This window comes from Urocitellus parryii, chromosome 10 (assembly GCF_045843805.1).
Source record: "Urocitellus parryii isolate mUroPar1 chromosome 10, mUroPar1.hap1, whole genome shotgun sequence".
In the NCBI taxonomy this organism is placed as follows: Eukaryota; Metazoa; Chordata; class Mammalia; order Rodentia; family Sciuridae; genus Urocitellus; species Urocitellus parryii.
Genome location: NC_135540.1, coordinates 134,003,773 through 134,146,265, shown reverse-complemented (window position 1 = coordinate 134,146,265; position 142,493 = coordinate 134,003,773). Strand labels below are relative to the sequence as shown.

The 142,493-nt window shown below is 41.1% G+C and overlaps 1 protein-coding gene across 1 annotated transcript; it reads right to left on the bottom strand.

The window, feature by feature from the left end:
* Positions 1–21,446: 21,446 nt before the first annotated feature.
* On the bottom strand, positions 21,447–75,417 carry Tapt1 (transmembrane anterior posterior transformation 1). Its single transcript, XM_026402950.2, has 14 exons — positions 75,156–75,417; positions 66,598–66,728; positions 55,480–55,598; positions 45,415–45,577; positions 42,399–42,534; positions 40,639–40,736; positions 40,395–40,464; positions 35,185–35,265; positions 32,518–32,627; positions 30,904–30,963; positions 30,471–30,539; positions 27,971–28,047; positions 25,644–25,804; positions 21,447–23,093 (listed from the first exon to the last, which is right to left on the bottom strand). The coding sequence occupies exons 1-14, from the start codon at positions 75,352–75,354 to the stop codon at positions 22,864–22,866; spliced, it is 1,704 nt and encodes a 567-aa protein (XP_026258735.1). The 5' UTR covers positions 75,355–75,417; the 3' UTR covers positions 21,447–22,863.
* Between the last annotated feature and the right edge of the window lie 67,076 nt (positions 75,418–142,493).

The window sequence follows — 142,493 nt, the reverse complement described above, 5'->3', positions numbered from 1 at the left end:
TCTGCATTGGAGACCATGCCACCGTCTGCATGTTCTTGTCCCACACATTTGTAGGTTGAAATACTAATCCATAAAGTGATGGTATTAGGAGGTGGGGCCCTAAGAGGCAGAACTCTTGGGAATGGGATTGGTGCCTTATAAAAGAAGTTGAGACCCCCTCACCCTTCCTGTGCCTTCCTGGAAGTTCCACACAAGACGTTTGTTGGAGTTGCTGGGACAGAACTTGCTGGTGTCCACTAACACCCATTCTCTCCCTCTTCAGAAAAGAATATCTCACCTTTAGCTGAGGCCACAGCTGAGAGGAGCTGAGAGTGGACAGGAGCAGCAGGGAGTACCCAGGAGGACCCACCTGTCCTGGACCTTTCATTCTCCAAGTCAAGTTCAAGGGGGGAGTGCGTCCCTGAGACCACCCTCAGTTTCAGTGATTCACCAGAAAGATCACAGAATTCAGCAAAGCTGTCTGGTGCAAAGTTATGATTTATTGCAGTGAAAGTGATACCATTGATGGTAAGAATCAATCAGGGCAGCATTCCATCCCGAGATGTGAAGATCGAACATCCAAGAAATGCCAAGGCAAGCGTAGAAGGTAAGTTTGGTTTAAAGGATGGAACGGAGATAGACTTCTCCGAGAGAAGCTGGGCCCAGAGCTCAGTGTCCGAGGAAGTGGGGATGTTCTGTCCCTTTTATACATTTTAGAATTTCTTTCTTCTCATTGAAGGATATGGAAATGATACCCCCACCCCACTTCACACTCAGGACAGTGTGTGGCCCAGGGAGAAGGAAGGGAGAGAGAAGACAAAACTTTGATCCTTCCAATAAAAAATTTCTCAGTGACAAAACAAACCCTGGAAAGAAGAACTACACATCAATCTTAATCCTGTGACCATACCATGACCCTTGGAGGTCAAGATGAGCACTGGACCCTGAACTCTGAGCCCTCCATCCCTGCCCTGTGAAAAGACTGCCTAATATAAACCTTGGCCAGTAAAAGCAAGTTTCAGAATTTAGCAACCTGGGGCTCATGTCCTCTTAAAGTCTGCAAGGATGAAGTCACCTCCCATTGTAATCTACATAAACCCATACCTCTCCTGTAATTGGGGCCATTTTCTTCCCAGAAAGTAAGACCCTCTGATGCCTAACTTTGCTGCTGAATAAAAGGCATAGATGATCCATGAAGTCTGCTCCTGTCTCAGTTATTTGTACTTTCGTTATGATGCCAAAACCATTTAGGTGGTTAATTTTTATTACACTCCTGGCCTCTCCTCCCCACATCCTGCCTACATTACCAAAGTGATGGGTGACCAAAAGGTGGGCCAAAGGTGGAGTCATCCAAGGGCAGGAATGAAGCCACCCTGGGGTCCAGGCAGGAAGGGTGCATTTATTAACAGCCTCTCTAGGGAGGAACCATTCCCTGGAGGCAGGTCACCTTGACACAGGTGGGGGAACAGCAGGAAAGACTCTGGGAGATTAGCATTTGATTTCCTTTCCTTTTGGACCAGTCCCTTCTTCCCCATCTAACCCAATTATCTACACTGACTGTCTTTTTGCCCCTCGGCCTCAAAAAAGCACAGATAGAAATCAGCAATGGTTGAAACACACAGGAAGTGCAGGGGGTCAGGCATGAGCCTCCAGGTGCCCTCTCCCAGTAGAACCATGTAGACAGGGATTGCTTGTCCCAGTAAGGATGAGCAGCAACCTGGATGGAGTATTGCTAACCGGGAAAAATCCCCAGTGTTGGTGTCCAGAGTTTTAAACTGGGGGCCAGCCATGTGGACACAGCAGACTTGCCTACATGGACGACTTTAGTATGCAGTCTGTCCCCAAACTGAGTCCAGACTGCTTGGCCCCAGAGCCCCACCATAAGTCACAGTGTTAATATAGCTTGTCCAACACAGTCCAGACCCTAAGGCAAAGACATTCCAACCAGGCAGAACATTCCAAAGGCTGAGGAGTGACCTCCCAGCAGGGACAGAGGCCACGTGGGGGCAAGGTTAATCTTTGGCACACCCCACCCCTTCTCCAGCTCTACAGCCATTCTTCCAGGCCACCTGGATCCTCTTGATACCTCCTGAGGTGGGCACTGGAGCTACTGTGGTCTCTGTTTTCCCAATGAGTCAGCTGAGGCCCAGAGAAATCTAGAAACTTCCCCAAGGTTATATAGGTTGTTTTCATGCTTGTGTGTCTGGACACTAACTCAGTGTCCTCTTGGTTCCACTCAACTTCCAGGGGCACAATTGCTCTAAGGGACCAGCAGCTGACCAGAAATAGTCATTGGAAAGGTCAGAAAACCAAGGTCAGCTGGACCTCACTGCAAATATTTGGGGACCTGAATGTTTTCAAACTTCATTTCTGACTGATGAGATGGAACTAGAATTGGCTCTTCACGGCACTCCCAGGAGAATACAGAGGCAGCTTTTGTAGATAAATAGAGGTTTCTGTAGATTTTTACAAAATACCCTCCCTTTTCTATGTTGGGGAACTAGCCAGCCTTGCTAGGAGATGTGGTATTATCAGGGAGCATCCCTGCATCCCATGAAGTGGAAACAAGCCTTTAGCCCTGACAGGTGACATCCCTAAGCAACTGTCCTCCACTCTGACCTAAAAGTAAAAGTCCTTTGTGGTGCCCAAGGCTTGTCTCCTAGCCAGGAAACAACTCACCCCCTGTCTCTCTGCCAGCTGGTTCCATCTGCTGCCAATAGCTCTGGAGAGATGATTGCCAAGGTAACCATGAGGCCCCGTGGGTTGGGCAGACACTGACACACAGCAGCTGCCACTGCTGGGCACACAGCCTGGGCCCTGCTCTGGAGGGATCATGGGGGCCCTCTGCCAGCTGAGGCCTCAGAGCTGGGGCATCCAGGGCTGCCTGGAGAAAGCCTTCTTGATCTCTGTTGTATTTTGGATCATGGATACCTCTCGTCCAACTGGGGAAACTGAGGCCAGAAAAGCTAAAAACCTAAACTAAGTGGTCCTGAAATCAACTCCAGTTCTCCCTCCTTTGGAAGTGACTTCTTGATGCAGTGGGACTCTCTCAGATTCCGTAGGAAGGGGCTGGATACTACTATAGAGGATGATTAAAAATGCCAATCATTCAGCAACCACTTACTGCATGTCTACTGTATTAGTCTACTAGTCGCTGCCATAACAAATTACCACAAATATGGTTATTTTTAAACAATAAACATTCATTCTCATGCAGTTCTAGAACCCAGAAAATCTTTTTTTCCCCTTTCTCTTTTTATTAGCGCTTTATAGTTATACATAGCAGTTGGGTTCATCCCAACAAACTTATACATGCATGGAAATCCACTTCAGTTTATGATCCCCACTTTTACCTCTCATCCTCTCCCTCCCCTTCTCTGTCCTCTACTACATTTCCTTTCGCTTGTCTACTAATTTATATTTGAGTGGTTCTTTATATTATCGTCTCCTCCCTCCCCTTTGCCTTTATTTTACTCTAGATTCTACATGTAAGAGAAAACATTCAATCTTTGAGTTAGTGAGTTTGGCTTATTTCACTTAGAGTGCTATTCCCCATTTCATTCATTTATCTGCAAATGCCACAATCATCCTTTTATCTATTGATGGGCATCTGGGTTGATTCCATGATTTAGCTATTGTGAATTGTGCTACTGTAAACACTGAGTGGCTGTATCGCTGTAGTATGTCACTTTTAGATCTTTTGGGAAAATATCAAGGAGTGGGACAGCTGAGTCCTGTGGTTGGAGACCAGAAGTTCTTAACCAACCTGTTCACAGGGTTGTGCTCCCTTGGAAGGATCAAGGGGAGAATCCATTCTTGCCTTTTCTAGTTTCTGGTGGCTCCAAGTAGCCCATGTCGGTAGCTGCCTTGCTCCTAACTCTGCTTCCATCTCACTTGGCATGTCCTCTGAGTCCTCTCCTGTTCCCTTCCCTTAGGAGGACATTCGTATTAGATTTAGGGCCCATCTGAATCCAGAATGATCTCAATTCAAGATCCTTAATTATGTCTGCAAAGATTCTTTCCCCAAGTAAGGCATGCTCACAGGCTCTGACGGACTTCACTTGGCAGAGGTGGGGAGCACCATTCACTCTGCTACATCTACCACGTGCCCAGCTCTGCTTAAACCTGGGATGCAGGAGGAAACAGGCAGACAGGCTCAGCTCTCATGAAGTTTCTATGCCAGTGAGAAAGAAACAAACCAACAAACTATAATTTAATATGCTTTCATGTACTGAAAATGGCTCTGAAGAAGAATTAAAAAGGATAAAAGAAGGCCATCCAAGCGGAAAATGGTTCCCTTTTGGGTAAGGTGTTCAGTGAAGACCTCTTGGTACAAGCAATTGAACAGAAGGGGGTCTTGGTTGGCTCATGTCACTCCCACATGCACAAATTTCTATCTATCCAAGTTCAGGGTCCTGGGAGGCAACCATATGGAACCCTGAAAAGAAACTTGGTAAGTGGTCTTCTACGCAGGATGCAGTGGCTTAGTGCAATGTCTTGCAGCCCCGTGGCTGCCAGGGGCTGCCAGCAGGGTGTGGGCCAAGAGTGGGTTGGGTCATGAGAACTGCAGTCACTGGAACTCACTTTCAATACTGTCACTTGTGGAGTGCTTGCTATGAGCTAGGCCTTTATCACACATCAAGCATGCTGAATAATATTCCATTGTGTATGTATACCACAGTTTCTTTATCCATTCACCTATTGAAGGGTATATACACAATGAAATATTACTCAGCATTAAAAGAATAAAATTATGGCATTTGCAGGTAAATGGATGAAGTTGTCCCCTTCACCCTCCACCAGAGAAGAGGAGAAATTCAGAAGATCGAGGGTGGAACACGTTATGGAGTTTCTCCTCCTCTTCTGAAGGGGAAGAAAAGAGGTTGACCACCTCATCCTAACTGAGGGGAAGGGGTTGGAGAAGAAATCCTGAGTCAGAGAGTTGAGGGGTGGGTGCCAGCCCACCAGGGCTGGCATTCAACTTGGCATGAAAGTCTACTGGGCCAGCTGAAATGCAGAACCAGGACCACCACAAGACCCGAGCAGAGTTCAGTGACCACTCTGCATGACAGCTCAGGCTGGTGAACTTTGGAGGCCATAAGTGAGTACAGCCCCTGTTCCCAGGCTCTCAGGGTGCAGGATCGGGAGTGATGGGGGCAGCCAGGGGGCAGCATGCGTTCTCACATGCTGGCCAGACCAGAGGCTTGTGAGTTCTCCTGTGGGCTAGGGAAATACCAGGAAGGAACCAGACTAGAGCCAGCCTGGAAAAAATCCTGTCCAAGACGGCTAATGCCAGGCTTGGGGACTCCAGAGTGAGCCACTTGTGAGGCAGGGGTTCGGGGCGGGGGGCAAGGACAGTCAGTATAAATAATAAATGATTGGGTCAGATCAGATCTGGAAGAAGGGGGCTGATTTGAAAGGAAAGGAAATCAAATGCTAATACCTCCAGAGCCCTTCCCACACCTCCTCCTCCTGTTGCCAAGGTGACCTACAGTCCTGCAGGGAACTGTTCCCCTCCAGAAGTCCTTAATGAAGTACCTCCTGGGCAGCTCCTTTCCTGTCCATTTGGGCAGACCTGAAAGGCACCCCTGGAAGACTTTCTTCCCCACCTTTTGGCTCCCTTTTTTTGTCACTAGTCACATGGGCAAGATAAGAGGGAGGAGGAGGGCATGAGAACAAAGGAAATCTAAAATGTACAAAAGGGGCAGAAACACCCCCCTCCCCAGCCCTGCTTCCCTGGACACCCTGCTCTGGGACCCCTTCTCTGCGGAGAAGTCTCTGTTCTATCCTTTGAATCAAATTTGCTTACTACGCTCGCCTTGGCGTTTCTCAGATGGTCGATCTTCACGTCTGGGAACAGAACTCAGCCCTGGTTGGTTCTCTTCACTGGCATCACGAGGAGGAGAAGGAGCCTGAGAAGCCAGACAGATTGTGTCCCTCCCCCGAGCCAGCAGTGCCAGGTGGGGGCAAGGACGACTCGGGGCCGTGAGATATCTCAGAAGAACCCGTGGAAGCACCTCATGGGAGACAGAGTACAAAGAGCTGCTAGGACCGGACTGGATTATGTCCCCTGAAGAGACATGTTGGATTCCTAATCCCTCAGTACCTGCGATGGTGACTTCATTGTGGATGAAGATGTGCCTGGTGCCATTAGTGAAATGAGGTCATACCCATGCAGGGTGGGCCCTTAAGAGAAGTGGTCTTAGATTTCCACCATCCCTTGGGATTTTCAATGTGCTTAATGTCCTCAGAAAAAGGAAGAAATCTGGACCCAGACACAGGGAGGAGGGCACAGTGTGGCATTGCCACAAGCCAAGGAACACTAGCATCTGCCAGGAACTGGGAGAGGCAAGGGGAGTGGCCAGACCGTGCACGGAACCTCGCACTTCCAAAAAATGTGAGAAAAAAATTTCTTTTGCTGGAAGCCACCTGATTTGGGGTGCTTTGTTATGTCAAGCCAAGAAAAATTAACAAAGGAACCAAGCTTCAGGCATCTGCCAACCAGCAGGAACCCATTTGCTTCCCAAAATTGTTAGTTCAATCTGGAAGGGGCAGTCAGTCCCCCAGGGACAGTGGCCCTGAGATGAGCCTTCACACCTGGCCTCCTGGGCCACTCTCCCTCAGCTCTCAGAAGGAGCTATACTGGGTGGGAAGGGTGCACAGTGTCCCATCTCTGCTGTGTCCTGTCTGAGCTGGGAGAGAGATCTCCTTTGAAATGGATGTGACAGGAAAAAAAGGGAAGAGGAACAAAGAAAGATCGAGATGACTTAGCTGGACGTGAATCTTTTGACTCTCTGAAAATGGCCAGAAAAAGCTATGAGATCTACCTACATACAGCGTGGGAAATTTTCTCGAAGAGCCAAGAACTGGAACAAATCCACAAGAAACCCAAAGGTAGAACCATCTGATGGGCCCTGAGCCATGATCCTCCCCTTGGCCTTAGAGAGAGCCAGAGCACCTCTATAGAAGCCGGAGGCAGGAGAAGTGGTCTTAGATTTCCACCATCCCCTTGGGATTTTCAATCAGTGGAAAGAACACCCTGTTCCAGGGTTCCCATTGTCCAGGGACTGAAACCTAACCTGGAACCCAGTCACCAGGGGAAGAGATCCAGGCCTCAAGGAGATGCAAAACAACTGCTCTGGCAACAGCTCTACTTGGCAGCTGGCCAAAGAAGCTCACCTCTTTCAGGGAGGTAGCCCTTTGGGATGCAAAATGTGGTGCAAACACCAGTGTCAACAGGGTGAGGTTCCTTGGCTGATGACCTGGTGTTCCAGGCACCCTGTGGGCTTTGTCCCTGGCCAGAGGGGGCTACCAGGAAGCAGACCCCCGCCCCCTATGATTTTGTTTGTTTGTTTGCAGTGCTGGGGATTGAACCTAGGTCCTCGTGAATGTCAGGCAAGAGCTCTACCAGTGAGCCACATTTGCAGTCCTCTGCTCTAGTTTTGGGTAACAAGGAATTGGGGATTTTTGAAAATTATCTGTTGGGGAGTGCGGAGCCCTAGTCTGGGCCTCTAGGAGTGTTTAAAGGACACTTGGTATTTGTTTTTGCCATAGAAATGACTGTCATGAAGCAAGAACTTTGTTCATAGATCCCTAGAAACACAAGTGGGGAGTGCAGGGCGGGTCACGAGGCCAGGGAGGGGGCTGAGGAGGACAGCCTTTGAGTGGTTTCCACTGGAAGGAAGAGGCAAGGCAGGGAACCAGGTTTAGGATTGGGCTCTGGAGTATGGGACTGTCCCTAGTTGTCTGGTACCTGGCCTTGGGGCCATTAGGACAGGGGACAGTGGCCCAGAGTGTGAGAGCTGGTAGAGGAGAGGATTGGGGGATGGGTCTGGGTTCTGTAAATGAAAGGCCGCAGGCCAGACATTTGCTCCCCCAAATTGTTAGCTCAATCTGGAAGGGGCAGTCAGTCCCCCAGGGACAGTGGCCCTGAGAGGTCAAAGCTCCTGGGCAGCTTAACGAGACCCTGACTGAAAACAAAATGAAAAGGGCTGGGGTGCAGCTCAGTGGCACAGCGCCTGCCTAGCACGCCCGAGGCCCTGGCTTCAATCCCCAGTACAGAAGAAAGAAAGAGGGGAAAACCCAACAGAACAAAAACAGAACAAAAATACATTGTGAATGCCAAAAGGAGCCATCTCTTAGACCTGTGGAACCTGCACATTAGGTGGGTGGGGAGGGGTTTTACAACACTCAGGATGGTGAGGAAGCTTCTGGGCTCCGGAGGGTTAGACGACACACATGAACAGCTTGCAGGGTTAAAGTCTGGACGTCCTCAGTTTTCAGTGATGGTGGCTTCTGCTTTGGGGATGTTTTCAAGCCTGTAGCTTGGTACACATACAACGGTCACATTATTAGGTTTGCACTTAAAAAGAAAGAAGCCTGAGTCATTTGACAGTCCGAGACATCTGGAGCTTGGGAGCATCCACAGAATACTCCCCAGAAACGGAGGACTGACGGCACACGGCTGCCCTGAGGGGCTGAGTTCAACTGGGGCGCTGGGCGCAGTTGGGACAAGGAAGCCAGGCTGCGCCTCTTCTCTTCTTAAGAGCTTGGGCTTTGCTTAGAGTTGATATTCTCATGAGGGGAAAAAACAACCATCTAGCTTCACTTGCTTTTAGTTGACTTAAAAAACACTAATTTGGGAGGTCACACAGCTGGGCAATACGTTATTAGGCCCTGGCTTTGCTGTAGATCACACCTCGGTCACAGAGGTAAGGACAATACAGCTGCCCAGGTCTCTCTTTCTTTTACTGAAAACACTGACACCTCCCGTGGGCCTGAAGATGACTGCTGGGTGACGGGAACAGGATGAAGAGACTCAGCATCTTTCTTTATACTGTCTGTCTCTTTTGTGGCCTTAGCCTTCAGTTCGGATTCGGCCCACCTCTGCACATAGTGGACATGCTGATCACAAAGCCCCTGTGTCTCCCACAGACCCCACTAACTTCTGCAGACGGAACTGTGTTTTAATGCACTTTGGCTCATAGAAATCCCACCCAAGGGGGCTTTTGGCTTGTAATGTGTTTCGGTGACACACCTTTCACAATTTCTAAAGTGAGGCACTTCCATTAGGAACAGTCAGTGTATAAAACCCACCACCCCAGCCCTGAGGATGTCAGCCATCACAGGGAGCTCACGGCAGGCGTGTGGAGGATGTGGAGAGAGTGGAGCCCAAACGCACCCACAGTGGAGGGTGCGGCTGCTTTGCAACACAGCTGGTCAGGTCTTCAGAAGGCTGAACAGTTATCACAGGGCTGGGCAAGTCTGCTCCTAGGGACACAACCAGGAGAATGAGAATGGATGTCCTCTCTCCAAGAGGCTGTGCCTCGATGTTCATGGCACCACTACCCATAACAGCCAACAAGTGCAACCACCCAAAGTCCCATAGAAAAAGTGCCATATCCATTTGGCAAATAGTATTCAAAAAGAAAAAATAAAAAAAGGATGATGTACTGATGCAAGCTACAACGTGGATAAAACCTTGAAAATACTATGCTAAGTGAAAGCGGTCAGTCACAAGATGATGTGCTGTGTGATTTCACTGGGAGGAAATATCCAGAACAGGCAATGGATAGCTAGAGGGCAGAAGAGAGGTGGCCAAAGGCTGGGGCAGATGGGCTGAAGAGGGACTGCTAATGGGTACAGGGCTCCTTCTGGGGTTATTAAAGCGTTCTAATACTGAACATGGCAATGGTAACAAACTCTGTGAGTACTCTAGAAAACACTGAATTGCATAATTTAAATGGGTGACTTGTACACCATGTGAGTTATATACCAACAAAAATGCTTAAAAAATCATCAAAGTTCTTCATGTGGATACTTATAGAAGTTTTATCAATAATTGTTAAAACATAGAAACAACCAAGAAGACCTTTAGCGGATGGATGGATAAACTGGCCCATCCATCTTATGGAATATTGTTCAATGCTACAAAGAAATCAGCCATGGAATCATGAAAAGGCACCATGAGCCTTATATGGGAAAGAAATCATTGAAAGACTGTGTGGTGTACAACTCTAACTATGTGATATTCTGGAAAAGGCAAAAGTACAGAGGATAGTAAAAAGATCAGAGTTGCCAGGAGTCAGGAAGGTGGGAAGGATGAGTAGCTGGAATAGAAGAGTTTTAGACAGTAAAAGTATTCCTTACAATGTTAGAATGGCATTATATACATAAATGTCAAAATCCAAAGAACGGACACCACCAAGAGTGGACCAATTGGAAATCATGGCTCTGTGATGCAACAATGCAGTCTCATGGACTGTGGTAAGTGGTCCACTCCGGTGGAGATGTGGCTGGTGTGGGAGGTGGTGTATGTTCAGGGCAGGGCATGTGAGAACTCTTAGTAGTCCATGCTTGATTTTGATGTTAGCCTACAACTAGACTAAAATATAAAGTCTGTTTTTTAAAAATTACATGATCATGTGGTTCAACAGTTTGACTGATATTCTTGGTATCTTGGTAAAGATTTTCTTTTCACATAAGTAGTTTCACATTATAGTCTCTTAGCCTGTTTTTTTCTTCACTTAACACATTGTGAACATTTCTCTATATCAATAAAGATCTTACTATATTTTAAAATATCTGCATGGAAATCATCGTGTGGCTGAACTATAATTTAAATACTCAGCATGTTTTAGACATCATCATCATTTGATTTGTTACAAAGAGGATTGACAAAACAAGCCCTCTACATTCTTAGACTAAATTCTTAGAAACAATAAAAGAGTGATATTTATTGAGTGCTTACTACATGTGGGAAATGGAACCAAGTGCCTCATTCAATGCTCAGAGAACCTTAGGAAGCAGGTACTGTGATTAATCCCATTTTACAGATAAAGCAGCTGAGACTTGGAGATGGCAAATGACTTGCCTCAAGTTAAACAGGCATTGACAGTAGAGGCTGTAGCCAAATTTAGGTTTATCTGATTCTAAAACTTGAGCTGTTAATCATTTTGGACCCCTAAATGTAATGAAGTAGTTTATGTTTCTTTTATTTATTTTTTGGTACTTTCTTTCAAATAACTCTCCAGAAAAGACATATTAATTTATCCTCCCTAGTAAAAATGCAGAGAAGTGCTCATAATCCTCATCAACACTGGTCCTATAGTTCTTTGTAATCTTTGTGCTAATTTGATAAGCAAAAGAAGTCTCAATTTCAATTTGTGCCTTTTAGTTTGTGTGAGATATTGCATATTTTGTTTATTGACTGTGAGCCTTTATGTTTTCAAGAATGAACTGGTGAACATGGCCCTGTACCACAGAAAGGCTCAGATGGAGGATACAGGGTAATGGGGCTGACGGTCTACAGCTAGATTACTTTAGACTTGCAGCGTCTCTGATTCAGTCTTATCTATAAAAGAGGGTAGATTTTAACAGTACCCAGCTAAAGAAGCATGTGTGCAGAATGAGTGCCCAATGCATGCAGAGGTTTTCAGCAGACTCTGGTCACTGTAAGCCACACCCCAAACACACAAACTCATATCGTGTGCTGTAACTCCCTGGCTGCCCAAACACAATGAGATCATGGGATTCAGGCACTCTGTGAACCGTAAATGGCTATTTAAAAATAAGCCATTTATCATTTGATCTTAACAGCAGAAAGGAAAAATGGCCCAAGCTGGGGTGAACCTCAGGGTTGGGAAGTTGGCTTTGGTGATCTAGGCTGAGTTCATCAAGGCATAGAAGGTTCTACTTCTCAGTTAGGATGCCACTTCCACATTGAGATAGAGCCTTGACCTTCAAATGGGGTCGGTTGGCAGCTTGCTAGGGGGTTATCCTGTGGCCTAATGAGATAGTGGGAAGTAAAAGGACTTTTGCAAAGTGGAGGAAAAGACTGTGTTGCCAGCAGTCATCTATGTCAGAATGACAGAGCTAATTATTGCGATTTTAATTAGGAAATCACAGGATCTTAATTTGCAGTGGCCGAGAGGTCTTTTCTCATGGGCATCCCAGGAGATAGGTGCTTCATGAACAGGGTTTCTTGCTCCTCAGGGGTGGTGGGACCAACCTGGAGCCCTGGGACAAAGACCTGCATTTGGGTGAGTCTGGCCTTGGTCACTGGTGTGGGAGGTGTGACCGGGGCAGGTCACCTCACCTTTCCAGGTCTTTTTCTCCTGATCTGAGAAATGAAAATGATGAAACCCATTTCACCTGTTAAGTAGCACAATTGATAAGAACAACATCCAAAGTATCAGGCCCTAACAAAAACGCACAGGTGTATCAGCCTCATTGTCACATTTTGATAATTTCTCTCAACTACTGGTCTAGGGGAGCCCTACCTTAGCAGACAGTGGAGATTTGTTTCTTTGTTTGTTAATTATTGACCACTGTTTCCCAACAAGTCTTGGAGAGAGCAGAGAGGAACAAATAGTACATCCTTATTTCCGTACATACCACAGTGAGTTTTAGAGGGTGAATTTCGTAAAATGGCCCAAACATGAGACCATTCATCCCTTCGACTGGAGAAGGAGAGAGGAAGGGTACCTGCTAAGACCCTTATTCCCCGTAACCATGCAGCAATCCTGGGAGGGTGATTTCCAGTGCACTCACAGAGGAGAGAGCTTCAGAGAGGTGGCACTGCTTGACCAAGGTTCCATGTGGGAGAGGACACGCCTCCCTTCAGACTCTTCTGATTCCAAAGTCCACCTTGTCCCACTACCTCCTGTGGTCTTCCAGAAAAGAGCCCATTTTGGAGAAAAGGAGATGGAGTCACCCAACATCTGTTCCTTAAGAAGTTGATCCCCAAGAGGTCTGAAATCTCCCAGTAAAATGTAAATCAGGGAACAAATCTTCCTCAGGTTCGCACACGCAGTGACCCCAGGCAGAGTGACCATGGTTCACAGGATCCTGGGCTGTAGGAGGCAGCTGAGAGATCACCTGACCTCTCTGCTTCAGGAAGGTGCTGCTCAGGTCTGTGGCTGTCCCCCATCTTTACACCTTATTCCTTTGTTGTTGTTGTTCTTCTTCTTCTGAAATAACTGCGGGGGAAGGGCTTGGTCTTTGGCACTTACTAGCCTGACACCTAAAAACAAAGACTGCAGTAGAGTCCTCTGAAGTCCCAAGTCTAGCATGGATTCAACGGACAAGAGAATGGAAGAGAAGAGAGCACTGAAATTTACATTACCTCAGGACCACAGGACGGGAGATGTGTCAGTCACTAATGGATGAATGTGTCCAAGCATCTATTCTCAGGATAGAAGCAGAGAAGGCAGAGGCCTAAAATAGTTGGGGAGCCTCTGATGCTCTATAGTTTTGCTCTACAGGAATTCAATTTTTCTGAGACCTAATCCAGAGCCCTCGAATATAATCTGTTATTTCTCCATCCACAGCAGTCTTTTCTCATGGGCATCCCACATGAGAGATGCTTATGAATTGGGTTTCTGGCTTCTTATCAAAGACCTTGTAAGTACTTAACATGCTAAAATTTTCTTTCTTCTTTCCTTCTTTGTAAATAGCATATGGCAATTGATTTCTGAGTCCCACTGAGGACCTGGCCTAATCTAGGTACAGCCAAGAATTTCTATTATTTTATGGACTCATTTGGATGCCCTAAAAGATTGATTGAATTCCTTAAATTTTTTCAGTCATCAAGAAAAATACCAACATCAGAAAGGATACTTAGAGATATAAACATCACTAAATGATGTGAAAGAAATAAAAATTGCTAATATATAATAGCAAAAATATTTATTCATATTCTTAAAACTAGGTACCTCTTTGCAAATTCCTGTCAAGTTGGCAAAACAAGGTAGGCACTCATCCAACCCGGGGCTGGCAAGAGTGTGGGGCTTGGGGCACATTCAGACACTAGTTGCCTCTGAAAGTCAATTAGGTAACATCCAGCAAAAGCCGCTTGGTCCAAGGAATTTCTGCTCTGGGAATTTATCCTAAGAAAATAATCAGAAAAGTGCCCAATGCAAAGGAATTGGTTAAACAAATTATGGTCTGGTCATACATGAAATTCTATGCAGAAAATATTTTAAATGATTGACAGGGAAGAATGCCCACCATGTGTAAAAGAAGTGGAAGATGTTATAAGATGTCTTACCAGATGCCTGTGTCTTCTAATCAGCATGCATGATAGAGTCTCTCTGAAATACATTTGCACATGGATGCCTACATCTGTGTATATAGTATCAAAAACTATTTGGAGGAACATGTACCAAATTAGATGGTGCATGTATGGGTATTCCTTTCATAGCCTCCACCTTTTTGTTAACTGTCTTCTGCCTTTTCTATAGCAAATGTGTATTACTTGGGGATCTAAAGTGATAATTGCTTTTAAAATATGTGGTATTTGCCATTGCTCTGCCCACCCTTACCTCCTTAGCATGGACACTGCCTTGCTGGGCATATTCTGCCTGCCGGCTGAGAGCCCTTTTTATTAAGCACTTGCTGACCTATGGTTACCCCCCTTTTTTTTGGTACCAGAGATTGAACCCAGGGACACCTAACTACCGGGCTACAATCACCAGTCCTTTTTATTTTTTGGAGACAGGCTCTTGCTAAATTGCTGAGGCTGGCTTAGAACTCACAATCTTCCTATCTCAATCAGCCTCCCAAGCCATTGGGATTACAGGGTGCCCCACCATGCCCATGGGGGGCCCTCCATTTTGGCCCTAGCACTGCACCTGAACTATTGCAAAACCAGTTTGCAAAACTATTGTTTTTGTGGTAGGCACATTGGCATCACCAGTCCTGTTATGCCCACCTTTCAATCTTGAGTCAGGAGTCAAGGAGAGACTATTTGGAAAGTGCCAGCCATCATAGAAGTCCTTGTTGTTCTGCCTCTTGCTTCATGGTTCCTTAAGAAAGAAGATGGCTCAATGATATAAGCAGGATAACCAGAGTAATCCATTCATAATCCAATTCTAAAAATAACTCTCAGCAAATCCCATCTATGGAGAATTAGAATCGTATGAGAGTCTGGAAAATGTGAACTGAAAGGAAGGCAGAAAGAATGGAAAATCTGTTAACTGTGCATGCTTTTGTTAGAAAACGTTTTAAGGGGAAAGAAGTCTTTTGGGTGTTGGTCGCAGCTCTCGTGCAGGGCGGTGCTGAGGTCTGTAGGCACATGGTGCTTAAGAAGCAGGGCTCTGTGATCAGAGACCAGGGTTGAAATCTTGGCACTGTCACTGCCCATCTGGGTGACTTAGTTGAGAAAAGAGCCTCCTGAGTCTTAGTTTCCACATCTGTAAAACAGGGACTTTAAAGGGACACTGTGCAGATTAAGTGACACAATGAATTAAAAGGGCCTTTGTTATGGTTGGATCTGGAGTGTCCTCTAAAGGCTCATGTGTTGAAGACTAGGTCCCCAGCTGGGGATGTTGATGGGAGCTGCGGGAACCTTAGAAGTGGGGCCTGGTGGGAGGAAGTAGGCAGTGTGCCCCTCAGGGGCATCCTGAGATCCCTGCCCTTCTCTCTCTCTCTTTCCAGCCACCACTAGGTGAGCAGTTTTGCTCTGCCAAGCCCTCTCCTCCACGGTGTTCTTGGTTCAGGCCCAGGAAAAAAAAAAAGATCAGAGACTATGGATTAAAACCTCTGAAACTGTGAGCCAAGATAAACCTTTCCTCCTTTAAGTTGATTTATCTTTGGTGTTCTGTGGAAGAGCTGGAAAGCAATGAACACGGCCTTGTAGGATGGATTGTGGTCAATGTTTAATAAGTACCGACTGAAACATTAATAACACTATATCTTTTATTTCAAGACAAAGCTAGATGACAACTGGTTAGGGGTGCAGGAGAAATGAAGCTTGCCCTAGGAGAGAGGGTAACCATGCCTTTGTTGGAGCCCTTGGATACCCAGATTCCATCATCCTAGGACCTGCGCCAACTCTGAACCTCTCTTTGAAGGAGAAGTAAGAATTGCATTCATGCCCATTGTATTTGCAAGGGAAGGTCATGTTACTTCCTGCTGTGACTTTTAACTGGAGAATGGTGCTAAAATTCAGATCTTAGATGTCTCTTAAAGGCCCTTCAAAGGCCAGGGTGGCACTCCTGGACCAACCTTCAGGAGGCAGGAGGCCTTTGGGTCATTAGGCTGTGCACTTGAAGGGGATCATGGGGCTCCAGTCTCTCCTCTTCCTCTCATTTTTTGCCCCCTGGCCATAGTTTTGCCCCTCCATGTGCTCCTATCATGATGTGCTGCCTCAGGACAGGCCCAAATGACCAGGGACTGAGACCTCCAAAACTATGAGCCAAAGAACCCTTTCCTCTTCATTGTCTCAGGTATTTGTTACAGTGACAGAAAGCTCACAGATGTAGAATCCAAACTCGCTTGGCATTAGTTCATCTCACCAACAGCTTCTCTTCCAGTCCCCAATTCTCTGTCCAGCCCTCCTTGACAGGTGAGCTCAGCCCAGTCTCCTGCGACTCAGCCCAGGGCTCACAGATGTGGCCCTTTCACTTTCCCTTAGGGAAATGTAGTTTTCATTCTGCCCCCACCCCCAGCAGGGGCCAGCCTGACTCTAGGAATCATTCTGGAAGAATGAGAGAGTTGAGGGGTGTTGGTCACCATGGTTATCCAGCAAGAAGCAAAATCCAACGAAAATCAGCTTTGCCTGCTAGGCAGCGTCAGTATGGAAGAAGCAGAAGGAGGAGGCTGGGTTCCGAGGCTCTGTTCCGGGTCTGGATGGCTGACGAATGCTGTGGCGAGGTGTCTGCAGAGGCGGGGCGGCTATGCCCCAGGCTGGGTGAAATAACAGCTCACTCATGTCATCTGTGAGCTTCATTGGAATCCAAGCTTCTGGGACCCTGCCCACTGGACGGTCTCCTCCCAGAGTCCCCTGCAGAGCATCCTGGGCTCAGTCCTGCTTAGTGGGAGTGTCTGTTCTATGCGCAACTCCTTGGTGTTCCAGCTTTGGAATGCCCATGGCATCTTGACCCAGTGCATGTGATTTCTGTTGTCTTAACTGAAAACTTCTGTTTTCTGGGGATGGGGACTGAGCCCCGAGCGAGCAGCAGGAGGGGCAGAGGGGGGGGGGAAGATTTAGAAGCAACTCCTCATGGTCCTAACTCATATTCTGTCTCTGTCCAGCTGCCTGGCCCTGGGCGAATGATGGCAAAGAACTGTAGGTTTTAAGTCAAATGGAGGCATCTGCTAGAGGACTTCTGACCCTTGAATCCTATTTTAGTCTTCCCAGTCTCTCACTCTGGGAAAAGTAGACAGTGGTGTGTTTGGACCCATAATTCTGAGGTCCAGATCCTGGGGCAAGGACAGGGTTATCATGTTAGTGTGCCCCAGAATCACCTGGAGTTTCTGATTTGTCAGGTTTGGGTGGGACCCCGAGATCTGTATTTCCAACCTGTTCCAGATAGTGTGGTGTGGCAGCCCAGGGCCCACACCAAGAAGCCCTGACCTGGGCATCAGGCAATGGGGGTCAGTACTTTGTCACTCACCCCTGCACTTACCTGGTTTCAGGTGTGTTACCTCACCTGCTCCCCACAACCCTGAGAAGTGGAAACCATTAATCCTGGTTTACAGATGTGGAGACAGGCTTGCCCCACACTGAGCAAGTACCTGATGGCAACATCACAGCCAGCCGCCCTCCCTGAGCTGCCTAGAGGGGCAAAGATCCTTGACATGGGTCATCTGGGTTACCCTGCCTGCATCCCTGACATCCTCACCTCTCTGGTACGGATGGCCCCAGGTGCCTCTTCAGGGGGCCTCCATGTCCTCTTTTCCCTCTTCCAGAAAATAGCTGATAGCATAGAGAGGGAAAGTGCACCAGCTTGGGGACGGGGCTGGCCTGTCTGCTCTGTTATTTACTACCTGCAAGTAAGTAAATGACAAATGGCTGAACCCTTCTAAGGTGCAGTTTCTTTCTTTCTTTTTTTTTTTTTTAACTTGTAGAATGAGATAAAGTGTGTACTTCACAGAGATCTAAAGATTAAATGAAAGTTAGGTGAGCTTAGCACTGAACATGAAAACAGGAGCTATTAGATAACAACCCTTTATGAGGCCACCGGCCTGCCTTTTCCAACACATTGATCTGATCATAGCACTAAGTATCTTACAAAGATTTTTCATTCATTTGACAGTTGTAACAATCCAACTTAAAATCCCACTTACACTCCTCTGTCCTTTGCCTACAAGATCAGAGCTAAGATCCTGAGCAAGAGTTACCTCACCAATATCTAGCCCCTGCCTGCATCTCCACCTTGCTGGACTGGAGCTTTCCTCCTCACGGTCTCAGCCCCAGGCTGGCAGTTATGCACCTGTGTTTACCAGCCAGTGGCTGAACCCATGCAGTTTTCTGCCTTCCTCCATGCCAGCCTCGCCCTTTCTTCCCTCCTCATTCACCCAATTCCTACTCCTTTTCCAAAGCAGTCCAAGTACACATCCTCTACAATGGTGCCTGTTTTATTCACCCAATACTTATTGGCTGCCTTCAGGTGCTTGGGCTACAGCAATGATTGTGGCAGAACCCGTCTGAATGAGGCATTCTGCAGTCAAGAGGCCTCTGCTCATGATTGCACCCCAGTTGCTGGGTTTGTTTAGCAAATGGTCCCCTGACTAGACCACAGATAAGCCACGTGATCACAGAGCATTGCTTATTTCTGTGCTTTGCAGAGATTGTGCAACTAATACATATGGTATAAGAAGTCTGACAAGAAGATATTCCTGCATTTTCCTTGTTATGCTTTGCACTTGCCTGCTTAACCTTAACATCAGCTATTTCTGGCCTTCTCAGTTTACATTCTTATGTAGACGTATCTAAAGTGAAATGAGAATGTGCTTCCTGAAAGGAGTTTCGAAATTAACCTTAAGCTCGCTGCTTTGCAGGTTGATCACCTGCAGGAGGTTATTCATTCTGATTCCTGCTCTAGTCACTCAACTAAAATGCCCAATGTGCTCTATCCCTGTTTTCTCACCTGCCAAAATGAAAGTTGCATGTTAAAAGCAAAATGCACAGCTACAGATGTCTGCCTTCCTTCACGCTGCATGCCTTTACAAACAGCCTGAGTGCGGGTTCCCTGCAAGGTAGAAATGGGCCTTCCCCTCGCTTGACGTATGTTTACCTAGCTTTTCTTCTTGTCATTTAGAAAGGCAATACCTTGTTTGCTCAGCATGTCAGTATCAGCTGCTTCCTACAAGCCGGCTTCTCAGGCCACTGAGACCACCTTAGAACGCCTATCTCTTCTGAATGCCTCCCCTTTCCATCACACACATTCCTTGTGCCAGGCCACTCCAGAGCGGTCCCTTCACGATGGCTCACAAGGCCCAGTCTACCTGGGCAGGGAGATGTACTCTCCTGGCCCCTTTGCTCCCACTTCTCCAAGCCTGGGCTGCACCCACAATTTGCTCTCTTACTGTGGACTTCCCTGAGAGATGAGCAACAAGGCATGTCTTTAGTTAGGTAAGGGTATATGAGCAAACAGGGCTCTCCCACTTCTGAGCAAGTTCATCGTTCAGTTCAAAGGTGCTGGGAGTCTGACCTCGGAAAAAGTGGGGCAGAATGACCTCCACCTTCTCCCCTACAGTACTTTCAGAAGCACATGTTTGAGAGTTAGGTCTAACACCTCTTCTTTATGTGAGGATCTCGCAGAAGACCCTTTCACATTCCTCAGTGTACTAACCGGGGCTTCTTTGCGTTAACACTGACCCGCCACACTCAGTGGCTTCAAGCCAAAGGCATTTCCTGTTTCTCCCCTCTCACATACAGTCTGAGTTTTCTCAGGTGACCAGCAACTCTGCTCTTCACAAGCTTCAGGGACCCAGGCCCTTTCTCCTGAATGACTTGCCACCCGAAGTGCATGCTTTTATCTTAAGATCAGGGAGAGGTCACCACCTTCTCTAGTAGCTGGTAGGAAGGTGAAAAGGATCTGTCACTTAAGGTTTCTGCCCTGAGAATGGCATACATCCCTTTAACTGAACCCCCTGTCAACTAGTCACATGGCCACAGGAGACAGCACGAGGGGCTGGGAAATAGCCCCTAACTAGGAGGCTCAAGGCCCAGCTATGACCCTATGCATATGTCCAGGAGAGATTCTGGGAACAATTAGTAGTCTTTAGTGAAAAAGCACTTTTTAAAAATTTCTAACATTTATTTATTTTCTACCTGTATTAAAAAATTATTTATTTACTTATTCTAATTAGGTATATATATGCATTCTGATTCATTGTATACTCTAACATTTCTAACTTTATATAATTATCTTACTTTAATAAGCAGATATAACAAGAAAAAAATCAGCTGTATGTAAAAATGTTAACAAGCTACATTTATCTTAGGGCTGAAACAAGCCTGGGAGGTCACTTGGTATTGCACTGACTTGTTGCTGTCAGTCTTCGCCAGGAGGTCAGGGGCCTTGCTCGTTGCTGACCCTAATTCTCAATGGTTTCGGACACTTGGGTTTCTAAACAAATCTGTGTGGAAAAAATACATATATGAAGTTGAAAATCAAACCATAGTGATTTTAAATTACATTGGAACTTATCACCTCTGCTGAGTTATTAGAAGTGGCAGGACAAATTCTGAGGAGCTAATTATAGCAAGTTTCTTTCATGCTTATGTATCATGAGTATCAAGTCTAAACAAGAAGCCTGGACAACTCATGAACAACATATGGTATTTGCACTTCCATTCCAAAGGAAAGGCTAAGAAGGGTCCAAATCATGCAGGGCCTAAAGCCCTACCCTGAATGCGGCTCCCAGATATGGAAAGCAGCACACGTGTGACATTCAGGACCCCTGCAAACATGGACACCTTTATGTGCTGAGAGGTATTACAAGGTCTTGGCCAGGTCCAAAACTATCCTTTCAAAGACAAAAATGAAACATTTTGCCACCATCCAGGACAAAAGAATAATTAAGACAAATTAAGATTGTCAAATTAAGACAGTCCTATCATTTGTAAATTAGGAAAAAATTCTTATTGTAGAGTGAGTGGGAAATCCACTCCATCAACACAACAGTAAACGTCATTAAAATAAATTCAGTGACCTTTTTAAAAAAGATTACAAAATTGAATTTATTGAGTTTCACACAAGATGCACTTATAAAATTAGTACTGAATGCCATTATGACAGAAGAAACGAGTATCATCCCACACTCCCAAGGGCATCTGCAAAGGAAATGAAAATCTGAAGATGACAGCACAGTAACAGTCATTCAAGCAGAACCGGCAGACCAAAGCCACGCTCTTGCTCTGAGCCGGGCTATGTTGGCAAAAGCTCTCTCCAAACCATTCCTATTCACCATGAGCGTTGTTCCTTTTGTTGGTGAGAAGGAGATGGAAAAAAGGTTTTAAAATGGGCTACACTGAAACATACACAAAGCAATTAAAATGTTCATTCTTAACTTAAAAATACATCTCGGTTTCACAAATGTATGTCTGTACAATCTCTTCAACATCAATCTTCAGATTTCTTTAGTGCAAAACATTAAAATTCACTTTTGTACTTCAAATGAACAAGCCAAAGCATTAAAGCTTGCTTTATATTTTACCCAGGACAGACAAATCACCCCAAATTTGCCTTTTGCATAAATATACTTGAAACATTTGCATAAAACAATTTAAAAAATGAAACACCAATAGAAATAAAGTGATCAATACCATCTTCTGGACAGTTCTGTAATCAGAAGTGGTCAAATTTTTATAGAAATGCTGAAAGGATTCTCAAAATAAAATGGGGTGGAAACAACCTGTCCTGTAATGTAGGCTGTGACAAGCAGTTAAGCAGAAGTGGAATCTTAATCTCCAACAAAACCAAAAAGCACCCTCTGACTGCTGTTCCCAATATCCACAAATGCCTCCCACACCCAGACGTGCATCCACACCCAGACACCCCCATTCACTTTCACAAGGGGCCCTCTCCCAGCACAGGCTGGCCTACAGTGTAGGCACGGTCCCTGGCACCTGCCCATGCAGAACCCAGACCCCGCCTGGGCACAGGTGCACTGCTGATGAATGAATGAAGAATGCATCTTATAAGCCCAAGCAAGAGGATGGTGCCTGATCCACTTGGAATATTTACTTTGAAACTGTTACTTAAAAAAATCCAGTTAAAGTTGATAGTTTTGAATTTTGTACACTGACAATATTTCAGCCTATTCAACACCGAATCCTTTAGCTGATGAAATGATTAGTTTTAAAGCAAAACCAGTTAACTATACCTTAAAGTTAACACTGCTCTGCCTTTTCAGTTAAAAAAAAAAAAAAAACTGCCTTTTTATAAGGAAATTTCTATTTTATCCTCTGCAATTAAATGAAACACAGCTCACATTTTGCTTTAAGGAGTAACCTGAAAAATTATAAAACATTTTCTCAGTGATGCATAACCTTCATTAATTAATTTTTTTTAAAATAAATGAAATGGCTTAGGGTGTTTTTTTTTTTCTCTATAAAATGCTACTATTCATCATGTCTTATTTAAGGTAGCCTTTTATTCTGATTAATTCAGATATATCTTCAAGGATTATTCTGGTGGTAAGAACATTTATCTTGACTTATGTTTAATAATTTTAATGCTTTGGCAGATGAAGTAAAGTCTGAAAACTGTCTATGAAAATGATGTGACTGGAGAGTCATCATGGTAAGAGCTCCACAGCTGTCCAGGTGTACATCTGCATTTTGAAGAGGCCTGGAGACAATGCCACACTCTGGGAGCCCAGGTGACAAGCCAAGAGCTCTTGCTCCTGGCCACACAGGGGAAGTGCTTGTCTCCGTCAAGTTTCCCAGAGTCCAGGCCGGAGGTTGCTGCTGTTCCGTGATCGGACCTTTGGCCAGACCACATTACTGGAAGAGAGATACTAAGATTTGCTTGCCATTAATAATTTAAGTTTTAAATAAATATTCAAGTGCCATGTTTAGCATCGGTCTGTCCTGGCAGCACAGCACTTGCTGCCCAGGGCCAGCATCCTCAGCACAAGCCGCGGAATTCAGTCAATTCGGTTTCCACAAATTGTGAACCTGTCTATCTCTAACAAATCTTTCTTTGAGGATCTGTGTTTTAATTCAGAATTTTCCTGTGTTATGTCCTTTTCATCACCATCTGGAGTTGTCAGAAACTGATCAGAACTGCTGGTCACAAGTAGTGGTATGACATTTTCCTTCTGATGAGCAGGCTGGCTGGTGACTGAGGCAGACAGGTTTTCCTCTGTGGAAAGTCCTATGGAAAAGGAGAGCCACTGAATTAGAAAACAGGTTCCCCTCAATTTACAGTAACCATGAGCTCCTCAATACCTGTGTTTTCAGTAGTGCTGAAAACAGTGTCCATCTCCCCTCTTTGGAAAAAACAAATGACTAAAGTGCACACTGGATAAGCAGCTGTGATTTACAATAAAACTCAGAAGCTGCCCTACTGTTCACTCAAGATTTTCCGGAAGGGTGCATTATTTTGATCACGTCACACAAAAAAACACTGTCACCCTGTTCTGAAGAGACCCAACTCTGATACCAAGGCTACTTCCTAAATGGCCATATCCTAATGTGACTGTGGCCAGATCTGAAAAACAAGCCATGGCTCCTCCACTCAGGCTGCTGTAGTCATTGTAGCTAGACAGAGGGCAGAAGCACTGCTCCAGAAGTCCAGGTCAGTGGGGAAACCCACCCATCACCCAGTCAAGTCCCCAGTGTTTGAATTAAGCCACAGGGATCCCCGAGCGTGGCCCTGAGGACAGTGGGGCTGGGCTTGGGCATGTACATTTAATCCTTTTGAGATTGTCTTCTTTGGGCCAAAAAAGGAACTGCTCACAAACTGCACCTATTACAAGTGCGATGAGTTTTGCCATCTGCATACACCTGTTGAACCACGGCCATCATGGAGGCAGTGTATGCACCCAGCTGCCTCTTGGGGTACCCTCCCTCTAGCCCTGCTGTATTCTGTTTCTTTTAGAATGAACGGGGTTAACTCTGACGCTGTCTTGAGCATGGCCCCCATCTACCCTTTCCTGCCTGACTTCATCGCCCTCCAGAATGGACTCTAAGTCTGTGGTCTCCTGACTTCTAGGACATTCTTTGCAGACACTGGTCTAATTTGTACTGCCCACTACATGAGCCCTGATCCGATGGCCTCACATTTTATATGCTTCCAAGTTTTATCTGCCCCCGTTAGAATCCTCTTTAAACAAGACTGACACTTATTAATTTCTTACTATACATAAGAGAACGTGTGCAGACCCACTATGAGCTATCTAGTTAGGTGAAATAAATGCAATTTTACTAACAATACTCGATATATTCTTTTTTGTGTGTGGGGGGGTAGGGGATTAAACTCAGGGGCACTGAACCACTGAGCCACACCCCCAGCCCTATGTTGTATTTTATTTAGAGTCAGGGTTGCACTAAGTTGCTTGGTGCCTCGTTTTTTTTGCTGAGGCTGGCTTTGAACTCTCCATCTTCCTGCCTCAGCCTCCTGAACAGCTGGAATTACAGGCATGCGCCATTGTGCCCCGTTCAATACGTTCTTTATAATGAAAAAATTAATTGCAACTTTCTATTCCAGCTGTTCAGCTCCCCATGAGGCACATGCAATGAGCACAGCCTTTGCCTCTGCCCAGACTCTGGCCCAGCTGTCTCCCCTGCCGTCGAGAGCTCCCCAGTTGCAATACAGAGCTGCCAGCTCTCTGGAACCTCCTCAGGCCTCTGTGACTTCAGGTAACGCTGGCCCCTTCCCTCATTATCCTTCTCACCAGACCCCACATGGCCTATTTCTTCTCATCTTTCAAGATATAGTCCAGGCAAGGCCACCTCCAGGAAGAATGTGCTCCCATGCCCACCAGTCCTCTCGCCCATCTGGTTCTCACTTGTATCACCTCCCACTGGCGTGGAGGTTCACCTGCATTATCCCGCACACACTTGCTCCACGCATTTAAAAATAAACCATATAAACTCAAAGTCATATGAGCTGACACCTATGTTAAGAGGGATGCCATCCAATGCAAACATTGAGCCTGGCCTCTGCCCTTCCTTGGAACCCTCAGGCAGATACCTGGAACCACCCTCGCTCTCCTCTCTTCCTCACACTGTATCATCTACTTACCAGAGTCCTTCCCTCATCTTCCAGAGCTACCAGAATGTGGCCAGGCCCTCTGCTCATGCCACCAGACCCTGCTTTGCCAGGCAGCCTCCACTCTGCAGCTGGCCTGGGTTACTCTCCTGAGTCTGCTCTCCACCAACTTGAGAATGATCCTCTGGGAACACCAGCTGCACGTCCACCATGCTAAACCCTGCCTTGGCCCCTTCCCACTCTGAGACCAAGCTGAGGTCTCACAAAGGTCTGGCCTTTTTTGTCCTTGAATGCACCAAGCAGCTCTGCTCAGCGCCGTCCCCACAGCCATAGCTCTTCCCTTTGAGGGTCCACCTCAGCTCTCTGTAGCTTTCCACCGAGCCACCTGGCAAGGTACACACTTTTTTCTTCCCCCTCCTCCCAACCATGTAGCATAAGCTCCACCAGAGAGGGGCGCTGCCATTCCCTGCAGATCTCCTGGACCTGGCATGTAACAGGCTCAGAGGTACCTACTGACAAATGAACGAACCAATGTAAAAACTCAGAGCTCTGTGTCAGTAGATCTGTGATATAACTGTTAAAAAACCCAACTATTTAAAGTGAAAAAATTCTTTAAAGTCTGCTACACGTTGTCAAACAGCGACTTTCATTAGAAAGAGTTCAGACAACTGGCTGAAAATGGTTAGGGGTGATGAAAAGCAGCACATGTACCTTGAGAGGGTCTGCATTTGTTGTGTGGTTTGCTGGATGGTTTGCCCGGAGCGCTGGCTGGGGGAGGGTCAAACAGCTTGTCCTCCATTTTGGCCTCCTTCACGTACTGGCAGGACTTCCCCAACAGCACGATGCTATTAAGTATTTTCAGGGATATCAACCTAACAATGGAAACAAAACAAATGACCGCTGTTAGAATTCATGGAAACACCACGCCTGCCATCTCCTATTGTTGCTAATAGGAAGGTGGGCCTGGTGAGAAGGGGTGGGCCTGTGAGCCAGGACCTAGGAGAGGACACAAGTTCTTCAACCAAAGCCCAGAGTCCCCAAGGCTTCTGTCACCAGGGAAAACTTTTGATAAAGTCCTCAGTTCTGTGCCATTAATCATTACCAGTTAGAGGTTTTACCAGTATTAAGTAATTTAACATTTATTCTCTTACTACAAAACAAATACATTTAATACATGCAGATGAATAAGAAAGAAAATTGAAAAATAATGTCAATCTCTGTGGCATCTGGTACCCTGTCCTTCAGTGTTTGCTCTGGGCACACATCCTCTTATTCTTTCTCACTGTGCAGAAATGGGGCCCTCACAAAGCAGGAGGGGACTGGGAACCCCCAACAGGACCCAGAACACCAACATGGGGTCCAGCGTCTGAATGGAGTCCTGCATGGACCAGAACTCTAGTTGGTGATTTCTGCACACACAATTCTAACTAACCAAAGGTTTTCAGGTATATATACATATGCTTCACTTCTAGTTTTGTTTATGTGAAAAAAAAAAACTCACTAGAACAATTAACTTGTTAAACAAAGAGGAGAATAATTACAGCAAAACCACTTGATAAACTTGGCACAAGCTGACTCTGAGGGGTGATGAGAGAATCTGTATGAGAACAGGAGGATCTCATGTTTTTTAATGTAAAAAATCTGAAAAGAGTTAACTTAATAAAGTAATATTGTCCCCTCCAAGACTCATGCTGAAATGCATTCCCATTATGAGCTATTATGTGGTAGGACCAGGGGATTAGGGCTTTGCTCTCTTGAATGGGTTAATGGGGTACCTCAAGAGGGAGTCTGCTATTAAAGCCACTTTGATTAGGTCTCATAATTGCTCCCAGTCTCTTGCCATGTGATGCCTGCATGGCCTCAGGACTCTGCCAGCAAGAAGGAATCATCAGATATGACCCCCGAAACTTGAACAAGAACTGTGTGACAAAATAAATCTCTTTTCTTTATAACTTACCCAGTCTGTGCTATCAGCAACAAAAAACAAACTAAGTAAAGCAGTTTTGTGTTCATTCAATAGTAAATGGTATGCAACCTGATCAGAATTATGCCTTGCTGTGGGCACCACCACCACCAGCCATTTAGCCTCAACCCAGATCTGTAGGGTGAGGGCCCAGATGGGCACTGTAGATGCTGGCAAGCATATTTATTGCTCCAGGTGCATGGGGGAGAACTGACTGTTTCCTGGCTGCTTTGACAAGAGTGTCTTGTGCTGCACCTGCCACAGACCAGCAGTATGTGGGTAGCAGGCAAATGCAGAAAACACTCAAACTTGTAACTGAAACCTAGGGATGACCCTGGAAACCAGACTTCATCCTCGATGAGGCCCTTTGGGGATCTATAGCTGAGATGATCTTGCTCTGCTTATTCACCCCCCCCCCCACTCCTCTGGAGATGCTCAGATCTGAGCCCCCCAGACTAACACTCCTCAGCACTGGCTCCTATGCACCCTTCATAAACCAGGGTGGGGACAGGCTGCTCAGTTTTCTTTTTGAGTACTACACCCTGATCCCAGGCTAGGCTACTTGCATCATCGGTTCACTTCTTGAGAAAATCGACAGTGACAAAACTGCCATTTCATATTGTTATTTTCTTCTTACCTTTTATGACTTATCTTAAACAGTGTGAGTTTCACTTACTGTTTATCTTCCCCAACCAGAATATGAGCTACCTCAGACCAAGAGATCTGCAGGTAAGGTTTAGCCAGCAGATGAGAAATGCCATTCCTGCTTCACTCCTGACCTCATCTGACACGGCGCTAGAGTGTGCTAATAGTTAAATGTGGCAATACAAAAAGGTCAAAGATGTTTTTAAACATGGAAAAAAGTCGGACTACAAAGGTTGGCTTTTTTTTCATAAAAGAAAATAGGGGGGAAACATACACTTAAGCAAAAAGGGCTTAGAGTAAGCCTCCACTGAAGAGTAAAATAAAATCTAAAGCACACAGAGAACAAACGCATGATGTGGGCACTACTCGCTTCCATTGCATCTTGCATTTATTTACACTTAAAATCATTTTCAGGAATAGGCCATCTTACCCAAAATAGAAGAGTATGACACAGGCATATGACAGGATTCCTTGCACTTTAATTGAGCTTGTTACAACTCTGATGAGCTAGCCAGAAACACAACAAAACACATAGAAAAAACACAGAAGGCTTATTAGTCAATGTTTAAATAGAAGATTTCAGCATGCTGATTTCAACCTGGTCGGCACCTGCCTGTGGCCTTGGTCTAAATCCAAGGACAGCTTTAGATTTGCCAGTCCCTGTCAGGACCTGCCTGCACATGACAGCTTCTAGTGGACTCAGTTTCTTCAGGCAAGTCTGGGATGTGGAAAACTGTCGCCGACTCTCTAAAGGCAGACCTTAACCTTGCGCACATGACTGACACCTCTGCTTGTACCTGACAGATATGCTGATCAGCTGATTTTTATAACTACTTCTGGAAAGCCTAAATGAATTCATCTTCTCACCCTGGTTGCTACCAGAGCTGGATGGACCCACATGGTGGGCACTTCCCTGTCCACCATCCTTAACTTCTTCAAGAATTCCCAATAACTTGCAGGGAGCATGGAGAAAAGGGAACCCTAGGAAGTTCATACTGTTCAAAAAATCTAAACACTATTAACAAATAAATTACTTAAAGGTTGGAAAAACTTCTGGATAATTACAATTAAATACCTATTTTCTTACTTATCTTGCAGAAACACAGAAATAACAGCATTATCCTTGGAATTCTGATGAATAAATCTGGCTGCACCACTCAAGAGGGAATGTTTACACATTTTAGATGTGCCCACAGATGAAGGCCCAGTGGGACGACTACATGGAAATTGAGAATCAGGAGAAAAACTGTGCTCATCCAGTAAAGTAGAGCTGTTGAATGGAAGGGTCTAGCAGGGTGTCTTAAATATCATCAACATATATTCTTAAAGATATTTTAAAAAACAGGATTAGTTAGGGGGAATGGATGTGTTCAATAAAGTTTCACTATGAGAAAACAATGGAAGCCCTTCCCTGTAACAGCCTCTAACAGGAAAATGACTGTTGCCATTTAGTCAACACATTCTGCAAAGTCAGGGAATCCACATTTACCCTCGCAACTGCATATATCACGTTCCCAGTTGTAGAAAACAAATTAGAAAACATATTCTATTTTGTCAATCTCTTAAACTTTAACCCAATACTTTTTCTTTAAAATCTTCCATTTTCCCCAAATTCTAGGAGTTCCTTTTCCCAAGCAAAAACCTCCTGCTTTGTAATGGAATAACAAGCTATTTATGTAATTAAAAATATTTAGAATGTGGTTATCTGGAAAGTAACACTGACATTTAAGTAACATAAAATCTATTCTTTAACCATCATCTGAAAAAGGATAGGCAAGCTGGTCTAAGATTCAGCTGGCTGCCCCACAATTTGCTGATACATTTCCCAGTTGATTTGCCCAAGACTGTTTCTATAAGGGAACTTCAGATGCCTTTTGGCAAAAAGATGGTCAAGTTTGTTTTGACACAAGAACAGGTAGTCAAGATGGAACATAATCAAATACAGGTACAATCAGCAAATCTTAATTAACATTATAGTCCAATGTAGCTAGCAACTATTTACAAGACTGTGCTGAGAAGTTCATTAGAAGGATCAGAGGTGGCAACTTTTTTAGGGTTGATTTGAAGTTCAGAACTATTTTTATTTTAAAAATGGTATTTCCTATGCATAACAGCAGGAATTTTCAATGAAAAATTTTTAAAAAAACTTTAGAAGTGGTGATTATAGCTGGGTGTGGTTGTGCATGCCTGCAATCCCAGTGGCTCGGGAGGCTAGGAAAGGAGAATCTTCAGTTCAAAGCCAGCCTCTGCAAAAGCAAGTGCTAAGCAACTCAGTGAGACCCTATTTAAATAAAATACAAAATGGGGCTGGGGATGTGGCTCAGTGGTCAGGTGCCCTTGAGTTTAATCCCGGTACAAAACAAAAACAAAAACAAAAAACAAACAAACAAAAAGAAGTGGTAATTACAGCAGATACCAAATATGCCCTCATTGGGCACAATGTAGTTGGCTTCTAATGTTTTAATAACCACATATGCCATTGCAAGTGCTTAGCCTTGCCCATCAATCACTGCATGCCTTTCATAACTATCTCCTTAGGATAAATTCCTAGAACCAGAATAACTGCATCAAAGTTGAATACTGTCAAACTGCCCTCTAGTAATGTTGGATCAATTTATGTTGCAACCACTATGCATTCCAGTGGTCATGTCAACGTCCACCGCTAGAGATATCTGTTGAAAAAGAAAAATTTTTGCCAAAAGAATAAAAAAGAATATCCTCACTTTTAGAAAAGCCACTTATAAAAACAGTTCCTTTTTAACCACTTAATCTGAAAGAATAATGCCATTATTTAAAAAAAACAAACTTGTTTTCTTCCAAGTTGTTTAATTTTTAGATCCTATCCCTCTGAAGCAAACTTACTGATAATTTATTAATGTTATATAATGACGGCTATCTCATTTAAATACATACACTCATACTGAACTTACTAAAACAGCCAGTGGGAGAGGAATAAAGCCCATCCTTCGTGCTACCGAGTCACTGTAGTCGGTGTACGCCTGCAGAGAAAGGAGAGGAGGGTTCAGATTCTCTGGAATTTAACCAGCATTTAAAAAGTACTGTTCACTCATCCCAGCAAATGTTATAAACAGGTGAGGCAATAGACAGGAAGAGAACCTAGTGCCTGTTCTGTAATTTAATAAGATGATGTGGAAATCTAATTGTTCACAAGAAGTTTTAAAAGCAAAATTGTGTGTTACAGTGCTATAAAAATCATCCACTATGTAATGTAAGCACTATTGCTGTGTAAATGCTTATGAACAGAACAGAGGTAAGCAGAAATGTAGTTTTCCCTTAACTAATACTTTGTGCTAAATTTAACCATTGTTGTTAAAGGGACTATGCCTTAGATAAAATGCTCACATTTTTCTGTCGGCTACTAACAAGGTCAAAAGCAAGGCTGGCTCTGTATTCACTGTAGACCTAAAGACAAGTAAGAGAGAAATATTCAGTAATCTCATGAAAATATACCATGTGGAAAGGTTTAGACTTTGTAAATAAAATGTTCAATAATTAACCAGGAACAGATGCTAATAACCAGACCTCTGAACATGAACTATTTGTCTTCCTGAAGTAAAGGTAAAACACAGCCTCAGTTTCCCCGAACTACTATATGCATAGGCTTTTTAAAGGTTTCTTTTCAAAAAGGAATAAATATTCAATGATTATGATCCAGAGAGTTTAGAATTTTGGGAAGTGAATATTTAAAAAGTAATGTATGTGTCAAAAAGAATTTTGAAATTTTAAATGAAATGAAGAGTTTAAAAAGTTATGATTGCTGAGTGTGGTGGAATATGCCTATAATCCCAGACTCAGGAGGCTGAGGCAAAAGGACTGCAAGTTTGAGGCCAGCCTCAGAAACTTAGTGAGATCCTGTCTCAAAATAAAAAACAAAAAAACAAAAAAAGGGAGGGCGGCTGGGGATGTGGCTTAGTGGTTAAGTGCCCCTGGGTTTAATACCTGGTACAAAAAAAAAAGTTATGATAATCACCTTCTTAGAAAAATGGATGCCAACATTAAGATAATATTGTTAGGGAACAGAGTAGTGGCACAATTACAAGTGCAATTACAAACTCGTTTCCACTAAAAATTGCACAAAATACCTGAAGCCTATTAAATTTGACTTCAGATGCAGAGAAAATGATCCTATGAATATGGAATTACTCTCTACTGAGGCCAAGAAAGGAAATGGTAAAATCGCTTCATCAGTAAAAAATTTTCCTAACCATATTTTCTTCTAGTATATCAAATCCTTCAGAAAGTCACAATCAAATCTTTGAACTGTAGCAACTGCATTCGATTTTGAGTAGTTAAACAATAAGTGTCAGAGTAAAACTATAAATTAAAAGTACAACTCAATAAAATCCAGAAAACTATTAAACTAATACTCATTTAGGACAGAGCCAGGAATGTCTCAGGAATCTCTTCTGTGGTTTACTATTTATCAATAAGCCTACAGGCCCTATTTTCGGAAATTCTACAGAGTATGACTGCAATGTAAAACAAATTCTTTGAAGTTTCATCAAGTACTTTCACAAGAAAAATATATGGTTTGAATTTAGGAACCAACTGATAATCACAGAAAAAAAATCAATTTTGGAATAGAAAATATTTTAAAAGCTACCCTGAGAGAAGTTCTGATGTCTTATTTTTAAAATAGACACAAAATGATTTTAAAACTGAAGTGGACAGATAGTGATAGTGGTAACAGTTTATGAAGATTTTGAGTTGGTGACATCTGAGTTCAACTTCTAGCTGAGCTGCACATTTCCAAAGCATGGAACTAGGGCTGTTCAATACTGAAGCAAAACCTTTCAGTAGTGTAATAATTTTTACAAACTTAAAATTACAATATTAACTTTAAAGTAGTAGTCATATCCTATAATCTCCGTAAACACAATAAACCTAAATTCATTAAGAACTTCATAATATTAAGCAGTAAACTCTGAACACTGAATTGCTAACAGAAATACATACATCTGCAGTAATGTCATTGAACTTGGTGATAAAGGCATGCTTTACAATGTCCACAGCAATTTCTGAGGCAATCACCATACAGACATCTGGAAACAGCACCCAGAGATGATCTATACAGTATAGAGAAAAGACAGATAAGTACATCTCTTAATATGAGCAGAATCCAACCTAAAATCTCCACAGGGTAAAACTTAGTATTTCAGTTAAACCTTTATCAAAAAAACAACATTTTACCAATTTTAAGGGCAATTCATCCAACAAATAGTCACTCAGTATTTTCTGTGTTCCTAGCACTGCTTTGTCCGAGGGCCATGTTGCCTTTGAGGAGCTGACACCTGGGCATGACCAGGTTAGGCAGGTTCCTTAGGAAAGCCTTTTAATTCTATAGTTGCCTCAGTTGACAGTAAAGAGCTCACAGAGATACGCTGGAGTCAACTGAGCACATCTTTCCTTTTAGATCACTAAGATTTAAAGATACTTAACGATCATTTATTTCACTGTCATATGGATGCAACTTCTTATTATCTGCTTACATTTATGATATTTACTAAAATATCAATTTAGTACTAAGTAGCTGATAAAAATAATACCCACAGATAACCTCCTAAGACCTGGAGGAAGGACTTAAGAGTGGGACAGAGCAAGAAAAGGATGGCTGGAAATGCTGGCGAAGACCCATGGAGACCAAGGACCTGGTGGCTGAAGCTGGCCACGCGCTGACAATGGATGCCAGGCACTGTTCTGAGTCTGGCATCATGATGAGGCTCCGGAAACCAGGGGACCTCTTTCAACAAGAAACTCTGCAAGTTTCTTCTTCTTTATTTTCTGCAGGTCTGGTGACATCTGAACTCAGCTGCACTGAACACTTCCAAAGCATGGAACTAGGGCTGTTCAATACTGAACAGAGGCCTGTACTACTGATACACATCCCCAGCCATTTTTATTTGAGACAGGGTTTCTCTAGGTTGCTGGGCAAGCATTGAACTTGTGATCTTCCTGCCTCATCCTGAGTAGCTGAGTTCACAGACATGGGCCACAGTACCCAGTTGTTTTTAATTATATTTGTTCCAATTCCCTGATCTACAAAATAAGGATATTAAAAGTTGTTTACATTCCATTATTATGAGAATTAAATAAGATTAGAGTATATAGCAATGTTCCTGGCACACAAAATAGCTTGTTATTTTTTGGTTATTAATTATCCTGGGCACTTAGAAAAAGCTTCTACAAATGGTATTTTGGTTTTAAAAAAAGCTAAAATAAAAGTAAAATGAAGGATCCACCAATAAGCACAGTGTCCCTTTGATCATTTTATCTTCACAGTACTGATGAAAGAAACTTAAGATAACCCATTGAAAGTCACAGTACAAATTCGAACATTACTTTGCACACGGAGGTGTTAAGAAGCTTGAGTATTTGTCCTTTTGTGTAACAACTCTGTTCTGGGATTAATGACCCCACCTGGGGTCCGTGGGCTATACATACCCACTCTGTTTCATGAATACTGCTGGCTGACCTACTGATACTACCATTCATTAAAAGATTCCAGGTACACAAAGAATGTGTGTGTGTATGTGTGTGTGTGTGTGTATGTGTGTAGGACATTCCCTGCCACAAATTATGTGGCTTTTGGGTATATTTAGATTAGAATGCATACCACTTAAGATCTATCATTTGAGGGGCTGGGAATATGGCTCAGTGGTAGAGAGAGCAAATAGCACATATGAGGCCCTGGATTCAGTCCTCAGCACCACATAAAATAAGTAAAATAAAGGTATTGTGTCCAACTACAACTAAAAAATAAATATTAGAAAAATATTTTTAAAAATCTATCATTTGATGTTATAGTTTCTTTAAGAATGTAACTTCTGGAAATTTATTTCCAAGATCAAATGTGTATTTCATTTTGTATTTCTTTCTGATTTTTCAAAGGTACCTGGAAATAAGCAATGAAGTAAAATAAATTAATAAGAGGTATTGGATGCCTAGAACATCCATGATATTGGGAGTGATAAAAAGAATGGAAAGCATGGCCAGCATCGTTAAAAACTGTTTTTTTTTTTTTTTTTCAGCACTGGGGGGAAAAATTCTAAATTACTTGAGATATCTGATTGTTTCCCACCCAGCCCACTTCAGTATCGTAACAGTCTATTCTTTCTCCCCTACCTGAGTCCGGCATTAAATGTCTTAGCACTTCTGATATTTGTCACAGTCCCTTGCCTTGTGCCTGGCCCTCTGCACCTGCTTGGATAGTGTCTGCTGAAGGAGGGTGAGAATTCATGGACTGTGATAACTTCCTGTGAGCCTGAATTCAGAGATACATGAGGAACAAAAATCTAGTGCTTTACATTATAATTCTTTATCCCTATTTGGCCTAAAAATTAATAGTGAACAGGTAAAACACAAACATTAAGGAAGAGCACAGAATCCTCCAGTCAACTGTGAAAATGTCAGTGTGCAGGTAACCACGGCTGAGTGAGGCCCAGGACTGACTTCAGAGCAGAGTCTGCTCATCCACCACTATGCAGCTCCAGAGTCAGAAAAGATAGAATCCAACCACACCAGAAATCCCTCCGAAATTCTCTGTGGTATTCATTTTATTCCATGTGAAAGATTTTGGTTTAAGAGTAAAATCACAAAACACTAAATTTGGTAAGAGCTACTTACCTGGATTCCAAGAAAACTGCTCCATGTTCCTTAAACATACTATCAGCAAAAGCACATAATTTGTGAATCGTTCCTTGATATCTGAAAAACGAAAACAAACAAAAGTACTATAATTCATATAGATAATAACAGTACATATGTAAAATAGTTCTGTCAAAATATGATGAAATTATTATGCTACATACAACTGTCTGCAAAACAAACAAACAAACAAACAAAAAAAATGAATCACAGAATCTGTGAGGCACTGGTTCCAGGAACCTGTATTTACAAAATCCAAGAGGCTCAAGTCCCTTTTATAATAACAGTATAGTATTTGCATATAACCTACTCATATCCTTTCATATACTTATGTAAATGCTCTGTGAATATTTACACTGTATTATTTAGGGAATAACTACAAGAAATAAAACCTATAATATTCCGACCAGATGTCATTTTTTGTTGCAGAATATTTTTAATCTGTGATTGGCTGAAACCTTGAGTGTAAAACTCAAATATTGAGGGATGACTGAACAATACACACACACACACACACACACACACACACACACACACACACATACAATGATGCAACATTGATAAGCATTTATTTCTTTTGGCAACATAATTCTTGTCTAAAAATTCAAGTTTTCTTTTTTTTTAACCTTTATTTTATTTATATGTGGTGCTGAAACTCAAACCCAGTGCCTCACACATGCTAGGTAAGTGCTCTACCACTGAGTTACAACCCAACCCAGAAATTCTGTGGCCAGAAAAAAAGCAGCCCACTTGAAAAGCTCTAGTATATCCTTTAGTCATTTCCATCTATTCTGCCACCTTAGCAACACTGTACTCTGAATTTCAATTCCAATTTCATGGCCTGTCATTGGTGCCTTTTTCTTCCATAGCAGAACTCTGGGCTCTGGCCATTACTATCTGTGTCTTCCCTAAATCCTCAGAGTCTTCAGGAGGTTGCTGAGGCCTTCCTTTGCAGAGTAGCTCAGTTCTTTGAGATGGGCTGGAGTTGCACCTCTATTGCCTTGAAGCTAGTGGGCACAGACTGCTGTTCTCTTTAGGAATTCTAGTGTTGTTCTTTATGTGATACCATGTTCTGGGTGTAGGCTCAGAGCAGTGAGTCTCAAGGTGCAGAGCATAGATGTGGCTCTCAAAAGGCAGGATACAAATAGAAGGAAGCACATATGAGGTTTTTAAGTATGTGAGTTTTGGCTAGTTCTAGATCAACACATCCAATTTATTTTGTGATTTCAAAGGGGACATAGGTTTAACTAAAGTTTGCCCTAGAATAATTGCTATCAAAGTGTGACACAAAATATATTCTTTGTCATTTAACTACAGTTAATTTTAGATTTTTAATTCATGGGATTAAATTTCTCAAAGGTACATTGGAATTGGAATTCTGTACAATTAACTATTTACAAAGTTGTCACTACCTATGTGCTATAAGGCCTTTCTAATTTTCATAAACAATATTAACAAAGAAATCTATTTATTTTGACCTGTAGGATATGGCTTATTACATAATTCTCTGGAAAGAAACTGCCTTGAGAAATTTAGAACATCATTTGAAACAACCCAAAGGAACTTTTATGAACTCTAATAAAATAAAGCAAAAACAAGAACAACATTTAAATTAATTACATCTGATTCTTGAACACATCACACTACTGACATGGAGAAAATGTGCAATCATTCCAATTCTAAGCATGCTGATGAAAGGACAAAACACAACTTACTAGGGGGATACTTAAGACAAAAATGATTTTAGAAAAGAATATTTCAAAATATGATAGACTTTTAAAATTCTGGTAGACAAATGTGATTTTATAAAATGAAGAATATGCACGATGTTACGTTTAAAGATTAAAAAGGAAAGTACCACCATAAATAAGTATATTTTGATTTCAAGAACTCATTTATTGCGCACAGCTCAAATGTTTTTTAAAAAGTTTTTGTTTGTAATAAAATCTTATATAAACAATGAAATGAAAATATATTTATATACCATCTCATTTCCAGAACAGTAAGGTTTTCAATAAGATTAAACTTACATAGATTAAAAATCACAGCTTCTATAATGGGAATGTTTTCTCTTGCCCTTTACCAAGGAACTTAAAGCAGTGGTAAGCAACCCTTTTAGGACATCTCTGACATTCTAATCAGGCAGCTCCTTTGCCCACTGAAGTACCACTAACAGATACACATCAACACACTTAGAGCTGCAGTCCAAATGGGAAATGAGTGACTACCCCTCCCCACAACAGCCTTCAAACTGATGGCAGGCTTCCAGGCTTGTTAAGAGGATTAACTCTCCTGAAGGATCATTCTGAATGCAGTTCACTATTAACAGGCAAAATTTTTCATTTTAGGCTTTCAAATGGAAAAGCCCTAGGTCCCACATTCAGTTGATGCTTAAAATGAAGTGAGAAAAAGGATTAACTGTTAAAAGTCTGGTTTTATTAATTAAACTCAATTTCACTTGTCCTCAGACAATTCCTATAAAGAAGATGTATGTTCAGCTAATGTTGGAGGAATACAGTCCTTTTAAAACTCCCAAAGTCTTCTACATTAACCTAGGGTAAGAGACAGAACCTCATGCTACTTATTTGGTAGCTCAACTTCTCAGGGAGAAAAAAATAAATCACAGGAAAATGCACACACAAAGATACAGTGCTGGGCACACCTCGTGGTGTGGCCATGACCTAGTGCAGAGAGGGCAAGAGCTGCAAAAGGAGACTCCTCATGCTCCCCTTTAACACCTAGCAGTATTAGCATGACTGCCTAGGGCAGATTCTTGGGGCTTTAAAACTACCTTAGTATAAAGTTAATTTCTTATAAGAAATGAAGGAGTACAATGCAGATACTTTGTACTATAACATTAAGTATTTTATTTAACAATAAAAAGCAAAACTTTTTGGTCCTAATTACTAACCATTTTAATCTGTAATAAACTCCTGAATTTTTTCTGAGCTGATATGCATACCTGAACAACATGTCAATTTTTTTTCAGAATTTTAAAAAAATGAAGTATTGAATTTCTAATCTCTCTATGCTAAAAGGTTGTAATTTGGGGGATCTGTTTATGAAAGAGAGAAAAGAGATATGAATGATACAAAATGCTAGTGGCCAGATTTAAAAACCATTCACAATTTCCTTATAATTTTAAAGCCCAGATATATGATGACTGAAAACTTTTAAAACTTAAAATCTGGGCTGGGGATGTGGCTCTAGCGGTAGCGCGCTCGCCTGGCATGCGTGCGGCCCAGGTTTGATCCTCAGCACCACATACAAACAATGATGTGTCCGCCGAGAAATGGAAAATAAATATTAAAAAAAAAAATTCTCTCTCTCTCTCTCTCTTTAAAAAAAAACTTAAAATCTATGTCTATAAAGGGCACACACTCAAAGCAGGCTATTGATATAAATTAATAAAAACATAATTTCTGCAAAAAATAAACTTCTTACAGTTCAATCAATATGTACTATGGTTAACTATAAGCTACTAATCTGACAATAAATGCCTCCCTTGAGCAGCCTCCTTCTCCTTCCCTTTCATTCAGAGTCACAGCACTTGGCCCCACATGTGAAAGGAAAGAAACATGAACAGAGAGACAGCACCTTCTGCGCTCAGAGCTCTGAGGGCTAAGGCTCATTGTGGTCCATGAAATCATCTGGACCTGTTATTTTTCCATTTGCTCTTGTGATTCCTTGCCTAATTTTCTCCTACAATGCTAAACAATTTTTTTTTTGCTTTATTATCTTCATCTGCTATTATTTTCCTTGTCAAGAGGCAAAATTACATAGTGAAATACAGATCTTAAGTATACAATTTGCTGAGTTTTGAAAATGCTTAATCTGTGTTGTCAATCTTCTAATAAATATGCCAAAGAGTTCTCTTACCCAGAAAATTCCCTTATACCCCGGGATCAGTGCCTGTTCCCAATCAGAAGCCAGTCTTATTTCTATCATAAACTAACTGTGTCCGATCATAAACCTCAAATAAATGAAATCCAATAGTATGTACTGTGTGTGTGTGTGTGTGTGTGTGTGTGTGTGTGTGTGTGTGTCTGGTTTTATTTTCCTGAACACAATGCTTTTGAGATAGACATAATAGGATGTATAATTAGTTCATATTTTTTCTTTCATTGTTGAGTAGTATTCTATGGTCTATTTTCCTATTAATAGACATTTTGGTTTTTGGCTATTGTGAATAAAGCTGCCATAATAGTTTGCAATGCTGAATTACAGCATTGCTGTTTAACTATATCAAGAAAGAAACTGCAAAGAAATTTTCCAGAGCAGTTGTAGTATTTTACATCCACACCACACTGCCTGAGTGTGTCAGGTAATCCATGTCTTCATTAACTGCTGGCACTGTCTGGACACCAGGGATCCTGGTGGGTGTGCTATGATCCCTCCAATGGCTTTCCTTTGCCTTTCCCTGGTGATGTTTTTTCTAATAATGCTAAATACCTTTTCATGGGCTTCTTGGCCATTCATACATCTTTTACAAAATGTCTGATCTAGTCTTTTGCCCATTTTAAAATTATTTTTTCATAACTGATTGGCAGAATTTGTAATATATTCAGGAAATAAAAAATATGGTTTGCTGTATAGATATAATTGGCAGAATTTGTAATATATTCAGGAAATAAAAAATATGGTTTGCTGTATAGATATCACTCTTTCAATAGTTTTTCATTTTCTTAATTTTTTTTTCCTGGTACTGGAGTTGAACTCAGGCACTTTACCATTGAACCACATCCCCAGCACTGCCCCTACCCCATTTTTTCTGATTTTGAGATAGGGTCTTGCTAAATTGCTGAGGCTGGTCTTAACTTGCAATCCTTCTGCCTTAGCATCCAAGTCACTGGAATTACAGTTGCGTGCTACAATGCCTGGAATTTTTTCTTAATTTTTTAATTGCGTGTAAGTCTTTAAAGCTCAATTTATTTCTTCATTTGGTTAGTGCTTTTTGTGCATCCTCTAAAAATGTTTGTCTACACAGTGAATATATTCTCCTAAATTCTGTTTTAGTGTTGACAATGTTCTAATGTTTTATAGCAAAAAACCATATTAAATTAACTTTTTTAGGAGGGGGTAGGGTCAAAAATGTTTTTTAAACTTTATCCAAATCAGCTATATTTATGGCAGTCAACCACTTTGAATCAATTTTAATTAGAACTGCAATAGAATCTAATTGTACATACCACTATTTGACATTTGAAAGAGATTGTTCTTTTCAAACTTCTTGAAAACACTTCCTTTAATTTCAACAAACTGAAATGGAAAACAGAAATATCTTTATCATTGTAATAGTTTCAAAAATCGATTTGCTATATATAAACACTTCCTGGAGAATAAATATTATACAGAACAAATACTTCATTTCATCTACAGTATCACCCCACAGTACTTTATAATCCCAAATGTAAAGTAAAACCTCATACTTACGTTATTAGACATCATGATAGTGAGCAGGGACTTGTTGTGTGAGTTAAAAGCTACATTGAGCGTTGTTGCCTGAACCATTATGAGAATCGCATGCAAAACTAATGGAATGTCAAGGAAAAACCCAAAATTTATTTCCATATTATTGACAGATAACACTAGAAAATTCTGAAAGTGAATAATGGAGAAATGACCATGCTTCCTAAACCAAATATATGTATTTTATTGTCTTCATAATTCCCCTGTCGGTTGCACTTGACAAAAATTTGATAAGAGAAAAGGAATGCAATCCACATGAAAGAAGCCAAAGCAAAAAGGAGTTTCTGTACATCCGTTAACTTAGACCCCAGTCCTCCTAACCAGTACAGTTCTGCTTTTTCTTCATCCCTGGAACGTGGCACAATGCTTGTGAAACATAACCTCAAAACAGCTGGAAAAATAAATGGAATAAATTATCATAAATACTGAAAGAAGAGACTTAGGAATATACATTCTGAATTAAGGTAATTTGAATTTAATAAGAAAAGAACATAAAAGCTGGTCTGGAAGTGACTTGTCTTCTCTTTTCTTCAGGTAACATGGATTGTTAAGATAGCAAGAAATGTCTAAAAATTAATATGCTTTTTCATCTGTCATGCAGAATTCATATTACATATGGAACAGTTAATACGTTATCTAAAATGGTAACTGCTTTACTCCACTAAAGCTGGAACAAGTTTCTGCCCTAACAGGTATCTTTCCACTTAGCCCTTAACTTCTCAAATATGAACCCAATTTCTTCTAAGTGTCACTAAGAAAGACTGTGAGTGAGTCCTAACTTCACATGGAACTCCAGAGTAGGCATGATTGGTGCGTGAATATGTGTGGGTACATGCACACACACAGACTTTAAACCAGGGATACAAACACACACACATACATTCTTATAAAGAATTCATGCCATAAAAAACATTACTCAGCCATAAAGAAGAATGAAATTATGGCACTTGCTGGTGAATGAATGGAACTGGAGACTATCATGCTAAGTGAAATAAGCCAACCCCAAAACCCAAATGTTCTCTCTGATATACAGATGCTGACTCGAAATAGGTGGGGTAGGGAAGGAGGGAGAAGGGGAGGCTCACTGACTGCAGAAGATGGAATGGGGGAAGGAAGAGGGGATGGGAATGTGAAAGACAGTAGAATGAATCAAACATAACTTTCCTATGTTCACATATGAATACATGAACAGTGTAACTCTACATCATGTACAACCACAAAAATGGAACGTTATACTTCACGTATGTATGATATGTCAAAATGCATTCTACTCTCATGTATAACTAAAAAGAACAAATAAAAAATAAAATAAAAAAAAAAAGAATTCACAGACTTAAAGATAATGCCAACAGCCAGGGCTGGTGGTGCTCTCCTGCAAACCCTATGACTGGAGGCTGAAGCAGAACGATGGCAAGTTAGAAGTCAGCCTCAGCAATTCAGTGAGATCCTGTCTCAAAATAAAAAATAAAAAGAAGTGGGGATGTGGTTCAGTGGAACAGCACCCCTGGATTCAGTTATACCATGAACAGTAATTTTCCAAAAGTTCAAAGGGTCGTTGTAAACTCATTTCCAATTTCTCAAAAGGAGGCAGGTATTTCAACTTAATCTTCTGGATACACACATACATCTTTAAATCTATGAAACAACAATCCAAAAAAAAAAAAAAAAAAAAAAGGTAGAAAACATGCTGACTGCTGGAATTTTCAACAAATTTAAAAGGATACAGACATAAAGAACAGCCATGAAAAAATGAGGGATCACCCCTATGTGGGCTCTCTTTCTCTCCTTAGGCTCGGTTGCTGTCCAGTAGAGGGCATCCAGGATGTCTTGTCCAAATGATGAAAACAGGCGGTCAGCAACCTACAGAGAAATGGCAAAAGACACTTCTTCACATGCCGTAAAACATGGTACAATTCAGTGTCACGAATCATCTGTGGGCTGTACATGGGTCACCGCGCATAGAAGCTGATGAATAGAGACATCTGGTGTCTGGGAATGGTCAGTGGACATTTCCTCTGGTCAATTGCCCAGGGACAATGTGAATCTCTTTCCTACTTTGCCATGGCCCACACAGCACCTGAGATGGGTGTGAACTGCCAAGATGTCAATCAATCTGCTGACTGCAAGAGATTACAAAGCAAGACTCCACCCTTGAAACCTTATCCTTGCCTTAAATAAACCACTTATCTCCCCTTAAATAAACCACTAAAGATATTTTCCTTTTGTCTAGTTCCAGAACCCATGTGGACTAGATCTATCAGGGGCTTTATAGTCTGTAAATATATTTCTGAGTATATGTGTTTTGTTACTTGCTAATTACCTGAGATTGTAGGTGGCTTGGATTCCTCTGGGCAGAAAGAACCCCACAAAGAGACATTGGCCATCATCCTCTGCCCTGAAAATTCAGATGCAACTCGAATACTCAAGACCTGCCTAATGATTTTTTTAAATACTAGTAGTACTAGGTAAAGTAAAGAAACGGGATCTTTATTCACTTATTCATTCATAATTCTTTATTCTCTGGCACATAGTAAGTACTCAAATATTTTTAGGATTTGAATTAGAATTTGTCAATTTGCTGTTAATAACAAGAAAAGTCTTATATAGTGTCAATAATGAAAGTGGACAGGCACATCAAAATCGTGGTGCCCCTGGTTTTAGCACTTTAAACTCAGCTTCAAACTTAAATTTAAGGACAAATATATCAGCTGACTCACTCTATGCACACCTAATATTTGTAAACAATGCAGTTGTATTTTGCTTGACATTTACTATATGGAATTTAAAATCTACAGATTTACTTCCTAAAGACATTTCAGGTATTGCTCTCCTTGAACTCAGTGTTAACACAGATACATGAGAAGAGGGAAGAACGGTATCATGCCACCTGAGTCAGCCAAGTGCCACCTCCTACGAGAGGCTCTTCCCAGACCGCCCCATCTTCTGTGGCCCCCACGGCCTCACGCATTACCTTGGTCTTTCTCATCAGTTTCATCTTCATGGTTTTCTTGTTCACTGGCTCTCTCCCACCATACAGCATAAGCTCCAGAAAACAGGCTCTGCCCACCCCCATCTGAGAGGCCTAAGACTGCACAGCATGCAGGCCCTGCAGTTGAAAGTACTTGCTGACAAACACTCCTGAGGGAGCTCTGACCACATGCCAGACTCTATGCTAAACTCTTTGTATTGTCTCATCCAGTCCCATAACTTCACTAATATCTCTACTCTACAGATGAAAAGTTGATTATAGATAATTGGCAATCAGTAACCAAGCCCAGAATAACCAGGTAATAAGAGAAAGCATCAGGAATAGATCAAGAGGGAGTCTGTCTCTAGACCTAGAACCTGGACTCTTACCTGCTACACTTAAACCATATCATCAGATAAAGTTACAAAATTAACTATTTAAGCCATTTAAATTGGCAATTTGTGTATCCTTTTCCCTGACTCACTTTCTAATAACAGCAACAACACTACCCTGGAGAGGGCTCTGTTGGAGTGAGGAGATGCACACATGAAGTTTGGTGGCAGGAGAAGCCCTTATGCCCTGCAGTCCCTATGAGGCTGGGCAGTATGGGAGGTCAGCAGGGCACTGGCAGGAGAGCAGCTCAGCAGCAGCAGAAGAAGGGCAAGGCTCAGGTCTATGTTTCCATGAGAGGGTGGGGAGAGGCTGGGCAGCCCTGCTTCACAGACTTCACTCATACCCAGCTTTCAGCAACCTTTGCCCCTGAGGGGGCAAAGCAAGTGCACAGGCAACCAGCCTACAAACAGGAAGCTGGGTGTACACAAGGACAGCTAGGCTTCCATGGCTTCTGGAGAGACATGGGAAGCCCTCACCTGCGTAGTAAGGCAGCAGGAAGGCCTGCTGCCTCATGTCACTCCACCTGTCCATTTGTCAGGGGAAATGTCCTCATAGTAAGTTAAAAGACAGACCTTACAATGGTCTAAAAACCCCAGGTGGCTGGGGATGTAGGTAAGTGGCAGAGCATGTGAGACCCTGGATCCCCAGCACCACTGAAGAAAACAAAAGGTATAGGAAAATGTAATTTAAATTTCAAAATTATTATATAATCTAGTATAGCTATTTTTAAAAATCTGATTAAGAGTCTGACTACAAAACAAAGTAATTTTTTGTAAAGTAAATGTGTAACATCAATATTTTTGTTATAAATGTAGGTTTTTTAAACTGTATAAAGTGAAATACCTTTTGTATTAAAAATATGAAGTTTTTACAGAAATTGGAAAACTATAAATTTCAAAGCAATTTAAAGTGTAAATCTAGTAGAGTGAAAATACATATAATCACAGAATTTATTTATAGTCTTTAAAAAGTTCTAGTAAAAAAACACAACATGGATATCCAATGAACTTGCAGAACAAATTCCCCTGGCTTTTGACAGTGTACATTCTCTAAGGGTGCTCAGAAACATCCACAGTAGGAAAATTCCTGCATGCTGGAGGATACATCACACCCGAGCCTGCTGCCCCAAGTGTGTCACACAGCCAGCAGCCCAGGCATCCCCTCATTAGAAGCACAGATTCTCCAGGCCCACCATAGATCTACCAAAGCAGAATTACAACTTAACAGAGCCCCAAGCGACTATCACATGTTAAAGGCCAGAAGCACCTTTACTAGACTCTCAGGCACATTCTACACTGGGAGACTTGAGTCATGTGCAGTGGCCACGCCTGTGCAGACAGCAGGCTAGACTGACCCTGCAGGGTCACAAGCACTCTCACCTCAAGCATGTTGTAGATGATGTAGAGCTTGATGACAGACTGCCCCCTTATCAGGTGGTACATCATAGAGTAGTCGACATAGTGCATCATGAAATAACAGATCACCAAAATGACGCCCTTCAAAATGTCACACACCTGGGCTGGCTGAAGCAAACGTCTGTCCCTGAAACATACAAGAAGTAATGAAATATGAATCTTACTTTATGTGTTCTCAAAATACACAATCTTCACTGGACATATACTAGCAAAGGCAATGAGAATTAGGCTGACCTTTTAAAAACTTCAAGCTCACAAGGAAAGTCATACTAAATGACTACCTGACAGTATAAATTTTTCTGCCTACAGAATACAAAGATGTTAAGCCAGAATTACAATGAGAAGTTAGGAGTCTTCTTCACAAGTGAACAGAGGGCAGGTACCTGCTGACAGAGAGCCTTTAAGCAACCGTTTTCCATGATGACATAAGCCTTCCACCTACTGAAGCACCATCCTGCTGGGCCAGCCCTCTCTACAGTGTGAGCATTCTGTGCGCACCAGTCTGCACCTTGTACTTTTTATTCAAAAGCATAACAGGTTTCTCCATCTCAGTTCACAAGGAACTCCTATTTCCACAGCAGCACAGCGTTCCCCAGGCAGATATACTATCACTTATTTAACACACCCTTGACAGATTTCCAATCTTTCCCAAGACAAACTATGGCATAATGTACATATCATGTCTCATAGATATATCTAAATATATTCCTGAAGTTGGAGTTTTAGGGTTACATTCACTTGATATTTTGATAGAATCAGATGACGTGCCCTCTGTGGGGTGTGCCCATGTACTCCTCTGCTGGCGATGTGAGGAGGAAGCCTACAGTCTGTGTGCATCCAACAGCGTGTGACAGGCTTCTGAGTCTGCCAATCTCAGGGGTGAAAAACAGTATCCAGTGTAGTTTCAAAGTTAATTTCTCCCAGTAGGAGAATGAACATCATTTATATAGAGTTATTTACCTTGCCTGTGAATTCTCTACTATTTTTTTGTACTAGTTTATAGGGGAGTTCTTATACTAAGGAAGTTCTCTGTGATGTGAATTGAAATTAATTATGAAACTTTTCGTAATTAATGAGAAGAATCACTTCTTAATTATCGGGTTAGAGTATGAAAATCTAAACCTAACCTAACATGTCCAAGTAAAACATTTAAATAAGACAGAACAAAACATAAATTAAAAAAGAAGAGATTTAAGGTCTCTTTCATTGGATACAGAATTCCCTCTGACGAGGGTGGGAAAGATACTTTCTCCATGTCTACAGTAGGCTTATTCCTCAAGATGAAAGATTCCTCGGACTCCCTTATTGGCAGCTTTTATTGTATAGTACACTCAATAAAAAGGCCTGAGTATTTCCCTCAGGAGCTGCACAGCCTTTTATTTCTAATTTTGGCAACATTCCAAGCAACAATACCAACCAGGGTGAGCTAATTTATTGATCAGTCTCTGGCCTCTGAACCACCTGATTACACCTTGGCATTCCTTGCTACCTGCACTCTGGGGCTCTTTCCTAACCGCTGTCCACCTCCACACCAGGGGCTCTTTCTTAAGTGTTGGCGAGGAATCTTTAAATCTTCCAAACTATCACCTGGAATACTGATTTACAAGACCATGTGATGGGTTCCAATTCTGTGAGCAGTTGTTACAGAACCTGTTTTCTACAATGTGAACTAAAGTTAAGAATGACCTTGGCTGATCTGTTTACATACAAAACATGGGATACTGCAAGTCCTGAAGAGGTGCAAATTCAGGATGGGTTACAAGTGGCTAGGAAGACATTTCAATGAGCCTACATGGGAGAAGGGTCAGAATGTGTCAGCTCACACATCTTCAAACAGGTATGAGAAACCTAGTGAGATGATTCCTGGTAGTCAAAGTCGGGGCTCTGGGTAAAAGCACATCAAGGACACTGAATCAATCCCTGTTATAGATTGGGATACCTAGGCCATACCCTTTCTTTCCCCCAATGTTGCCCCTTTCTCCCACACAGATTCCAAACCTTGTTGTCTTGTAGACCCCCAAATGAACTCCATCTCCCATATGCTACACACCCAGCCCAGAGCATAGATCTCTGCCAAGGGTTACCTGATAGCTCAGGGAATTTCCTGCCCCTACCCACACAAGACTGAGAAAGAAAGAGCTACTTCTGTCCAGAGTAAACACATTTTTAGTTCAAATGCTGAGAGAAGGAGAACTGTGAACACTCAAGTTCCCTGGCTCATGTGTGGCCATCTCCACTCTGATGGCCAGGAGACAAAGTGAGAGGTGTCAGTGCAGATGGCACCCAGACCTCCTCAGAAATGCCTGTGCTGCTCCTCCTGTGACTCATGCACAGCTCAGCACATGCTGCTCAGCACATGGCAGCAAGCGTAAGGCCTTTGGATTTAAGGACTACAGGTATTACGTTATAATTAAGAAAATGGTGGGAACTAAAAGTAGGCTAATATTATTTAAATTTCACTGATGACCAAAATGATTTTGTTTACTAACCAAAGTAGAAAACTACAGTTAGATAGAAGTCTCTTTTGGTATATGCCCAATTGCATTTTTTTAATAAACATATTTGCAACAAAGAAACAATTTGGTAGCATATCTAAGAAGGAGGATCATTGGTAAAACTGAGATCTACCAAATATTGGAAATATATATCAAAATAATATAAAACCACACTTTTTGAAACAAGATAAGTTAAAATTAAGAGTAAACAACTTTAATTTAGTTTTATCTTACCCAGGATTAAACCAGTCTGTCAAGACAAAAGAAAGTTGTAAAAACGCTTTATGCTACAGTTCAGTTACGACAGGGCACGCACCATTGCAGGCACTCCGCAGAGACCCCTGTGAGTGCTCACAATAGTCCACCACTATCCCAGTTATACAGATGGGTCAGAGGCAACTGAGCAGATGCCTGTGGCTCACGGTGAACAGGGTGCTCTGTGGTAGGGCAGGGCCAGAAGCTTGGCAGCCCGGTCCTAGAAGGCATGCTCTTCACAACCATCTATATTTACAACTTTTTACTAAAGAACTTTTAAGCTTATAGGAACCAACAACTCAGTGCTTTCTCTCTCACTAAAATTTAACACTATGCAACTTACCATCTGGAAAAACTGATATACCTCTCATTTTATTCTTTATTTCTAAAAATACAGGTAAAAACCTAAGATGATGTGTTTCCACTCAAACTCCTTGCTCTAAAGAAAATCTTCCACTGCTAACACTGTAACTGGCTGCTATAGAGATGACCATGATTTTCAAAATTAAGGAATAGTATTCAAATAAAGAACAAAAGAAGTAGAACCCTTAGGAAACAAGGGTCTTGTTTTCATCCAAATATCCTGGTTAATGAAATGGAAAAGTTGCAAAAATAAAACACTGTTTCTAGGTGGCCTTTTAAGATACTATATGTATCATAGCCTAATAAGAAACCTGACTTCACAAATGATAAGTTTACTAAGTTACAACTTAAACCAATCACAGTATTTGTTCCTTCTTTGCCAAGATATTTTTAGATGACTATCTGGAAACATTTCAAACCCTGTAAGAAGCTTATCTATAGCCCTGCCAATCAACTTGGAATTGGTCTTTGAGTACTGCAGGCTAACCAACGTTTTTTGTTATAAATGGCTGTTAAATGGTATTTACTGGCAATTCCTTTTGCAAATATAGAAAATCCTAAGTGAAACATGTTAGGCAAAGTAAAACTCACTAATCTAATTTATGGGTTTGGCTGCACGTAATCAAGCAACATTAATAAGTTGTTCACCAGAACCTTAAAACATTTTCAAAATAAAGACATTCAATAGAAGTTTAATTTTCTATGTTCCTAAATTTTGCCTTTTATTCCTACAATACTTCTATTGCTCTCTTACTAATTATTACATTTACCATTTTATATTGCAGAATTTACCATCTTAAACACCTCCAGGTGTTGTGGAGGGCTCACAGGTATATGGTGACAAAGCTACATGTGGAGAAGATGATTTAGGTCAGGCTGTTCCTCCCTCTCTAGAGTCTACTACTAAAGTAACACTGGTAACGGATGGAAAGATCAAGAAGGAAGAGGCAGTGACAAAAATGAGCAAGGAGAATGGGAGAATCCTATTAATTTAAATCATTGTTGAAACAGGCCAGGCTATCAGCATGAGTTATTTCATTATAAAATACACAAACTGGATTTTCCCTTTCAACATTTCAAAACATTTGTGGTATAATTGAAGAAGTGAAGAAATATAAGACCTGTTAAAATAAAAAATCTAAAATATTTAAAATGGTTCATATTTTTGAAAGATAAGTCCCTTTATAATTTTAAAGTAAATTGGAATAAAGTACTAGGAACATGATGTTTCCCTTAACTAGGAAACTGAGTTATTGTCAATATTAAGCATGACTGATATATAGGATTACTCAGCACTTTCACTGAATGCTTAAAATCTGTATTTGGACCTTAAAATAATTTCAACCTATATTAGAAAACAATAATGGATTTTATAAAGCTATGTTCAGTAATTTGAAGTAATGTAAAACAAAGTGTTTACATGGAAGCCCTGAAGGTGTGTCACCCACTCTGGTGTTGGGGATGAAGGTATCTGCTGTCCAAACTAGATCAGCATGTGCAATTAAGAGCGTTTCACCACGCAATTTTCATGTTGGGAGAAATTATGGTCAAATTCTTCATTAACAAACATGTCAAAGCTATAAGACCAAGTAAGGATGCTATTAAATGATAGGGAACCCCTTTCTGCAGCATGTTTCTGCGCCCAGATGGTTATGTTTGCCTATGCTGTTACTTCTGCATCACAATTATAATTCATTGTACTGATGTTGAGTTGGCCAAGAGTATAGAAGGAAAAATCAGGGTTTACTCACCACAAGGAGTCCCTGTGCCACCACCTTCCATCCTATAAAGGAAGTGAAAGTGCTCCTCCCTTCGGTCTGATTTACGAAAGAGAAAGAAAGAGAGAAGGTTGTAATGTTGCTACGCTACTTAGAGCGTCATGGTGAGGAAATGGGACAACAAAACCTGAGGTTAGAAAGACTCTAGCATAACACACTGCTCTCCACCGGCAAGCCCTGCAGACCAGCCCTGGTCAGAGGAAGCAGCAGGCGTACTTCCTCCCCAGAGAGACACAGTGCTCCCTACATGTGCTCTCCTGGTGGTGCCAATCACTTAGGCCAGAACCAAGGCTTAAATTTGCCTGAAAAGAGAAAACCTATTTATAATGCATATGTGAAGTTAATTTGGGGCAGAACTATCCTGAAGGAGGTAAGGCACATGGAGCTCATTAAGAAACTCAAGCATTCGAAGTTCACAGTTTTCTTGGAGAAAAGTGTTTTTCTATGGGGTCAACTCTCAAAAGCAAAGACACTCTTGTCTCTTAAAACAAAGAAAGAAAATTTTTAAAAAAGAGTCATTGAAGCCTCAAACAAGAGTTTGTGCCTAAAACTGGGGAGAGGGATCAGAAAATTTGCTTGTACATGTTTTATTTGTTCTAAGTAAAAGTTTCCTTTTACTGCAGCACTTGTTACTTAACCCTACCCAACTCACCACTAAGATGCTCTAGTAAAATGTTTTCAACAATAACTACACCTCCTGGCACCAAATTTTGTCATTTCCTTTATAATCTCCATCAACTTTCAACTCAAATGTGACTGATAATTCTAATAAACAAAATAACATCACAAAATTCAGAAGAAAACGGGGCCCACAAAAATGCCAGGTAAATTAAAAATACTTACATAGTTGGCTAGTTTTTATTTGCTCTACAAGTAAATTTGGAAAATGATGGTTGATATCTCATTAGCATAATACAGACCAGTCTGTTTTTCTGAAAAATAAAATCCTATCATTCTCCCTCAGACATCTCACATAATGAATCACAACTCATCACAAATTATTTGTTTTCCATGTCCTCAATCATTAAAAGATCACCTTAATTCAAAAAGTTTTAAAATATTGCTTTTAAAATGATACTACCCTATCTAGGAAAGGGAAGAAATATGTAAATGAATCTGCTTTTAAAGAATCTAGATGCATTTTTCTTCTATCTATCTATCTATCTATCTATCTATCTATCTATCTCTTTAAGTCTACTAGAAAACATTTGGGGTAAAAATTTTCCAAATTCACTAATTCATTAGAAACAGATTCAACTAATTATTTTTGAGATCACCGAGGACAGATGTACACTTTTTATAGAGGCCTTCCTTTATAAACAAGACACACGGCTACAGACTCAAGATAATTATCCTGTCAACTCAAAACGGACAAAACTTACAGGGTCAGAAGCTGGCAGAAGGCACTGTGGTTGAACAACTACAATGAAGGCTGTCTTACTAAAGGGGCTGCAGACTTCTCCTGGTCCTCTCCCTGGGTCAAAGTCAGAGGCTTTGCTCACTTGGTTGTTACCTCTGACAAAAAAACTAAAAGCAAAACCAAAGCTAGAGCCCAAAACCATGGCAATTTTTCAGAAGATGTGGAAACAGATTTAAAGATTAAATTAAAAGACTAAAAAAGCCTTTCCCAAATGCCATACCAGACAGAACTCTAAGCCGAGGCAGCAGGAACCTCAACTATGCAAAGGCAACACTATATCTCTACTATGGATGTGCTATGGAAATAGTACTATAGGCTGTAGATAGCTAGTTATCATGTCACCATTTGATGAGTTTGACAAATACACTTTTCCCTCTCTTTTGAAATAATTTAAAAGAACTAAGAGACTAGAAAGATAGTTTTTATGGTAAGAAGATTGGAATATGAGAGAGTGAGAAAAAGAAAACATTAGTTAGAAAAAAGTACACAAATAACTCCTTTGTTGGTTTCTTTAATTTCTTCTTTTCCCTTTGAAATAAAAGTCAGACTGAAGGAAAGAGCACTTTTGCTTGCTGAAAAAGATGGAACATAACAAAGCTATAGGCAAGACAAGTCAAATAACCTATAACAGAAGTGGAGCACATTGGAAGGAAAGCTATAAGAAGGCAGAATTTGGCTTTCTACATAATCATTTTGTAAAAGTAAAATTTATTTTTATACTCCTAAAACATTTGAAAAGTCTTAGACTTAATACTAACAGTAGCTTTGTTTAATATAACTTTACACATTCTCATGTAATTTTTGTGTTTTTAAAAATAATGCTCATTAATTCATATTCTCCTATGCATATGCCATGGAAAACAGATGTATGCTCGTGTTATAAACTGGGCATGTGTAATTCTCACATACTTCAATGCTAAGAAAACTAAGTCCAAATCAAATACTGATCATTATTTATCTCTTAATTTTTACTCTGATCTTTCATACACATATTTAGCTATGCAGTAATACTAATTGTGTAAATAAAAAATTATTTTTAGTGCTATGAAAAAACATAATGCTCAGAGAATTGTTTTCTAAATTGCTCAAAGAAGATAAAATTGTAACACATATTACTATAAGTACATATATCTCATTTTGATATAGCTTCCTAAAGGCATTGAGATTTTAAGGTAGTATTTTCATATTCTGTGTCATCTAACCTACCCTCACATAGATTATTCAAGAGTGTTGAAATCTTGTTACATAATTTTAACCGAATTTCATATTTCATCTATACCATATAAATATTAATAAGTGACAGCATGAAATGTAATTTTTTAGTTAATCCCAATTGCATAGTGGAATCTTAAGTGAGTAACAGACTGCCCTCTAGTGTCCTTTCAGCTGTTAAACCTCGGAAACAAATAAATGTGATTCAAACTAATTTAGATTGTAAAGTCTTTCAAACTAATATAAAAAAACAATCATTTTTATGTGCTAAAATATTAAAATATAATAAGGTTGGATCTAGGAGGCATTAGTCATTCAACAAATAGGAGCAGAAGAGTTAAGATTACTATTCCTTGCAATACCTCTTTTAGTATTCAGAACAAACAAGACTTTTCTAGTGCTACTTAAGTGCCCTGCTTCCCTAAGTGACAAGGGACACACAGAAATGAGCCCGAATGTGGCAGAGAGTAGATGACTGAACACAATGAGGTTTCAAATTAATGCTCCAAAAGAGACCCTTGGGAACACTGGCAAATCACTGTCACTCCATGTGGTCACCTGTGTGCTAACGGACGCAAGAAAGGAACCCGCTCTAGAAGGAGGAGTTGATTAAGCTCTTCCCATGCTTCATCTCATCATGCTAATAGTCATCCAGAACACTCTGAGTCTCTAAATGCCATTCACAAGAAGGTGGCTAGAACACAAACTGGCTGACCTCGTCCATCAGAGGATAGTGAAGAAGTCATCTACTTCATAACATAGATGTGAAAATCCCCACGTATTATTTTGTCACGTAGTTTAATCTGATTATATCCAAATTTCCACAGATTTATCCTCTTTATGTAGCCATAGGTGAAGATTTTGCTAGATTTTGTTCTGGCTTTCTGACAAGGTTAGTAAAACATCATGATTTTATTGAGCTCACAACAGTAATAAACATGAACTGAGGTGAGGTTTTGTTACTATAAAAGCACCATGCCACAACTGTTTATAAAAGGTGCACTCATAAGAACAAGGCCTTCTCAAAAAATAAATAAACTATTAGAAATATCTTAAAGCTAACAGTTAAATTCCTAAGATGATTCTTCCATCTGATTAACTTATGGTTAATAAAATATGTAACATCATTCACTATTTTTCTGGAAAGTGAGACAGATGAATATGTAAAGTATCATACATACCACAAACACAAGCTGAATTCTTATAACTTTTTAGTCCAAGCAATCTTACAAAGAATAATTTTTATTCTTGTCCCAATATGGTCACCATGATCATTACATCATTCCTATTTACAATGCAAGGATTTTCATATCAAAACGCTAATTTTTTAAGAAACTATATATGTTAAGTTTATGCTTGTTTTCTCCTTTGAAGATTTTAGAGATCGTAGTTTTAAAAAATGTATATATATATATATATGAAATTTTGTATATGGACAAATATTTTTATAACTCAATTTCCATGGTTAATCCATTTTATTAATTATATATACAAAGAAAGAGTCACTACAGTAAATTAAGTTTCATAAATTATTGTCCATTTTAGCAATCTTAAAACTTTTTTCATAATGAAATGCATTTAGTAAAGTGATGCAAGTTGGAAATGTAACTCAGAAACTACACTAAAAACCAAATAATAATGTTAATTTAGAGTAACTAAACAAGTGGAGGCATGTTGACATAACTACACAAAGAAAAAAACCTGCAAAATCAAAGTTTCCTTCCAGCCTTAAGACCAGTAAGCACTAAGCTTCACAGGGGCTCGACACTTACTCTACTCTGATTTGGTAGAGGAGAAAGGGAGAGAAGTTGGTATTCGTTTCCTATGAAACAGGCATTATGCTAGGGTCTCTTTACATCTCCCAGTCTTTGTGGTAAAGATACTGAGCTTTCAATACCCCTTTTTAAGCAATGAGAAAACAGGCTTAGAGAAGTCAGGTGTTTGCTATAACTAACCAGCTAACTGATATTGGGTTGGGACTCTTCCCATGAGGACAGTAGCCTAAATGAATTTTTCTGCTGTCACAAATCAGCGGGGGAGTCTCACCATAACTAAGACTCCACAGGCCACTAACACAGTGATTCTGAGATCAATAGGAGGAGGAACCCTGCAGCAAGAGCTCCTTAGAGGATTCTGGAATCACCCGCCTCCTACCACCCTAACCTAGAACCCAACCCTCTTTCCAAAAGGACGCCTAGCATGCCCAGGGACTTGGAGAAAATAAAGGCAGAAGCAAATCTTTAACTCTCATCCTGGGCCTTCATAAAGTCTCCTGTAATAACGTTTTATTGGCTACAGCAAAAGTTTTGTTTCTGGGAAAAATATGCATATAAAATGTATGATATTATATAAACATATAATACTCATTCAAAAGATAAAAAATTTATGCACTAAGGGCTAAGATGTGAATAAAACCATAAACTATCCTTATTCTAAAAACCCTATAACTAGTAAAAAATAATGAAATATTTTAGACATTTAAGATAGTTAAGGATCTTAAACTTACCTTAAGCCGTAGCAAGGCAGAGTAAGGAGCCTGAACAGTGCCAGGAAAACTCTCAAAGGAAGCAGAGTGAACACATACAGAAATGCATCCAGGCACAGGAAGATGCCAAAAAACATGAGCTGCATTTTAAAAGGAGAAAAGGAAAAAATAAGTCAAATATTCTTCAAACAGCTATAGATAAAAATTTCAAATAATCAGAAAATTTCTAAACTTGACAAGAAATTAATTTCTTACAACTTAGCTCAGGATACAGGAAATTAATAATTCTACTTGGGCACATGAACTACATTTTAACAACAGTACTTTTTCAAAGTCAGGTTTGTATTTCTCCAGTCACTGGTTTATCACCTATAAGAAGTCACTCACTCAAGACAAGTTGCCCTGGCCATGGCTATGCCTTGTCTGATGGAGCTTTCTGGGTACCTCCTCCCACTTTAAAGACATTATAGAAAACTTTTTAGGTAAAACTTCTTACCTCTTACTTAAATTTGTTATTTTCTATTTACTGGAGTGCTTTATAAAAGACTGAAAGAGTTAAAATACTATTTATGTTAAAAACGTGAACTGATTATTAACTTAAACACAATTTCATATACACTGAAAGCTGCTGTATTGGGACGGTCTTATTCTTGTTAACTTAGGGAGTAGCAGCTAACTTTTTTTTTTTTTTTAAACTCTACCACTGTTCTTTTTTTAATCTTTAATTTGAACTGGCTTAGTTTTTTAACAGGAGCACATGTTAATTTTTTATTGATTTTATTATTTTTTTTAAATACACGACAACAGTGAAATGCATTACAATCCTTATTACATATATAGAGCACAATTTTTTGTATCTCTGTATATAAAGTATGTTCACGTCAATTTATGCCATTATACATGTACTCTTCCACTGTTCTTAGTCATCTGCCAGGTCCTTTCTAATTTTTTGGTAACATTTTACATTAAATCTGGGACTATATTTTACAGGAAGATAGAGTCTTGGTGGTTTGCTGAAGAAGACAGCCCAGGCTAGTAAACTCTGCTGTTCTAGGGTGGTAGCTTTCGTCAGGCCTAACACACAATTGGAGTCTGCTTTACCAACCCTCATCGTCAGACTCCGCATCCCCAGAGTCAATACACAGTCCTACCTACAGATGATAGCTAAACTTCACACTGCAGCAGGCTACACTGAGCCCCACTCAATTCATCTGTTAACACTCTAGCCTCCAGGAGACAGTCTTTAAAGAGGTAGCATGAGGTTAAAACTTTGTTAGTATGGGCCCAAAGGGAAGAAAATGTGAGGACGCAGGAGAGGTGGCCATCAGTCAGCCAATGAGAGGGGCCTCTGAGGGGACCAAACCCACTGCACCTTGACCTCACCTTTCTATTGTCTAGGCCACTCAATCTGTGGTACTTTGTTATGGTAGTCCTGGCAAACTAATACACACATCTTTAAATAAAGGCACACGTTTTATTAATTTTTGATAAGAGTCTCAAAAATATATTACGCAAATATGTGTAAACTTCTTAAGCTGAATATGTAGATCCTAATAGTTTTTGTTCTGTTTTCAACAATTCAGACTCATGTGAACAACAATGAAAGTACAATGTTAACCCAACAAGTCACATGCCAGAGCGCAGGGGAGAGTCCTTGTTTTGCATCTGTGTCCCTGATTTACCTACAAAGGAGAGGTGCATAAGACTGAGTGGTGGTTCTTATTTATTTTTCTCCTGTCAATGAGAAGCCTTTCCCTATCTTCAGGTGGACTGCCTGGTGGAGCACCCAAAGCAGAAACTTCTGGAACCTGTGTTCCCAGAAGGCCCTGTGGTGTGTGCGCAGGACACAGTGCATGGGAAAGGGAGTAGGTAGCTGTCTCCATGGATCTCTCTGGGCCAACACCCACTAGCTGCCGTTGTGGGCCTAGTAATGTGCAAGCCCGTGAGTACAGTCAGCTAGCGGTCTGCATGGTGCTAAAGGCCGTGAAGACAAACTGTGTGTGCTGAACACAGGATGGCTGACAGCCAAACCAACGTAGGGAGACTGAGAAAAGCTCCACAGAAGAGGAGACCCTGAAATGACATCTTCTTAGACGAGGCCTGTGGGGAGCAGGCCTCCTAGGGTACAAGGCATGGACACGCACACAAAGGGGACAAAAAAGATTTAAAATGTACTGTCACCTTTTGCTGTCTTAGAGGAACCTGAACTGGAATCATCCATGGTCGGCACAGGGACACAAGTCAGAGGACCACCCTTCCACATTAAAAACTTGTATGAACCCTGGACGGGCAAGCGTGTCCACACTGTGCTGGACCTAAAACTGGACCTCCGAGAGCCCTGAGCACAACACACCACAACATGAAGTTGGAGGAAACAAGTGGCTCAACCTGAAGAAGTCATTGATGCACACAGGAACACACGACAGGAAGAAGAGCACCAGCTTTTTAGGGTCTGGTGAAATAGAAATGTGCCGCAACTCCAGTACCTGCTGTTCTGATGTTACATATTCTCAGGAAAACAGCACTTTTTAAAATTTTAGGCAAAACTTTCCTAAAAAAGAAAGCAAGAAATAATTCTGAAAATATTCATCTGTGAAGGACGTGAAGCCGCACTGTATCAAATGAGCCACTCTATGCAGGATGGTGTCTGTGCCTGCTTCTCACTTAGCACGCAGAGACCCAGAAAGCCAACAAATTGTGCGTGGAAGGTGTCTGGTGCCGCAGGTGTTCTGGGGGGTGGCAGGTGCTCACTGCTTAATCCTCTAACACTCCTGAGGTCATCATCACCAGGAGCTCCTAAGGCGGAACACCTGCCCCAGGACATGCAAAGGTGACAGGAACCAGCTCAAGCTTGATGCCTGACCCCAGGCAGGCCCCAGGCCCTCCCTAAAGTAGTCTGAGCAGAGCAAAAGCTCTTACTATTTCCATCTGCTATAGAGGCTAAGGCAGTTTTCTTTCTGCTTACTGGTCTTGCCCATTGCTTGGTGTCATATAAAATGCAGAAATAATAGAAATTTAATGAGTCAATTTTATAAAGGGCTAGTGATTTTACATATTTAGGTTTGCAGCTAGCTTTGTTATTAAGAATTAAAAGCTTTGAGAACATATTAATAATAACAATGTGCACTTCCATACCGTCAGCTAATTTGTATGGCATCTTGATAAAATAGGTAATTACTATTTCCTTTTCATTTGGACAAATAACCATAAATATTCAGGCATTCTTAAGTAGTGGCTAAAGAAAATTCCTCTCAAACATACAAGGTGTGACTTTAAGTTAATGAAATGAGCACATATGCCTTTGCTTCCCTTTTGAGAAGCACAAAAGTCTCCTGTTCTTGGGGCTGGGGATGTGGCTCAAGCGGTAGCACGCTCTCCTGGCATGCGTGCGTGCGGCCTGGGTTCGATCCTCAGCACCACATACAAACAAAGATGTTGTGTCTGCCGAAAACTAAAAAATAAATATTAAAATTCTCTCTCTCTCTCTCTCACACCTCTCTCTTTAAAAAAAAAAAAGTCTCCTGTTCTCCTTTAATTGCCTTGAAACTTCAAAATAAATACAACATTGATGCTAAAATGCAAAAAGTACAATTACAATGACTTTGGAATACACCTCTTCAAACCCCGGGCTCCATAAGTGGTGGTCACTCTCCTCCCAGGCCCCAATTCTTTAGGTGCACTGCACTGCCTCACCTCAGCTACCTGGTAGAGGGCTCTGCTCACTTCACTTGTTTTTCACCTTTACAGGGAAGGCCTTATAATGAGCATGTCATCTGTGAATTAGCAAGTGCATGTCTAACAAAAAGCAGAAAACCAAAAATATGGCAAAGAACCAAAGCATAATGAAACAATCCAAGGAGAAATAGCAAGCTGGGCTTTTATCTTTTTGTATTCTGTGTTAGACATACACCCTATCTCAGGGATGGAAGACAAAATGCTACACAAGATCTTTTGTGAAGACCTTCCTAGGGCTGGCTCATTCTTTGATTTGTCCCTTTACCTCTCCCCTCACCATTTATTGTACAGCTCTGACAATGCAGACTGAAAGCTGAATAAAAAAATATTCACTACTTTAAGAAGGTCAAAGTTCTACAGAGGAACTTATTGCCCAAAGAAGAGGATTCAACTTTTAAAAACAACACACAGTCAGAAATGCATTTATATTGTAAATGCATGTATATTGTAATTCACTATGCACAGATTCACAAACACACCCAAAATATCAAAAGAAAAGCTTCACAAAAATAATACTATTATCCTAAGAAATGCAGATTGATGTTTCCTCTCCGTTTTTAAAATTCATGACCCATTAAAGGTGGTAAACCAGTCTGAAAATCGGGTCCCCAAAAAGAAGCAGGTTGAGATTTAGTTCCCTGCCTGAGAAGCTATAACAAGCAGTGGAGATGGCTCAAGCTGGCTCCAGGGAGCTTTGCAGAGGGCAGGGAGCTGGAACACTTTGGCATATTCTTTGTACAAAAGTGAATTAAAAGCTCTGAGTTACAAATCACAGGCACATGATTTTAAAATCTCTTAAAATCCACTCTCAGAGGAGAGACTTATCAAATATATATGCATATGAAAAAATAATTATTTCAACATAATTGTCTGCTGATGAATGAGGTGATTCTTGCTGTTCCTATAAGTGAAAACAATCAAAGGACAGAAATGTTCCTCTGTCTCTAGGAGGCCTTGTCTGGCAAGACTTCAGGAGCCTCTGCAGCTGCTGGGCTGCAGTCTGCCGGTGCATGTGGCCTCAGTCACTCTTCACCTCTGCTCTTAGAGGCAGAAAGCAGCACCCCGCTGCCTACAGTGAGACTCAGGAGTCTGCCCAAGTTCTTGAGCAGCGCCGGCAGGGCCAGGGCGCCAGGCTGCAGAAAACGGAAGCACTACTGTTACTACTGACAATTATCATTCAAGTCTTCCAGACTCAAACTCACAATGGATTTGCCATTCAATACATATTTTTAAAATATGTATTGAAGTATTCAATACATATAAAATATGTATTCACGTAAGTTTTTAACATCTGATCTTCAATGTTGAGAAAACGACAAAGTGGAAGTGCTTCGGTGGTACACAGGTCAACAAAACATTGTGTGCCAGTAAAAATTTCTACATCTTGTTTTTATCACATTTATTTTGAATCAACTACTGTTGCTCTTACCCACTTGAAAAACCCTGCCTCAAAAGAAATAAACAAAAATGCCAGTCTGTCCCCATGGAAAATGGATTTTTTTTAAAAAGTCTTTATTTTCCCTTTTGAAAAACCTGTCTCCTTTAAATAGCATTTGAAATTTCAAAATAAATAAAACATTACGTCTAAAATGAAAGAAGCAAAATGGTTTTGAAATTCACAACCTATCTCTTCAGAGCACATAGATCATCTTCTGGAAATTCTCAACGCCAACTCTCCCACCATGACTGCCACCACCCTGAGGACCTCAGGTCTGTGTGTGGTGAGAGGAGAAAAGGGTCTCAGAAAGAGGTCCCCTCTCCTGCCCCTAGTCTCACTCTTTATAGAGCTCGAGTGTGTGCCATAGGATCCAGACCATATCCTGCTCAATCCTATACTGGGGAACAAAAGGTCTTTAGGAAAGGCCTTCCCCTGGGACTAACTAGTTGTATAGTAAGTGCCAGTGAAGGGAGTAGTCACGCTGCTCTGGAAACCAGCTGAAGAGATCGAGTCTGTGCAGTCTGTCTGTTGTGTGGGGGGTGTGGGGCTCTGGGGTACAGGCATGAGGAGCAAGAGCCTGGAAAGCTCTCCCACGGAGGAGACAGGATGGGCACTAGATTCTGCCAGGCACAGTAAAGAGGACCAGAATTCCCAGGCAAAGAGAAGAGCATGCAAGGTGCAGTCCAGGCTGTGAGGCTAAAACGTTAATTATTATGTAAGAGGGATGAAATGATCTTCCATTAATTCCTAAGGAGCTCAAACTTTTATCCTATGCTCCAGAAATCTTCAAGACACTCACAGACAGGGATCCATTACTAGAGAATGTCAAGCAGAATGGGCTGTCAACAAGAAAGTTTACAAACCATTGACTTTGAAAGCAATCACTTCCAGATTCAAGGACATTTCTCTCTAGAATCATTTTCATTCACCTGAATTTAAAATATCCAGGCCTCTGGGAGATCTACACTCTAAGAGGCAGCCAACAAAAGGACTAACAGCCAGACTCTTCTATGATAGGCAAGGCTACATAAACCTCTGTAACTATGGGAAACCAAGTAGTCTTGATAAAGGACTTCCTACTAATCACAATCTGCATCTGCACACATTTAACAGGATAGATTTCATAAGTGGAAAATAAAAAAAACTTTTTTTTCTAATTTAGAAAGAACATGCATACAGAATTTTCCTACTTCTCTTATCTCCAATCCATGTTGAAGACTTACTCCTCTGTGACAACCCACCTGGCTGAGCTATTTATTACGTGGGATAGACAGGGCAGTGAAGCTCCTGGGGAGGGCTGGAGTAATGGGGGAGCCTTCATGCCCCATAGCAGGCTGAGTCAATAAGCAGGGTCCTCAGAGCTGCAGAGTAAAAGGAAGCCGCTGCAGGCAGTGATCACACATTTCCCAGATTCACACACCTACATTCTTGGGCAGTGATCAGTGGCATCACAGAAGGTGACAGTAAGCAGATGGACAGGTAAGAAGGGAAGTATCAGTTGGAGTAAGGGATCATAGTGGCCTGGCAGAGCACAAAGCAAAGAAAGACAGAGGTTAAAGATTGTTTCCAAAGCTAACATGACAGAAATAAGTTACTAACAAACACAGCCCCACAGTGCCAAGTTCTCACATGGTCTTTAAATACCTCAGTGAAAGGGGCCCTGAAATTTTTCTTCGCTGGCTTGTCCAACATGCTCAAGAGCAAGCAGGGCTTCTCCATGCTGCAGAGGGTTTCACCCGGGCTGCTCCTCCCTCTCGTTGGAGTTTCTGGAGGGGGCTGGGGCACTGTTAAGAGAGCTAAGACAACTGCAGCAGGAGCCTGGAAGCTGCTGCCACCGCTGTCACAGCAGGAGGTGACACACCTTGGTGCCAAGGAGAAATCCAGCCATGGCTGCTGAAATTCTGTGACATCTGCACTGATTTTCTTCTGCTTCTAAGCAGCCGTGCAGGGGGACATCTAACAAGGTTAGGTTACAAACAATGGCTGCATCATGAGAAGAATTTAGAGGAATGATACTCCAACAAGTTTTCATGAAATTAGAAACCAAGCAGGTGCCTAAGAAACCACTGCCATCAACATGGGTGTCACTAAGCAGGCTCTACTCAATTCACAGTGAGCCCCAGGACTTCTATGGTGAAATAGAGGTTAAAAAAAACAAAACAAAACAGAAATTCCTACGTTTTCTTAAAGTGTACCTCCATCTAACTAACAAGAAGGCAGTTCCATGTGATACTCTGATTAAGTTCATTATTTTGAAAGACTCTGGGATCATTTTCCCTGGATGTTGACCTCTCTAAAAAACGGCACTGAGTTCTCCCACTTGAGATTCTCTTCCTGGGAATACTTCCATGTGCGGGCAGCCCCCAATGTGCACAAGGGAAGGACTGCTGTGGACTTCAACCTCCTACAGGGCCCACCATGGAGAAGACACCCACTGAGATCCCCAGGCAGAGAAGGTTTTGTGAGCTGCTCAAGGACTCACAGCTAATTAACTATAAGCCTAGATCCCAAGCCAGGCAACCTTGCCTAGAGGACATTCTCTTAACCACTTCTCCTCCCAGTTCTCCATTAACAGTGTGGGGAAGGGTCATTCGATCTCCTTGGATATAAAGACAGAATATAAAGTTCACCAAGTGAACCAAGAGGTATTAGCAGCAGATCTGGGATAAGATGCTAAAAATGTGTGTGAGGACTGGGAAGAGGGATCTGGGGGAAATAGAAGTGCCCCCCTCAAATAAGAAGTTCAAGCATGAAAACAAAATATATGAAAAGTTAGAAATACTACTTCAAACTAGTTGCCTTTACTAGATGTCAAAGATGAGTTGTTAGTCCAGCGATGAAAGCACACAAAAATTTTTGGAGTTCTTTTCTTTTACACTAATAAGCAGGTTTGGTAGGAGATACTGAGTTGATCTTTCTCTTGACCTTAAAGGACAAACATTAATTAGATGTTTGTGGTATTTACAACCTTTATAAAAACAAAGCTCTCTAATTTTCAAGTTTCTCTTCCTGAAAATATCATAGCAATTTCCACAAAAAGATAGATAACGATATTATATATTAGAATAGACAATGTAAACTAAAAGGAGACCAATAAAGTTAAAATTAATGTTTATAATAAGAATATTAAATGAGAGCTTGCTTATATAAAATAAAAGTCTTAAAGATACCAGAGTAAATTCATGCTATTATGCAAGACATTTTAGCCTAGAATTAAACTGCAACCTAAATCTGCTTTGTTCTAAATTTCACTTGGCCTTAGAAGTTTAGGAGACCAATGAATGGATAAAGAAAATGTGGTAATATACACAATGGCATATTACTCAGCCATAAAGAATAATGACATTATGGCATTTGCTGGTAAATGGATGGAAGTGGAGACTATTATGCTAAGCAAAATAAGCCAGTTCCCAAATATCAAAGGACAAATGTTTCTCTGATATGTGGAAGATAATCCAAAATAAAGTGGTAATGGGAGAAGGGAGATTAAAAAAAGAAGAAGAAAGAGAAGTTTTTTAAAAAGGGAGAGGGAATTTTATCACAATATAGGAAAGAACAGTAGAGGATGAAGGGGATGGAGGAGGGGGGAAGAAGGGAGAGGAAACAGGAAGAACAGTGAAATGATTCTAGCCAAACTTTCCTATGTGTATGGATGGATGTGGTATGATGGGTCCCGGCATTAGGTGTATACACAGGACACTCATTAAAAACAAACAAACAACAACTTCCCCCCAAAACTGTAAGTGGATTTTAGAGAGATTGGTGGAGTGCAGGGAAGGGAGTGAGGAAGGGGGCAAGTGCTGGAAACTGAATTGGAGCGGGCTACATTCCATGCTTTTGTGATTATGTCAGGGCGTATCCTGGTGTTGTATATAACTAAAAATAATTTTTAAAAAGTTTAGGAGAAATTGCTCTAAACTGAAAAATGTAACAGCCTTTGGTCCACTTAAGCTTTATATCTTCTTAAGTGTAATAAGAAAACAAATTTTCCTAAATATGCCTACAACAAAACCCTTTTTCAGAGGAAAGAAATGATTTAGAAAATTACTACAATTGAATGTTGTTAATTCAACTTGTCTGATGCTATATATTTTACATTTATATAAATGAAATAAAAGTTTCCTTGACAATAGTAACCCTTAGAATGTTCTCTAATACTTTTCCTATTTTCTTCTAAATAAAAAAAGAAATCCTGATGGGCACTAATCATACAGATCACATGACCAACAGGGTCTGGAGATGGACCCTGTTTAAAACACCTGCGGATGCTTAAGTCTCATCAAGACCTGGGGGCATTTCCTCACAAGGCAGTTGAACTTCACTTGCCCCTGGGAGGCCTCAGAATGGTGACTGGATGCTGCCACTGCTCATTAGTTTTGCCACGGGATGGGCAACCAAAGGGGTTGCTCTTTGAGGCAATGATCTGGCTGTGTTGCTGAAGACTGAGGGCTGCAGGCAAATCCCTCTCTGTCCTCCCCAGAGAAAATGGGAGTTGGCACTGCTCAGATGGGTGGAGAAAACTCCCTGGGGTTTTGGGGGTAAGTCTGGCCAGGTAAAGGCTGAGTGTGCTGGCCTTGTCCTGCATGAACACAGGCCTGGGCAGACTGTCCCTGCCCCTACCTCTGCTGTGCCCTCACACTTCCACCTCATGGCTTATCTCTCACTTCAAAGTATGTAAGAACTGATTTCACCTTTAATTTTCTTACAAGCAGAAGAAACTTTGCTCTCCCCTCACTTCCACCCCCAGACAAAATCTTAGACAAACCCATACATAAAATGCAGCTGGAAGGATGTGGCAGAGTCTCGTGTGACCCTCCATCTCCTGGCTCACCCTTCTTCAGTCCCTTGGATTCAAGTAGGCCTCTACCAGACCCTCTGCCTCCCTAGAAAAGCAGCAGGAACTAGTGCCCGAGGCTCTCAAAGGCCATCAGACCACTGTGACATCTGTGCTCTCGCCAACCCTTCCTTGCTCACTTCACTAAATCTCGCCACAATATAGAACTCCCTAAAACTGCAGCAAGTGGCACTCCAGCAGGAGCCCACGTAAAGAGATGCTTCTGAAACTCACTCTACCCTTAGTCACCCTCTACCACTCTGATGAACTGTCAGATAGAAAAGAACATCGGCCACACCAAGTGAGTCCTGCTTCCCACTGCCCACCATACCCCATACCTCAGTATTAGCCTGCACTGACAGAGCAGACCAACAAAGCTCCAGATAACCACTGTTCACAGAAAACATGATTCCAAAAAAACAACTGAATCATTACAAGCTTTATGTTACTGTAAAAGTATGAAAACAGGTTTCACTATAGCTAAGCTGGATTATTTCTTACTCCTTTCTTCTAGCAAGAAAACACGCAATTAATTATTTAGACTCAGCAATTCTAGCAGCACCTAGAAAAAAAAAGAGAGTTCTAGTGTCCTCTCTTATCAGCCCTGAGGGGCTGAGACAGGCTAGGGATAAGGTGTGGGAAGTTTTCTGATGCTGTTACTAAGCTCACCTTCACAGTGACACTTTTTATGATCGTAAAGCAAATCATCTGTCACTTATATCTTACATATGGGGGCTTCTAAGGGAGTGAAACCTTAAAAAGGCTGAAATTAAGTGATTCATCATGTTGAGTGGAAAAAATACTGCTTCTAGTGAAAAAAAATGAAGAGATTATAAGAGTATAGAAGTGGAGAAAGTTATTTGGATAAACTACTTACGATAGTTTAGTAGGAAGCAAAGTTAAGATTTTGACAAAATTGATTATTATACTATCACTGGTTCTAACATTAACAATTTAACTTTTTAATGTCTCCTCCTATAAGGGAATTCCTACTTCCCCAATATACTTAATTACTTATCATGTCATTTCCAATATTTTAGAAACTCAAATGAAGATCTTCACATTTTTTTCATAATTAATACTTTGACATAAGTTTCAAAATGATGTCTGGAAATGAAAAATAAAAATGTACCTTTTCCAATTCTCTTGGTATTCGCATACAAGTGTACACTCTTTCTCTTCTTTCTGTATACTTGGCCTCGTTATGTTCGAGGAAGTACCCTCTTGTTAGTTCAGCACTGAGGAACCTCAACAATGAAAGCTCTACAGAAAAAAAAAAACAATGACACAAAACAAAAAGAACAGTGTTTATCAAGGAACATACAGGCTAGCTGGGGCCACAGTAATACATACATAAAACAAAAAGAGAACCAATTTATAATTCTGTTCCTAGAACCATCTACATACAGTGAGCAGCAACTGGTGCTGGGAATGCTGTGTGTGGTGTGAACTGGAAACGCCACAGCCCATGGAAAGGACTGCTTCCTGAGAGCCAGGAGACTCTGAAAAGAGTTTCGAGAGCCTGGTCCTGGGTCTTAAGAGGGATACAGGACCTGGACTGATGGACAGATGGCAGAGGAAAAGAGCAGCTACCAAGAATCTATCAGGTGAACATGCAGAGAGTCCACTGCCAGAGGCCAAGAGCCACACGGTGTGAACCCCAGGAACACCCTCGCAGTCGTAGATCTGCCTCAGAGATCCTGCACAAGCAGCCAACCATGGCATTTCCTGTGTGAGGGCTTACAACAGGATGGTCACAGCAGCTGAACCAAGCCACTGGCATTCAGACCGGGGACACCTCCCTCTCCCAGAGTCTTCCTATCCACCCAGCTTCCTGTTCCTCAGAAGCAAATCCAGCCAACAGCCCCTAATCTCAGATGAGGAAAGCAAGGCCAAGACAGGCTGAAGTCTCTCCCCCAACTACAACTGGAGGTTCAAAATGGGGGTCCTAGGGGTATGCCTGGCCCTGACTCTACCCAGAGTTACCCTTCCCAGACAGCCCACCACCTCAGCAGCGCTTCTTCCCACTCCTACTCTGCAGGAGACCAAACTCCTTTCCAGAACTCAGGATACCGAAAGGTTTCAAACTGCTCTCTGGCTGTTCTTGTGCTCTCTTGCTACTAAATGGAGTAATGAAGTTTCCTCCCAAAATGACAGAGGAAGGTTGGTTTCATTTATGTGTATTTGCTTAAGGAGCTGCATCTTGCACTGAGTGCCAGAAGCTAGGCTGTGCGTGCGGGGAAAGTGTTGACAGTCAAAAACACCCTTAGAAGAGGACTGAGCTGTCCCTGAACAGGAGGTCTGAAACAACTCACTCCTCTGGGACTGGAAGAGATCCCTACTTCTACCAGCATCGTGTTAAGTGACTTGTTTTATGTCTTCTGTAAGTATACACACACACACCTTTAAACACTACATTTGTAGTCTGTTTGAAGAGTTACTGGCACCATATTTAAAGATGATCTTATGAACACAAAAAGTAGAATTAATCAAAATGTCCAACCATTAGAACTGCTCCATAAATAACAATGTTATCAGTTTAAAAAAAAAAGAGAGAGAATTGGAAATCCAATAGCAAAAGAAGAGAACATCAGATTCTTAGGAGAAGAGACCCCCGACTGGGACAACAGTTCTGAGACTGGGGAGGAGCTTCTGGTGCCCACTCAGCCAGCCCTGGTAGATACCCAGCCTCTACTCTGTTTGTGGGTCAAAGTGATGGTAAAGGGTGGCCCAGCAGGTGCCTGAACCGCAGCTCCTGACAGAAGAGGTGCCATGGTGCAGTCACAGCCAGGAGGGCTCTAGGTGCTACATACAGACGCACATAAGTACAAGGACAGAAGCTGGGCAGCCTCAGGGTCTGAGACAGAGGTACAGGCACTCACACAATAATTTTAAATTTAAAAAAGCAAATTAAGTAAAAAGGCTTAGATAGCCACCTAGTTTATTTGGAAAATGATCTTCCACAATGGTGTCTCCCTTGGTGCATGCAGAGGCCAGCTTTTACCTAATCCACTATGTTATGACCCACAAGAAAAGCATGGAGTCAGCAACGAGAAAAAGGGGCTCCAGACCGACCCCCTCAATTTCACAGAAGAGAAAACTTATGCTCAGGCAGCTCTGTGACACCTGCTTCCTGCCTGCCTTCCACAGAGATCACTGAGGGACTGACCATATCTGTATGGATGCATACGAAAACCGCAAAGACTGCCACAATGTCTTGAACCACTTACTGTTCATTTTACAAGTTCTACAGTGTTCACCCCTTCTGGCTTGGCCGTTATCTAATGTTTACTGATGCTATTTCTGCAGTCCTGTTTCTATGGTTGAACAATAAACAGTTTCTGTAAGAAACAAAAGTGTTTCAACTACATTATAAATACCTAACAATAGTTGGAGTTCATCTCCAGAAATAAGAATTTTTATTAAAACTAATTTTGCACCACAACAGAGAATGTTAAAACATCAAATGATAAAAACATAGTTTGACCCCCCGCATAACTATGAAACAGGTTCTAGAGTTAAGCCCATTTTGCAGATGAAGAAACCAAGGCAGAGAGAACCCAAGGAGGTCTCTACAAAGTCTATCCCTAAGCACGTGCCCTTCGTCACTATTTTATGCTGCCTATCACCGTCAGGTGCTGTGAACAGGAGCCTGTGTTCTTTCTGGAAAACTAGACACCCCCCTTTCCCTGTGCTGCCACAGCACCTGGGCTGACTTCTGTGACACCGCACCACTAACCATTCAGCTGCCTTACAAGACCATGAATTTCTTGAGAGCAATGCTATGTACCGCTATATTCCTAATGTCCAGCCTTGAGCGAGCTCTGACAGAAGGGGTTATCTCTGAGCACAATAAATGCTTGGCTGATGGGATGGAGAACAATTCTAGAAGATAGGATAAGGTAACTCTAAGAAACAAACAAAACAAAACAACCCCAAGCCTCCAGGTATCAAATGTCTCAAGAGCTTTCCCTTATCTCCTCTCACCAACTCTTGGAGAAGAGGCCCTTTTAAAGGATCCAGACACTTCACGTGGAGGCACAGAACAACTTACAAAGGCCTTGCTTCCAGTACTTCAAGTAATTTTCACAACGATTAAGGGGGCTACAGGGAGCAATTAACGGCATTCACATTTTACAAATGAAGAAACAGAGAAAGTTGAGAAACTTGATCAAAGTCACTGAAAAGTTAAGGGCAAAACTGGACCAGAACCTAGATCTGAACCATGTTCAGCATGCTGTCTCCCTTACATCCTAATCATCATCCATCTATCCAGCAAACATTGAGAAAACATGACCTAGTCCTGACTGGGTTTTGATTCCTGTGGAAGGAAGAAGACAGCACTGCCTGGCGCCCAGTTATCAGGCTGACCCATCCCTCTGCTCTCCCTCACCCTTGCAGAGGCTGTATTCTGCAGTATGTTTCCATCGTTGGCACACCTGTGACTTCGTTTTGCTTTGTTAAACATTGTACTCTAGCATTCTGCATGCCTGTCTCAATTATCCGCCCTGTGATTTGGGGTATCACTTCCTGATCATTATTAAGGAGAGCTATTATTCTTCGCCTGTGGGTACCACCCTTCAAGAACTCTGCCAGAGGAGTACACCTCAACTTTTCCTGTGCCTGGTGGCATTTCATTCTTTCTTAGCAAAGGAGTCGTTCTCATTTGTTACGCCATACATCTACTTTCCATTTTAAGAGCATTCTTTTCCAAAATAAAAGAATCCAAATATTTATTTTCTGAACTTTTTAGATGTCAAAAAATTGTTCATTTATCCAGATCTTAAAAAGAAAAAACAACATTCAAAAAACTCTATTAAAAATAGGGATAACTGGGCGCAGTGGTGAGGCTGAGGCAGGAGGATCCTGAGTTCAAAGCCAGTCTCAGCAACAGCGAGACCCTAAGAAATTCAGTGAGACCCTGTCTCTAAATAAAATATAAAACAGGGCTAGTATTTAATTATAACGTAAGTGCTTCTACATTAGAGCTAAGGCTTGACAGTGAATATTTAACATAAGAAAAGTAATATCAATCATAAATGCAAATCAATTCCTCCAGCATATTTTTAATCAATTCTCAGCTTTCCCCATAGAATTCCTCTATAATTCAGTTAAACTGAAAACAAATATAGTGTAAATTTCTTCTTCCTCACCCTTAAAAGAATTATTATGCTTAATTATTTTCCAAGACAGCTTAGAAATAACAACCTAGGTAAAATAAATATTAAAAGCAATGAGTAATCATAAATATATTTATATATTCAGTAATATGTCTAAATATATCATTCTTAAAATAGCATTGCACAGTGAAAAAGTAAGTTGGAAAGTAATACTAGTTAACTGTTAAGAAAATATGAACCATGCAAATATCCAGTTTTTTTAGCTGAAATATTTTGTAGACTCTATTATGGTTACATTAAATAGTAAATGTAAATTTATTACATAATTTATTACATAAATTTATTTCATAGAGTGTGCAGAGGCACACCCTATGAAAGGCAAACTAAAAACTAGACTTTGGGGAATCAATATAATACCAATTCTGTCCTTTGAATTCAAATATAAGCAAAGGAAACATTTTTCATATTATACTCATGTTACTATGCTCCTCAAAAAAAATGTTTATAGTCTCATTTCAGAAAGTAAAGAACAGGAAGAATATTCATGAATTTAGAGATGGAAAACAGGTACAAAATTAAAAAATAACTTTTCCAAGGACACAGATTACAAAGTAAAGGATTAAAAAAATGGGAAAGGTATACCAATAATATGATTGTTAATTGTTTAAAACATATTTGCCACAGTGAACCACAAATGAGCTACTAGGACTGAATTTTGAAGGATAAACTAAGTTAAAATTAAATAATTTAAAAAAGATAATGAACTGATCAGAGACAAAAGAGAATAACTTTTCACTGTCTGTTTGGCTTACACATACTAATTAGTAAATCGAGTGAGAAGTTTAAAAGCAGAACAATAGGTTGTCAGAGAAAAGGAGCTAATTTTACTTATCTGTAGCAGGGTTGTGGTAATTTCTCAGCCATTTTCTAATTATTTTTATTTTCCTTTGTAAGTAAGAAATTATCTGCCTTTAGGTCACAATTTCAGAGTTAGTGGCCTTTAGTCATCCATTAGGATGAGTTGGGACCACAGGGATGATCATATTACCCTCCATATTCTATGGAGGGTAAAGACTGGTTAAATGAAAACATATTTCAACAGGAAGAACTTACATTTTTCAATTACACAAGGAACAAGACATGAGGAATACCAACAGTTAAAACCTTTTTTTCCACTGGAAATCTTCTGTGAGGATTCCTAATAAGGAGGTCCGTTGGCTTTTCTGAGTTTCAATCTTTCCTCCTGCCTCTGTCCAACCTCTTACAGAGATAAAGCAAGAGGTCCAATGATGGGTAAAGCAAAGAAGAGAACCAAGGACAGAAAACAAGTTTGAGCTGCAGAAACAATAGTCACCATGGAAAAAGAAACAGCACTCACTGTTCACCCAAACCCAATTCAGCCTTTTTGTTTACAAGGCAGACTGATCCCTATGAACCCAACAGTTGCCTAAGGAGGCTACTGCTTCAGCCTCACTGGCAGGTGTCACACTTATCTTACACTGAACCTTCTGTTAGGTCTCCACGGTGACTACGCCAACTTAGATAATTTAGGTACTATTTAGTAGTGACACTACGAAACAGAGCCAAATGGATTAGGCAAGCCATCTAAGCAAGCACTGGCTACAAAGCAATTCAATGACTGAACCAAGCCAAGAACACAGATTGCCTAACTCTCAGTCCCAAGGTGACTTGTTGGATGCCAATATCCAAAGGTGAATATGGCTACCCTTTTCCCTCCCAGAACTTCTGTGGATGAATCAAACGGGGGACAAGGCCAAATCCATGATGATATGTAGTACTCATTATCTGTTTGTATGTCAAAAGCAAAATGGAAAAATACAGCATTTTTAAGAATAGGAAAAAAAGAGAACCAAAGAAGTGAGAATGCAGTTCTGGATGACCATCATCCCCAGAGTCCAAGGTGTGACCACTTTTAGGAAAGCTCAGTGGGTGCCCTGTTGTAAGGTGTAAGTACTAACATCAGAGACAAGCTTTAACCTACTGCCAAGTGGTATCACAGTCAAAACAGAAGTTTTGAGAACTAAGTGAGAGAAGAGTTTGAAAAGAAACAATAAGAAAACCACACCTTATGTAGATAAATTCAGTTGGTATATACATAAATTTGTATATTTATTTTTCTAAACATATAAATCAAGACAATCAGGAACAAAACCAAAAACAAAAAAATGAAGCTTAAAGTCTACATTTTGATTTATTTTACTCACTGGAGAGTATGGATAAGCACTTAAATCATACATTCACTTGGGGAATCCTAGGCTGTTAGGACTGATGGACAAATGTCTTATAATCAAAGCCCCAAAGTCCCTGGAAGAAATGATAAAGGGGAGTTTGGAACTAAGTGATGTTTAGGCCAACAAGACACTAAGATATGACTTTCGAAAAGGAAAAACAAAGGCTGACCCAACTTGCAGATGGGCAACAGCACACTCATGGAGGACTTACTAGGAAGAACAGACTAGTGGTAACACCTTCAGTGTGACTGCCAACCTCGGAAGACTCCTCTGACTCAGGGAGAAATGCTTTATGTCCAACACTAGGTAGTGCCACTCAAAGGCCCTCTGGCCAGGAAAACAGTGTTCTAAATTCTGGAAAGGAAGGGAAGATTACAGAGCAGAGAAGGGGCTGTGCTGGCAGAGCAGAGTGAACAAGGAAGAATGGCTAAATGAATTCTAATCCAGGGGGAAGCTTCCACCAATGCAGCATCAGAGTTACATGTAGACATGAGCTGCAACAGGAGCAGACGCCAGGGGACAGAGGAAGGAGATCATGCCAAGGCCCACTACAACACTAGTGGCTGGGGCCTCCAGCTGACATGATCTTGGGAACATACTCACCTAACTCCTAATCCCTAAGGCTAGTGTGACCTAACAAAACAGGAGTGACCACTGTCATCTCTCCTCATAAAACTGATGGAATTGGGGAAACAAGGAGGACCATCCCAACAGCTAATGCTCTAGTGAAGACTCTAACCATGGGTTAAAACCCAGTCAAACATCTTCAGTACACCAAGCTTAGGGAACCATGCTGGTGAAGAATGGGTGGAGTATGGGATGAAGTGTATGGAAATCCAGGTATCCAGACCCATCCCAGGTTTCCAGTTCCATCTCAGAAAGCCAGGGAAGGAGAATTATGTGCGATTCTACCAGCCGAAGGTCTGTGCTCATCAAAGGCTCTTGATAACTTAATTTTATCTTCATGCAAACAACAAACCAGCTTTTAAAATGTTGGCTTTCTTGAACTCAGAAATATTTTAAAGAAACTAAAGTGAAAACTGGTCAGATTTATTTCAATTTGCAGAGTGCTTTCAAAAGTCAAGTCTAAGCAAACAGGGAGCTCAGAGATTTAATGCTTTGTTTTATATCCTACCAATTCATAGACTCTAGCAAGCAAGTGTTTAACTAACAACTAAGCCAAATAAAGAATTGTTGAGAAATTTCAAGTGGTTCACTAAAAAAGACCAAACAAGGCGCAGTCCGTATTTAAGTTCTCAAAGATATGAACCTATTTAAAAATGTGTCCAGTTCAGAGAATTAGCAAATCAATTAGGATCTCATCTGATCAGCCTCTTGGTCTTTTAAGTACTCCTGTAATTTCAACACCCAAGAACAATCAATAATGCATCAGCTTTATAACTTAAACACTTATGTGCGTGAACTGCAAGAAATAACAGCTAACACAGCCTCTATTCAGCTGTGTCAGTCTAGAATCAAATTTTTAATTGGAAGAAATTTAATAGACTTATGGTTCAGCTTGCTGTCCAAACTTGGAATTATGTAAGAATTAAAACACTCTAATTACTCTATATTCCACGAAACAAATATCTCTAGATCTTTTAAGCTTACTATCCAACTGCAATATGAATACAAATGCAATTTTAAAAAAACCTAAAACGCACAGAAATTGTAATATGATAACATGCTTAAATGTGGTTATTGAAAATCGGGTTCAGAAGTGATGCAGATTTTCTCACGTGGCATATATATATATATATATATATATATATATATATCTTTTGTGGTTTTTTTTGGTTCAAGTTTTCAGTTCGGGAAAAGTTCACGTGAAACATTTTGAGGAGTGCTAAATATTTCTGTTCTGGGAAAAATAATTAACTATTGAACTTCACGGTCATCGCCACCCTGCTAGCTGCGTGTGTGAAAAATCTATTTGGAGGGCAAGTTAACAGGTTTCTACGGCTCAAGTTCCTTTAAAATACGGAACAAAAAAGTCACCTTGGGTGAGCACGACTAGGAAAGCCCTGCGCTTCCCATTCCGGGCTCCTGGGGCGGCAATGCCCGCCGGCCTCCGGCTGGCCAGGCTGAAGGCGGGCAGCGCTCCCGCGGGGCACACCTGCCGGGTGCCGCCGCGGGGCCTCGGCCGCGCGCAGCCGGCCCGAGAGCTGTCAGCAGCCGCAGCAGCCTGGGACGCCGCCGCTCCGCGCGCCCACGGCCCGGCGGCCCTGGAGCAGCGACGCCCGGGAGGAGCGGGCCGCAGACCCCGCCGCCCGCGCCCCTCGCCCCGCCGCGGCCTACGCGCCCGCCCGCCGGCTCACCTGCGCGGCCGCGGCGCTTCTCCCGCCTCCGGTCGCTCTCGTAGAAGCCCAGCGTCTCCGTGTGCTGGGGCGCTGGAGGAGGCCCGTGGCTGCCGCTCCCGCCCGGCTGCTCCGCTTCGCCTCGACCGTCCCGCTCCTGGCCGTCCGCGCCGCCACCGCCACCTTCTCCCGGGGCGGCCGCGTCGCCGACGCCCGCCATGTTCCGAGCACAACAAACTGTCCCCACCGCCTCCCTCCAGCCGCCGGCCCGGCCTCCGCCTCCGGCCGGCCCCCTCCCCAACTCGCCCCGCCCCTCGCCGGAGCCCGGGCCGCCGCCGCCGCCGCCATCCGTAGCCCGCCGGCCGGCGCGCACCATTGGCGTCAGCGGCGCGTGCGAGGCCGCGGCCGCCGCCGCTGCCGCCACGGCCGCCGCCATCTTCTTCCTGCTTTCGCCGTGGCGAGCGGCGGCTTCCCTGGTCGCGGCGGGCTCGGCCGCCCGGGACGCTGGGCTGGGCTCCATGCAGCCGGGCCGCGCAGCCGGGGAGAGCGGGCGCCTCCGGGATTCGGGCCCGGGACCCGGCGGGAGCGGTGCGGGCGCGGAGACGGCGGCGCGCGGTGGGTCGGCTGCGGAGCCCGGGGGCGGTGGCCGCGGCGCCAGCTGCCCGCCGTCTGCGGGGTGTCCGGCCGCCCGCCCGAGGCCCCTTTTGCAGGCTTGGTGCCCGGAGTGCGCCGGCGCCGCCCGCCCGGCCTTGGCAGCGCTGGCGCGGGCGCGGCGGCTGGGGCCGGACTCCAGGTCCTCGACTCCCGCAAGCGCTGGCCCCGTGTGTCTGCTATTTTGTCTGCATCTCTCCTGCATATTTATGGTCGCCTGTCACATTGCCTGGCCGTTGACAGTTTCCAAAGCACTTGGGCAAGAAGCTGGGGGGAGCTTCACTACAGGTGGGGCAGCGGAGGGAACGCCACCCGCGGGGGACTCGGCCCGACGTGCGGGGTGCCTTGTGCGTTTAGCGCGCTGCGGACGCGACTGTCGGGAACGGGGCTGGGTGGCCCTTGCCCACCACGGCGTCCGAACTCCGTCACCTGGGAGCTTGGTGGGGCTGGACTAGTTTTTCTCGGCTCCGGCGTGAGAAACCCCCGCCCGCCGCCGCTCTCCTGGGAGTGGAGTCGTCTAGGGCTCGGGGACCTTTGCCACCCACTTACCCTCTTAGGGCTGCGCGCCCCAGTCGTGGGTAGTGGCACCCGATTTCCCGTATGCCATTTAGCAGCTCACCTGTGCTTTTGTAAACTTTGATTAGCAAAAGCAAAACTGATCCCTCCCAGACACCAAGCTGCCAGGAAATTTCCCTAGACCTGACAGCTCTGCGTAAAGCAAAGTCCAGCTAGAGTTGGTTCTCCAGAGCCGGAGGGTCCTGCTATTGCAGGCCAAACACCACGTAGCAAACTCTAGCAAGTGTGAAAAAGGGGGCTGTTCTGGGGAGCGCGGGGGGTGGGGGGGTGGGGTGGGGGGCAGAGCCGGGCGGTCTGACCGCGAGGCTGGAGGCTGGGGTGAGGGATCAAGGCGGACTTTGAAAAGCCCTGCAGGTGAAAGCTGACCCTGGGAAGGGGATCCTCTAAAACAGATTACAAAATCCACACTTTACTCCTGCTGGCCTTCCTCCATAAAATTCTGTGCTGGTTGTATTTGATTAAAACTGAACCTTAACTGAATCAATCTAAAACAAATGCCCTGTTCAGATTTTAATAATTGTTTTGAAAATGAAAAGGGACTCACCAGTTTGTGGCCTTTAATTCTTTTCTGCTCAAATTTTTCTCTTAATTTTTTATGTGTAAAATCATTCCCCGTTCCATTACACCCTGACTGTCAAGAAGGAAATAGACTTTATTGCTGTTTATGTCAGATTCCATTTGGTGTCTCACCACATTTATTGGCTTGCCGCTCCTGACTTTAATTCTGACTGGAAGGGAAGGAATCCCAGTTTTTATTTCCTAAGGCAGGTCGTTGTATGAATGGACATATCTCATTTTGTAGATCAGGCCTGGGGAAAGACATTGTGCCCCCAGACTTCTGCCTAATTCTTTAAAATAGTTAGCAAAGGGGAAGGGAGCAGCTATGTCCAGGCTAGGTACTGCAGGTGTTCTGGGCAACAAGAGGAGTAAAATAGAATGTGGGGAAGTTGAGGGATTTGTAGCCTCTTTGCAATTGTGTCTTTTCTCTAGAGTACTGTTTTTTCTGACATTTGGAACTGCACAATTTTAAAAACAATAAAATAGCCACCATAATATTAAAAATTCTTAATATGCTGGGCACAGTAGCATATGCTTGTAATCTCAGTGGCTTTGGAGGCTGAGACAGGAGGAACACAAGTTCAAGGCCAGCCTTAGCAACTCAGTGAGGCCCTGGGCAACTTAGCAAGACTTTGCCTCAAAATAAAAAACAAAAAGGCCTGAGGATGTGGTACAGTGGTCAAGCACCCTTAAGTTCAACCCCCAATACTAAAAAAATTAAAATGTAAGTAATTTTTCAATCAACACTACTCTTGTGTAGGTATGCAACTTACTCAAAATTCAAGAAAGGATATTTTCAAATATATATTCTGAATTTTAAGTTACAAATAGCCTTAAGAATTTACACAACACAGAAGGACCAGCAAATCTCTGAGGAAGATAAATAGTTAACATCAGCTTAGATTTATAACTCTGTCATTTTAAAAAGGAGTGTTTTTAAAACAGTAACCCTCCCCATTAAGGAAGCATCAATATTCTGTGGTTAGCTATAAGATAAAACTAGACTTAGATGACAATGAGGTACAAAAATTCAACTTAAACATTCTGCAAGTAATAAGCATAGTATTGAACTATCTGCTAGTGAAAGAAACACTTCATCCATGAGAAACTAATAGAGGAATATTGGATGTGAGTTCAGAAATAAGTTGAGATTTGTCTCATAGTTGTATCAATTATGTGGCTGTTGTATTTTGAAAATTTCAAAATACAATTTTTAAAAGAATGGAAACTAATGACTAGTATACACGATTTCCAAAAATAAATTGCATAAGCATAAATTAATTAAAGGTTTAATAATTATGATTTTCTGACTAAACAAAATATATTGAGTCCATTGTTTATGAGCCAGGGAGTCATACTCCAAAACACTATCTTCATGGAGCATATAAACTCTTACCACTTACTGTCCAAATCATTATGTTCCACCATTTCGTAAAATAATGTTCAAAGAAAGATATGTTTTTCAGCTTGTATGTGTGCATACTTTCCTCCCAGGAATAGCACTGACAGAACACGGAACACTGAGTTAATCATGAGCACTGGAAAATATACCATCTCGCCCACATGTGTAATTACATGACCCTGGAAAGACCCACTTGGGCCCTTGGTGTATTTCACTGGTAAATAGGGCAATATCTCTTCCATAATGGAAGCAAGAAAAAAAATACAATTTTTCTTTCCTCTTCACAATAACTTTTGAGTATTTCTTTTCATTTAGACTATGAAATTTTCATTTTTCAACTACAAAGGGGTTTTATCTCTTGATATATTGCCCCTAAAATGTGTTTGAAATTAGTCCCTACACTTTAGCTGAGTAGCAAACCCTCAAATACTTCAATGAAAGACCTCAATCATGAAAAGGCCTGGGTTTTCTCTGACTTTCCAACTGAAGAATCTTGACCAAATGAGCATAGATGACCCCTCTCTGCTTGGGTTTTCCATCTGAGAAGCATTGGACTAGACTCTGATGGCCTCTTCTAGCTCAAAAATTTTGTGTTAGCGTCTATACAAATCCCTTTTTAGATTCTCAGGCACCTGCATTAAAAAAATAGCTGGATAGGTTTAAACTGTCAAAGTTTATAGGAAAGTAGAAGTCATTTTGTATTTGGGTCTAAAATATGAATGCAGGAATTCAAATGCAGTAATTGTATCGATAACACATCAGAGTCATGTAAGTCTTTATGCATCTTCCTTATATTCTATGCATGAGTTTGCTATCCATTCACCTTAAGGGAATAAACTGTTGAATTCTCACTGACCTCTGGTCTCTAAGGCTGTAAGTCTCATCCCAGACCTCAGGGTTTCTGCATTTTGAAACAAGTTTTCCTGATCATAACAATGCACTCTTAAGAACACTGCTCTGGTGAGGTTTAATAGCACATGAAATAGTATTGAGATGATCACAGTATTATGTAGTTCATTTTGGTAGTATAGATGGAAACAGTAAATTGAGTGGTTTTGGTTTCATCTGTATCAATTGAAACTGCATTTTGGTTGTACATTTCTATTTTCTGAACCATAAAACCACATGCCTAATTCACAAGCTGTAGTCCTGAATTTAATTCATTCACCATTTTATCTTCAAAGAGTAAAATAAGAGTAAAGGTTTGTAAAAAAATCTGAAAAGCTTTGCCACTGACATTCAAAGGAAATAAAATATATTACTGGGCCCAGAGCAAGCAAGCCCTTGCACTAAATTTATGTAAGTTTATTTCATCTCTGGGTTTTAGTAATAATACTTTCTATCTTTGGCAATTTTTTGACTGATATTCATTATGTTTTATCTTTTCTGGGCTTTATTCCATGTATTTCCAAAGTACATCAGCTCAGTTTATTTCTTGAAGATATAACACATAATGTGCTTTTGATTCTAATGTACCTATTACCACTTAAATAAAACACTCATGAGTGAAAAGCATTTATCTGGTGAGAATGCGTGGCTGAAACCTTCATAAGTTAGACTTACTGAAAATATACTTTGTTAGAAGGGATGTTTTATAAAAGATTCTGGAGACCTATAAACAGATTTGTTTTGGGGCTGGGGATGTGGCTCAAGCGGTAGCGCGCTTGCCTGGCATGCGTGCGGCCAGGGTTCGATCCTCAGCACCACATACAAACAAAGATGTTGTGTCCGCCAAAAACTAAAAAATAAATACTAAAAATTCTCTCTCTCTCTCAAAAAAAAAAAAAAGATTTGTTTTATGTAATAGAAGTATAAGAAATAAGTTCATATTCTTTAAATTCATGATGAAATATATACTTATTTTGTATTGGGTTTTAAATTTCTGGGAAATTCAAAATATTAATGAAAAGGACTCTGGTGATGACAGCAAACTCTTAATTCCAGGTTCCTCTCTTTGAGGAGATACAACATGGTTCATTTCTCATCATGATAAAAAAGAAAAAAAAAAACAGAATGTCATGTTGAGAACTGTCTTAGTTTGCAGAATAAAGTCAGATCTTCCAGTAAATTTGTTAAAAGTCAGCAATCCTCCTTTATTATTCCAGCTACCAAAGACTTCATTTTAAAATTCAGGAGGCAAAGGAGATTTTATTTACCAGCCAGTTCATGTTGCTAGCCCTTTCAGAATATTTTATTATCTTGTTTCCATTATTCCCAGTGGTGAGTGATTTGTTGTTTCTTTTGACCACTCATCAAGTAATAATTGATAATCAGAAATCTTCATGTAATATTTAGGATAAATTTTTATCTTTTTCCTAATTGAACACTCATGGATTTTGATAACTGAGTAAAATTTCTCTTTGCTTTTCTGCCTTAAAGTTCTTTTGGATTGCAATCCTACTTTTATAATTAGCTTTCTTTCTGCTCATTGATCAGTGTTTCCATTATAATATTTTTCCATTTCTTTTTCCTGTTTCTGAGATAACTGAAAAGTGAATGCACTCTCTGGTTCTTATAAAATTTATTTAGGTATCATTTGCTCTTATGAAAACCTAAATATTTGTCTCTCTCCCTTTGTCTTGATTACCAAAATTATTACAGATGCATAATAAATTTTCAAATTCTCAATCTCCTTGATTTCTCCTTTCCAGCTTTTAGAAATTTGTTTATCTAATTTCAAGGCTTTACATTTTTTTAAATTACTCATTTACATTCATCTATTGTTTTTCCCTATTCCATTTTAAATTTATATGTAAATGCTTCTATTGTTTCTGACACTTTCCAACTTAGTCTCATTTTCAAGTAATGAACAACTTTAACCTGCTTCGCTTCTATCTTCATGCTTAATAAATATTATAATTGTTAAAAGTACAGTTTCATAGAGGAAAACAGTTCTGTGGTTTTTCCAACAATAAAATAAAACGTATTGTGACTTTTTCAAGCATTATTTTCTTGAGACAGTTTTGTTCTCCTAATTATTTTCTGCCCGAGATGATACTAACATTAATTCACAATCCCCTGAGCAGTATGCCCACCAAGGATAGATATATGCAGGTGTTAAAAGTTGAGCATGGGGCTGGGATTGTGGCTCAATGGTAGAGCATTTGCCTGGCAAGTGTGGGGCACTGGGTTCGATCCTCAACACCACATATAAATAACTAGATAGATAGATAGATACATAAAGATTGTGTCCATCTACAACTAAATATTTTTTTAAAAAGTTGAACATGTATAACTCATGAATATTTGCAAAGAAAACTGAAGCTAACTCAGACACCTATCATTATTTACCATCACAACTTTTTGTCTGACCTTTCAACCATATATTTAGCTGGGTAATAACACTAATTGTATAAATTAAAATTTAATGCTATGAACAGTTTTTAAATATTCACTTTTGGTTTTTGTTTTAGTGCTGGTATTTTACAATCTGATGTAGTTGGTTCGATATTCCTTTATGAACAATACTGTTTTATGCAATTTGATTTTACTTTTAAAAACTTTATAAACACATAATTTCTAATTTATCTTAATGTAGTCAGTAAAATCTGTCTCATATTAAGAAACTAAAGGTACAAAAATACATTTATTCTGTTGACTTTGGGCAACTTAATGTTCTCCCCAAATCTGCCGTTGGTTTCCCTCTAATATTTTAATAATGTCCCATAGAGGAAGCCTACTTGGTATGATTTGGTCTCTAGGCTGGTGTTTGAAGGACAGTGTTTTATGGATTGTGTAACTAGTTCTTTGAATGCATTTTTTTTGGTATTAGGAATAGTTTTAAAAACAACTAAAAAGATTCTTTTCTTCCAAATACGCATTTATTTAAAATTTAAGATAGGCAGCATTGGTTAATCCTTCAGGGATATATATAAACACACAGGTGGATTCACTCATGCAAGCATTTGTTGTTAGCTAACTGATGGTTTTCTCAAAACAACCTATTATGTTGCTTTTGTGTCAAAGTAAAAATTTTTTTGAGACTGGAACATAGAGTGTAATTTCCTATGATGCTAATATGCTAGAAAAGTTCTCCAGAGAGGGAATAGAGAGTAACAGAGAAAGCTATGAACTTGGGGTTGGGTTACAAGGTCTGCCACACAAGTCACAAAAACTAAATGTACTCTTGGCTTTGTCTAATCCATGCAGAAGAGGGCAAGCTAAATTGTTTTGTACTTTCTTTCTATTTTTTAAAATTATGTGATTTTTAGGTACCTTTTGGATTATTTTAGGCTAGCTTGGCATTCACTTGTACTGTTCTTTCTCTTCTGAAGGACTCAAGTACCCTTTCTCAATCATAATGTTCATCTTAAATTTTGTACCATCAATCTTTAGACTTTCATATTTCTTTTTTCAGTAAACATTTGTTGACCGTATTTTGTGTGCAGGTACTGTACAAAACCAGAGAAGAGCAGAGATAGATGAGATGTGCTTCCTATCCACAAGTAATTACATTGCAATGTGACAAGTGCTCCAATAAAGGAATGAGTGAAGTAGCATGATAGTTCAAATGAGAAACTCACTAATTCTGCTTTGAGGGAGCCAAAAGGATGGCGTAGGAGGAGGTGGCATTTGAATGGGTCTAGGAAGATGTACTTGGAAATGGGGCTGAGAAGGGAACTGAGGCACCTGTAGGCCCATGTTGGAGCATGTGCACAGTGAAACAGGTGGGAAGATGCGTGGTATTTGACAGAATTCAGGAATGAGTTTCATTTTCCAGGATAAATCTTGGGAAAAACATTGTGGAGCATGGAATTGCCTAGACAGAAGAATAGGCAAGAATTGTCAGGAAGTGGAATGAGAGACTAGGGGATTAGGAGGTAACCAACATTCCCCTGGTTTTCTTCGCAAGTTGAAGGATAACAGAGGTTGTTTTTGAACTCAAGTATATTGAAGTTTGCTTGCAGGTCTCCCAATAATAGTTGGGTAGAACAATTAGAACAATAGTCTGTGTTCATTGAGCATTTACTTTGCATTTGTTTATTCTAATGTCCAAGTCCAGTGTTTAGTTAGGAAATTTTACCAATATTTTTTTTCTGAGAACCTAGCAAAATCTGTATAGAACAAGCATTTTTTAAAAATTATTTTGTTTGGCTATAACATAGTTAATCAGTACTAAGGATTAAGTTTATGAAAGGAACTCAGATTTTTTTAATAATAGGCAATGTACTCTTCACATATAAAATATCACATTTAACCTAGAAATTCCAAATCAAACCATTTTAGACAACTGAAAGAATAAAATGGGATGATGACTTAGGAAACTGCTTTTTGTAAACTTTAAAGATCTAGATTATTGTGAATAATTAAGAATACTAGGAAAAATACAGTTAAACTTTATGTCTGACTCTTGGCCTTCTCCCTGAACAATTACAGGGAAGGGGAAGAACTGTGTGTCAACTTGGAATCAGATTCTCAGTTTTGTGCCATTTAATTTAGACACTTATTTTAATGTAAGCACTTTTGCTTTTACTTTGGCAATCAGTATGCAATTTTAATTAGCACTTGGAACACAGCAGAATACATTGATGAGGCACAAGGCATGAAGAAATACGTTCCTAATGGCCTGCTTGAGGACTCTGGCAGCATTCAAAAAAGACATTCTCAATATAATGTGCGATACTTCTGAGAAATCATCCTCATTGGCATTTATACTCATACGTTTAATCATTTCAGTGTTTTGAAATGTCAAAATATTGGCATTAGCAGCTTTGTTATCTATGCTACACTCAGAATATTAATTTCTCAAGTTTATTCTGATGCAACAATTGAGGTATAAGAAAACTTATTTCCTACATCTGCCCAGAATTCTTTCCAACTTTGCCAATCAATCTCTTATACCACCTCTAAGCCCTAGCTGCCTCACCCCATCACGGTCTTCCTTCACTTCCCTATTTCCCAAGGCCATTCTCTTCAGAATATACCCATTGCCATGCAACTACAACTGCAGACTACCCTGTTGTAATTATTTCTTTAATCATTCTCTCTCCTGTTGACTCTCAATGCTGTACTTGTAGGAACTGTGTCGCCATATCTGTGTTTTGGTTGAAAGGCACAGTGCAGTGGAATAGAAAGAGCATGCATTTATAGTTATGCTGTTATAGACTGAATACTAACTGCTGCTTACTTGCTCTGGAGACTGGAGCAAATTACTTAACTTCTTTGAGCTTCTTTAAATAAGGATAATGATACCTATTATGTAGGATTATTGTGAAGATTAAATAAGCTTCGTGCAAAAACGTATAGAGATGTTCTATTAGTCATTGGTAATTACAAGTAGTACAGCCCTTGTTACTAGGGTCATAAAGGTGAATAAGCCATGACCTCATCCTAAGGACTTCATAATTTAGTAGGAAAGAGGTCAGAAAATGGACAATTGCATTATAATTCTCTTTTTTTTTGAAATATAATTTTTGATGGCGATGACATGGTCCTTAGAGTAATCTTATGAGTGGAGAAAGACAGACTCAGCTGCATGTCCCCAAGAAGAGTGAGAAAGAAGCAAAGAAGTGGAAACAACACACCTACAACACAGGGCTGCTAGCAGGGAAGTTTGCCTGTGTGTTGACGGGCTTTTATTTTCTTTTAACATGGGAGAGGCTTGAGCGTGGCTAGGCATGTGGTCCAAGGGGAGAGGATGAACATAGAGGAGAGTGGGAATGGGATCCCCAAGGAGCACAAGACCTCAGCCCCTTCCAACTGGGGGATCTGGCATTAGTCTTGCTATGGACATTTCCATATCTAGCGAGTCCCCAGGAGCCACATGCCCAACAAGATGAAATTATGGATCAAACTGGCCCATCTAATTGGGATTTTTACCTTGGCTTCCTTATTTGTCCTCTGATTCTTTATAGTAGGTCCAGAACTTTTTCCTGAACTGCAACTACTTGCTTAATACTTAAAACCTTCAGTCAAAGGGGTCTTATCTATTATCCCTAACCCCACAGTATTGTCAACTGCCACAACTCTTGAATATTACTGCTTTTGAGAAAGTTCTGTGACATCGTGCCCTCAACATCAGATGTGCTTTAATATCCTTGCCATCTAACTGGGAGCAGTGAGTGTGGGCTTACCACATCTACTAAGATTCACCCTCAGGTCAGATGAACCAAAAAACAAAGCCCTCTGCAATGACCCTGCCCACTTACTGCTCTTCTCATTTGTCCTGAGACTGCATAAGTCATGGCAAAATTTGAGTTTCTTCAAAAATAATGGGGCACTTGCCACCACATACATGGTTTGGGTGTCTGTCCAGTGAGGGCTCATCTAGCCATTTCTGCATGTCATCACTGAGTATTTGCTGGGCACTTCCCAGCACTAGTCATAGAGGTTATGACATGAAGAAACACAGTGCCTACCCTTGGGATGGTCCTGGTCCAGCAGGCAAGATTGTCATCATTGCAATGTGGGCAGGGTAAAGAACCAGTTAGGCTAGGTAAGAAGGAACTGGTAGATTTTTATTTATTTATTTATTGGGGTAGAATCTAGTGACAGTCTGGTGAAGTCAGTAGAACATAGGAAATGTGTTCTTCTTACCCTAATGTAATTGCTTCCCCTGCCAGATCACACAGCTCCAAAGGTTAGCTTTACTTTATGAGACTGGAGAGGTTCCAGGACTGCAATAACCTTAAAAGAAGCTTGTCGGCTTGTGCAGTGTCCAAGATCAGCTGCCGAATCTCCGGGGCATGAAGAAAGGACCATCTCTTTCAGTCCCTCTTTGCTCTCAGCTAACGTTCCCCTTCCACCCTGTTCTGACCCTGTTTTTGTTCTTCTTGTTCTGCCTTCAGGATAAAGTGCAAGACAATTTTGTTGGCTGTTCTTAAGTCAAGTGTGTTTGTTTGACCTCTGAGGAAATGATTTCTGGGCACATGAATAAAATAAAGGTGCATTGAGCTGTTCTATCCTGCATCTTTCCCTGACAGGCTCTCCAAGCCTCTCTCTTCCTCTGCAGTGTCCTAATTGCTCTGATGGACCACCGTCTCTGGATTTAGCCCTGGCACCCTGTGGGCATGGGCCACTGGGGACAGTGAGGGTCTGGAGAGGCTGAGGAAAACCAGAGATGGCCTGCTTTTGTTTCCTGGCACCACATCTCTAACCTGTTTGAGTTGAAGTTATGTAAACTAGACTGAGGAAGAATCAGACATATTGTGTATAAATGTCATCCCCAAAGTTGAAGTGTACATTAAACACTACAGTAGTATGACCCATCAGCCACTTTAAAATGAACTTTAACGTCCCATAGTGGTAGACTTTTGGAAAAAAGGAAAGGAAAAGAAATTCTCAACCCTTCCCCATGCTCTCCTTCTGTCTTTGACACTGTGTCCTTCAGTTCCTTGACCTAGTTCCCTGCCAGAGAATGGGGTGGGAGCCATCTGGTCTTGGTTCATGGTCCTCACAGGTCCTCCCTGCACAGCCCTGTCAGGCTGAGTGATTCTGTTTCTGTTTCCTTCCAAACTCCCTGGCTTGGAGCACAGGCTCATTCAGGGATGCTGATGGAGCCCGCTGCCTAGGGGATTATGGCCACCTGGCCATTCCTGGCCTGAGTCTTCCCTGCTCTACTGGAATGGCTGACACCCTAGTGTTTTTTCCCCCTTTTCCTCACATTCCTATAGGGCAAGGCAGGAGGGGAGCAGTGAATGTCAGATGAACAGGCTTTCATTTTCTGTTCTTCTCACCTGTCCCCTGTGTCAGTGAGCCCACATGTGCATACAGGCCCCAATGGGGGAACCCTGCAGCAGGGACACCATGAATTGTCTTCAGGCAGCATCTGCCATACAAGCCAAGGCACTCATGGAGAAGACAGTCTCCCTGAAGAGCTAGCACTGTGATAAATTATGTATAACTTAAATAAACAGTATTGGCTAATGACAAAGAATCCTGGGAAGACTAGGCCACTAGAGGTAGAATCTATTGACAGTCTGGTGAAGTCGGTAGAACATAGGAAATGTGCTCTTCTTACCCTAATGTAATTGCTTCCCCTGCCAGATCACACAGCTTTTGGGGAAGTGGTGTCTTGTTTGTGCTTCCCTTTTCCTGTAAGCTTATCACTTCCTCCTGGCCACTCCCTTCTTGAACTCTATTGTGTCCCCCTCTCTAGCCATTCCCTGTCTCTTCCCTGCCATCAGTCAGGATTCTTTCCCATCATACCCCAGAACTAGGAAAGCAACTTGGAGGTAGAGCAGACACTGGGAGGTTACTTTGCTTGGGGATTTGTTCCAAGGACCATACGTCATGGTCATTCCTTGTTTTGACTTCCTCCTGTGGCTTTGTCTTTGTAAAACATCGCCTTTGGATTTCTGCCAAGCTGTTTTCATTGCTTTTTAAAATTTAATTTTATTAGGCTTTACTAACATTGATTGTAAACACTCCTTATTAGAAACTGTACAAAAAAATAGCATCTATAACTAATCGGGAAGAAGGCTGGATTTGTGCCCATGTAGATGAAGAACCTGATATGACAGTTATATCCACTCAATATGTCAGTTTGGTATCAACCCACAGGAATATGAACACATCCCTAAAGCCCGACAAATCAATTCTTCCCAATTATATTTCTTATCCATCTTCAAAATGAAAGACAAATTCCCTCTCTGTATTTTTAGTAATCAGACTGATAATCTCTCTCTAGGATTTATTGTGCCTCAATGTGTTGAAACTATTTGGATTAGATTTTCCCAAGGTAACCACATGAAATCCTCCTTTGCCTATACCCATTATCAATACTGAAATCCAGATAGATTCTCCCAGATCCTGCAGCAAACTCTCTACCTAAATTCTGTAATTAGGAGTGCTGCCTGCTCCATAGCTTTTAAGGAACCTGAGGGAGCAAGAGGTCTGATACTTGCCCATGCCAAGAACCTCATAATTTAACTTTGTCCTTAAAAGAAATAGGAATTTATTACCAAAGTGGCTTGGCCGTTTTTAGTTTTTAGCTATTGATGGATACAATACCTTTGTTGTACAAGAATTGCCCCCAATCAGAATGGTCACTGTGGATTAGGACTGGTAACTCCTAATATTCACATACAAAACAAACAAAAAAACAAAACCTGCAAAACCACTAATTTGGTTCATTTGGTAATAAAATAAATCCACATCGGAGAAATCTAAGCTGTGTAGTGCTAACCCTCTTACTACATGCATTTCTGGGTTTCTCTCTCTCTCGACAGAGCATCCATTCTTCCATTGTTAATTCTGAATTAGAAGAGGCTACTAAACATGTCTCTAAGACTTTAGAAAAAAACTTTAATGACTTTTCTCCAAGCTTTGCAAACTGAGTTCTCTAACCCTGTGTCAGTGAATTTGCAAAATAACATGTCTTAGATACCCCATTGATTCAACAGAGTGGTTTGTGTGCAGTTATTAGAAAAAAAAAAGTTGCTTCTGTGTTCATAAGTCAGGGATTGTTGTCAAAAATTTAAAATAGCTTAAAGAACAGATACAAGTTTTTCATCAAATAGGGGAGGTCACTTCCACTGATTCGTTGAAATCAGTGGGAATTTCTGCTCCAGGGAGGTTTCCAGTCATTCTCCTCCTAATCACTCTACTTCCTTCTAGCATGCCTGGCATCCTCTCGTGGGGTTTTAAATGCTTACCAGCAGCCATTGCCACACCAGATGGTTACCATCAGGATAAACTACTTGAGGAACTTGGCCACCTGACCAGGGATGGCCATGGAGTTGCTGATGACAGTGACATCAACCTTTGTCCCAGTGCAACTCTTGATGGGTGATAATGTCAAAATGACTCTCGTCCCAGGGTCTATATCCACTCCCTCAATGGTGGTCATTGATGGTAACGCTGTGCCCCATCTTGTCACACTCTCAGCTGGCTGAGAGAATAACCAAAATTGGGAGATTGTTAAAGCAAATAAAAATGGAGATAATACCGAAAAATTCCCCCCAGGCAAGCCCGGTTAGGCCTTCAAAATAACCTTAATCTTGCTTAAATTGTAAACATAGTCAAAACTTAACTTGGGTCATTATTTATAAATGTGAGTATTAGAGAAAAGCCAAACTTAAATGCAACCAGTCAGAAGTGGCCACCTAACTTAAATTATATAGCTAGGACTTTCCACTGGGACTGTCCAAATAAGGCAACTATAACTGTAACCAATCAAATATTTGCTTACTTTATGCCTTCACTCTATAGAAGCCTGTCTCTTGTAGTTCTTTGACAGAGCCAGACCTTTTTGGTTTGGGTGCTTCCCAATTCGTGAATTGTTGTTTGCTCAAATAAACTCTTTAAAATTTTATTGGGCCTCAGTTTTTCTTTTAATGCTTCCCTTTAACAAAAACAAATAGTAAGCCGGATGCAGTGGTGCACACCTATAATCCCAGCAGCTCTGGAGATTGAGGCAGGAGAATGGCGAGTTCAAAGCCAGCCTCAGCGAAGGCAACTCAGTGAGACCCTGTCTCTAAATAAAATACAAAATAGGGGTGGGAAGTGGCTCAGTGGTTGAGGGCCCTGAGTTCAATCCCCAGTACCAACTCCATTTCACAAATAAAAATACGTAGTAGCTGTGATATAGCTCTATAGCAGAACACATGCTTAGCAAAAATAACTAGGACTGAGGGAAGAAGGATAGAAGAGAAAGAAAGAGAAAGCAGGAGAGAGGGAACATGTTTGAAAAAGAAGATAATCCCTCAAACAAAAACATTTTCCAAAGAAAGCCTGGATGCTCTAGGGAATTAGCTGTCTCTATTCCCTATGGCTTTTGTGTCCAGTGAGAGGACTTTGAGAACCACCCAAGTCCAGCCCACAGCTATTGAGTTAATGGGAAACCCTCATCTGTTTCAGTCTGGTTTTGTCTCAGGAGAGAAAATTTTGGCAGGTAGGATCCTCTAGAGCCCCAGAAGCTTCCTTTCCATCATATTCTCTTTGATTTTTATGGATTCCTTCAATAAGGGCAAAACCTCTCCTTTAATATCAAAGCCATCTAGTGAGAGAGAACTCCTAGACCCCTTACTGTGTGAACAGCATCTACACCAGACTTGGGGAACCGACTTCAACCAAGCAAACATGTTGGCACTGAGTTGTAGAAGATGGGAGAGGGTACCCCGCCACTGAGGGAGGACGGAAGGTGAGGATGGGAGGAACACCAACATCAGAAATTTTACAGGGTATCTCCCAAACTCTGAAAATTTAACATGCCTCAAATAAGGGAATTATTTTCACCACCAAAGCTGCTGCCCACCCCTTGTCATTAATTCTAATCCCCTTTCCCTGGTTCACTGAAACTGGAAACCTCAGCTAATTTTACTTATCTCTTTGCCTCACCTATAATCACTCTGAAAGTGCTGTTGGTTTTGTTCCCTTTTCACTACTCCAACTTTTACTGCTCTCGAATAGCCTCGGAGTGTTTCTGCCAGGTGATTTCAGAACAGGCGAGCAGGAAACCCTGTAGACTCTGGAGCCAGACTCCCTGGCTTTAACTTAGCAGCTTTGGCTCCCTGGGATGTTTAACCCCCTGTGCCTCAGTTTCCTCCAGTCATTTGAGATGATTAAGAACATTTGACACAGAGAGAGGATTAAGTGAAACCAAATGTGTGTACCAAGTGCCTGGCATGCTCTGGGCCCATGATAAACAGCAGGAATCCTTCCCAAAGCCCCATAACTGGTTTCACTGCCTTGTCTCTAATCTGCTCCTCACGTGGTGGGCAGATCGGTCATTACAATGCACACTGACAAAGTACTTCCTGCTGGAACAAATTCCATGGTCCTCTGGACCCTGGAGAGTTGGTTCTATGCTATTTACCTACCCAGCTCCTGCCACACTCCTGCAGGCCACGTGTATTTTCCAGGCCCTAGCTCTGCTATCTGGGTCCACACCTCTGTGCTATGGGGCTCTCTGCCTGAGGTTTTCCTTGTCTTCTTTTCTCCTTTGTAATCTACTTCTCGTCCTTCCAGCTGCGTTCAGGGAAACCTTTGCTGGTCTTCCCCTTCTCATTGAGTAATGTTGATTGCTTCCTTTTCTGTAGTCCCTCGGTCACTTGTTTATCATTCAAACTTAGCCCTATTGGCCACATACCCTATGTCTCCCATATGCCATAGATGGGGATGCCCTTCTGGTGCATCTTGGCTCCCCCAGGACTTCCTTGTTGACATGTCCCTTTATGCCCTTCCTCATGGCATCTTATTACAGTCCCTAAAATAATACAGCAAAATGTCCTGTAGCTTGGGCATGACAGTGGTCAAGTTTGGAGAAGAGTAAATCTATAATAATTTAATTATCTAGTTCCTATGCTGTGTTTCTCTTTTAAAAGTTTTCAGAAACTTCTTAAGGCAAGTGACAAACTCTAGGAGGTTCCCACACCAAGGATTTTCTTTTGTTTTTGGGAAATGGGAGGGTCTTCCTTCCCTCTCTGGGAGGCAGTTAAGAGAGAACAGAATAAAAGTCCCAACATGTGATAATTGGTTAGATGTTTTCCTCTTGGGCTACAAACCCTGACATGGACAAGGGGGCCGTATCGCCTGCAGGCTGTCACTCTGATACCTCTGATACTCCTTCATCTAGCAATGTAGACACTGATAGTCAACTCCAAAGTGTTATCTTGGAGATATTGATGTGGAGATGGGAGAGTGGGTGCGAATGGCTTCTGTGGGGGTGAATCTATGTTGGGGGAAGACAGTCAGATTATTCACTGAGGTAATCTTACTAGGATATTTTAGGGATGATGGCTTGGGTATTGGGTATTTAAGGGATGAAGCCCCGAGGAGTTGGTGAGAGCAGGACTGAAGACATTTGTTTTTAGATAACTGAGTCTACTTTCAGGCCCTAGCCATAGTACGACTACCTAAGATCTAGTGACATTGATATGGTGATATGTATGATTTCTGCTTAACTTATTCATTTGGAATTTCTACCCTAGTTTTATGAAGTTTAGCCTTTATAAGTAAGATGCTCCCCAAAAGGACATCCGATGGTGCCATGTCTTTAGTTGGGAGACACCTCAGGGATCACTGACTTGAGGACAGTGTAAAGCTAACCAGAAGGAGGCTGAGCATTGGGTTGTTGGATTCTTGTCTTTGTGGGGGGGGTGGGAAAGAAGAAAGAAACCACCATATGAAGAGGACCCTAAACCTTTCTTAATCTCTCTCGGCCATCTTGAACCAAATGGGCAGGATTCCTCACATAATGTGAGGAGTACCTGGTTAGATATCTTCCAAACACGACTCCTTGGCCCTACCGGGGGTCCTAGAGTCACCAAATTTCCTTAAATAAGTTCTTTGTCTGCTTCAGCTTGGATTTTTAAGAACGGATGGCACCTCAGAAAGTTGGAGAACTTGTAGGCAAAAACGTGGCTGATTGTGTATGTCTACACATTTAAGGATCTTTAGAAGGCCACACCTTACTAGCTGACTGGATGTCCGTGGGACCTGATGATATTTTTACTGCTACCAGAGGGTCCAACATTATAATCCAAAGGTGTTCTGCCATCTGTTCTTCAGTGGAAATTTCTATTTCTGTAGTCAATGTTTGCTGGCTGCCTGGGTAGAATTCTTCCAGAGATTAGGTTACATGTAGTAAAAGGGCTTGAATGAGCCAAATTTGAAAACCTTACCTTCTGAAATATTCATAGGTCCTAAGAACTACAGGTATTCCTGTGTGTGTGTCTATCAATGAAGAAGAAAATAGTTTCTGACACATGGGCAATTATTAGCTTCTTCTTGCTTTTAGAAGTTTGGCACAAAAGAAACAATAATCAGTTAACTGAAGGGATAATTCATTTGGGTTTTGTTTAAGGTCAGGCAAGACTCTGATCTTAGTGCCATTGACCCCAGGCAGTGATATACTAAGCCACATATAAAATACCATAACATTTTAAAAGGATGACAGAAAAGATATAAAGATATGAAGCTTTAAGACACATGTGTGTGTTTATAGTGAACTGAATTTTATACAAATCCAATTCCATGTGTGTGGTAGTGTGCCTGATGAGGTAGAAGTTTTTTTTATGTTGAAAGACATTGGAGCAACATCCTTTATATACAAAATTGAAGCAAATCTTGATTTTGGAAAATGTTATACAATTAATCTTTTTTTTTTTTTTAGAAAGAGTGGGAGAGAGAGAGAGAGAGAGAGAGAGAGAGAGAGAGAGAGAGAGAGAATTTTTTTTAATATTTATTTTTTAGTTCTCGGCAGACACAACATCTTTGTTTGTATGTGGTGCTGAGGATCGAACCCGGGCCGCACACATGCCAGGCGAGCGCGCTACCGCTTGAGCCACATCCCCAGCCCCTAATCTTGTTTTTTAATCTTGCAGTTTAGCAAAGACTTCTCTTCAGTTTGTAAAGGCTTGTGGGTATATTTGCATAAAGATCCCAAAATCCTTCTGAAAGGGGTTGAAAAGAGATACTAACCCCTTCCGCCAAATGTTAAAAATAGGAGAGCTTGCCACAGTGGACTCTGGTGGTGCAATGACAGAAGATGACACCAAGGTCCCCACAGGGAAACTCACCACAGGGGAAAGTGGAGTATGGCAGTGATCTGAACCCCATACAACAACATAACTCCTGGGGAAAGGGCTCCACCCAGTGCCCTAAGTTTGAGTTGGGATGGTTCACAGGTAAGATCCAGGAAACCAACCATCCTGCATGCCATAGTAAAGAGTTGGGACATTCCAGGATGCTCTGAGCAAGGCAGTGACTTGGTGTTTGTAAGAGAACTCATTTTGGTGACTGGTGTCACTGGAGGATACACTTAAAGGGAACAAGAATAGAGGCTGGGAAACTGTTGTCATGGTCCAGGGATAAAGACAGGAGGGCTTGGATGAGTTAGTGATGAAGGAAAAGACTCAAGAAATAGGACGCCAAGTTGTCATAACTTGGTAATTGATTGGCTCAGGGGGAGCAGTGGTTAATTTGTTTGCTATTTGTGCCGTTTGTTACTATTATAAATCACGAGGATTAGACTAATGGCCAATTATTCCCTTTCTGATTCCATTTGTTTCAGCTACTCATCTCTAAAAAGAAAATTATGAAGATGGCGCTTTGATTAGCTTCACTTGCTCTCATAACGACAGTGGTTATCATTCTCTGTTTATTGAGTGGAGTCACTGTTTTAATTTGCATAAGTGGCTTTTGGATATGCAAAGATCCAATTACATTAAAAGCTAGATACCAATTGGTACAGGAGAACAATTCTCTAGATATGGCCATGACATTAAAGAGAACAAATGTATGACTCAAGAGTTGCCAAGATTTCCATTGAGTTAATTCTCACTGGCAAAGAACTATGGGAAGAGAAAATGAAGGGAAAAAAAGGAGAAATACAGAGAGTCTTAGCCAAATAGTACTTCTGCAGATTAGAAGATGGGAAGGCATTTGTTATTTAACCAAAATTCTGAAAATTAGAAAAATCAATATTTCTTTTGTTATAAAACAACAACCACAGCTACCACTATTACCACATAAAGCAGCCAAATGGTGTGTGCAGCAAAAATGGAAAAGCATCCAACCATGACCTCTTCCTGACCAAGATGCTGATGGGGGCAGTGACCACTGTTGAAAGACTGGCAGGGATTCCTCCATTCACAAATGGTCTCAAAGAGATCCTGTTCCTTGCACAGAATCTAAGGTGGTACACATTTCATCAAGGTGACCCTTGGCCTATTTCCTTATCTGACAGTCTGTTCAGTGACTCAGCTCCTATCTTGCTAGTTGGCTAAGTGCTGGAATTGATGCTGGTGAGAGAAGTGGTCTTACGGAATGGAAGCCCACCTCCTCTGCTTTCTCCCTTGCTGTAACCCTGATCACTGTTGAATTCACCCCCTGCCCTTTCCTACATTATTCTCCCAGAGGTCACCGAGGGACCATTTGGTCATGATGCTTAATGAATTTTCTTTAACCTCTCTCTGTGTCTGACATTGCCAGCTACAGTCTCCTTCATGAGTTCTTTCCTGTCCTAGGCTTTGGTGACAGTGTGCCCTAGTTCTTAAATGACCCTGGCTCTTCCCTTCCTGTGTTCTCCACAGCCTCCTCCTCCCCCCAGTCCACTGTGGGCACTGCTTATGACTCTGTCCTTTTCTGCTTCTCTTTTGTCTACATTTTCCAATATTTGAAAATTTAATTCACTTCTAGGACTTCAATCATGACCTTTATGAGGGAGACTTTGAAATACCATATATAAATAAAAATATAAATCCGGCCCTGAATTCTCTTATAGTTCTGACCTCTCATTTTCTTTACCTTCTAGACATGTTCCATTTGTCTTTCAAACTCAGCATTTCTAAAGCTCAATTTGTCTTCTTCCTCCAAAATCCTTGGTGTGGACTAAAGAGAACTTTCCCGTTCTCCTCCCTTCCTACCTTGCCAGTCTCATCTCTTGGTCCTCTCCCACAGGCTCCATCATCTCCAACCACATCTAAGTAACAACAATTGCATGACCGTCTCATGTAGCTGTGTGTTTCGTGCTTTCGAACACCATGATCTCTTCCCCCGAAACACCCTTCTCCTTGGGACTGGATTCCACCCTCACCCAGGCAGCCCTTCTTCAACATTCAAAGCTTTTCTTGAGTATTATTTTTCTTAGAAGAGACTCATTGAATTCCTAGATCTGGGGCTCTTCTGCTGCTATCTCCTATAGTACCCCCTGGAAACCTCTGTTATAGAACTGATAACCTTGTAGTTTAACTGGTTGTTTACTTGCTTGTATTCCCAATTTGTGAACCTTTTGAAGAGAAGGACTGTCTTTGATTCTCCCATTAGTAAATTGCTTAACACAAAGTAAGTACTTAATACTGAAAAAGTATGTAAACTGTTTCTCTTTCCTGCCATCTTGGTTTTTGTTGTTTGCTTGTTTTTCTTTTTCTTCCTTCCTTCCTTCCTTCCTTCCTTCCTTCCTTCCTTCCTTCCTTCCTTCCTTCCTTCCTTCCTTTCTTTCTTTCTTTCTTTCTTTCTTTCTTTCTTTCTTTCTTTTTTTTTTTTTTTTTTTACGAGATGTGGTCTCACAGTGTTGTTAACCAGCTTGCTGGCTTGAGACTCCTGGGCTCAAGAGATTCTTCTCCTGAGTAGCTGGGGCTACAGGTCTGCACCACTGTACCCTCGTTTTTTTGATGATGGTGCGGACATCTCAAATTATACCTCTGACTCCGACTTTTTCCCCTAACTCCAGGTTCAACTCCTTCCTTTATAACTCCTAACTTGCATGTTCTTCAGGCTTATCATATACAACAGGTCCTAAGCAAAGCTCTTGATTCTATTCCCCATCTCAGTAAGGGCTCTGCCATTGACCCATCTGCACAGAATACAAACCTTAATTTCTCTTTTTTCTTTCATTGCACATCCAATACAATTAAACAGCCTGTGAACTACCTTATGGTTTATCTGGAATCTGGCCATTTTCCATCTTCTCTTGCAATCCACATTTGCCCAAGCCATCATCTTGCCTTGCTGGACTCCAGGGGTGCTTCTCACTGATCTCTGTAGGTCCATTCTTGCCCCTCCACAAGCGATTCCACAGAAGGCTTATGAGGCGCTCCAGGACTTGGACTTTGACATTCTTTCTGGACTTTCCACCATCTCCCCTTCATTGGCTCTACACAGACCTCCTTACTGTTTCCTGAATGCACCAGACAAGCCAGAGCAGGGTTTTCCTCTTGCTGTTCTCTCTGCTCTGAATACTCTTGCTCCAGAAATTTCTGTGACTTGCTCTCACTTCCTTCCAGAATCTGCTTAGGAGTCTCTATGAGTTTCTTCAATCATACTATCTAAAAAGCAACTCCATGACCCTCTGATCTCCCTCCGATTTGTCTCTTCTTGACCACATGCTGCTTGATATTTTCCTGTATCTATGTGTCCTTGCTTCTCCTTGGAATATGAGCTCCCTGAGGGGCAGGCCCATGTCTATTGTGTTCTTTGCTATAACCCCAGCATCTGGAACAGTTCCTAGAAGATCGTAAGAGCCTGATAAGTGCTTGATGTATGAATGAATTATTCCAGCTACTGCAGGTGTAAGTCCTCCTTGACTCCCCACTTGGTCCCTTGTTATGTACAGTCACAGAGCCCTTTCGAGTCTTCCTTGTGTTTATTCAATTAGCGTTTGCTGAGTGCAAGCTGTCTTACAGTGTGTTTATCATGGAGCTACTTACTTCCCATGAGTGCTATATCACATGAGGTAATTAATACCACATGAACTTTGTAAACTCTACAGCACCACAGTAATGTCATTTGCCTTCCAGTCCCACTGCGATGACACTAATTAATGTTCCTTCCACTTCCAGCTTGTGCAGGAGCCTCTAACTAATCTTCCTGCTTCCAAACTCTCCCCAGATAATATATTCTGCACCCTGCTGCCCACTTAATCTTCTTAAAGCATTGCCGTAATTAAGTTCCCTTCCTACTCAAAAACTTTGATTGCCTTCCAATTCCTGGCCAAATAATATACAAACTCCTTGGCTTGTTTCCAAGACCCTCCCCAACCTTGTCACTGTCTCCCACTGTTGCCCATCAAAGCCCTTGGTTTTCAAGTGAATGTAGCCACTTGCCTTTCCCCAAACACACTGCCTTTCTGCTCTTGTCTTTCCCTTATTTTCTTTCTCTAATAAATGCTTCCTGTATATTTTCTTTAAAAAATTCACTTTATAGGCTCAGTGCAAATGATGACCATAAAACTGCCTTACATGGGCTGTTCTACTTCTGTGTGCTCTTTCTCTGCACTCTTTATTTATTTATTTATTATTAGTTGCACATGACAATATAATGATCTTGACATACATTTGAATCAGATGGGGTCTAATTTCTCATTTTCTGAGTGTACAGGTTGCAGAATCACATTGGCTATACAGACACGATATACATACAGCAATACTAGTGTCTATTTTATTCTGCTGCCCTTCCTATCCCCCCTTCCCCTCCCCTCCCCTCCCATCACCTCTCTCTACCCAATCTAATGTGACACATTTCTTCCCCCCACCTCACATCATCATACATGTATTCTGTAAAACGATGAGGGTCTCCTTCCATCTTCCGTGCAATTCCCTTTCTCCCTCCCATTCCCTCCCACCTCTCTTCCCTATCTAGAGGTAATTTTCTTCTCATGCTCTTCCTCCCTACCCCATTTTGAGTCACCCCCCTTATATCAGAGAAGACATTCTGCATTTGTTTTTTAGGCACTGGCTAACTTCACTTAGCATAATCTGCTCTAATGCCATCCATTTCCCTGCAAATGCCATGCCTCTGCACTGTTTTTATAGCATTTTGTTCTTCCCATGGAGGGAGTACACTGATCCTTCGTTCTTCCTTTCCTTAGAAGAAGAAGGAAGAAAAAGGTGCAAGTAACTCATTTAGCATCTGTCTCCTGTTTGCTATTCTGATTTGGAAGGCAGAGAAAGCTTGGCATCTGTTTGTTCAAGCTTCTCTGACTACTGGCCCCTCTGTTTGGGTCAGGCCCTGTGAGTCTCTCTCCAGGATCTGGCTGCCGACACACATGCGTTCCCACCTCCACTTGCTGGGGGCAAGGACAGGCTTGAATCTCACTGGATATGTGCCTGCCTTTCTGGGTGGGTGGTGGTGGGAAGCCTAGGATTAGTACAGGATAAGCTGTGCTCTCCAGTCCGGCCCTTCTAAATTATAGGGCTGATGTCTTGACTCCTATGTATCTAACATAATTTCTTAATTAGTTTTGAATTCTGAAGAGAAGGAACAGTTAATTATCACCTTCCCCTAAACTCAAACACCACCCTGAAGACTCTTTTCATGAATGTCTCTGTAATACAGATTTTTGGAATGTCTTATTTGTATGTACTCAGCATCATAACACACATGGACAGAGAGGCATAATTATACACCACCATTCCTTCTAAATCTCTTTAGAATTCAGAGTCACAGGCAGCGCTTTTCCTTTGCTGTTCTTCCAGATCTTTCTGTGGCTCACTGCCTCACTCCTTTCCAGTCTCTGCTCAGTGTAAGTTCTGGAAAGTTCTATTTATTTGCATGGAGTTAAGATGGTCTAATAAAATTGATACTAAATATACACATATGTATGATGGGAAATGGAACATTTCCTGTTTCTTGGAATTTTGGTTCCAAAGCACAACAAATTCCCTACTGCTCTGGGTTGAATACGGGTAGTATCCTCCTAAGGTCATATGGGAAAGGCTTGGTGCCCAAGTGGCACTATTGAGAGGTGGTAGGACTTTTTAGAGGCCTCTGGGAGGTCCTCAGGCTATTAGGGTCATGACATTGAAGGGGACTGGGGGACCCCTGACCTCTTCCTCTTCATTTTTGATCCCTGGCTCATGAGGTGAGTTACTCTGCCATGTGCTCTCTGTCATCAGCATCTTGTATCCTCACAAGAGGAGCAGGACAACGTGAGAGAACCGAGTGCCAGGTGACGTACACTGGATATGGCAATATTGAATCTGGAGAAAGTGGGAAGTATGTTGTAGGAGCCAAAGCATACAGTTATCCGACTTAGGACAATTCTATCTTTTGGGGGCCTCTAAATGGCACCACTTGTTAGTAGGTACGGTTTCTTCAGGGTTTGATAAAAATGTTCTAACGTTGACTATCGTGCTGATTGCATAACTCTGAGAAAATACTGAAAAACAATGATTGTACACTTCAAATGGGTAAACTGTATGGTAGGTGAATATCATAATGAAACTGTGATTAAAAATAGTAAAGAGCAGTTTGGAATGGATTTTCATAAAACAGAAAAGATAACCAGCACCATTTCTTGCCCATAGAAAGTTCTGTATTCAAACAATATTTTTTATTTTCTCACTTTCTAGGCACTAGGTTAGTGGATATGGACACAGTAAACTAGACCTGGTCCATGTCCTCAAAGCTTGGGCTCTAGCCTTCTCCACCAGACAACACTATGGTGGTGGGTAAAGAAGTGAGAATCAGGTCAAGTCTCCCTTCTGTTCTACAATGACCCTAGGAAGTTGAAGTGTCAATATTTAAATCATTTAAAAAATTGTTTTGTAGTTATAGATGGACAGAATGTCTTTATTGTATGTTTATTTTTATGCAGTACTAAGGATTGAACCCAGTGCCTCACGCATGCTAGGCAAGCACTCTACCACTGAGCTACAGCCCCAGCTCCCAATATTTAAATTTTAAACACAATCTACAAGAAAAACACAGAAAACATTCCTGTAGGATAGCCAAATGCTCATCATTAAAGATGAGATTTATGAAAAAGAAATTGGAGCAGAGATTCCTCTAGAAATCATGTAGTTTTCAGTGTGAAGTGGACACTTTTCTGATGTGAAAGACATGAGATGCTAACACTAAAGTTGGAAGTCAGAGCTTGGGGTACTTCTATGCGTGTAGAGATTGCAGTAGTGCTCTTAATCAATACTTCTGCCCAAATCAACTTCTAGTTCAAGAGAACATGAAACATCGAAGAAAGTGGTGGAAACCTGGAATTAGAAAACTGATGAAAATCCTTGCTCTGTTCTTACCAGCTCTTCAGCCTTAAGGATGCAACTTTTCTAGTTCCAGTTGCTCATCTATATCTATCAGGGGTGATACAGATATTGTGGTGGACTAAATTAGCACAGTGCTTTGCAGAAGAACTGCCACCTGGCATACAGAATAATGTTAGCTGGGCTGGGGATGTGGCTCAAGCAGTAGCGCGCTCGCCTGGCATGTGTGCTGCCCGGCTTCGATCCTCAGCACCACATACAAACAAAGATGTTGTGTCCACCAAAAACTGAAAAATAGATATTAAAATTCTCTCTCTCTCTCTCTAAAAAAAAAAAAAAGAATAATGTTAGCTAAGATCCATGTGGTTTTCAGTAAACATTATTACAGTGCCATGTAAGTCTCTGACCTGAGGAATAGAGGATGTGTAAGCCTATGTGAGTCTGGGCTATGGTTTGAATGTTTGTGTCCTCTCCCAGACTTATGCTGACATGTTTCCAGTGTAACAGAACTAAGAGGTGTGGCCTTCGGGAGGTAGTTAGCTCCTATATAAAAGGGCTCCTGGGTGAAGGAAGCACTTTCTTGTCCTCTGTCCTTACAATCATGCGAGGGCACAGCATTTGTCCCCTCTGAAGGATGCAACACCAGGAACCATCTTGGAGGCCAACATGCAGCCTTTACCAGAGACCAATCCTTTTGTAACCTTGATTTTGAACTTCCCAACCTCTGGATCCATGGGAAATAAATGTCTTTTGTTTATATATTACTTAGTCTGTGTTTTTTTTTTTTTGCAGATCAAAGGAAGAGAATGAATACTTAGAACAGTGCTTAAAGCATGGTAGGGCTCCAACTTTCCATTATGTCAGCTTAAGAATTGAATTCCTCAATAGGACTCCTAAAGCACAAGAAGTAAAATCAAGAATCAATAAATGGGATGGTTTCAAACTAAAAAGTTTCTTCACAGCAAAGAAAACAAGAGCCTGAAGAGAGAGCTTACAGAATGGGAGGAAACTTTGCCACCTGTACCTCAAGTACAGCATTAATCTCCAAGATATGCAAACAACTCAAAAAACTTAACACCAACCCCCCCCCCAATAACCCAATCAATAAATGGGCAAAAGAACTGAGCAGACACTTCACAGAAGAAGAAATATGATCAGTCAACAAATATATAAAAAAATGTTCAACATCTCTAGCAATTAGAGACATACAAATTAAAGCTACACTGAGATTTCATCTCACTCCAGTCAGAATGGCAATTATCAAGAATACAAGTAACAATAAATGTTGGCGAGGATGTAAGGGAAAAGGTATACTCATACATTGCTGGTAGAACTGCAAATTGGTGCAACCACTCTGGAAAGCAGTATGGAGATTCCTCAGAAAACTTGGAATGGAACCACTATTTGACCCAGTTATCCCACTCCTGGGTTTATAATCAAAGGACTTAAAATCAGCATACTATAGTGACTCAGCCTCATTAATGTTTACAGCAGCTCAATTCACAATAGCTAAGCTTTGGAACCAACCTGGGTGCCCTTCAGCAGATGAATGGATAGAGAAACTGTGGTATATATATGTAATGGAATATTACTCAGCATTAAAAGAGAATAAAATTATGGCATTTGCAGGTAAATGGTTGGAACTGGAGACTCATGCTAAGTGAAATAAGCCAGTCCCCCCCAAAACAAGGCCCAATGTTTTCTCTGATATGTCCATGCTGACTCACAATAGGGGGGTGGTGGGAAGGGGGAGATGGAGAAGGGGAGGTTCACTAGATTGGACAGGGTGGAGTGAGGGGAAAGGAGGGGGTGTGGGAATGGGAAAGACAGAATGAATTGGATATAAATTTCTTTTGTTTATATATGAATACACGAACAGTAACTCTATCTACATCATGTATAAACATAAGGATGGGAAGTTATACTTTATGTATATATATGTCAAAATACATTCTTCTCTCATGTATAACTAAAAAGAACAAATTAAAAAAGAAAGGGGCTGGGATGTAGCTCAGTGGCAAAGGATTTGTCTTGCATTAGCAAAGCCCTAGGTTCAACCTGCAGTTCCAAGAAGAAAAAAAAAATTATTGACACTTAAAAATAAATAAAACCTGATAGGTCTCAATAAATAATTGTTCAATAGGTTAATGTATTGGAAAAACTCAAAGTATAGATTGCTATGAAATGCTCTTGTTTCTTTTTTATTATTAATATTTTCAACAAAATAGATTGATTAAAAGACTGTGTGTTTTAAAAAATAAAAAGTACCTTACCTGTTGATCAGAAAGATGATATATAGAATATTTAGCAACTGTGGGGCCTGGTGCTAACCCAATGGGATAAATGCTAGAGAGTAGTTTCTGGGGTCCCTGAATCTGCCATGCATTATCTCTTTGGTTAGAAATTATAGATAGATCTTGGGGGAGTCACCAGGGAAAATGAAGAGAATGTAGAGGGTTTAGCATAGTGAAACAGTCATTTTCCAAAAAGTACAAGACAATTTCACTCTTAATAATTGAACTTCTGTGCAAACATTTTCTATTTGAGGAGGCCTGCCCTCAACATGAAATCCTACAGAACTAGAGTAGCAAGGAGACAGAATATATCCTATGTGTACTGTTTCTCAATTCACTTCCAATCCTAAACAATAATGAGGACTAGTAGGCTTGAAAGTAATGGCCTGTCAATGAGCTGGGTCATCAAAAAGACCCTAAAAGCTCAGTGGGAGAAGAAGGTGGCTAGCATTACATCACAATCTATAAAAGGCAGGCTGTTTTTGGAAATACGTGGGTGAGTTGCCAATTGCATCAGCCTAGCTTTTATTGCTCTTGATAATACATTATTAGTCATCTTTGTTCCAGAAAAGTCCTGTTCATTTGCAATAGATTGGATGCTGAATTTCCAATCCACTTTTAAAATAATCTTTATTATTAGTGTGTTAGAAACCCTGCAGTATTTTAATTTGAAGATCAGTGGAAAAGTTGGGCGATAATAAACTTCTGGTCACTAATTATCTTTAAAACTTCTATCATGAATTGAGGTTTAACATAGCTCCATGCAAATCATTTAAGAACTTTATCAACATACTAGATATCACAAAAGTTCAATGGTCTTTGTGGGGAAAGGAATTTAGAAATTATAGCTATTGAGAAGAAACAGGATTCTATATGGGGAATGACTAGTTTTTGCCACTTTTCAAGTGAAAGAAGTTTGAAAGGCTATAGAGACTGACTAGCACAAATGGCTTTTATGATCTATTTACTGGAGAGCTTATGTGAAACATTTTTTAATAAATGTATGTATTAGTTGATTTTGTGCTGCTGTAACAGCATAATTGGAACTGGGTAATTTATTATGAACAGAAATGTACTGACTCACAATTCTGGAGCCTGGAAAGTCCAAAATCAAGGTACCAGCCTCTGGCAAGGGCCTTCATGCATGTGATCACATGGCAGAAGGAGAAGGGCAAGTGTGCAAGAAAGCAAGCCTCCCCCCTTAAGGCCTGTTTATAAGGGCATTAATTTACTCAATAGAACAGAGTCCCAAAGACCAAACACCTCCCACTAGGCTCCATCTCTCAACACAGTCGTATTGGGGATTAAGTTTCCAATATATGGATTCTGGTGGAGGTTTGCTGGGTTCAAAATCTGTGTAGGCTCGGAAATCAAAGATCCAAGGAAGAATTGCAGTTTGAGTCCAGAGGCCTTCTGCAGGTTCCTTCTTGCTTGTTGAAGTTCAATTTTTGTTCTATTAAGACCTTCAGCTGATTGTGTGAGGTCTACTCACATTATGGAGGGCAGCAGCTTTACCCCAAGTCCACCAACCTAAATGTTATCTCATTGGAGAACACCTTCACAGAAACACCCAGGATAACATTTGATGAACTATATCTGGGCACTGTGGCCCAACCAGGTTGCTATATAGGCTAACCTTCACAAGGTTATATGAAGAATTATGGTTTTTCATTTTTGTTGTTGTTGTTATTTATATTCATCCAAGAGAAAGCCACCAAGGTGGCCAAATGACCACTCTTTGAGGGATAGTTGTAGATTAAGATGTTAACCCTCAAAGGAGAAGAGTATCTATAGTAACAGAAAGATAGTAAAGCCTGTACATTCTCAGAATCCAGAGACCTACAATGTCACACACACACACACACACACACACACACACAACATTCTGCAATTTCAAAATGTTCAAATCCCTACATGTGAAGGGCAAACAGCCAAAGCAAGACCCTCAAAGGAGACGTGTTTTGATGATGCAGATGGCACTACCATAACCAGATGACTTCTGGTCCCAATCAGTCCTGAGCAGACCCAGCGTGGTCTTCTGTTGTGAGTTTGTGTTCAATTCCCTACAGTGGTTGTTGCAGACTTTTCTCACTTCCTTGAAGCCCTAACTCTGACCAGTCCATGTTATTTCCAAATTCATAGGAAACTCCTCAAAACTCCTCTAGTTGTAGTCCTTCTTCCTTCCTATCACAATGAGCAGGGGTTCTTGAATTTTACCCAGGGCTAGTTTCCCTGTTCGTGTGCTTGCTCCTGTTATTTCCACCTTCTCTTGGACCTTGCTCATTTGGTGAAAATATGACTCTTTAGGCATAAATATGTCATGGCCTCTACATTAAATATTTTATGATAATTAAGTTTTATAGCTTCAGTGTCTGCTATCCCAGGCTCATGGATGATGAGATTCTTCTGTAAACCCAATGAAGTTCTAAAAATAATGAAACAACTATATACAGACACACACACACACACACACACACACACACACACACACTTATGAAACCTCACAGTGGTATCTTGTACTCGTGCAGTAGTCAGGTTGATAGAAAGAAAAGCAGATGCGAAAACCAGAACATTTTTAGATTAAAAGTGACTAAAGTGTGAAGTATTTGTAGGTGGAGAGACTAAGAATTCTTTGCTGTTTGTACTGAATCCTTCATGCATCTTATGCAGAAATCATGGAACATGGCAAACAGAATCATGTACCATGAATAAAAGCAAATTGCAGACAACGTGTACCTGGGTGCTATGACTAGGTCATCTCTCTTGTATATTGTCCCTGTCCCACTGATGGGCCCAATAACTTAACTAAGTTAGTTATTTTTTTATTGTGGTACAGTTGTCTGTGTTTAAAACAATGCATTCATCTATGCAATCACCAGCACAGTCAACACATAATTTTGATTATATTGCCTAAAAAATTCTCTCCTGTCCCTTTGCATATAATGTCCCCTATCCCCAATTTCAGGAATCCATTTTTAATGTTGACAAAGTCAAATTTGTCAATTTTTCTTTTATATCATGTTCTTTCAAATTCTAATCTAAGAAATCTTTGCCTATTTCCAAGTTTATAAGAATTGTTCTTTTGTGCATTCTTATAGAAACTATTCTCTATTTTCTAGAAGTTTTACAGTTTATAGTTTAGTTCTCATTAATTTTGAGCTAATTATATAGTATAGTGTGAGTTAAGAATTGAGGTTATTTTATTTATTCATTTATTTTTGCAGATGAATAGTCAGTTTTTCAGTACCATTTACTAAAAAGACAATTACCATTGATTTATCTTGGCATTTTCAGCAAGTCAATGGACAATATATGCTTGAATCTATGTTTAAAAAATTTTTATTTGTTCTTTTTTAGTTATACATGACAGTAGGATGTATTTTGACATATCTTACATACATGGAGTATAACCTCTCATTCTCATGGTTGTACACAACGTGGAATTACACTGGTTGTGTATTCACATATGAACAGAGTAAAGTTATGTCCAAGTTTCATTCACTGTCTTTCCCATCACTCTGCCCTGTCGAATCTGGTGAAGCTCCCCACTCCCATCCAGGGCCTATTGTGGGTCAGCATCGTAATAGCAGAGAGTACATTTGGCGGTTTTTTTTTTTTTGATTGTCTTATTTCACTTAGTATGATAATACCCAGTTCCACTCATTTACCTGCAAATGCCATATATGTACCACAGTTTCTCTATCCATTCATCTGCTGAAGGGCACTCAGGTTGGTTCCATAGCTTAACTATTGTGAATTGAGCTGCTATAAACATTGATGTGGTTGAGTTACTGTAGTATGCTAATTTTAAGTCCTTTGGTTATAAACCCAGGAGTGGGATAGCTGGGTCAAATGGTGGTTCTATTCCAAGTTTCCTAAGGAATCTCCATACTGCTTTCCAGAGTGGTTGCACCAATTTGCATTCCCACCAACAATGTATAAATGTACCTTTTCCCCTACATCCTCGCCAACATTTATTGTTATTTGTATTCTTGATAATTGCCATTCTGACTGGAGTGAGATGAAATCTCAGTGTAGTTTTAATTTGCATTTCTCTAATTGCTAGAGATTTTGAACATTTTTTTCATAAACTTGTTGACTGAATATATTTCTTCTTCTGTGAAGTGTCTGTTCAGTTTCTTTGCCCATTTATTGATTGGGTTATTTGTTTTTTTGGTGTTAAGTTTTTTTGAGTTGTTTGTATATCCTGGAGATTAATGCTATATCTGAGGCTCAGTAGGTCAAGATTTCCTCCCATTCTTTAGGCTCTCTCTTCTTGATTGTTTTCTTTGCTGCAAAAAAGCTTTTTAGTTTATTAATTCTTGACTTTACTTCTTGTGCTTTAGGAGTCTTGTTGAGGAGTTTGGTTCCTAAGCCAACATGATGAAGAGTTGGACTTATTTTTATTCATGTAGGTACAAGGTCTCTATCTAATGCCTAGTTCCTTGATTCACTGTAAGTTGAGTTTTGTGTAGTGTGAGTGATAGGGGGCTAGTTTCATTTGTTACACATGGATTTTCAGTTTTTTCAGTGCCATTTGTTGAAGAAGGTGTCTTTTCTCCAATTTATGTTTATGGTGTCTTTGTCTAGTATGAGATAATTGTGTTTATGTGGGTTTGTCTCTGTGTCATCTATTCTGTACTGCTTACGTCTATTTCTAAACTCTTTATTCTTTTCAATTGATTTATATGTCTGCCTTTGTACCAGTACCAGACTGTCTTAGTTATTTACAGCTTTAGAATAATTTGAAATTAGATATTTTAAGCTCTCCATCTTTGTTTTTTTTTTTCTTTTTTTTTTTCCAAAATAGTTTTGGTAATTCTATGTCATTTAGATTTACTATTAAATTGTAGAATCAACATGTCAATCTTTACAAAACTTCCTGCTGGAATTTTGATTAGACAGAATTGACAGCTTAAAAATGTTGAGTCTCCTGATTCATGAATGAATCAGGAGACTCAACATTTTTGAATATTTTTGTATAAATCAGTTTGAATTTGAATACGGCAATTCTTTTAAAAATGTTTTTATGAATGAATTATAGCTATATATAATAGTAGGGTTCATTGTGTCACAAAAACACTTGTGTAGAATATAATTTGCTTCATTTCAGTCCTGAATACCTTTCCTCCCCTCCCCTTCTCCCCACTGATTTCCCTTCCTCTACTTCATTGGACTTCACCCCATTTCACTCCCCTTTATCATCCCTTCCCCCTACTCCCAATCCCCTTTCTCCATTCCACTGATTCTTTCCCATTTTCATGGTGTGCCTCCTTTTCCCCCCTATTTTGCTGTAGTTTCTGCATATGAGAAAAAACATTCCACCCTTGACTTTCTGAGTCTGGCTTATTTCACTTAGCATGATGTTCTCCTGTTCCATCCATTTACCAGCAAAAGCCATAATTCCACACTTCTTTATAGTTTAGGAAAAAAATCCATTGTGTACATATACCACATTTATTTTAGTCATTCATTTATTGATGGCCATCTGGGCTAGTTCCATAACTTGGCTATTGTGGATTGCACTGCTATAAAGTTTATGTGACTATATCACTACAGTATGATGATTTTAGTTTTTTTTTTTTTTTTGGATAAATATGAAGGAATGGGATAGCTGGGTTATACAGTAGTTCCATTGCTAGTTTTTTTTTTTGAATCTTTATATTGTTTTTCAGAGTGATTCTACTAATTTCAGGTCCCACCAATGATGTTAAGTGTACCTTTCCCCACAGTTCCTTGCCTGTATTTATTATTATTTATATGTGAATAATTACCATTTTAACTGTAGTGAGATGAAATCTTATATATAGTTTTGATTGCATTTCCTTGATTGTTAGGGATGTTGAACATTATTTAATATATTTATTGGCCATTTGTGCTTCTTCTTTTGAGAAACATCTATTTAGATTTACTAGTAAATTGTAGAATCTGTGTGTCAAATAACCTGATTTAGTTGTTTCTTAGTGTTATTTTAGTTCTTTATTGATTCTGCATATTAATCCCCTGTCGGAGGAATAGCTGGCAAAGATTTTCTCTCATCCTGTGGGTTCTCTCTTCATGTTCTTTTTTCCTTTGTTTTACAGAAGTTTTTTAATTTGATGGCATACTACTTATTAATTCTTGAATTTATTTCTTGAGCTTTTGGGGCCTTGCTAGGGAAGTGGGTGCCTATATGTTGAAGAATTTTTCTCTAGCAGCTGAAAAGTTTCTAGTGTAATTCTTAAGTCTTTGATCTACTTTGAGTTGACTTTGGTGGAGGGCAAGAGACAGGGATCTAGTTTCATTCTTCTACATATGGATATCCTCTTTTCCCAGTACCACTTGTTAAAAAGGCTGTTTTTTTTTTTGTCCAACATGCATACATGTTTGTCACCTTTGTCAAGTATCAAATGACTGTACATTTTTGTGTTTATGTCATCTATTCGATTTCATTGGTCTTCATGTCTATTTTGATGCCAAAATCATGATTATTGGTTTTATTTCTTGAGCTTTAGGTGTCTTGTTAAGGAAGTTGGTCTTTGGATCAGTCTGTTGGTGTGTTGACCTTATGTTTTCTTTTAGCAGTTGCAGTTTATAGTCAATAGCTTTACTATATTCCAAAAATGAACTTGCTAAGAAAGAAATTAGGAAAATTATTCCATTCACAATGACCCCCAAACAAACAAACAAACAACAACAGCAGCAGAAGCAAACTTGGAAATAAATCTAGCCAAGGAGATAAAAGACCTCTGTAACGAAAACTACAGAACACTGCAAACCTTGAAGATCTTAGGTGATGGAAAGACCTCCCATGTTCTTGGATAGGCAGAATAAATACTATCAAAATGGCCATACTCCCAAAAGCAGATACAGATTCAGTACACTCTCCATCAAAAACCAATGGCAATTTTTTTTACAGAACTATATATAAAAAAAGAATCCTAAGACTCATTTGGTAAAATAAAAGCCCCAGAAGAGCCAAAACAATTCTGAGGATAAAGAGCAATGCTGGAGGTATCACAATACCTGATCTCAAATTATACTACAGAGCTATAGTTAAAAAAATCAGTAAAACAGATATGAAGACCAATGAAATAGAATAGAAGATACAGAGATAAACCTGCATGAATACAGTCATGTGATACTTGACAAAGGGGCCAAAAGCATACCTTGGAGAAAAAAAATAGTCTTTTTAACAGTGGAGCTAGGAAAACTGGATATCCATATGTAGACGAATGAAACTAGATCACCATTTCTCACTCTGCACAAAAGTCAACTCAAAGTAGATCAAAGACCTAGGACTAAACCAGAACATGGGCAATTCTTAACACACACACACACACACACACACACACACACACTCACACATTCAGGCCAAGCAAAATATGTCCATTTCCTAGATTTGTAGAATGCCAGTTTGCTATCTATGACCTTAAATGTCTCAGTTGCATTTGGTAATTTCTCCTAGGATTTACTTTACTTTTTTAAGGTCATTAACTGCCAAATAAAAATCCTAACCTTGCTACTTAAGATCTGACCTTGATAAAGGCTTAATTATAACTGGTTTGGGTATCTATTAAATAAAACCTCTCTTTGCATAGAGGTGAGTTCTCATGTACTTTATATAAATATAAAAGAAGAAATGATGTTTTAGAGACTCCAATACTCCTATCCATTATGTTTTAGTCTCAAGAACTTTTACTCAGAAGAGAATGTGTGAATGTGTAGATACCAAAAAAAAAAAAAAAAGAAAAAAAAAGAAAAAAATTACCTCTGAGAGCCCCACCATCCTCTTAAGCGAAGCTGGAACAGGATTGAAAATCTTTCTGTTGTTTCAGGATCTTTCAAAGGCTGAGGTTGGTCTCAAAGTAGCTTTTCACAATTATTATCCATAAGCTTGCAATGTCATTATTTGTTATTACATGCTGCCATCTAGTGATTTCATGACTTGATGATAAGGAAGCAGAAGCACTGTGCTGGTGATTTCAGATTTATGTGTTTTGTATCAGAACTTTGGTAAAATTCACAATTCTCCTAAATGATGTAACATTTTAGGGTAAAAACACAAGTATTTTCTTAGAAAATAGGAGGTCTATGTAATAGATACTTAAAACATTTTTTTTAACCAATAGAAAGCTGTTTTGTTAGACTTTTTTTTTTTTAGTTTAAAGGAATGTTATATTTGAAAAATGTTTTATCTTTATACATAGTATGCCTTGTTTTGAAAACTGTCATGCTTCTTTTCTCAGAGATGTGGAAGTTCAAAATAAAGAAGAGAACTTTCTGGAAAAAAAACTAGTCACCATTAGTTTCAGAGTTCCTTTGAAGAAATTTTCTCCTGCTCCTCCAAGCTGCACCCTTGACAGTATCTTCTATCACCCTGACATCTCTCGCCATTCCCCATCCCTGAGTCCTTTTATGACTAATTCTGGGAATTTGTTCAATTTCTTAGTAAAGGACTTAGGATTTGAAATTCCCAATAATGAAAAGTAGGCTCCCAGACTGCAAGCAGATCCATGGTCTCTTGACATTCTCTTCAGCTAGAAATGACCTCAAACTTCTTTAAAAATGTGCATTACTCACTTTATAGAGGAAACACACACCTAAACAGGCCCAGTAGGCTTTCATTACCCCACAGCTTCTTTATACCAAGATTGAGAGTAGGCCCAGGTGTCTCGATGGCCACTGAGTGTCCGAGGCACTAGGATGTGCTCCCTGTGCTGGGGAAGAGAGCTCAGGAAGGCTGAGCTGGGATGGAGAGGGGCTACAGTTCAATGGGAGGGGCAGGATGACCCTGACCAGAACAGGAGACTCCAGTGCTGGAGCCTTAGGGTGGTCTGTATCCAATGAAGAAGTGTCCATTGACAGAGCCTTATCTGCCCAGCCTGTGGAGTCCCCCTTGTCCCTACAGGGCAAGGAGAGACATAAGGGAAATGACATGGCTTGTTTCTGCTCTTTTACCAGAGAGGCCTGCTTAACCAGAGGGATGCTGAGCTCACGGCCAGGAAACCCAAGCCATTCCCCCACCCCCACCCCCACCCCGACTACAGAAACAAAGATTTTTTTCTATACAAGCCCTCCCCCCAAAGCTGTGATAGCAATATTAATATCAGCTTAATTATTGCTATTAATGATGAATTATTAATATTAGCCTAATATTAGCATTTTCATAGCAGTAAAAGCAGTGTGATGATTAAGAAGTCATTACATAAATAAGAAACTAATCAAGTTCTGAACCCAGCTGCACATAATAACATTGCCTTTCAAAATACTTAATCAAAACAGAACAAAAACCCAAAATACTTACTCCAACAGGAAAATCATTTCGAAGAGAAATAAATATATTCTTATTGCCAATGGGAGGATTTAACATAGATTTTTCAAAACCTGAAAAAACAGATGATTTCAAAAAATAGTTTAGAAAAATTAAATAGTAGAATAAAATAGTCATATTAGTAGTCATATTAGAACCCTGATCCCATCCATTCAAGGATGTGTATATACTAAGTCACTTAAATATCTTAGCAACTGCCAAAAATTTAATTCAATGTGGATCAAAATGCAAGTAAGCTATCAATAGGTACTAAAAACAATTTTCATAGCATAAGAAATAAAAATTATGGTTTTCAACTAGTGATAGACATCTCAAGAAGAGATTATAATAAAAATCATAAAATATTTAGAGCTTAATAATGACTAAATAACTAAAAATAAATAATAATGGAATTTAATTGTTGCAATACTTGAAATTTATGAACTTAATAAATTTATTAGACAAAATAAGATCTAAAATTTCCAAACAAAATACGTATTTACTTCAGGAAGTTTAAAAAGAATAACAGAAAACTCAAAGAAAGAATAGAAAGTGGTAATAAAGAGCAGAAATCAATTAAAATAAGAACCAAAAATTAGACTATAAAATATTAAAACTAATTCTTTAAAAAGACTAACAAAATGCACAAACTTCCATTGATGCTAATTAATACTAATATCAATGATAAATGATAATTATTATTAGGAATAAAAAAAGAATTGCAATAGAAGAGTTTATAGATATTAACAAGTGGATATCATGAATAATTTTGTGCTGAAAATTTTGGAAATATTTCATTAAATTCGTAGAAAAAAATGTAAAGTACCAACTTAGAAGAATACAGAAAATCTGAAAAGTCGTAATAACATTAAAGAACTGAATTAATGTTCAAAAATACCCACTCACACACCTGCTCACTTGCTCACCTGGCACATGAAGTGCACTGTAATTGGTGCCCATGAAACTTTCTGGCTTTAGAGACAACCTGTCTCTGAGGATGTAGAAACCAAAGGAGCTTTCATCAAAGATCCTGACCAGTTGTGCTCAGAGCCCTTTTAGAGACTAGGTCACAGTGAGTCAGAATGCAGTTTCTGGAGGAGGACACCACCACTTGTGTCCACTAAAGGGCTGGGTGATCTGGGTCTCCTTTTGGAGTCAGAACCTGAAGGACCAGATTCTACTCATCACCACTGTTTCTCTGATTTCTGTGGGCTGAAATGTGCCAGGGCCTTGGTTATGTCCACCACTATCACACCTGCACTGAGGTCTGTGTAGATAGTAGGGATTCTAAATGCAAAACACAGTGTACATGGGAGCGTGGGGCTGAGACCCATAGGGTTTTTTATTTTCTGCTCTAATTTGCAACAAGGAGCTAGAACATCTCATTCCAAGTACTGACTGACTGTGGCACCTTTTAAAAATTCTGAGCAATACCTCTCTACAGAGAGGTCAATCTTAGATAAGTGCTGGGTGTGCCCTCAAGTCTCCATGAGTTCCTGGGAATTGTTTCAAGTGAATCTCCCTCAGAAGCTATTTTTGAAAGAGAGACTAGGCCACCTTTGGAGAGTTTAACAAAGTACATAGACAGGCTGGGGACAAGCCCACCCCATCCTTGGAGAAGGATCAAGAGGCAGTCACAGTAGGAGCTAACTAAGCCCTTCTAGAAGAATTGAGATGAAGGGGAGGGATAGGAAAATCTTGTGAGACAGAGTCTTCCTTGGAAGCTCTCTGAGAGCCTGTTGGGTGAGGAGTCTTAGGGTCCTGGGCTCTACATATCCTTCCCAGTGAGCACTGGAGATGTTCCCCCAGTTAGAGAGGCCCATCTATGTATACAAATTTCCAGTTCCTCACCTCTGCAGTTACCCACAGGGCCACTTTTTTTGTGCAAGGCTCGGGGGGAGCAAGTGGAAGAATGGTGATACACAGTTGGCATGTTCCAATAGTTACTTTCTTTTGGTGTTTCATAATTAAATCCTTTTTTAAGGTGAAACAAGGGCAATAAAACCTAGGTATGTCAGAATCTAAGTAAAGTTCCAAAGGAGACTTTCTGACAAAATCTTTAATGTTGACAATATCATGCCTATTCTGTGTTATATGGTAACTACTTGTATTCAGGCATCAAGTAAAGCATAGTTTAAAAAGTCTTCTTTGCTTGCTCACATGGACTCTTTTTCAGAAGTTTTAATCATCCAATTTTACATGCTTATCAATGCTTGCCGGTGTCAGGCTTTCTCTATGAATTCCACATGTATAATTCATTCATTCTCACAGAAATCGCCAGAGGAATGTATTCTTACTTTTTCCATTTGACTTTCAAGCAATTTTCTGAAGGTCATACAGCTATGCAGAGCAGGAGGTGAGGTTCAGACCTACAAGAGCTAGATCTGGAGCTTGTTTCTTTACCACAACCTCCACTGCCTCTGATCAGGTCATTTAATCACAGGATATTTTCAAATTTAAAATGACTACAGCAATCTTTAGAAATAGCTCCCATTTATCAGATAACTAGGAACATTCCCATTTCTTAGGAGGTCTTCATGGGTTAGGCTTCCTCTTTGGAAATCAAGAAAAATAAACTCTAAGATCATATACAAAAAAAAAAAAGAATTTATTAGAGAGATTTTTGTGAATCAGGAAAGTGAAAGAAATTGCAGAATCTGGCTTAATAGAATGGGAGGAGCCACAATCAGAAACGATGCTCTTGTGAATGTGTGTTACAGTTTAGATTTGATGTGTCCCCCCCAAAAAAAAGTTTATGTGTGAGACAATGCAAGGATTTTCAGAGGTGAAATGATTGGGTTATGAGAGATTCACCCTAACCAGTGAATTAATCCACCCTACCTACCTACAGTGGCAACTGTAGGTAGGTAGGGTGAGCTGGAGGTCATGGGGTGTGCTTTTAGGATTTGTATTTTGTCTCTGGTGAGTGGAGCTCTCTCTCTGCTTCCTGGCTGTCATGTCCCGAGCTGCCATCTTCCCCTATACCCTTTTGCCATGGTATGTCACCTTACTTTAGGCCCAGAGCTATGGAGTCAGCTGACCATGAGCTGAACCTCAGAAACCGTGAGCCAAAATAAACTTTCCTTCTCTACATTGTCCTTGTCAGGTCTTTTGGTTACATGGATTAAAAAAGCTGAGCAACACAGTGAGCCACAATAGACTCAAAAAGCACTCCCAGGGTGTACACACTGGAGCAATATACTCCATTGTGCACATTCTGGGAGTCTTGGGAGAATGAGTCAAATGGCCAAGGTGAGGTCGTGTGCACTCCCCATGCTGGGCAGAAGAGTGAGGCAGGTTTTGGTGGAAGGGGCTCAGGGCATTCCATCTGAGGGGGGACAGAGAAGGGCTTTAGCAGTGGCAGAGAAGGACCCCACTTTTTTTCTTAAGGACGTGCTATAGAATGGAGAGAGAAGAGGACATGGATGTGGAAGAGGAGGGAGTGAGAAGGAAACTGACCTGAAGCCATTCTAACAGGCCAAGAAGGTGGTGGAAGAAGATTAAAAGTGGGGTGAGAGACTAGGTATAGAGGCTCTTACCTCGAAATAATGAACAGTATATAAAACAAACCCACGGCCACCATCATACTGAAAGGGAAAAATGAGAAAACACTCCTTCTAAAATTAGGAATGAGACAAGGATGTCCACTCTCACCATTCTTACTTAATATAGTACTTGAAATTTTAGCCAGAACAATTAGGCAAGGGAAAGAAATAAGAGGGATACAAGTAGAAAAGGGAGAAGCTAAATTATCCCTATTTGTAGATTAGATCCTAACTTAGAAGACCCTAAAGACTCTACCAGAAGAATTTTAAGTTTGCTAAACAAATTCAGCAAAGTAGCAGGATACACGACTAACATACAAGAATCAACAGATTTTCTATACACGAATAACCAAACCCATTGAGAAAGAAATCAGGAAGACAATTCCATTCAACAGCCACCCTGCCTCCCCCCCAAAAAAACTCTAGAATAAATCTAAACGAGCAGGTGAAAGACCTTTACAATGAACAGTATAAAATACTTAAGAAAGAAATTGAAGAAGCCATTAGGAGATGGAAAGACCTCCCATGTTCATGGATTGGCAGAATTAATGTTGTTAAGATAGTCTTATTAATGAGAGCAATTTATAGATTCAATGTAATTCCCATCAAAATACTAAAGACATTCTTCACAAAACTAAAGAAAATCATCCTAAAATGCATGTGGAAGCACAGAAGACCCAGAATGACTAAAGTAATCATGAGCAAAAAAAGTAATGCTGGCAGATCAAAATACCCAATTTCAAAAGAACCATAGTAACCAAAATAGCACAGTATCGAAGTAAAAAGAGGCACACGGATCAATGGAATAGAGGACACAGAAGTAAACCCATGCAGCTGCATCATCTGATTCTTGACAAAGGTGCCAGAAACATAAATTGGAGAAAACACAGTCTCTTTAGCATATGGTTAACAGGAAAACAGGATGGCCATATATAGAAGATTGAAAATGGATATCCTATCTCTTATTCTGTACAAAATCAATTCAAAATGAATCAAAGAGCAAAGTATAAGACCTGAAACTTTGTCACTGCTATAAGGGGAAACACTTTGGGACATTAATACAGGTAATGGATTCCTGAATACAACTCTAATAGCTAATGAAATAATAGCAAGAACCAACCAAGGAGGTTGCATCTAAATAAAACGTTTCTGCACAGCAAGGGAGACAACAGAATGAAGAGTCGGCTTACAGAGTGGAATAAAATATGTGTCGGCTACTTTTCTGACAGAGGATTAACATCCAGAATATATAAAGAACTCAAAAACTTAACACCAAATAACAAACAGCACCATCCATAACTGGACAAATGAACTGAACAGACTTTTCTCAAAAGAAGTACAAATGGTGACTAATTGTATAAAAAGTGTTCAGCATTTTAGCCATTAGGGAAATGCAAATCAAAACTCCACTGAGATTCTGTCTCACCCTTGTCAGATGGCTGTCATCAAGAATATGAGAAAACAATAAATGCTGGCCAGAATGCAGGGGGAAAGGAACTTTTATACACTGTTGGTGTGAATGCAAATTTGTACAGCCAACCATTGTGGAGGTTTCTCAAAAAACTAAACAGAACTACCATGTGATCCAGCTGTAGCACTCTTCTGTATATACCTGTGGGAACTGAAGTCTGCATACCTGTGCTTATTGCAGCCCAATTCACAACATCCAAGGTGCCCATCAATTGAGGAAGTGATGTGTGTGTGTGTGTGTGTGTGTGTGTATATATATATATATATATATAAATTAGGCCATAAATAAGCACAAAATTTTGCTATTTGCAGGAAAATGGATGGAACTGAAGATTATTATGCTAAGTGAAATAAGCCAAATAAGTAAAAAAGGACAAAGATCACATGTTTCCTCTCATAGGCAGAACCCACTGGGGGAAGAAAAGATAATATGAAGTGGAAGGGAGAGTGTTAGAGAAAAGGAAGAGGATCAAGGCGACGGGGAAGGGAGGCTAAAGGAAGATAGCATGGGGGAGGATATGGTCAAGGTTTGTTAGTGTATGTACACAGAGGCCACAATAAATCCCACTATTCTGTACGATGAATATGCATTTCAAAAGAATGAGGGTAGAGTAACAACTCATGTGTCCCTGAATAGCTTTGGCTTCCCTGTCTCTGTCTACTGGTGGCCTTGACGTCCCATTTGTCCACAAGAGGGTAGAGGCTTTATGCAAAAACATCTGACTGGTGGCCCTGGCCATCTCAGGTCTGACCTTCCCATTTCATGCTTTAAAGTGGAGTCCTCTTGTCTTTGTGGCTTGGTTCTTATTTTCTTCTTCATTTACCCAAAATGTCCTTAGAGGTCAAGGCAGAAATAATTGAATTGGAGACTTGACTTTAAATGACAACAACAACAATAATCACAACAACAATGGGCGTAAGGAAATAAAGAATGGGAGGAAAATGGGATTTAAGACAGTGACTCACCCGGCAGTTTTTTTTTTCTCCCCTATTCTTTGAGTTCTTGACCATCACTTCCTGCCCCAAGTGTATCTGGGCAACTCTGGGAATGAATCGTTGTCTATTTCCCTGTCCAGCTTCTGTCTGAAGACCTTCATTTGCTGACCTCTTCTCTCGTATCCCTAAATCTCATCCCAGTTTTATTTTGTTCTCCAGGACTTTCATTCCAAATAATTTTCCTTATGCTAGAGACCGAAGCCAGCATTGTTTGTCTCTGTAGTGTAAATGTAATTTCTGAAGGAGACCATTCCCCTTGATTATGAGCAAAGTCAAACCTAATATTAGTTTGGATTTATTTTACTGTTAATATTATTTACTCTCTGAAAACAGACTCACCCCCAATTAACATTGTGAATTGTCTGCCCTGTAATGACCAGATATTCCATTCTGTTCCATTATTGAAATCATTTGCATGGTAATTATGGTTTAGCTCTATTGGTAATTGGAGTTGTTTGCATTCTGGTAATGCTGTGCAGTGGTTGCTCATTAATCTCGAGGAAAACCTTGCCAGATGGCAGTGTTAAGGAGGCAGGGTGGGACACCCCCCACTAAGCTCAGGGTGTCTTAGGTTCTAAATCAACATTCCTGTGTGTTCCATCTTCCTCCATCTGATGTTGTTTTAGTTTCTAAACCACTCATGCATCAGAAAAATAGTCTAAGGCCAAGTGATCATTCTAAGGAAATTTTATTTAAAAATCCCCAAGTGCCAATTACCCGTCTTGTCCTCTTCCCTTCTCCTACGTTTCTCCCTCCTCCACTCTGACAAATGAAGCCTGAAAACAAATATTATAGGTTCTCAAGGTAATTGAGATATATTTGTGTGTGTGTGTGTGATCTACTTTAAGGAAAACAAATGTAGCACAGAAAAATCCATTTGCACTAAAAAGGAGCCAAAACAAACAACCAGGGGCTCAGCCTTCATTTTACAAAAAGATTGTTTTTTAAATTGTCTCGAACCTCAGGTGCCTCTGGTGCAATTAAAATAGTATACAATCAGTAAATTTTTTTTTTCAATAAAGTTAAGTCAATAACATGGCCAAAGTCCATGGATGCACCTGTGCACACTGTAGGAATGCGGTAGTCTTGGCCTCTCCGGTACTGGATCAACACTGGCGTGCTGAGGACTCTAGAAACAATTCCCCCCATGGTGGTGGCACCTTGGGACGTGATCACCTCTCAGGCCTTAAACCTAAGTGAGCCCAGCACTTGCTCCCCTTGGTGCCCCCTAATTCCTGGGAGCAACTTGCTCTCTCCAGCCACAGCCCAGAGAGAGGAAATGAGGACACCTCTGTCTCTGGCTGCTTGTCTACCCTCACTCCTCCATTCTGGTTCCCTGGGGACCAGAATGGGGCTGATTTCTTACTTTCCTCTGCTGAGTCCAGTCTAGGGGAGGCAGGCACTGCGCTTGGAACTTCCCTGATCATCACATTCTTTTTTTTTAACTTTTTTTCTCTCGTTTTTCTTTTATCTTTTTTTTTGAGATGGGGTCATGCTACGTTGCCTAGGTTGGTCTGTGATTCCTGGGCTCCAGTGATCCTTCCACCTCGGCCCCCCGAGTAGCTGGGACTACTGGTGTGAACCATGGTGCCTGGCTCTCTCTTCTTAGTTCAGGTCCATATCTAAGTTTTAATATTGGGAAGGATTGATTATGAGTGGTTAGGCATATGAAATGTGGGCTGATTACTTGAAACCATGTTTTAAACTGAATCTAGTTTAGTTTAAAAAAATTCTATTAGAATTTTTTTCCTACTTTATATTGAGTGTAGTTTGATATTGAGGATAGGGATTAGACAGAATAAAGTTTTTTTTTTTTTCCTGTATATCTGAACCTAATGAGCAGATTTGTAGCCCTTGTCTACTCGTCTACCCCACTACCCTCGTCTAAGGGGTCATCTAGGGCATCTGAAGAAAGACTGGTGAGTGTTTCAAACTGGGATCAGGGATGCCTATGAACTTGGGGCCCCTTTGAGTGAGCCCAGACTCTCAGGAACACTTTAGGGTCATGCTGTGCCCATTTATTTATCTATTTGGTATGGGGGATTGAACTCGGGGACACTCGACCACTGAGCCACATCCCCAGCCCTATTTTGTATTTTATTTAGAGACAGGGTCTCACTGAGTTGCTTAGCACCTCACCATTGCCTGAGACTGGCTTTGAACTTGTGATCCTCCTGTCTCGGCCTCCCAAGCTGCTGGAATTACAAGCATGGGCCACTTCACCTGGCATGCAGATTTTAGAATCAAATAGCTTTGTTTCCTTTTGTGTCAAGTAGGAAGAATGGTTGCTGTCATAGTAATTAAAGGATAATTCAGATGGAATTGTGTCCCTCTCTCCTTCACAGTTGTACGTTGAAGTCCCAACCTCCACTGTGGCTGTATTTGGAGATAGGGCCTATAGGATGTAATCAAGGCTAAATGAGGTCAGAAGGTGGGACCTAACCACTAAGACTGTGTCCTGATGAGGAAAGAGACACCAGAGACCCCCCACCCCCACCCATTGTGAGAACAGTGATGCAGAGCTCACTACGGGATGCTGGTACGTAGTGAGTTCTCAGTATACACTAGCTGCTGTCTGTAATGTCATCATTCACGGGTCTCTGGGGTTTTCACCACTTTGTCCAAATGAGAATCACCATCACGTCATCCTCAGTTTACGCACCTTTGGCCTTAAGGATCCTTTAGTTGAGTGCCTCTTTTGGAAAGGTGTATCAATCAGATCAAAATACTGCACACTGGGTGACTTAGACAAAAGACATTTTTTTTGGAGGCTTCAAGTCCAAGATCAAGGTGCCAGCAGGGCTGGTGTCTGGTGAGGGCTCTTCTTGGCTGTTTCCTCTCACTGCGATCCCACCCTTCTGACCTCATTTAACCTTAATTGATTCCTATAGGACCTGTCTCCAAATATAGTCACAGTAAGGGCCAGGGCTTCAACATATAAGTCCAAGGGACAGAGACACAATTCCACGCATAGCAGAAGGATTAACTGAACTTTTAGGAATGTTTCCTTCTTGTTCAAACCAGTTTAAGTTGGGCTTTATAGTGGCCTGTAGCCCAGACTTCCCTAAATGATACAGCTATCACATCAAATAGCCTTCACCAAGGGTTCAGGAAACTCCCTAAAATTGGATGCAAATTTTAGTGTTTATGCACATTTTCAGAGCAACACTCAAATTAAAGTGGACCTCTGACCCCCCCAAAGGATAAAAGCCACTACTAGACTGTCACAGACTCACTGAGCAACCACATGGTCATTCAGTTCACTTTGATTTTTCTACACCCCAGCCCATGTAGATGGACTGGGGCCAGGTGAGGAGCCTTAGAGAGCTGACAGGCCAGCTGGCTCACTCTCCACCTAGGGGTGGCACCGCACCTTAGGACACAGCCCATGTTCCAGTCCAGACCTGTGTTCCATGTGGAAGAACAAAATTTGGATTTTGATATAAAGTTCTCTAATTATTTAAAATATTGGGCAAATAAAATGATCACAATGGCTAACTTTAACCTTTGAGCTTCCATATGGCAACCACTGGCAGAGATATTTTTAGAGGAACTTTGGAACGAGATAAGAACTCCTCAAATAAAAGCCATCAAAAATGGCCTCATTCAGGAAACTTTGTAGAACCTCTTTGCCTTCATCTTCTTGTTCCCCAGTATTTAGTACTTAAATTGTACTTAAATGCTGGGCTTAGACTACATGCTGAAAAATGTTTTCTTCATGAATGAATGAAGGAATGAATGAATGTCTCAAGTACTCCCGAGCCAAGGCATTTTATTTATTCCTTATCTCCAACAATTTTTTAAATTTGTTTGCTCTTTAGGAAGTTTGCAAAATATCATACATAGCAACAGCCCTGTAACTCCTTATAACTCGTATGGCATTTCATACTTCACGAAGCCCTTCTGGATAAAGGAGGAAAATGGGAAAATCAGCAGCCTTATACCAGAATCCAAAAAGCATTAGGATAAAGACTTGGATGAAATCTGCAGAGTGGAGAAGTGTCAAAAATCTCTGGTCCTTAAGGACATCGTGAGCCCCAGAGTGTCCTTCTGCATGAAACTTTGCTGGCCCACAGCCTTCCATGTATATTTTCTTCTTTTTTAAGGCAATTTAAGTTTGGCTTCTCAGTTTGATTCTGAAGCTAAACAAATGAAGTGATGCAGCTCCTAAGTGACACAGCTGAGGCACCATAGACTTTCCTAGGGAATCTGTGCCGGGGCTGACTTACTACAAGAAGCAAGAAATGGATGCTTCTTATAAGTAAGAATTCCACTCCCAAATCTCCCTGTGCACCTTGGTCCAATAATAAACATTAGTATTAATATTAAATAGTAGACAACAATAATTTGGAAAATGATATTTATAAGAATATATTGATGCACTAGAATTTAGGAATCTTGGATTCTTGCCTTAGATTTTTAACAATCTGCCCATGTGACCTGGGACAAGTCTTTTTACTTCTCAGACCCTCAGTTTTTTTTACCTGAAAATTGAATGAACTGCAGAAGACCTCAAAGTTTCCTTCTAATTCCCAATTCTGCTTCTAGGAGACTAAAGTTAGTTTACAAAATGATGGGGAGTCACTGAGTAGATCTGATGAATGGGTAATTGTTTGGTTCTCAGGGTGGGTAATGAGTTACAAGTTTTAATCGCCCGATTGAACAAATGATTAACGAGATTACAAAAAAGTAAATAAAGTAAAAGTCATTTAAGGATCACTGATGCTAGTGTTTTGTCAACCAAAGGTTATGATTAATCCAATTCAGGGCACATGAGCTTCAAAAGAAAAGAAAAATAAAGCAATGTTAAAATGGAAGTCAATGAAAAGTCTGAGCTCTAGGAAGCAGGGTCTAATATCCTAAGAAAATAGCTAAATAATGATGCTTCCAATGCATCTGAGGTATGTTCTATGACTGTTAACACATCCTTGACCCAAAGGACTATTGCTCTTCAAAGCTGTAAACCACCAAACTGTCATCAAATGTGGGCAAATGCTGAAAGATTCCATCATCTGCAAATGGCAAATAGAATGTTCTTGGCTCCCTGTCTCTTAGGTAATCCAGGCAAGGCTAGCAGAACTTGTGAAAAGCATGGATACTTGGCTTTATTACTACTCAGCTCCATTCCCCTTGTCCATCATTGTCAGCAAGCTAAATTGTGGAAGCATCTTTATGGGGGAGACCCTGGTGGCAACATAATGGATAACTTGGAGGGAAGTGTGGTGGGTTGAATTGTGTCCCCTGAAAAAATATGTCAAACTCCTAACTCAATACCATGGATTCAGAAATAGAGTCTTTGTAGATATAATCCAGTTAAGATGAGGGCATATTCAATGAAGATGGGCCCTAATACAATATGACTAGTGTCCTTAAAAAAAGAAAAAAGCAGAGACATGTACATGAGAACACTGTGTGAAGACAGGAACCCGCGGAAGCAAAGGGGAGAGGTCATGTGAAGAAGGAGGCGGAGTTGGAGTGTTGCAGCCACAAGACAAGGAGAACCCAAGGCTACTAGAAGCTGTAAGAGGCAGCGCTCATCCTCCCCAGATGCTTTCAAGGGAACATGATCCTTCTAATACCTTGATTCTAGATTTCTAAGCTGCAGAACAGTAAGGCCAGAATTTCTATGGCTGGAAGTTGCTCAGTTTGTGTAATGTGCATGGCATCCCTAGGAAATTAATGCAGAAAGGATAGCAGAAGTTAGGAAACCAGGTAGGAAACTGTAGCCACGGTGCAGGTGAGAGGTGAGGGTGGTGTGCACTAGCTTGGCAGCAGGGTGGGGAGAAGTGAGGAGGTGCAGTCAGCTGGATTGATAACTGTGGGGAGAGGAAGGAGGATGAGAAAGCAAAGACGAATCACATATTTCTGGTCTGAAGAGCTGGATAGAGTTAGGTTATTTGTTAGAGTCTGTAAACAAGTCAGGATGACACCTGGCATTTTGCCAGAGGGAGTGGTTTGTGAAGTAACTCCAGCGAGCCATTAAGTGTGGAGATTCCTTATTGGTTGACTGCTGTATCTAGTTTATGTTAATTAAGATAAGCTGTGTAGAATGTATAAATACCCCTCCTGTTCTACAATAAACGGCTCCCACTCCTGCTGTATCAATCTACACAAGTTGCTCGTCACCCCCCGGGTTATTTTGCTGCAGCCAGACTGTGGCAGTTATTTACCGAAATAAGAAACACTGAAGGAGGAGCAGGTTTTGGAAGAAGATGGTTCTTTGAGTTTGGGAACTTGCCTAGATGAAGATGCCCATTGTGTGGTTGGGTACGTGAGTTTGAAGGTCAGGGAAGCAATGTGGGCTAAAACCCTCGGTGGTCACTCTTACTGTGGGAAGCAGAGATGCCATCAGCCTCAGCTTGAGTGGAAGAGTTGTCATGAGGGATGAGAGAGCGAGTGGAATGATGAACACAGCAAGACAGGTGGACAAGGTTGAGGGGTCCTCGGAGTTTGTTGATTGCAAACTCCTAAAAACTTGTTTATGAAGTTTTTAATATTTTCTTGAATGTCTCTTAAAAGCCTAGAAAGAGGCACAGAGATGTGAGATAGGAAAAGCCGGAATACATAGAGAGAAATCCTAGAAGTCAAGGAACTAGAGATGTGGAAGGCATTTAGTAAGATCAAAGAACAGGTGTGGGGAATAAGATCACGGGCTGTGTCTGAATGATGCAGAACTATGGAGGGAGAAAGCAAGAAACAGAGAAATCCTAGGAGATACTATAAGTTAGAATCCCGAGCCTTTAGGGAGGGGTCATTTATGAGTTGGGCAGAGACTGTGTCCTGGTTCATTGTTTCTGGTGCTAAGCCCCCAGGAGATGCCCTAGGAGTCCTGGTTCAGTGCTGTGGGCTCTGGAGATGCTCAGGCTGCTGGGGCACCACGACTTCTAAGGACCATGGTGATTGGAGGGTTTCGTTGCTGAGGTCAATGAGTCCATCTGAGAAGTGGGGGATGAAGGAGCACCACTGTCCCCTCTTCACAGACTGATGCAAAAGGCCTCAAGGATGGAAAAGCAGCCTGATACCAGAAGCTGATGAAGGAGGCAGCAGGGAACGCAGCTGGGGCAAACAAAAACCTAACTCCCTGAACTGGGGATCCTTTGACTGATCTGATACCCAGAGGCCTGGGGAGCAAGGCTCTGAGTCAACATTGCAGGGTGGTCTGACTCTTTACTGGTGGGAACTGGGCGATGCTAATGTTTCCCAAACACTTCTGGTCCTAGTCTGGAATCTCCCCAAATCTGGCCTGTGGCTTATTTGAGAAGTAATTCTAGGAGCAAAAAGGTCAGACTGAGGAAATCAAAACTGTCAAAGGAAGAAATGACAGAGGGTGAGCTCATCAGTAGGTCACCGCTGTGGGCAACTGGGGTCCGTTCTGCTGGGGACTTTTAAGGAACCATGAAGAGCCCATGGCATTTTGTCCCACTGAGAAATAGGGAAGCGAGATGATTAGCTGGCCGACTTCCACCCCTTTGTGTCTGAGGTTGTTCTGAGGCTGTTGAATTCTGGCTCTTCTGGTCTTCCCTGCATTTGGAGTACTAGGAATTCTCTGCCGCCGCTGCAGGAATGAGCAGAGGGGATGTGTATCAGCATCCTCGGTGTCTGCTGCGACGTCTCTAGATGGAAGTCAGGCCACGGCACAGTCAGTGTTCATTGGTTTGTGGCCAAAATAAGAAAAATAGAGGAAATGAATTTAGGAATGTGTGTGTACAGGTGACAAATCACCTCCATCTCAATGTTTGTCTCTCTTCCAAAGTCAAGTTGACAGCTCCCTTTTTTTCTTACTTTGACGTTAACTTTTTGTGTCACCTGGATTGGGTCAGGGGGTGTCAGGTCCAACATTCTGGGTGTTTCTCTGGGGGGTTTTCTGGATGAAGTTGACACCTTAATCAGTGGACTGGGTAAAGCCTGTTGCCCTCCCCGTTGTGGGTGGTGCTTCCCACCAATAAGAGGGGAGTCGTCCCGCATGACTGCCCTGAACTGGGACTTTGCTTTCTCTTAGTTTGTTTTCCTACCTGTAAGGCCTTGAACTGGAACTACACCATTGGTCTCCTGGGTCCCCTGCTTGCCCACCCCGGATCTGGGGACTTCTCAGTCTCTATCATCATATGAGACAATTCTTTCCTTTTTTTTTTTTTAAAAAAAAATTATTATTATTTTGTTTTTTTGCATTACTGGGGATAGAATCCAGGGTACTTTAACCCTGGGCTACAACCACGGCTTTTTTTAATTTTTAATTTTGAGACAGGATCTTGCTGAATTGCCCAGGCCATCTTTGAACTTGCCATATTCCTGCCTCAGCCTGGGATTATGGCTTGTAAGCAATTCTTTATTATCTATCTATCTATCTATCTATCTATCTATCTATATCTTATTGTTTTTGATTCTCTGAAGAAGACTGATCAATGTACTTATAAGGGAAATTTTATGTTCTAAGAATCATGTCTTTTGTTTTTGATGTTATAAATGAGAAGGCTGAAAAGAGAAGAGACTCGGAGGTAGAAGTTGTAAGTAAAACTAATATTTATTAAGCACCTGCCTCCTGTTGGGCTCAGTGGTGTCGTATCTTTGTCTCAGGTAGACCTGTCAGGCTGGAATCGCACAGTGAGTGTTGGAAGTCCTTTCCTGGTCCCCTGCTGTCTCAGGATTAGGCCCCCAACTCCTCAGTGGGCAAGTGCTGTCCTTCCATGAGGTGGCAGGACAATAATAACGGACCGAGTTCTGGAGTTGGTGTCAGAGCTGGCTTGACTCTTTTCTGCTTGTATTTTGCAAGACCAGTCTGGGCCTAAGTCTCCTCAGTTCCTAGTGGGTAAAAACGGTCCCTACTTCACAGAGTGGATTGAACTTGACAATAAATGTGAAAACATTATTAATAGCCATAAAATTCAAATTCAACATGAAACTCTCTGCTTAGGCCAGAAGTTCCCAATATTCAATATTATCATCAAAACTCATATTTGCATAATCTTTTTGAGTTTAGAAAAGTGTTTTCCCTAGAAAATGAGCTTGAGTATGATTTGATCCAAACAGGAGCCTGTCCCCACCACCACACCACAGGGTGTTGTCAGAGGCGTAAGAAAACACCCCTCTAATAGGCATCTTGAATTATTACTTGGAGCTGATGGTGGTAACAGCATGCCTTAAAAAAAAAAATGGCTACTTCTTTGGGTAAAATGTGAATACCGAAGGCTCTCCATACGTTATACCTTTATAATCTCATAGAATATTGAGGAAAATAACTAACATTATTGTAAATTCAGAGCAATTGAAAGGCAATGAAAAGTTCTAGCAGAGTTCTGGAAATTTGAAGAGAAAGAAAGTCAGTTATGTTACAAGATGATGCATAATAGTAGAAAAATTGAACATTATAAAAGACAGTATATTTTAAGAGCTGAAAGGTTCTACAATCCACTAAATTCATGGAGGCAGAAGTAAGAATAAAGGAGAAGGATTAGTCTTTGGGGGTCTAACATTTATTAAATATCCATTGGCTTCAGAGTGATTTATCTACTGGGTCTTGTTGAATTCTCTCAATATCCCTATTAATTAGGTACTTTCATTTTATAAATAAGAAATTGATTCTTTCACTTATAGATGCTTATAACTCTAAAACCTTGAAAAAAATGACCAAAATGGATGAAACTAATAGGGGTTTATTTTTCTAACAGACTCCATTTGGTATTGATTTAGGAGCTCAATAATGCTAGGGTTGACATCTTTACAAGTCTGTTGACCATTTCCTCATGGTTGTGAGATGGCTGCCACAGCTTTAACCATTGTATTTGCATTCAAGGCAGGAGGAAGGAGAAGTGGGTGGAAGAAGGCTTGTTTGTCTTTTTTTTTTTTTTTAATTGGGTAATTAAACATTCTATAGAGGCCTCTCTAACTCTAGAAAACTTTTGGGCACATGCCAGAACATCGTGGTATGGCTACACCACACTGCATGGGAGATGAGAAAAGTGGATATCCAGCTTCCCCAAAATTGCAGCAGAAGGTGGCAAAGGAGATAAGAAATGAAAATATCCATAGGGATTAGAGGTGTCTGTATGAAGGACAAATTGCCACCTGTCCCCCTACTGTTGGCTTGCTCAGTTGTTGCAGAGCCCAAGGGCCTAGCAGGTGCTGCCATCAAGTGAGTGGACAGTGGTGAGGGGACCTTGGGAGAGTCTGAATACGTCACCTGGGGGCACACAAAATCAGAAAGTCCATCAGCTGCCTTTTGCTTCTGCATCCCTGCTGTGCCAGCAGGACAGGCAGCACCTGCAGTGTTCTTCCCTGGAGAAAAAAGGGATGGGAGAAATGCCTCCCCTCCAGCCCCCAGAGGATTCAGAAGAGGGACCCATGACCCACCAGGAAAACAGAAGGCAAAGGCAGGTGGAACGGGGCCTTAGGAGGTCTCTGGTGGTCAGAAGTCACTGATCTCAGAAAGGGGGATGGGGAGGACACTGCCAGGGTCGGTCAAGGGAAGTCAGGAGGGGGCCCTCACTGATAGCAGATGTTAGGGTAAGAACCCTAGAAAATGAGCTTGAGTATGATTTGATCCAAACAGGAGCCTGTCCCCACCACCACACCACAGGGTGTTGTCAGAGGCGTAAGAAAACACCCCAATGGACCCCCTTTCCAGTAAGTACCTTCTCCCACTTCCATCAACCTTGGAAAGCAAGACCAAAAACAAACAGGGGGAAGAAGTTTGTGTTTCAGGGCTGACCTCACTTTCCACCACAATCAAAGATTCCAGGGGATGAGCAGAGTAGCTTATGCCATATCCTCTATCCTGATCCTTTGCCACCAGTACAGCCTGAACTGCTCTGTGGAGAGGGCACAGCAAGGAGACGGGACAGAGATGGTGTCTAGGTCTAAAGCTTTGAACTGACAGGGACTTTAAATAAAATGCCTGGAAAGTTGTGACCTCTGTCCAAGGTGTCTCTTAGAGACCTCAAATGACATTATAAAGTGTCCAACTGAAGCCAATGATTGGAGAAAAGTAAATGTTTCAGGCCTATATGTTTACATCTTATTGAAACCACACTCCTGGTGTCGGCTGCGGTTGAGTCCTTGAGGGAATTTTGTTGCTGCAAGACCAATATCACCTGTAGGTGGCGATGTAACCCTTTCCTGAATGTTCTCATTGTGAGTTGGTGGAACATTGGAGCAGCTCATGCCAAATCTGGGTGCCCTGCAGGGCACACGATAGGACTCCTGGGCAAGGGAATCTTAGAAATTCCAATTCAGAAGATTTTCAGTGGGTTCCATTGACAGGGTGCAACCACAGGCTGTGTTTGAGGGCTTCTCACTCATGCTGGGGCCACCATGCCTAGCAGACACCAGCTCTGCCTCATGATTTCTCAGAGGTATGTGTCTTATTCTCCGGGAGAAGCATTTGTTACTTGTTTCTTTTTCTTTTTTTTCTCATCAACCACTATTCCCCAAAACTTTATGTGTTCAATTTTAAGGACCTGGGGTCAACACTTCCCTTTTGATAAAACCATTATATTGGTGTTTTGGATGATAATAACAACAAAATCCAGAGAGTGGGGATGGCTAAGGAGTTTTCTTCATTTAATTATAGTTAAATTCAGCATCAAATTGTTAATCTGCACAGTTCCTGTCTTTACCTAGAAGACAATGTAGGACAGTAGAGAAAATATTTTTGTTTTTGCATATTTTGACTTTCAGAGCAAAAGTATCCGGGACTTGGTGGAGAACAAGCATGGAAGATAAAGGGTGATTTAAAGCCAAGAGACCTCAGCAGGGTATTTCTGTGTGTTTGTTTACCTTTCAAAGGCATGACAAAACCCTTGGTTTAAGACTCCAGTTTGCCTTATACACCCTAAGGAATAAGACATCGAGACCATAATCAGAAGAGTAAGAATCCAGGAACCTTCTCCTTCTCATTTCAAAGGGATTAGAGATACACTAGAGGAGTGGAGGGGGCAATGCATATATAAAGTCCCTGACTCATATATTTTGGGTTCCCACCAGTGGTAGGATAAACTCTCTCTGTATATTCAGGGGAGACCCCCATTGACAACCTTAGAAGGAGGAAAAATTGGAACATGCAGAAAGGTTGTGGTTGTTGCTATAAGTAGTAATTACTGCTTTGATCTAGAGACCTCATGCCTGCATTCAGGATCATATAAATGTAGGTATTAAAAATAACTCAGTTGGACGTGTGAAGAGGTAAGGCTCCAGATGTGGTATGTTTAACTAACTAGGGGGACAAATAGCAGAGGGTTACATAGACTTACAGCTGAGCCTCTTCTTTAGTGATAATGTGGAGTCCCATGTAGGAGTGAGGTGGCAGAGCAGGGAGATATTCTGTTTCATTTTTCTATTTCAATCAGAAAAGAAATAAAGAGCCCACAGAGATATCTGATCACTATCTTCCTTTGCCTTTTTGAGTATTTCATGCTTGCTGCTGTTTATTACCAGCTGTAGGGAGGCTGGTGTTTGCCAGTATCTGTGGTGTAAATGCTCCTGCCATGGCTGATTGCAGGCTGCTACGTGATGACTCAACGGTAAGTCTAGGCAACCCCTCTGCTTGAAAAATTCCTGAAAATTAATCATAGGCTCTTTCCAAGCTGGTGTGAGCCAACTGTACTACACCACTGGCATATTCTAAAATAAACACAAGGAAACAAAATAAAATAGAACATTCTTAACCAAAGAGCAAGCTGTAAAGGAGAATTCCAAATAATATATACAGATGTTCCCCCACTTCCAAGCATTGGAACTGAATTTCTAACTCTTGGCCCTATCCCCTCATGGGAATGGGCTACAGTTAGTGACACTTTCCAAAGAATAACATAGGGAAAGGGAAAAATAGTACCTTTTCAATGAAGAAACCTGGAAAGTTATACCTTAGCCAGGTGATGAGAGTTAGTATCATCAGGCAAAGATCATGCACCCAGTAATTTGATGCGAGGGGTAATTCACATGTGTAGTGCCCTTTCAAAAAGGTATCTTGAGAAAAGCATTAGACCAAGCCAGATCACAGGACATTTTACAGGATGTCTGGACATTATCCCTTAATGTCAAGGACATCACCATGAGGGATAGACTGAGAAACTGTCACATTCTAAGAGAAGATAGGGCAATGGCAACTAAATGCAGTGTGGCATCTTCGGTTAGATCTTGAAATAAAAAAAGGAAATTTATGGAAAAATCAGATAAAATAAAAATAAAGTCTGGAGTTTGGTTAATAGAAAAGTCCCATTGTCAATTTCTTGCTTTTAATAGAAGAATTGCAAGGGAAAAAGAATAACCTCATAGGTTTTCACTTGAAATGGATCTGCTGTATTTTGGATAAATATCCCCCCAAAGTCCATGGACTAAATGCTTGGTCCCCAGCCTGTGTCACCGTTGGCAGGTAGTGGAACCCTTTAGAGGTAGGGCTTAGTGAAAGATCTGCAGTCATAGGGAACACGTCCTTGGTGGGAAATAGGACATCCCTGCTTCTAGCCCTTTCCTCTTCCTCTCTTTTACTTCTTGGCTATGGGGTGAGAAGTTCTGCCCACTGTGTATGCCCCACCATGATGCACTGCCTCACCCACGGCCCAAAGCAATGGGGTCAACCAATCATGGACTGGAACTTCTAAAACTGAGAGCCAAAAATAAACCTTTTTTCTTTATTAGTTGATTAACTCAGAAACCTGTTATAGTAATGGAAAGTTAACACAGTGCCCCTGTTTCAAAAGACGGATTAATAAGAGCAAAGTAAATAAAGGTTTATTCAGTGTATATTTCTTATATATCTGGGAGACATGCAGAGAATGAATAATTTTTAAAGGTGGCATCGAATTCCAGCTTATACAACATGTTCAACAAAGAACAATGAATATTTAGGTAAGCGATAAGACTCAGGAAAAGGACTTTGAGTTTCTATGGCCGTAATATGGGAAGATCTCAAGATTTCATGCAATTGGCTGATAAAGTTATTCAGTTATCATAGGCCACTCTGGTGTCATCTCCAGACAATAAAAGCTCAGAATTACCCTCGGTGGCTAACCTTTGCTCTTCCTGATGGGAAAGCAGTGGGATGACCCTTCATCCTTGTAAATCTATATCCTGCTTTTAAGCAAATAGAGGACAGCAGAGTTTTCCTGCATCTGCTGCTTCTTTTGTCTCCAGTTCAGCATCCTTCCTGTTTGGGGGAGGCATGGTCTCGTCTCTCACAGTACTGTGGGAGGGATATAAGATGTTCACAGTGGGGGAAGCTGGCGGTGGGGTATACAGGACTTCTGTGTATTATCTTTGTAACTTTCTTGAAAATACAAAAAAGAAAAAAGTATTACTAAGAATTATTAAAAAGCAAGTGTTAGTGGGGAGAGAGGGATGAATAGGTGGAGCACAGAGGAATTTTAGGGGGACAAAACTATTCTGTATGCTGCTGCAATGGTGGATCCATGGTATTGTATATTTGTTCGAACTCACAGAGTACACAACATCAAGAGTGGACCCCAAAGTGAAGAAGTTGACTGTGCCTGAGGAGGAAGAACCATAGAGAAGTATTAATCAAAAGTGCTGAAAAGAAAAATGCATGTATCTATGATTCTTTAACAAGCATCCTCTTATTTTGAACAACAACTTCTGTCTGGAAAACCGTCATTTATCAGCATCCTAACTATCTATAGCCACTTAGTCTTTTTAGAGCAAAAATCTTTAAAATGTATTTTTAAGCTTTGCTTTTATCTGTAATTGCCTATCCAGGTCATCATTGTGGGAATTGCGAACTCTCTTCTCTAAATCAGAGATAGCTGATGAACTCCGTATCGCCCACAGACGGAACAAAACAATTTGGGGCAAAGGATGATTCTAAGTAGGTATCAAATGAACAAGGACTATGTCTCCTGCCCGTGAAAGCATCCTTTGATAGTTACAGAAGGGAGAAAGTGGCAAACCTGAGATTGTGAATAAAGGTGTAATAAGAATTGTAATGTAATAATAATAATAATAATAATAATAATAATAATAATAATAATAGAGTTCATGTATAATGGCAAAAAAAAAATTGTAAAACCCCAGAGAGGAAAAGGGGGTTGGGTGCTAGCGTAGAAGAGTAGTGGTGGCTCAGAGTAGAGGCAGCATTGTGGACAGAAGAAGCACCTTCACTATGTGTGTGTATGTCGATGTTTTTTTTCCCTCTATCTTTCGTATTTTATTCCAGTATGAATAAAAAAAAAACAGTAGCAGAAGCTCAGCCCACGATGGAGACCAAAGAGAAATGATGTTGATGTGCATCTGGGGTGGGAGGCCAACGATAAGCGAGGGCACACCTTCTCTCCATTTCCCTCCACAGGACAGGGACATATGCTTACGCTATAAAGCCGCAGTCCCCAGGGCCAAGATTAGGGAGGTACTTCAAAGGCTCTTACGGGTTTGAATTATGTCTCTGAAAATTCACAAGTTGAAGTCTTAACCCTTAGTACTTCAGAATATGACCTGATTTGGAAATAGGGCCGTTGAAAGTAGAATTCTTTAAGATGTGGTGATACTGGAGAAGGCTGGGTCCCTCACCCTGTAGGTGTTATATAAAATGGTAAATTCGGATACAAGGGGAGAATGCCACATGAGCCTGAGGCAGAGATTGGGGCAATACTTCTACAAGCCAAAGAAAGCCAAGGATGGCTAGCGAAGCACAGAAACCAGGAGAGAGTGGTGGAAGAGTTGTACATCACAGAGCTCAGGAGGAACCTGCTCTGCTGACACCTTAGTCTTGGACTTCCAGCCTCTAGAACTGTGGGATGATAAATTATTTAACTTAACTTTGGTACTTCTTGAGGCCGCTTTTGCAAAAACCAACTTTGCCTCACAGGAATGGCAAATGGGAGAGGCTGAGAAAAATGTGTACTGCCAGGGTCCTCAGGCATGGTCCATTCTCCCCCTCAAACTCACAGGAGGGCTACCAGGGGCAGGCTCTTACCTCTCTTGGTACAGATGAACAGGGGAAGCAATTCTTTTTCCCAGGAGAAGATGAGCTTGTAGGAAGAATAATGAGCCATCTGACAACTCAATCAATATTAAACAAATGACAACAAAAACAAATAGAAATAATTCATACTAGATGAAGCAGAATGAATGGAGCAAATAAAAAGATTTTTAAAATAGATATGATAGAGATCTCAAAGGGAGGGCCAACAAAACATGCAATACAAGGCCAGAATAAGCATTAGTAAAAAATAAATGACTCAAGAATTAGGATATGAGAAGTAGCACAGTTGAAATAAGACAACCTAATAGATGAGTAGGTTACTAGAATCTATGGACCACAAAATTAAAAAAATATATATATATAAAAGGAGAGAATAGTAAAGCCCCTTTCCTGTTGGAGGCAAAAATAGAGTCAATGCTGAGCTGTAGAAATCCATAGACAAAAATAAACACAAACACAGGACTTAATAATTAAGGATAAGTACTTTAAAGTAGAATGAATGACTTTCAAACAGTTGAGAACAACTTGGTAGCAGATAAATAAGCAAATAAGAATTACAATGGAATAACAGTTTCCTGGAGCATGCAAAAAATATTCACAAAATAAACTAGGTATTATCCAAATAATGATCTAAAAAGAACAGTCATATAATTAACAGATTAATAATCTGACAAAAATCCAGCATATATTTATTCTAAAAGCTCTCAGAAAATTAGGGCTAACAGGAATCCTCTTAGCCTGGGGAAAGGACACATACTTTACACACCTAAGTCCTACAGCAAATGATCTGTACTGGGCACTCTTTGATCATCCTTCGTAAGGTCAGGAAGACAAGGTGCAACCCTTTGTCACTGCTGCTGTGAATGTGGTTTTGAAGGTCATGAAACAAGAAACAGAAATAAAAATCTTAACGATTGAAAGGGAAGGGAATAGCAACATTAATTGAAGATAACATGTTATCTTCGTATTTATGCATATTTAAGAATTTTGCTTAACAAAGTTTGTTTTGTGCTGGGATGGAATCTAGGCCTTGCACATGCTAGACACACACTCTACCACTGAACTACAGCCCTTCCCACATAAGAGCTTTATAGAAGAGTAGTTTACAGTTTTATGCAAGGAAAGAGACAAAGATGCTATGTATGACAATACCACTATGTGTGTGAGTGGAATGACAAAATTGTCATGGAGTCAATTTTCCCAAAGTAAACAATTAAATGTGATTTTTAAAATTCAGCATTTTTGATAGTTAACATTCACAAATTTGTGGTTGATATTAAAAGTCCATGAGTAGCTAAGTTCATTTTTAATAAGAAGAGCAAAGAAGGGGGCATTCCCCAGCAGATATGAGGCAGGAATATTTGAACAACAGTGGAAGGCGATAGAGTTCAGAAGCAGACCCGTATGTAGATGAAGGAAGGATGGTTAAGAAGCTGGTGCTAGAAATGGACTCCTAGGAAGGACGAGAGAGAAGTCACATCTTACCTCACACCACAAAGGGAGGGACTGCCACATCATGAGAAACTTCACTATGAAATATGAACTTAAAAGATAATGGGGGGAGGGGAAGTTCTTCTGCAAACCAATGAGTAAAGAGGAGAAAGCCAGCCAGATGATCAAAGACCAGGAGGAGGGAACTCTGAATGGGAGACTCAGATGATTGACGTGTACAGGAGAGAGCCCTACTTCACTGGTGGTTACAGGGATGCCAGCTTCAACAGCAACAAGACACCATGCCACACCTGTAGAGGGACAAGATCAGACTGTTGGACAATAGTAGTCCAGCAGGGATGGCAGAGATGCCTGAAAAAGGGACCCTTCACCTCTCAGCTGTGGGAGTGTCTCTTCCATGGGCACTCTGGGAAGCCACCTGGCAGAACTTGGAATTTTTTTTTTTTTAAGTTGTAACAATCCCACTTTCAATTAAAAATATGAACTTCTGAGTAGGATTTGTTTGCACAAAACCTCATGCTGGAGAACATAAAGGAATTTATCAGGAGCACCTCAGATGGCAGAAGTCTGTGTTCATCCTCTGGGCAGCGTGTCTGGGGGAAAGAGCGTGTCCTGTGGATCAGACCCTCTGACCGCAACTCTAGTTCTCCTGTGGCACCACTGATAGCCTGCAGAGGCTGTGAAAGCATTCAGACCTTGACACCAAGCCCAGCTGCAGCAGATTACACCTGCTAACTGTCAGCTCACACTGAAGGGCCAGCCACATATGCCTAGATAAAGCATTTCTTTACAAAATCGCTTCCATAAAATATGATTAATGCCATGATGCCTTCTGGGGGTTGCCCATCCCAGTTCTGATGTGGAGGTTCCACGGATTGAGCCAATTAGAGCAAACTGCTGATTCCTCTTTGTCTCCTTAGTATTTAGCCGACTTCCATTTAATGTTCAGGTGCTTTAATCACTTTCATTGAAAGAAAGAGAAAACCACTTTCTTCCAAAATCATAGAAAGGTATTTTTTGGACACGGTGATCTTGGTGCTTTTCCTCCTCTGCATGTCCTTTTATTGAAAAACCATACTATCACCCCTGGCTGTGTACATTCCTGCCTCCCTGAATCTGCCCAAGGACCCCCCCCCCCACACACACACAGGAGCTCTCCATCCCAGTGCATAGATGAGCAACTGAAGCACGAAAGTCCTTGAGAGTAGGGTGTCCAGTGGGAACGTAAACCAGGTCTTCCAATTTCAAAGCCATGACACCCAAAGCTAGAAGGTAAAGCCTTCCCTTTACTGAAGAATCTGCCAAGTTAAATGGGGCCTGATTCTTCTCCTTGAGAATTTATATGCTTAGGCAATTACAAGCAGTAGAAAGTTTGGAATATTTTATGCAAAGAATTTTAAAAATGGTCTAAAAGATCATGAAGGGAAAGTTTAATCTCTCCGAGATGGCAGCACATGACCCAGGCCCTGAATGTTGGGGAGAATTGGAATGTGCCAAGAGGAATTCTTTGTGAGGGGATCAACATGATTACAGGCTTATCTTTGAGAAAGAGCAGAATGTTTAACCAGAAATACTAAGGTTGGTTGGAAATGAAAGGCTGAATATAGAAAAGGGCACAGGAATCTGAGCTGTAGCTTCAGGGATGTGAGAGTTACAAGTCTTGGATTCCATAACATTTCAGAAGGAAATACTGTTGAGGAAGCAAAGCTTCTAAACAAGAGCCCGGAGCTTCGTAAGCCCCTGAAATTGTTGACCAAAATGTGTGAGTGTGTAAAAGTATGCGTATGTGCTGTGTGAGAGAGAGCATGTGTGCGTGAGGGGAGGTGGTCATGCACACCAATTTCTTGGGAGAAGGTGGTGATCCATGGCTGACCACCAGTTCTCTGTGAACTGCAAAGCCTATGGAAAGGCACAGAGAATGAGCAGGGAAAGAACACAGAATTACACAGATAAAGTGGGTTTGGTAAAAGAGGTTAGAAAGAGCCGGAAAGAACAACAGTGACTTACTATTACAGAGAGCAGGGTTATTTGAAGCATGGGGTGACTGGTCAACCATGCCTGTTGAAGTCGAAAGATCAAGAATTTGGTTCCACCAGGTGTGATCACCAGTGCCTTTTTGGGTTGTCAGGAAATTGTTTTCAGGCACTAATGGATGCTTTCTTTCCATGATGACGAAGAAGAAGAGTCAAGCTAAATCACTAGCACAAGCTATGCCCTATGTAAGAATGCCCACAAGATGGCACTGTGGGCCAATAGGAATACTCATCTGCTCTTGGGAAGTGAGCTGTTTACCCTCCCCTTCCTTTCTCCTTTGCTAATGCTCCGCAGCCTGAGCCCATGCATTATTTTTCTATTAAAAATGCTGGCATTTGGAAATAACATTCCCAATTTTCATGATTCCTGCCTGCTCTTTATGTAATCCTTGGTAGACTTTGGAAAACCTTCATTTAAATCCCTGTTCTAACTCAGGAAGTTGGATCTGATTCCTAATTTACTAAAAGCCCTCATAAGGCTATGTGCAGTCACTGCTGGCATTTATTGGTCCCTGGGGACTTTGAGGAGGAAACGATAGGAGAGAAATAAAGGGAAGGACAGAGAAGTGTTCTAAGGTTGATCAGAAAAGCAAAGAGCCCAAGCCTTAGCTGTGACTGGTGTGGGGAGGAAATAAAGCATCTGTGAGTTCCACGAAGGGTATGTGTCATGTATCCCGTCATCCTGTAGTGTGTGTGTTACTTGGGGTTTTCACAGAACCCCACCTTATTCATTATTACTATGCAGAAAGAACAAATGTCTTAAATTAGGCATCAAGAAGAAGAGTTAAAACCCTTTCTTTGGTCAAAGGAGATCTTAGTACAATTTACATTTGCAGGGCACTTAACCAGTTTACAAAATACTTTTATATTTCTACCACTTTAGTTCATTCTCAAAAACATCCTGTGGGAGAGCAGTGTAGCCAGTCCCATTCCACAAATCGGAACACGGAGACTCAGAGAGGTTCAGAGACTTGCTCAAGGATACAGAGCCACTGACTGGGTGAGCTTACCCCAGAGTTTGAGGTCTTGTCTGTAAAATGCGGCTAATGAACCTACTGTGGCAGGGGTACGTTACACATTACTATACAGCAAATGTCTAGACAAAGTCAATAACTGTTAGCTAGCTTTATATATATATATATATATATATATATATATATATATATATATATATATATAAAGAACCTCTGCCACAGTAGGTTCAAAGATATATATCTTTGGTTACAATAAGAATCCACTTATCTGCTAGCTTGATTATAGTCTGCCAAAGTATCTTCCACATCCCCATCTGCCTATTGCCCATAGAAAGGAATTTATTGAAAAGACACGTTGGCTGTAGAGTCAGAGGAAAAGCAGAAGAGTCTGAGTTGGAAAGTTCTGGATGAAGAAGCAAGTCTTGCTGACCTAACTTAGGGTACAGGCGCACACTGTAGCTGGGGGAGGCAAGGATTCTGGGCTTCTAGTCCTTGCTAGGGAAGGAGACGCTATCTGAAGTCAAATTCAGGGTGCTATTTCAGAAGAGGAAATGAGTATCTGGTGGTAAAAAGCTTCAAAAGCCCATGCCCAAGACATGTCCGGGATGAAGGTGGTCCTTTTTTGTGGGGCTAGTGATGATGACCTGTATTTGTGGAGCACCACGTGCTGGGCACCATAGCATTTCTTCACTTGGTCCTCCTGTGAAGCAAACAGTAATATTAATTCCACTTTATAGAGCAGGAGACTTAGGCACGTTCGACCAGAGTGACAGAGCTCAGCTGAGCTGAGCTGAGCTGAAAACACATCTAGGTTTGTAATACCAGAACACAACAGGATTTAGAGGATTGTTGTAAAAATCAAGAATTAATCTCAGATGGAAACATGGAATTGCCTGCATGTTTTAGGCCTAGAAAAATGGCCCTGCAGATAACTCCAGGGAATGCACGTACAGCACTCAGAGCAGTGCCTGATCAAGTGCCAAGTCGTATTATCAGAGGATCCCGCCTCTCATGGGCTTTAAGATCTGTGGGAGGGTTAAGGTCCAAAGCCCAGGACAGTGACTTTGGCTAGTGCCACACTGCAGTGTTCTAGGACCAAGCCAGGCACTGGGCTATTTCCTTTCCAATTAATGATATCTATATGTCTGCACCGTTTCCTTCTGATGGTTCTTTTCAGACTTGTCTTGAGAACAATATGTTCTCAGGGACTGGAAGCAAAGGAAGATTTTTTTTTTTTTTTAAACCAGGAATGGAACTCGGGCACTCAGCCACCGAGCCACATCCCCAGCCCTATTTTGTATTTTATTTAGAGACAGGGTCTCACTGAGTTGTTTAGTGCCTTGTGTGACTGAGACTGGCTTTGAACTCTCAATCCTCCTGCCTCAGCCTCCCTAGCTGCTGGGATTACAGGTATGAGTCACTGTGCCTGTCAAGAAGATTGTTTTAAGTCAATGCAGCAGCAGATGAAGAATCCCTTTCTTTATCATTTGGGGCTGGATCATATCTTCCTCCTCTGTATACCTGGCAAGAATGTCCTGGCAGCTCTATCTCTGAAACCACCTTGAAGAAATTAACTGCAGAATCCAGGTGTCCCTGGGAGCCACTTAGCTCAATGTTTGAGCTGTTTATCCACAGGAGGTGAGGCCAGATAATCCAACAGCTGCAAAAAAGATGGAGGTTCCCCCTGTGCCTAGGCAGGGTCCCCGAATACTAGTACCAGCCCAGGAGCCCTTTGAACCTCACATTAGGTGGAATAATTGATTCAACGCCCCAAAGGTCTCAGCACACAGCAATGCACACCACCCCAGAAAGAGAAAAATAACTCCTCCAGGCATAATCCCCTGCCTCCCTGCAAACACGAGCCACTCTCCAATCTGCCCAAAGCAACAAGGTCTTCCAAGAGCCACAGGTCACTTATTTTCTGGAAGAATAAATAAGAACCTGTTTTTGGTGAACTGATTTCCAAGAAGCAAGAGCCTTCCTGAGTGCTGATGCACTTCTAGATGCATCCTGACTCTGGCAGTTTCCAGCATACCATCAGGATACCCCTCCCGCTATGAAGTCCATGTTGGAACTTACATCGTCTTTAAAAGGCACAAATAGCTGAACTGCATAATGTAACCTGATGTTCTGACAACCTCACTTATACTCAGGCTAAATTTAAAGGTCACCATTGCAGGGAAATAGTGGCAAGAGAATGAAAGTGCCTTAAACATGGTTTTCATAGACGTTCCCTCATTTTGAGAGTCTTACACCATAAAAGAGGCAAAATTGCCTATGAGTTTAAAAAAATACATATAAGCGGAGAATCCATTTCTTGGGAATGTGATAGCTTTAGGAAAAAATTGTAAAATAGGTAGACACAGTGTAAAGTGGCTGAAGTTTGTCTTAGATGTTTTCAGTCATCTGTGCCCTTTTATTCTTTCCTCCTGTTTTTATGCAGCACCTACTGTGTGCAAGAAACTGCAATAAGGCCTGTGATTGTATAGTGGGGAGACGGTTCTTGTCTTCACAGAGCTCACAGTTTAATAGGAAAGAAAGATATGGAAACAAATAATTAGAACAGAGCAAGATAACACAAGAAACACATTGCGGAAGGCAGAGTAACGGAAGCTGAACTAGTCCAAGTGTGCACAGCGCCTCCCCCAATAAAGCATGGCTTTACCTGAGTGCTAATGGCTGAGTAGGCAAAAACTGTCTGAGGAGAGGGTGAAGCGTGACACAGAGGGCACAGCATATCTAGAAGCCAGGAGGGAAAGAAGAGCACCAGAGACAATCTAGATCAGGAGTTAGCCCATAGGTCCAACCTCACCCCCTGCCTACTTTTGTAAATAATGTTTTATTTGAAAACCACCACATTTGTTTATTTATTTATTTTCTATGACAACTGTTATGCTACTATTGTTGAGTTGAGCTGTTGTGATAGAGAGTGTATGGCAACCAACCCACAGTATTATTTAATAAATAATGGCTGTTACAGTATTTATGTTCTTCTCATTTTGCAGACATGAATTGAAGTAAAATGGATTAATAAAATTGAAGTAAAATGGATTAATAAAGAATAGGAAGTTCCCGTGTTCCTAGGAAAGGGTTCATTGTTCTTTGGCCACAGCACTAAGCAGCAGTGAGTCTTGGTTTTGAACTTATCTTAACTGGTTGCTGACCACCTGGCATCAGTACCCACACTACCGGAGTCATCTGTCAGTGAAATGTCACAAGGCATCTGTAGCTAAACACTACACCGTCTGTGAACACCACCACTTCTGAAAAAAACCATTAATCCCCAAACTCGATGGATCCCAAATAAAAATAGTTAGCTCTTGGCTTTGCATAGAGAGGCTAGCCCTTATTTGTCTTCCTGGTTATAATGGCCTCTCTTTTGAACATATTCCCAGTGAGAAAAGTGATCACTGCGGACTTCGAATTCAGGCGTATCTTACCGCAAAGCCTTTCTCATCTGCTCCTAAGGTCTCAGAGTTTGGAATGCACACTGTGGGTGTTAGTTGAGATGATGGTACACAATTTTGGCATTGAATGACATCAAGTATGGAGGAAATAAGGGAAACTCAGCTGGAGGCTAGTCCATAGCAGTAAGAAAAGAGATTCTGAGGCCAGACCTCTAGTAATTGTGTTAGTCCTTGTGCACAATGAATCAGCCCAAGCTTAAGGCTTTGAATACCAACAAAAATTATCATTTTATACAGATTAAATAGACCAGGGATTTGGGAGTCTGAGCTGGGCTTACAAGGTTACAGTTAGGACTCTTGAGGTTACAGTTAGGACTCTTGAGGTTACAGTCAGGATGTTGGCCA

Bases quoted from the DNA above. Each gene is read 5' to 3' on its own strand.
- Tapt1 (XM_026402950.2), bottom strand. From the start codon at position 75,354: ATGGCGGGCGTCGGCGACGCGGCCGCCCCGGGAGAAGGTGGCGGTGGC. The intron at 28,048-30,470 runs GTAAGTTCAGTA...GTTTCTGGCTAG, and splicing joins CTCTCCCACTGGCTGTTTTA to CTCATCAGAGTTGTAACAAG. The intron at 23,094-25,643 runs GTACATGTGCTG...CCTTTTCCATAG, and splicing joins CAAATGCAGACCCTCTCAAG to GACTTTCCACAGAGGAAAAC.